This window comes from Pristis pectinata, chromosome 30 (genome assembly GCF_009764475.1).
Source record: "Pristis pectinata isolate sPriPec2 chromosome 30, sPriPec2.1.pri, whole genome shotgun sequence".
Classification (NCBI taxonomy): Eukaryota; Metazoa; Chordata; class Chondrichthyes; order Rhinopristiformes; family Pristidae; genus Pristis; species Pristis pectinata.
Genome location: NC_067434.1, coordinates 9,346,536 through 9,465,203, shown reverse-complemented (window position 1 = coordinate 9,465,203; position 118,668 = coordinate 9,346,536). Strand labels below are relative to the sequence as shown.

At 44.2% G+C, this 118,668-nt stretch overlaps 1 protein-coding gene across 1 annotated transcript; it reads right to left on the bottom strand.

Annotated features, from left to right (window-relative positions):
* Window positions 1-34,584: 34,584 nt before the first annotated feature.
* On the bottom strand, window positions 34,585-118,367 carry LOC127584714 (glutamine--fructose-6-phosphate aminotransferase [isomerizing] 1-like). The gene is made up of 19 exons (XM_052041607.1): window positions 118,202-118,367; window positions 108,625-108,732; window positions 94,657-94,764; window positions 93,028-93,153; window positions 83,969-84,027; window positions 82,275-82,409; window positions 79,489-79,550; window positions 73,154-73,233; window positions 72,450-72,558; window positions 69,920-70,083; window positions 61,766-61,861; window positions 59,089-59,186; window positions 52,493-52,613; window positions 46,549-46,706; window positions 40,662-40,776; window positions 39,494-39,621; window positions 38,966-39,133; window positions 36,822-36,983; window positions 34,585-35,849 (listed from the first exon to the last, which is right to left on the bottom strand). The coding sequence occupies exons 1-19, from the start codon at window positions 118,206-118,208 to the stop codon at window positions 35,796-35,798; spliced, it is 2,058 nt and encodes a 685-aa protein (XP_051897567.1). The 5' UTR covers window positions 118,209-118,367; the 3' UTR covers window positions 34,585-35,795.
* Window positions 118,368-118,668: the final 301 nt, after the last annotated feature.

Genomic DNA, 118,668 nt, shown 5'->3' with positions numbered 1-118,668 from the left:
CCTTGGCCAGTGAACACTGTACTGTGTGGCAGGTTGAGCTCCCCTTCAGAACGCTGAGCGCTCCAGTGAAAGAGTTACCACTCCCTCAGTGCCCGTCACACTGCCCACAGACAGTATGTGGGATGGGGTCTTTGAGCATGAGCCTTGGTGACCACCTCCCTCAGGGTCCCTGCAGCACCAAGTAACCCAGCTCACCCAGAGAGCACTGAGGTTTTCACAATTGAAATGGCCGTGCCCCACAGCCGAAGCCTTTGTGGTTCCTAGCAGGAGGCTTCTGGATCAGCAGTTAGCCTCCACGGTGATCTGCAGCAGGCTGCAGGAACTATGAGGGGCACAGGCAGAGAGCAAACTAGGCTCTGCCTGTTTGGATCGAGAGGACCCAATGGCAGACGAATCAACGTAGATCCTTGTCTTCCAGAAATGCTTTAAAACTGGGTTGCACAAGAAACGCCCTCATTATATAAGAAAAGATAAGATTTCTTTATTAGTCACACGTACATCAAAACACACAGTGAAATGCATCTTTTGCATAGAGTGTTCTGGGGGCAGCCCACAAGTGTTGCCACGCTTCCGGTGCCAACATAGCACGCCCACAACTTCCTAATCCATACATCTTTGGAATGTGGGAGGAAATCCACGCAGTCACGGGGAGAACATACAAACTCCTTACAGACAGCGACTGGAAATGAACCCGGGTCGCTGGCGCTGTAATAGTGTTACACTAACCACTACACTGCCGTGCCAACTCAGAAAACTCCTCAGTGGTGCAGCACAAAACCTGCTGAGGTGGATTTCCAGAGTGACCCAACGAGAACTGGAAGCCGCAGCCATTATTTGTATTCCACAAAACAGCTATTTCCTATGTGTCTTGCTAAACTAAAGGCAATATGTGATTGAAGTTCTAAGCCAGTGTCTTTCCAATATATTGTCTTGTAATGAACAAACAGCAGATAAAAGGTTGTTGTGGACCCATCACAACATTCAAAGAGGTAGTTACCAATGGAGGTGACTACATGACCGCAAAGGGCAACCTCTACTTGAGGTCACTAAATCCCCACACAAGCCTCACCTGCTTTTATAACCAGTGATTTGAAAATCAAATGTGAACTAATCGGTTTGACAACCTGCAGCCAATTGCATCACTGGGGGAAAAAAATAGTAAGCAGATGTGTATTGCAATAAGTATTATTAAATTCTACTAAGGATTGAATGTCCAGCAATCAGTGTTGCCCTGTGATTTTATTCAAAGTGAGCATGCACCAGTTTTTGTTGTCATGTAGATGTTTTACCCCTCATCGCCAGTCCCATTAACTTTCCCACTGCTCCCTTCTCAGCTTGGACTGAGGGGAGGGGCGCGGTCAGGCCTTTCATTCCTCGATATGTTTTGTTAAAGGTGTCCAGCAGCAGTGCAAACAACTTCTCAACTCTCCGGTGTTTCATCAGGTCCAGAACCCTTCAGAGCTGATTTGCTCTCTGACAGTAGCTGAGCCAGGAGCTCAGACTCTTGATTAGGAATTTAACGGTACATTGCTGCAGTTATCAGGCTGAAGTGAAGTTTAAAACCAATTGAAGGCAGCACAATTGAGACCCAAGTCCAGCTGCAGTTAAACTCCAATGATCCGGCACCCTTTGGATTTTGGTGGTGCCAGACTGACTATTGGACACCACTCCTATTAATACCGTAACTTTTTATGTTTGATTCACCTTACTTTAGACGATACACAGTAGTGCAGCAAATTCTTCAGGTGAGTTTAAAGGCAGTGTGTGCACGGGGCCCCAGTGAGTTTAAAGGGAGTGCAGGAAATGGGGCCTTGTAGAGTTTAAAGGGAGTGCAGGGAACATCGCCCTGTGAGCCAGAAGCCAAATGATCAGCATTTCCAAGCAATCAGATAAGAAACAGATCTCTTTGATTAAATATTCAAAATATTTTTGTTCGCTTTCTCTTTATGAAGGCACCCATCCCTGATCAGATGTCAACAGGTTCTCCCTGTTGGATTGAGGCCACCTACCGTGTATACGTGTCTGTCATTTGAAAGAAAGACTTTGGGTGTCTCAGCAAGTTTCTGAGGCAGTGAACTGCTTCACAGTGTTATGGATGCTTTGCACTGTAATGTGACGTGCACGTTGACATAGAAAACTTCTGCCAGCACCAACACAAACAATCCTTTGCAGCAACACACACAAAATGCTGGAGCAACTCAGCAGGTCAGGCAGCATCTATGGAGGGAAATGAACAGTAGACGTTTTGGGCTAAGACCCTTCTATTGGTTGAGGAGAGAGTGCTGAACAGAGCACCATGTTCTTACACAGAATTTCCAACTCGATATGAATCTTTTGCTCAACTGTTCATTAGTCCCACATTAGCCTGTTTCCATTCTAATGCACCTCACCATATTGATTTGCTCTCCTAACCTTTCTCCCTTGCATATTTAACCAGCTTCCTCCTTCATTGCACCTCAACCAAATTATCAGGTGGCAGAGTGGTGCAGTTAGTAGAACCGCTGCTTCATAGCTCCAGTGGGCCAGGTTCAATCCTGTCCCCCGATGCTGTCTGTGCGGAGCTTGTACGTTCTCCCTGTGATGACATGGGTTTCCTCTGGGTGCTGTAGGTTCCTCTGAACACACTCCCAAAATGAGTTCATCACAATCAGTCCACTGACTAATTCCACTTATTTCCAGGTCTTTGAGGAGGCTCCAAAGCTTAAACTCCTTTGTTTGGGGACAGAGGCACCAAAAGAAACATTTTTAAATCTTTTGAAGATAATTCTTTTAATAGGAAGCAGACCACTGTAACCCACTCAAACTGTGATGAGATTCTTTTAGAAGATGTTCTCATGTTTGTTGTGGGTGCTGAAATTCTCACTGTGATCTAAAATGTTTTTTTATGATTAAACCACTTTCAATGTAATAATAAAAATGTCACCAAGTTACCATCTTAAGCATAGAAAGGAATAATGTTAAGGTATTTCTTAAACTATAATACATACAGAGGTTGCTGCAGTACTCAGCAGGTCGGGCAGCCTCTGTGAAGAGAGAAACAGAGATAACGTTCCAGGTCAGTAACCTTCATGCTTAAAATGCTGCAAATGAGCTTGAGAGGAAAACAATTTTCAAAGTGGTGTAAGTGTAATTTTCAGCCTAGGTGCTGATCAATATAAACTCAACACTTTATGCTGCTGAGACACACGCATTTGGAATGTCTCTGATTTGAATTGTTAATTTGTGATATCCCCAGTAAGGATAACCAATCCAGTTCTCTGAGCTGCAGTATAACTCCATCGTCCCAAAGATCAGAAGCATTGCCTTAGTGAAATATAAATCCCAGAAGAAGCAAAGGGAACTGGATGGTCCATTTCTGGGTCATGTATTCAATGCAATTCTACAATGATAGAGCTAAAACTAAGACTAAAGAACTGGTTGTTGACTTCAGAAAGTGGAAGGAGGTCGAACATGCACCAGTCTACAGTGGATCGGCAGTAGAGAGAGTCAACAGCTTTAAATTCCTGGGCGTTAACATCACCAACATCCTGTCCTGGTCAAATCACGTAGGTGCCACAGCCAGGAAAGCTCACCAGTACCTCTACTTCCTCAGGAGGCCAAAGAAATTTGGTATGTCCCCTTTGACTCTCACCAACCTCTATCGATGCACTGTAGAAAGCATCCTATCTGGATGCATCACAGCTTGGTATGGTAACTGCTCTGCCCAGGACCACAAGAAACTGCAGAGAGTTGTGGACACAGCCCAGCGCATCACGGAAACCAGCCTCCACTCCTTGGACTCTACCTCTCGCTGTCTTGGTGAAGCAGCCAGCATAATCAAAGACCCCACCCACCCGGGTCATTCTCTCTTCTCTCCTCTTCCATCAGGTAGAAGATACAAGAGCCTGAGGGCACATACCACCAGACTTAAGGACAGCTTCTACCCCACTACAATGAGATGGACTATGACCTCATGATCTACCTTGTTGTGACCTTGCACCTTATTGCACGGCACTTTCTCTGTAGCCGTGACACTTTACTCTGTACTATTATTGTTTTTACCTGTACTACCTCAATGCACTCTATGCTAACTCAATGTAACTGCACTGTGTAATGAATTGACCTGTACGATTGGTATGCAAGACAAGTTTTTCACTGTACCTCGGTACAAGTGACAATAATAAACCAATACCAATACCAATACCAATATTGAATGACCTGTCCTGGGCTCAGCACATAGATGCAATCACAAGGAAGGTGTGCCAGCATCTTTACTTCCTTAGAAAGCTAAAGAGGTTCAGCTTGTCACCGAACACTCTAAACAAAATTCTACAGCAATGCACAAGAAGTGCTGCAGGAACTCAGCAGGTCAGGCAATATCCACAGAGGAAAATAAATTTATTTCCCTCCATGGATACTGCCTGGCCTGTTGAATTCCTCCAGCACTTTTTGTGTATTACTCCAGATTCCAGCATCTGCAGAATTCCTTGCATCTCCAACAAAATTCTACAAATATACTGTTAAAAGTATCCTGACTGGTTGCATCACGGTCTGGTATGACAATTTGAATGAGTAGGAACATTAAAAGCTGCAGGGAGTAGTGGACTCTACCCAATACATCACGGGCACATCCCTCCCCACCATCAGCAGTATCTACATGAGGTGCAGCCTCAAAAAGACAACATGTCATCTTCTCACAGCTACCATCAGACAGGAGGTACAGAAGCCTGAAGTCCCACACCACCAGGTTCAAGAACAGCTACTTCCCTTCAACCATTTGGTCCTTGAACCAACCGGCACAACCCTAATCACTACCTCAGTATAGCAACACTATGAACACTTTGCACTATAATGGACTTTGGCTTATTTTTGTTCTAATTGTGTTCTTTCTTGTAAAATTTGTGTATAATTTATGTTTAATTTACGTTTCTCTTTGGGCCTGATGAGACTGCGTCTGAAATATTGTATATTGGTTTTCTTACCTAAAGATATACTTGCAATGGAAGGAGTGCAGTGAAGGTTCATCAGATTGATTCCTGGGATGGTGCATTTGTTTTATGAGGAGAGATTATACAGACTGAGTCTACAGTATATACCTTGGAGTGCAAGAGAGGTGATCTCATTGAAGCAAATGCAATTCCTATGGGGGTTTGTCAAGGTAAATGTAAGGGTGATATTTCCTTTGGTTGCGGTGTCTAAAACCAGGGGTCACAGTCTCACAATAAGGGGTTGGCTTATCCAGAGTGAGATGAGGAGAAATTTCTTCATCCAGAGGGTATTGGTTTATTATTGTCACGTGTACTGAGATACAGTGAAAAGCTTTTGTTTTGCGTGCCATCCAGACAGATCATGTCGTGTATAATTACATCAGGGTACGATAAAGAAAGCAGAATGCAGAATATAGTGTTGCAGTTACATAGAAAGTTCATTGCAGGTAGACAAATAAAGTGTAAGGAACATGACCAGGTAGATTGGAAGATCAAGAGTTCATCTTTTAGTGTATGTGAGATCCATTCAAGTGTCTGATAACAGTAGGATAAAAGCTGTCATTGTGTCCGCTGGTACATGCTCTCAAACTTTTGTATCTTCTGCCTGATGGGAGGGGGGAGAATGTCCAGGGTGGGTGGGGTCTTTGATTATGTTGGCTGCTTTCCCGAGGCAGCAAGAAGTGCAGAGTTAATGGAAGGGAGGCTGGTTTGTGTAGTTGACCAGGCTGTGTTCACAACTCCTAGCAATTTCTTGCAGTGAACTCTGCTCAGGAGGGTTGTGGAGAATATTTAAATAAGAAGTTGATACATCTTTGTACATTAAAGGAATCAAGGGATGAGAGGCCACTGAAGGAAAGTGGCACTGAGGTAAAATATCTTACTGAACGGTGTTGGCATGGAGGTAAGAAACTTCTGTTTCTTATGTTCTTATACAATGGATGTTGACCAGTAGTGCTAATCAAAGATGGAAGGGCACAATGACATTGGCCACAAGGTCTCTCATGGCAGGCTAGTCTGGAAGGTTAAATCATATGGGATCCGGGGGGAGAGAGCCGATTGGATTCATAATTGGCTCAGTGGTAGGAAGCAGAGGGTGATGGTCAAGGGTTGTTTCTCAGACTGGAGGCCTGTGACTGGTGGGTGTGCCACAGGGGTCGGTGCTAGGACCTTTCGCTGTTTGTAATTTATATAAACGATTTGGATGTGAATGTACAAAGCATGGTTAGTAAGTTTGCAGACGATACTAAAATAGGTGGTGTTGTAGATAGTGTAGAATGTTATGAAAAATTACAGGGGGACCTTGATCAGCTGGGTACGTGGGCTGAGGATTGACAAATGGCCTTCAATCCAGATAAATGTGAGGTATTGTACTTTGGGAGATCAAACCAGGGTAGGACTTACGCAGTGAATGGTAGAGCTCCGGGGAGTGTTATGGAACAGAGGGAGTGAAAGTACATAGTTCGCTGAAAGCAGTCTCATGGGTGAAGAAGGCATTTGGCATGTTGGCCTTCATCAGTCAGGGCATTGAGTATAGGAGTTAGGAGGTTATGTTGTAGTTATATAAGACGTTGGGTGAGGCCATACTTGGAGCACTGTGTACAGTTTTGGTTCACCCTGTTATAGGAAGGATGTTATTGAACTAGAAAAAGTGCAAAACAGATTTACCAGGACGTTGCCTGCACCTTGGGGCCTGAGTTACAAGGAGAGGTTGCATAGATTAAGACTTTATTCTCTGGAACGTAGGAGATTGAGAGGTGACCTGATAGAGGTATATAAGATTATGAGGGGCATAGACAGGGTGAAAGTACATAGTCTTTTTCCCGGGGAGGGGGTGCTAAAAACAAGAGGGCTCGAGGTTAAGATCAGAGGCGAGAGATTTAAAAGGAACATCGGGGGCAGCTTCTTCATACAAAGGGTGGTGCGTATTCAGAATGAGCTGCCAGAAAGAGTGGTTGAAGCAGGCACATTAATAACATTTAAAAGCCATCTAGATAAGTACATGGATAGGAGAGGTTTAGAGGGCTATGGGCCAAACGCGGGCAGATGGGACTAGCTCGCTGGGGAACAGAGTCGGCATGGACAAGTTGGTCCGAGGGGCCTGCTTCCATGCTGTGTGACTCTAGGACTCTAAATGTCTTCCAACAAGGTATTTTTATCTGCAGCGTCACGTGCAATATAAAATAATTCTTTTCCAATTTTGTTTTCAGTGTTCACTTTTCAATGGATTAACAGATGTGTTAAGGAACCTGGATGTGACCAGAAATGTTTCTGCTGTTTGCCTTTGTAATGCTGGTGGAACTGTTAGTGTTATCCATCATTAATTGTGAAACTGCTGGCAATGTGTGGATTTCTCTGCACGCTTTACTGAAAGCAGATATCCATTCAGTGATCCACAGCCTGCATTTAATGGGTTCTCTGTCATAATCAGTGACTTGATGAGTGTTTCAGGTGTGTCTGAACTATCCCCTCTGTAACATTACCTGAAAATGTTACATCTCGTTGGATGTGTGAGTGCAATTTTTAATGGCTGTTGAACCACAGATACCACTTAGCAAACTCTCTGCCACTTAAAATGAATTTTATGTGGACTTTAATTCTTTTAATAAATATATCACAATATAGTGAGTTTTAAAACAAATAATTTGTCTGTTTTTAATACTTCAGTTTCTACATTAATCTTTGCATACCTTGCAATCTTTATTTCATGTTCTGAAAAATGATTAAAATATTGCTAAAAAATATACTTTTCTCCTTCCTGTTTGCAGTCTGTGAGAATTATTCAATGAAATTGGTTCCTCAGCCAGCTTGATGGCATCACTGAGGGTGGTCACTGAAGGTTTCATGAGGTGATATCCTAGAGTATCCAGTGTTGGACGATAGCAGGCCTTCACTACAGAGATCATGAGAGTTATGTGTGAGGTCAATGCAGGCATCGTTTCTTCACCACCCTCACCAAATCACAGGCCATGATGTATTTTACAAATAATACGAGATGCTTTGTAGTTAAATGGGTGGCACAGAGGCGCAACTAATAGAGCCACTGCCTCACAGCGCCAGAGACCTGGGTTCAATCCCAACCTCCGGTGCAGTCTGTATGAAGTTTGCACTTTCTCCCTGTTACCATGTGGGTTTCCTCTGGGTGCTCTGGTTTCCTCCCACAACCCAAACACACATGACTTAGAACACAGAACATAGAACACTACAGCACAGTACAGGCCCTTCAGCCCACATTGTTGTGCCCACATTTTAACCTGTTCTAACATCTATCTAACCCTTCCCTCACACATCGCGCCCTCCCCCATTTCTCTATCATTCATGTGTCTATCTAAGAGCCTCTTAAATGTCCCTAATGTATCTGCCGCCACAACCTCTGCCGGCAGTGCGTTCCACGCACCCACCACTCTCTGTGTAAAAAACTTACCCCTGACATCCCCCTTATACCTTCCTCCAATCACCTTAAAATTATGTCCCCTCGTGTTAGCCATTGCCGGTAGGTTAGTTATAAATTGCCCCTAGTGTATAGGCGAGTGGCAGAATCTTTTGGGGGGGGGCGCAGGGGGGAATTGACGAGAATGTGGGGAGCATAAAAATGGGATTAATGTAGGATGAGTGTAACTGGGTAGTTGATGGTCGGCATGAACTTGGTGAGTCGAAGGGACTGTATTCATCCTGTATCTTTTTATGACTCCATTTAAATAAGGAATTCTGTTGTCAGCTTTCAGGTTGATGATCTTTCAATACAATTAAGTAATGTATCAGGGCTAAAATCCAAAATCGAATTCATGAGCTGAACACAGAATTGTTAGTGAAGGGTTAAGACAGATGTTTATATTTAGAAGTAATTTCCCTGGTCATGTTTGAGCCAATGAAGTAAAGGAGAGATTGTGCATTTATATAGCACATTCTAAAGTTCAACATAGCTTAAAGTGCTTGACATCCAGTGAATTCTGTCCACTTTATTGCCTCTGTTATCTAGACATAACACCATGGTGGATCTTCACAATGTCTACTTGTACTTGAATTAAAGTTAAGCCTGTTTAAAAATGTGTGAACACTCATAAAAGGGCAAGGATTTTAAGCAATTTCATCTGCAACGAGAAAACCCACAACTGCAACAATTAAAATACTGTTTTTTTTTTATTTTGAAAGCATATCTGACTGCTGTTACAATTTCAGCTGTAAAATTTGCTTTTAAGGGCAATTCATCGTCCAAATATGGTCACGATAGTACCATTGCACCCTAATTTATCTGCATAACATACCATTCTGCATGAACCGTGAAACTACAGGAGTCCCTGGAACTAAATCAGGTTCCACAACATGTTCCAGTGTTACTTCCAGTCGAGCAGCCAGGTTTCACTAGCTTAAAGCAATGCTGATCATTCTGCAGTTACTGACTTAGCCATTATCCCTCGGACAGTCTCCCTACAGGGTGAATGGACAAAGCACAAATTTAACTCAAGGCATTTATATGAGTCACAGCTATGGAGATAAGAAACAAAATATTGCTTTTGGCATCTAAGACTGCTAGCCATTTTGCTTTGTGAAAAAATAAATTCTTGGGTCTGTGGATGTTATGATGTTCCTCTGATGTTTACTGCATTTCCTTCAAGAAAGTTCGGCAACTTTTAGACTGAAATCAAAACTATGCAGCTGATTAAATATTCCTGCAAAAAGTACGGCTGTGTGTAATTGTCAAAGGAGCATGCAGATTAGAATCTTGTTTGGAACCTGACTTTCTCTTAATTGCCGTCTCAAACTGGCAGTTGTCTTTAGTTCAAGGTTGATTTTATGAGGTATTTGTGTGAATTCCATCGTGGCTCAAATGTTGACCAGCTGTTCAAGTCCATTTGCTTTATGTGAGTAGCAGGAGATGATGAAGGGGCAGAAACAACATCTTATTACTGTAAATAAACAGAGAGGAGGAGGGGAGGCCACTGCGTCTATGCCCAGGGGATTACAGTTCAGTAGTTAGCTGGTCCAACAGTCCAAGACAAGCTTTGTTTTCCAGGCTTATCTTGATGTCATTCCATATTTTCCTCCACTTGTCATGAGTTCTTTTTCATTTCCATGTTATGTGTTTAATCTGTGAAGTTTGCAGTTTGGATGTGATATGAATGCTTCCTGAGAAAAGCACTTAATGTAAGTGAAAGGAAGGTGCTGTTTTAGTTTAATAGCTTGGCTGTTCCAGCCATGGGTTATGCTTTGATGTGGTTATAATGAAGCTTTGAGCTAATTGGCTTCGTTAATCCTACGTAGTTCGAGTTGAGGAAGAAGGAATACAAATATCAAATGATTATCTAGGCTTGCCGGAAAATGGGTATAAATATGGTGAAAACATCATGGTGTTTATTGTAGCTGAAGACAAGTTAAACTGCAGTAGTTGTAGCTGCTTATCCCACAATGTGAGGCAAAGAAAATGCCTTAGCACACCTGTGCAACAGAACGACTCTTGCTTTCCATGGCATGCCAGGTCTTTGAAACTCCTGCCAGTGCCTATAAAACCCCAGAGGGTGTGAGACAATTCTCACCAACAGGCACTGTCCACACCCTGGGACATTTAGTGTTACTTTGGGCAAAGGGTTTGAGATTGAAAACTACCAAGTCTTGTTTTAAAAGTTAAAAGCAGAGGAGCTCTTGGGTGAAGTTGGAATAAAATCATCAAAGGCTAAAGTGAACTCCAGACATTCCTTGCTGCAAATACAAAGCGATAATAGAGAGAAAAATATAGTTTGGCTTTGGATTTACTAACAAACTTGTATTCCTTCCACAAAGGTAGCTGCATTTCTGCCAGAGCCATGGCAGTTATTTTAAAAAAGATCAAGAGCCATAGAGTCGTCCAGCATAGAAACGGACCCTTCCGATTATTTTGTCCCTCCACACTGACCCCACCTGCCCGCATTTGGTCTGTGTCCTTCTCTGCCTATTGAAGTGTGTGCCAGATACCTGTGTGAAAATCTTTTCCGTCAGATCCTCTTTAAAACTCCCTCCTCTCACCTTCAACCTATGCCCTCTTGTTTTTAATACCCCTACAATGAGATAAAGATTCAGACTCTCGACCCTATCTATGCCTCTTATAATTTTACATACCTCTAGCAGGTCACCCCTCAGCCTTCTGCACTTCAGGGAAAACAAGCCCAGCCTTTCCAATCTCTCCCCATGACTGAAGTCCTCCAATCCAGGCAACGTCCTGGTGAACCTCCTCTGCACTCTCTCCAGTGCAACCTGTAGTGTGGAGAACAAAATTGCACAAAATACTCAAATGTGGAATAACCAGTGTTTTGTAAAGATGCAACATAACACTCCAACTTTTATATTCTGCGCCCAACCTATGAAGGCAAGCATGCCATATACCTTCTCCTCACCCTATTTACCTGGATTACTACTTTCAGGGAACTAGGAACTTAAACCCCAAGATCTCTCTGTTCATCAACATTCCTGAGCACCCTACCATTTACTGTATATGTCTTACCCCTACTTGACTCCCTAAAAGTAAAGAATTAGAATTTCTTATTGGCACAAAATAATCCAATATTTATGAGGTACTCCAGCCTTGTGACATAAATGAACTAGTTCAACAAATGATGCTACCAAATAGATATGAAATACAAATGTTTGTATTACTTTTTAAACAAAGTGTTAAATTAGAACAAAAATAAGCTGCTAGATGATTAATTGCTGTAAGATGATATAAACCGTAACACTATATTCTGCATTCTGCATGCTGTTTTGTTTTCCTAGTGTACTCCCTCGATGTACTTATGAAGAGAATGATCTGTCTGCATGGCACGCAAACCAAAGCGAGGCTGTGGGGAGGAATGGAAAAGGTGAACAAAGGGAGTGGGGCGCTGGGAGTGGGCAAGGAACACGGGGGGAGTGGGTTACCTGAAAATGAAAAATCCAATGTTGATGCCATTGGGCTGGAGGCTACCCAGGTGTTCTCCCAGTTTGCATTCAGCCTCACCAAGGCAGTGGAGAACTCTGAGGACAGAGAGGTCGGTGCGGGAATGGGGAGGGCAGTTGAAATGATGTGCAACCATGAGGTCCAAGTGGCTGTTGCGGACAGAGCACAGGTGCCCCGCAAAACAGTTGCCCAGGCTACACTTGGTCTCTCCAATGCAGAGACCACATCATGAGAACCAAGTGCAATGGACTAAGTGGGAGGAGGTGCATGTAAATCTTTGCCTGACTTTGGGAGGGCTGTTAAGATCCCTGGATGGTGGTGAGGGAGGAGGTGCAGGGACAAGTGTTGCACCTTGTATGTTTCTAGGGAAGAGTGCAGGGGAGTGGGGAGGGATCAATGGACCAGGGAGTCTCGGAGAGAGTGGTCCCTGTGGAAGGCAGCGGGGGTGGGGGTGGTAGAAAGAGGGAACATGGTGGTATTCTGTTGGAGCTGGCGGAAATGGCAAAGCATGATATGCTGGATGTGGAGGCTAGTGGAGGGAAAGGTATAAAAGGTGTAGATAGCTAATTGATGATTGGGATGGACACAGTGAACCACAGTGCCTGTCTCTGTGCTGTATGACTCTATAACTTTCTATTTTTTTTCTTGAACACCTTACTTATCCAGGTCTACAGTGGAGTGCAGTACAAAGAGAACACTGCTCTTTTGGAGCTACTGTCTGTAGGTGGGTGTAGAATATCCCACTGCACTTTTTAAGAAGAGCAAGGCTGTTGTCCCAGTGTCTGGCTGATACCAGGCCAAGACAGTAGAACTTGGTATCTGGCCACATTCTGTGTGTGAAACTTGCTGCAACAGTTCCTTGCATTATAACAGAGGCTAGGCTTCAAAGGAAATCATTCACTGACTGTGAAAGTAGTTGAAGTATTTTTGAAAGGCCTTGACCAAATGCAAACTTGTTTCCTGTTTTCGTCCCTTCTCCAGGTTTAGCTTGAGCCACAATTTGACAGGAAACATCAAACTGTGCTGCTCATTCCTTGAGGAGGTAAAGGCTACAGGATCTCTGCTCAGAACTTCCACCTGCTGTCTGGTCTAGACATGTCGTGGATCACCACTTCAGCTGGAACTGTGTACCCACTGACAATGTTTGGTTAATTCACAGATAGTTAATGGAGGCGTTAATGTTTGTGTCTAAATGTGATTTTTTCATATTCAAACACTGCAGCCAATAAATGAGAACTAGAAATGTTTAAGGGCCCCTGCCTGTTTATTGCAATTTGCCAAACCTTATGCATTAAACTTTATTTAAAGAGATCTGCAATGAGACATTTTTCTGCTTCAGGGAAAGAATTCTTGCAGTAGTTTGCTCTACCATTTGTTGTGTCTCTCACGCCATTTGCACAGAACCTGTTGTGACCTACAGTAGGGGGGTAGGAAATAGCTTCAGGATCCCCAGACAAGGAGGAGGAGGGGATTCTGCCTGTATTCCCCACCTCTGTTCCTGTTCAGCTGTGTCACCCCGTACAGTGAATGATCCAACCTAATAAATGAGGAAGAGCAAAGCACCTGAAAGCAGGAAAATCTCTTTGCATCGGAGGTTGGTTAAGGATTAGATTCCTAAAATTCTCTTTGTGTGTTTAACGATAACACTGGGATCTGATTGTACATGATATTGATCCATCCTCTAAGTGCTTTTTGACAAGGAATGTGGTCCCGAGCTTCATTGTTGGTACCTTAATACCCTGAAGATAAATGGTATACTCATTAAGTTGGCCAGCACTACTGAGTTTGAAGCAAACAATCTTTAGGTTCATCCACATTTTAACACAAAGCCCATGTTATTATTGTTACTTGTTAATGGATTTCCTATAGGCTTCAAGGGTGTCATGTTAACTTACATCAATCAACTCCTCCCTGTGTTGACAAGGACTTGGCTCGGCGTCAACACAGCCAACAGCAAATGAGACACAATTGCACTGTCTAGGTGAAATCACCACCATCATTATGAATAACCTCAGAGTCAAAGGCACTGCAGAAAAAGATTCAATTAGCCTTGGAGGACAGCAGGAGCATTTCTAGACTAAGTGAAAAAAGACTGGTTAGATTCATACCCTATTTATACTGCAAGTGGTGCCCGGAAAGGCAGATTGCTGTATGTAGCAGAGATACGAACAGGCATGGCCTCTTCCTTTGGTCAACGTCATGTCATGTCTAGAATTACCTTAGTTACTGATGCAAGTGGCTGATCGCTAAATAAAAGTGCTTGCAGACATAGCATCGAATGATCAATGGATAATTTCTCATCCTGTTCGTTTTCCTGAAATTTTAATAAATACAATGACTGATGAGAAAAAGACCACAAACAACGAATCACTTCTGGTGGGAATGTGTCACTAATACAAATAGAGTGCTTCCTTTCCCCAGATCACAGCTCAGAGAGTAAAGGCTTTCAGTGACCTTGACAGCAGTGCTGAACAGCTTTGAGCTACAGTCACTCCTAATGTCTTCTGGCAAACTATTCCCTTAAGGAGTGGGTAAGCTGAGCTCAGTTCAAGAATCATTGAACAGTCAGCACTACAAAGGAATAATCGTGTTTGCATGATATTAAGATCTCGGAAAATTGAAAGGACCATTAAACTACCCACTGAAAGTCCACTCGCAGCCTTTTGTTACATCAGCTGCACAAAGCTTCAATTTATTCAGCAAAGTAAAACTTGAGTAAATTCATTCCATTTGATGGCATGAACCAAAAATGCTTTGAAATTTCCCCAGAACACAAACTCCAAATATCATGCAAGGGACCTCCTGTATAAGCTGCAGTTGCTGACAAAGTGTTAGTATAGGAGTAATGAGTTTGGTTAATAAGTGGGATGTGGGGTTTAGAGCTCAGCTCTGAGGATCAAACACAGGTTATGCAACTAGGAGACATCAAGGGACCCATTTGCCTGCTTATAGCCTGCATTGAAAGCTTCACACTCTGCTGACCTGACCAAACAAGACATTAGAGCGACTGTTGGCTACACGGGACTTCAGACTTGGAGCTATGAAGCAACACGGTATAGTCTGTCTCGCCTTGTCTGTGGTACGGCAATGTTTCAGAGTCAGGCACTTGTTTTCCTTGCATCTGAGTCATGACAGATTTTTAGCTGCTGTACTCATGAGAAAAATATTTTCAGGCCAATAAAGCAGTATGAACTAAACGCAGGCTAATCAGTTTTTGTCGCACCACTGCTTCTTTGCACTGTTATTACAATTTTAACCTTTTCATTCCAGTAAATCTTTATTTCAACAGAAGTTACTCTTACAGTGTTTGGATATGTCATAATACCTCTACAATACACTGAACAGTTGGTGCAATGATTTTCCCAGTCAGCCACTCATCTATTTAAAAAGTGGTTGTGGTATTTTGCATAAGCATAATTGCTACTTGGGTGGATTAGTCAGGTTAATTTGGCATTGCTAAATAAAGTGCAGAAAACCGTGTTGAATTTCACCCATTAAACTCATCAGCTGAAAGAGTCATTCACGTCCAGAGAAAATGCTGGAAATACTCAGCAGGTCAGGCTACATCTATGGGGAGAGAAACTTCGGCCTGATCTGCTGAGTATTTCCAGCATTTCATAATAATTCAGCTCTTAGGATTTAAGAGTGAAATAGATGGATGGTTCCTGAAAGAGCAGGTCACAGTGCCAAGTTCACTGGCATCTTAGGGGCAACCTTGTTCACATAGCAGTATAGATCAGTCAGGCTGAGGGAGCAATGATTGAGCCAAACCTTGAAGTGAGCCAGCAGCACCAGTCACTGACTTTGGTAAGGAAAAGGGCTTTACCCTTAGTGATCCTTGTGCAGTGCAAGTGACTGTCAGAGGCTCCTGTCATCCACAAAATGAGAAAAGTATTTCCCAATCTAAGTCATCCTCAAAATCTTAAATCTGTTGTAAACATTACGAATAGTTCTGAGACCTTTAACACATTCAAAAGTTTTAAATATTATTTTAAAGCTCCTTGGGAGATCTTCCGTCCACAGCGACCAACTTTGTCATGCCCCAGCCTCACACAACCCAATTCTGCCTTCAGCCCAATGTTCACAGGCAGACCCACTGCTCTTGCCCCGCCAAACATTTCTTCCTGCCTTGACTCCATCTTTCTCCCCTAGTTCAATCGCTTCCCACTTACATCAATGACACTTTGGTTGCCCTCCTTCAGTTCGAAAGTTTCCAATCCCCTGGTCTTAATTGATTCATCTTCACCAGGGTCGTACAATCCCGCTCCACCTCCTTCTCGCATCAGGAGGGTTTGGGGGCCCTCTGCTTCTTCACTGAACAGAGGCCCAACCAGTTCCCCTCCACCAGAGCACTCATCCACCTGCCTGAATATTAAACAACTCCTCCTTCAACTCCACTCACTTTCTCTTGACCAACGATGGGCTTTGGACACATGTGGGCTCATGTTACACCTGGTCTTTGTGGGATATATGGAGTAGCCTTTGTTCCTCTGACTTTTCCCTTCCCTTTCTGGATCTGTCCTCCTCCATCTCACAGGACAGGCTAGCCACCAACATCCACTACAAGCCCACAGACTCCCGCAGCTACCTTGATTATACTTCATTCCACCCTGCCTCCTGTAAGGACTCCATTACATTCTCTCAGGTCCTCCATCTCTATTGCATTTTCTCCAATAATACATTCCACACAGGTGCCCCTGAGAAATCTCCCTTCGTCCTTCGCTATGGCTTCTCTCTACCATAGCGGACAGAGCCCTGAACGCATCTCATCTCTCTCCCGCTCTCACCCCCTCCCCTCCTGGACTGAGCAAGAACAGAGTTACCCTGATCCTCACCTTCCACCCGACCAACCTCCACATTCGGTGGCTCGTCCTTCGCAACTTGCACCAGCTCCAACGAAATTCCACCACCTCCCACGAGATTCCAGCACCAGACACCTATTCAAGAAGCAACAGCGATTCACTTGCATTTCTTCCAATCTAGTGTACCGGACTGGTGCTCACAGTTTGAATGATCTGCCCTGCTGGGCTGATTCCTCTGTCTCACCATTCGCAAAGAATTTCAATCCGAATTTAACTGCCCCTTAATTACCATGAGGTCATCACCACCCTGTCTACCTGCGACACCACTTTTGGAGAACTATGTACTTGTACTCCTGGGTGCCTTGTTTCTTTCTTTCTCGGTTCTGGATGGAACAACAGGAATTTGTCTCACCCTACTAGACAAATTCCTGTTGTTCGACCCATACCCCTTCCCCTCCTTTTTCTGTTACCTAATCTAACTTATAGGGTCACACAGTATGGAAACAGGCCCCTCGGCCCAACTGGTCCATGCCAACCAAGATTCCCATCTAAGCTAGTCCCATTTGCCCGCACTTGGCCCATATCCCTCTAAACCATTCCTATCCATGTACCTGTCCAAGTACCTTTTAAACGTTGTTAATGTACCTGCCTCAGCCACTTCCTCTGGCAGCTCATTCCATATACTGACCACTCTCTGGGTGAAAAAGTTGCCCCTCATGCTCCTAATAAATTTCTCCCCTCTCATTGTAAACCTATGCCCTCTTATTCTTGATTTCCCAACACTGGGGAAAAAGACCATGCACACCTACTCTATCTATGCCCCTCATAATTTTATACACTTTTATAAGATCATCCCTCATTCTCCTACGTTCCAAGGAAAAAAGTCCTAGCTTGTCCAACCTCTCCCGTTAACTCAGTCCCTTGATTCCTGGCATCATCCTTGTAAATCTTTTCTGAGCTCTTTCCAGTTTAATAACATCTTTCCTTTAGCAGGTGACCTAAACTGAACACAATATTCGAAATGTGGCCTCACCAATGTCTTGCACAACTGCAACAGAACATCCCAACTTTTATACTCATTGCCCTGACTGACGAAGGTCAGAATGCCAAAAGCCTTCTTCGCCACCCTGTCTACCTGCGATGCCACTTTGGGAGAACTATGTACTTGTACTCCTGGGTACCTTGTTTCTTTCTTTCCCAGTTCTGATGAAGGGCCCCATTAACTGTTTCTCTTTCCACAGATGCTATTTGACCTGTTGAGTATTTCCAGCATTTTCTGATTTTATACCTGCACGGACTGTGGTGTCCACAAGTCACTCATACAACGCACTCTTTCGTAGAACTGCTAACCTAATTCAGCAGGTCGCTTTGAGGTAAATACTTACCCAGCTCCCATAGAGGCCCCTACCAACCCAAACTCATAAACCTTCCCTCACTCAAGGAGATGCTGTCCTCATCTGATAATCCCAGCCCGCAAACTACCAACCCCCTGACTGACCACCAACGCCACCCAAACATCAATTGTCCCCTCTAAGCAATCCCACTCCCTGCCAATTACATATCCCAACCACCAATCCTACCCCTCCATTACCAAATGAAACCCGCAACGACTGATCCTAGCCCTAACCACCAATTATAACCACTAATTACTAGTCTCATCTCCTGACAATGAAACCCTCCCTCCCAGCTACCAATCCTACTCCCCAAACTACCAATCCTAACCATTGATCCAATTCTTGACTATCAACCGCACCCATCAACTATCAATCTGATCCCCCCAACCAACAATTCTACCCCCCTAACTACCAATCCTCCCTGCATTCATCGCTGACAGCCAACACTTGCCCATGCCCTCCGACATGTGATCAGTGACAGCGTCTCTTCTGATCCAACATGTACAGGAGGCCTCTCCACTAGACACCCACCTCCAATTGACAATCACACCTTTGGAGGTACGGGCCATTTCCGAGGCAACTCAAACCTTCCCAGTCCTGACAGATGGTATCAATCTGAAACATTCACCCTGTTTCCCCCTCCACAGATGAGATTTTCCCAGAATCTTTGGTTCTTATATTAAAGATATTGCTCTGTACCATTGTGGGACGGACTCACCATCCATAGCCAGTGGACATCTGCCCACTAAGCCTGATTTTACCCACAGTTTTCTCCCGGCATAAACTAGCTCTGAACAGATGCCGTCCTGGACTTTGGCAGTTGTGTCCCAGGCTGACAGACTGTCGAAGATGTCAAAAAGATTGACATCTGACACTCGCAGTCATTCAAAAACACCCAGAAACTCTTTAAACTTAAACATACAATTAAAAATGTTCAAACTCTTGGAAAATATAGTAAGTAGAATCAAAGCACAGACATCTAAGTGCGTGAAAAGTAACTCAAGTAAATCAAAGTCCAGGGAAGGTCCCACTTCCCCTTCCTCCTCCCAGGTAATCCTTTCCATACAAATGAATGGACTCAAGTTGTATGTCTAACCCAGGACTGTGGGCAGATTTTCCCGGAAAATGCTAAGCCATGTATCAGAAAGTCTTGGACATTCTCACACTTGGAATTAAATGCAAGGAACTGCAGGCACATCTGTGGAAGATTCAGGTCACTAGTTTCTGTTAACCACTGCTTCTAAATATTCGAGGAATGGATTATTGACTGCCAAGCTCAATGGTTTACAAAACAATGAATCATGTGACATAAGCTCTTATGTTTGCAATGATGGAACGACAGTTCAGTGTTCTGGTGCCAATGCTCAAAGCAGGAAACAACAGAACAAACAGATTAATATTTTCCATCTGACCAGTCTCGATCCCCAGGACCACAATGACTCTTAAGTTGTGTATGTAATGTCTTGTTGTATTTACCAAATCTATATCAGGGATGACCTTTTGCAACAGATTCAGGTCTCGTGCGAGCCATCTTTATGCACAGACTGGGTCTGAATTTCCTTGTGTTTGAAAATTAAGGGATTGGGCAATGGAGATATGAAGATGAATGACTGCTTTGATAGGTTAAAGAGAATCTACATCCACTAGTGGGCTGGGCAGGGACTGCAGAGCAAGAGGTAGAACATTAAAGTTATACCTGGGCTGTTCAGGGCATTAAGAGGAAGGATTTCCTCTGCAAAAGGGAAATAGCTACCTGGAAATAGTGACCTCACTTCCCTGTCCCCTCCCTGTAAAATCAAACTGTTGAGGATTAACTGAAGATTTATAATGGGTGACAATTGATTTTTATGTAGATAAAATTACAATACAGACCAGCCACATGTGTCAGAACAGACTACGAGGTGCAGAGTGGTCTTCTCTGTTCTTAGATCTCTGTGCTGATTCAATTAATGGGCCTTCCTTTCCACCGCAGAGTAGCTGTTTAATCTCCAGACACTATTAAAAACAAAATATTTAATGATATTCTTATCTGAGCTGGGGATCAGACATTTTTCTTTTAAAGGTAAACTTATAAGTTGGTGGCAACCCAACTATTTCCTTTTGTAACTTTTAATTAGCACGGACTTCTGAGCTTGTGGCAGATCATTTTCCTTGGAAGTATTGTTTGCCCTGTTGTGCCACAAAGGAAATTTCAGGCTCAGACTGTCTAGACAAAATGCTATCTAGAGGAAGACTCTAATTACAGTACAGTCAAATTCAGGGCTCATATACACCATCGATCTGCAACATTGGTGAACCGTGTGGGTAAACTATAAAGCAAAACAGCCTCATTCTAGTGTTTGGAAACAGCTCTGAACAGTCCAAGTGGAACCAGGCTATTGACATGTCAAATACCTGACAAAATAATGCAGCTTTTAAAGTGACTTAAGATTAGTATATATATAATTTCAGAAGTGTTCAGTTTTGGTCACCCTGCTATAGGGAAGACGCCATTAAGCTGGAAAGAGTGCAGAGGAGATTTACAAAGATGTTGCAAGGACTTGAAGGACTGGGTTATGGAGAGAAGTTGAGCAGTTTGTGATTGTTTTCAGTGGGGCGCAGGAGAGTGAGGAGTGATCTTATAGAGGTGTATAAAATCATGAGGGGCATAGATAGGGTCAATGGTCATAGTCTTTTTCCCAGGGTTGAGGAATCAAGAACTGGAGGGCATAGGTTTAAGGCGAGAGGGGAGAGATTTAATAGGAACGTGAGGGACAACTTTTTCATCCAGATGGTGCTCAGTATATGGAATGAGCTGCCAGAGGAAGTGGTTGAAGCTGGTACATTAACAATATTTAAAAGGTACTTGGACAAGTACGTGGATAGGAAAGGTTTATAGGGATATAGTCCAAATACACTCCCTATACACTCATGACTGTGTGGCCAGATTCTGGTGTAACTCCATCCACAAGTTTGCAGATGGTACCACCGTTGTAGGCCGTATCTCAAACAGCGATGAGTCGGAGCACAGGAAGGAGATAGAGAGCTTAGTGGAATGGTGTCATGACAACAACCTTTCCCTCAATGTCAACAAAACTAAAGAGCTGGTCATTGACTTCAGGAAAGGGGGCGGTGTACATGCACCTGTCTACATCAATGGTGCTGAGGTCAAGAGGGTTGACAGCTTCAAGTTCCTGGGAGTGAACATCACCAACAGCCTGTCCTGGTCAAATCACATAGATGCCACGACCAAGAAAGCTCACCAGTGCCTCTACTTCCTCAGGAGGCTAAAGAAATTTGGCTTGTCCCCTTTGACTCTCACCAACTTTTACCGATGCACCATAGAAAGCATCCTATCTGGACGTATCACTGCTCTGCCCAGGACCGCAAGAAACTGCAGAGAGTTGTGGACACAGCCCAGCACATCACGGACACCAGCCTCCTCTCCTTGTACTCTGTCTTTACCTCTCGTTGTCTTGGTGAAGCAGCCAGCATAATCAAAGACCCCACCCACCCGGGACAATGTCTCTTCTCTCTTCTTCCATCGGGTAGAAGATACAGAAGCCTGAGGGCACATACCACCAGACTTAAGGACAGCTTCTACCCCACTGTGAAAGACTATTGAATCGTTCCCTTATACAATAAGGTGGACTATGACCTCACAATCTACCTTGTTGTGACCTTGCACCTTATTGCACTGCACTTTCTCTGTGGCTGTGACACTTTACTCTGTACTGTTATTGTTTTTACCTGTACTACATCAACGCACTCTGTACTAACTCAATGTAGCTGCACTGTGTAATGAACTGACCTGTACTATCTGTTTGCAAGACAAGCTTTTCACTGTACCTCAGTACAAGTGACAATAATAAACCAATACCAATACCAAATGCTGGCAAATGGGACTAGCTTAGGTGGGTATCTTGATCAGCATGGACCAGTTGGGCCAAAAGGCCTGTTTCTATACTATATGACTCTATAACTCTAGGTGTGGAAATTTCAGTAATCACTATTATCCACATGGTCCATCACTTAACCCGATGGGGAGACACAGTCCCTAAGAAGGCCCTAGTCAATCTCAGCCTGAGTGAAGTGAGTGGGGGGAATATGATTGCTAAACATTCAATGGCAAATTCAGCCAGGATCCCTGATCCTCAATACAATCCAGTCACTGAAGTTTAAATTGTGTGTACACAAGGCAATAGGAGCAGGAATAGGCCATGGGCCCCTCAAGCCTGCCCCGAAAGTATGATCATGGCTGATCCATGCTGGCCTCAACTCCTCTTCTCTCCTGTCCCCCGTGACCCTGAATTCCACGGTCCTTCAAATACTTATCTAACTGCACCTTAAATATTTCTAATCTAATTCTGTATGTAACTCCTTAGCAAGTCCAAAAACATCCTTGGGGAGTATTCTAGCCAAGGTCAGCACTGTTGTGATGTACCCCAGGGTTGGAACCATCTAGGTACACACAGAGGACAAAGATGAGGGTTTTCAGAACACAAGACACTATTTCCTCAGTGTCTTAAGATGTCCATTTCTCACCACAGTCCCAAATCCCATCCCCAGCCCCAACATTCTCTTTCTGTTGATTATAGTTCACTTACTGGTCTTTTGTAACCTCACATGCACTTAGTTGGCATGCCACTTCTTGCAGTAGAATATACTAATTGTTTGGTTCCACCCAAGCACCACTCCTAGCCACTGACAGTGTTGGTGTAGACGGGGCTTCGACAGTAGCTTCACTTGCCAGTACAGAGGCCCCTGAAGGTTATACAATATGGAAAGACTCCCAAAACTGGGAATCATAACATGGTACAATTTTAAGTAAATCCTGTTGTACGTTTGAACAGATTATATGGTATAATCCTTCCTTGAAAGCAGTCCTGAGCAAAGGTTGTGGATTAATTATTTTTGATAGCTTTTATTAAACATCATAAGTTGTGAGAAAAAATGACAGAATGACTTACAAACAGCTTCCAGCTGTAATTATGCTTAAAGTTGCATTTTAAGGAAGTAAATATTTGGATATTATCATGCAAGAAAAAGGATGGGAGTAGGACTTTTGGACCAAACCTTGGAAGACCTGTGCATGCAAAGCCACCAAAATGCAAGCCCCCAATATCTGTTTGTTCCACAGCCCTTGGATAAATTTCCCCAACCAATCTCGTCAGCCCGGTCACGTAAAACCCAAACAGAGATCTGTAATGCCTGCTCATTTATTCCCAAAAATGTTCAACCTCTCTTGCTACGTTTATCTCAACCAGTATTTGCCTGCTTCCCAAAGGTCATCTAATGTTCATTCAACTTCACCCTGGCTTTCTGATGCCTCCAGACAACCTCAACTCATGAAAAAACAAGGAGAACCATCCTGAATTCACTCTGGGTTTGATCAACTTGCCAAAGGAGTAGTTACATAGGAAAGGTGTGAAATACTGGTTGAGATAAACGTAGCAAGAGAGGTTGAACATTTTCGGGAATAAGTGAGCAGGCATAGTTGGAATATTTGCCAGGCTGTTGAAAGAAGGAAAGGAACAAATTGCAAAGGCTCTGTCGATCAGTTTTCCATCCTCCCTGGCTACAGTGACTGGAGGTCTGTTATCTGCAATTTAAAAAGAGAACAAAGAATAAACTGGCCAATTGCAGAGCAGATAGTGTAACTTCAACAGTGGGAAAATTATAGAATCGATTCTGAAGGAGCATTAAAACTTCATCGAGAAAAGTAGTAGTTTAACCACCGGCATGGATTTGTTGAGGCAATGTACCTAATGGTAAATTGATTGAATTTTTTGAGGAGCTAACAAGGATGGTCGATGAGGGCAGTGTGCCTGATGTAATCTACACAGAATTTTAGCAGGGCTATTGACAAGGTTGCAAATGGCAGGCTGGTCACAAAAGAAAAGCCCATGAGATATAGGTGAGAGGGGCGAATTGGATCCAAGATCATTTTAGTAACAGGAAGCAAAAAGTGATTCTTGATGGTGCTTTGTGACTGAAAGGCTCTTACCACAGGGATTCCACAGGGTTCAATCCTCAGTCTCTTGATTTTTGATGTATGGATTAATGATGTAGACCAAAAAAATGAAAGTTTGCGGATGACTGAAAGATTGGCAGTGTGGTGGATGGTGAAGGAGAAAGTATGACTATATGACAGGGCAAAAAAATATCAAACAGGATTTAATCCAGAGAAGAACGAGGTAACATATTTGGGTAGGTATAACAAGTCAAGGGAACACATAATGAAGGATATTGAGAGGTATGGAGGAATAGGGGCATTTTGGATGTCTGCCTACAGATCCTTGCGGGCCGCCCCCAGAGCATTCCACACAAAGATACATTTCACTGTGTGTTTCGATCTACATGTGACGAATAAAGATCTTATCTTATCTTAAGATACCAGAGTAGGCTAAGGTGGTTAAATATTTGGATGGGATGCTTTCTATTATTAGCCAAGGCTTAAAAATAAGGAAGATTAGGCTAGACTGCATCCAACACTAGTTGGACCACTGTCTGACTGCTGGATACAGTTGTGGCCACCACAGTGCAGCACTGGAAAGGCTGCAGGGGATTATGAGGATGTTGCAAGGACGGGAACATCTTAGCTATGGGGAAGGATTGGATGGGTTAAGTTTGTTTCCTTTGTACAGGGACTGACAGGATAAACTAACTGAGGTGAGCGACCAAGGTGGAGTTGGTAAGGAGTACTCACTTCCCTCAGCAGAGGGGTCAAAAACCAAGGGCCTGGACCTAAAATAATTGGTAGAAATGTCAGAAGGGAAACGAAGAACAAATGTTTTCACCCATCATTTGGGGCATCGAAGGATGGAGGAGACAGAAGCCCCGCAACATTTAAGAAGTGTGAGGAACTGAATGTGAAGAACAGAGACTTGCAGGGCTACAGACCCGGTACGTGGAGGGGGTGGGGTTAGATTGGTTCGCTCTCTTTTCAACCACATTTGGCCAAAATGAATCTATGCCCATATCAGGAATTTTCTAGCACCAAGGGTGCCAAAGTCTCCAGTACGGTGGTGTCTGAGGCCCTACTGGGCTTGCCCAGTGATAGCCAACTGACTCTGTGGGCTTCAAGATCTGGAGCTGGTTGAGGGAGAGCCTCCTTTGGTGTTAGTCCAAAGTGAATGACCCTACCTGGCTGTACTGGAGAGTCAGAGCCTCCATCTTCTTCAGGGTAACTCACCACCAGCCAAAGCGTGACACCAACCCTCCACCCTTGTTATATCTCCAACAACCCTACACCTCCCACCCCACCATATTGTCTGCTCTTTGACTCACCTTCCACAATCCCACACGACAGTGGGTGCACATGAAGGAAGGACGTTATTCTATCCCACACAAAGCCACAGAACCCCATGGGTTGTGAAACATCACAGACCCTTCTCTGAGCCATTTCAAGAACCACAAACCATCACTCCCCCAGCCTTTTCCCAGCTATTTATCAAGATCCTTTGACGTCACCTCTGGGAACTGGATCGCAGTTCACTGTAGTTCATTAATAACCCCCCCCCCCCCCCCCCCCCCCCCCCCCCCCCCCCCCCCCCCCCCACCCCCCCCCCCACCCCCCCCCCACCCCCCCCCCCCCCCCCCCCCCCCCCCCCCCCCCCCCCCCCCCCCCCCCCCCCCCCCCACCGAGATATAAATCACACTAACTCAGCATTTCTGAAAGCTGCTCTGGTTGCTCATTATGTGTCATTACTGTGGCAACATCAGCAGTAGCAGTTCCAGCTGCCCTGATCTTATTTTGAAGTGTGATCAGATTTACTCCGGACTGTTAAAAATGTGAACTGCAGCTTGACTATATGGTTAAAAAGGGAAGAGGATTTAAAGTTATATTCTGCATAAAGACACCACAGCAGTGTCTCACTATAGAAACTTTTCGATAGGTTATAGCATTAACACAGAATTAACAACGTCATCCAGCGACGACAGCAGAGTGGAGAATGTAAATGAGGTAAACAAAGGATTCATCATATATGGTCTTCAGTGCAGAGATCAGCACGCAGAAACAAAGGACATAGAAGTGGTAGGCCATTCAGCCCATCATCCCTGTTGTCATTCAATAAGATCATGCCTGATCTTTTACCTCAGTACCATTCTCTCCACTAGCCTGTTTGCCTCGATTCCTTCACTATTTCCTGAAGATTGTTGCTCTGCCCCTCTCCAGTCCTTACCATCCCTTCCTATCAATTACATCTTCCTCCATGCTCCCCTTTTCCTCTCAGGTCTCACTAGATTTGCTGTTTGCTTCCACCATTCTACTTTTCTCTGACCTGGAGTGAGCTGAATAACATTCAGGAGAAGGGGTTACCAGACAAGGAATGAGAACCTGGATAAAGAGGGGGAGTGAGCACAATAAGGTCAAAGTTAATCAGGCTTCCGAAAGGCACGGACAAGGCTCTGAAAGAGAGAAGTACAGGGACGACTGGTGTTGATGTTGGAGCGGGAAGGAGGACTTTATAATCTCAGGAGAGTGGAGCGTGCAAACTGCGACAGAGGTTTGAAAGGATTTCGGGCAAGCTAAAGTGAAGTGAAATATGGGCATCCCCTTTTCAATAAGTCTATACTATCATGTAGATATTTGTTTAAAGTTGCAGCAGCAAGCATTGTGAACATTGCTGGGACGGTTAGTTTTGGCAAAGATATGCACAATTATGGCTCTTGCCCAAGTTGATTCCAAGGATTTATAATCATTTCAGTGCTGGGAGAGCTTGCATTTCCTCTCATTATGTAGTATTTTTCCGAGACTTGCTACTGTCTCAGGCTGACACAGAATGTTTTGCAGTTTTGGCATCCTACCTCAACCCTAAGCCAAGTCTCAACTCCATCGCCTCTCCTCACAGATTGCCACTTCCAGCTTTGTAATGCTGTCCTCAACGCTATCCACCAGTGAATCCTTCCTCCAGACAAAATATCCAGGTGCTGTCTTGACCAAGCTCTTAAGATCAACGCTTGGTGTATTTAGCTGAACCAGAACTGTCCTACTTGCAGAGACAAGAGACTGCAGACTCTGGAATCTGAAGCAACAAACAATCTGCTGGAGGAACTCAGTGGGTTGAGCAGTATCCATGGGAGGAAAGGAATTGTCGACGTTTTGGCCCTGATGCAGGATTTCGACCCAAAACATCAACAATTCCTCCTCCAGCAGATAGTTTGTTCCTCCTACCTGTAAACCACTCTTCACCACCTTCTTGCTGCATCGGCTTCTGATTCCCCCAAATCTGCCAAAAATGTTACAATTCTTCCCCTTCTGTCTTAGTATCTCAATGGTTTTGGCCCTTCCTATCTCCATAACTTCACCACCACCACAACATTCTTTTCCAACGAGAAGGTTAAGAGCAGTTTCCAGCAATAATAAAAGGCAAAGCAAGATCATAGGTACAAACTTACAACTGTCACTGAAGAAGTGGTGGAAGCTGACTCCGTAAGTGATTTAAAATAGACTTGGGCAGTTATTTAAGGATAAAGAACTCACGGATAAAAAGCAGACACATAATGATTGCTATGGAGTGTTCTTGAAGCCTCTCTTCCTATTAACTGTTTAACTGTTGCTATAATTCGAGGCAAACATGCTGCTCCTTTGATTCAGAACTTGCCTGCCTTCTCTTTTCCTTCAAAAGTCATTCAACCTTGCAAAGTTTCACAAACATCTCCAGGCTGGTGCCAAAGCTGTCCCACAGACTGTAGATTGTCTCTTCAGACAGGATAGTGGCAAAACGAATCAAAGGGGAGTTAATGGGCACGTGTGAAGGAGAATGAGCTGCAGGGAATGCAGGGAAATGAGGGAGAATGGGACAAATGGGATTGCTATCCTGGGAGCTGGCATGGACCTGATGGGCCAAATGACCTCCTTCTTTGTCATAATAACAAGTTCACTTGCAATTATCAGCAATTTGATGGAAACTGCCATCAAGGAATACCTGCAAATAACTTGCTCCACACGCCCACTTTGGGTTTTGCCTGCACCAAAACTCATCACTGCCTTGGCCCGAAGAGGTGATGTGAGCGTGACTGCACTTGGAATCAAGGCTGTGTTTGACCGAGTGTGGCATCGAGGAATTCAGTAAGACTGAAGTCAATGGGCATCAACGGGAAACACTCCAGTGTTTGGAGCCATCCCTCACACAAGTCAATGGTCCTGGCCCCACAACATCATTTCAGGAGTTCCTCAGGGCAGTGTCCTGGGCTCGGCAGTCTTCAGCTGCCTCGTCAAAGGCCTTCCTTCCATCATAAAGTCAGATGTGGGGATGTTCACTAATAATTATACATCTCTTCCACAAATGAAGCAGCCCATACCTGCACACAGCAAGACTGAGGTAACATTCAGACGTAGGCTGGTAAGTGGAGTGTAATATTGGTGCCACAGAAGTTCCAGGTAAAGACCACTGCTGACAGACAATATAACCACTTAATCCTTGACATTCAATGGCATTAGTATTGCCAAGTCGACCAAAATCAACATCATTTGGGGGGGGGGGGGGGGAGGAAGCAGCAGCCGTCCGTCCATCCATCCATCCGCACACACCTGACCATTGGCCCCTTTAAGTACCTTTGTATTTGGCCTTGGACCATTGACCTTTGTAATCGATTAGTCCTTGCTGGCACCAAGCCATTGGCCCCTGTAAATTACCTGGGCTGGACTCCCCAGCCCTCCAGCACTATAAAGGCCACCTTGTGTGCTCAGCTCCCTCTCTATTACCATCTTTGAGGGACCACCCTGCTTCACTCCAGGCTGAGTACTGTGGAACAGTGCTGGAGAAATTGTTGGTGAGGTATGCACTGTTAAAGGGTTGGGAGTGTTTTAGTTAGTGTCCCTAGTAGCATAGATCCGTGCCTGCACTGAGTCAAGGGGTAGTGGGTATCGTATTGCTTTTTCCTGATTGTATGTACCCAGTTTGTTGCGTGTGTATTTTATCCCCGGTGCAATTTTTCTCATGCTCGCTATAAACTGTGTGTGTGCGTGTGTGTTATTCCCGTTACCATTTTCCCATGCTCGTCTTTTATAAATAAAATCACTTACTGCCAGGCTGTGTTCAGTCCTTGCTTTTGAGACCCATCGAATCTGTTTTCTCACTCACAACAGTGCCATGCCCTCAGACACCCCAAAAACTTTCCACTGTGGATGAGGCAGAAGTCAGAACTGCAAAGGGATATTCTCTACTTGTGTAGATGAGTACAACTTCAACATCACTCAAGAAGCTCAATACCATCCAGGACAAGGCATTGGATTTGATAAGGACTTCACTGCCACCCTAAGCATTTGTCTTTTTCCATCACTGGCACACAGAGGCTGCAGTGTGTTCCATTATAAAACACATGGCAGTTAGTCACCCATGTACTCTGACAGCACCTCCCAGACCGGCAGCCTCTACCAGCAAGAGAACAAAGGCTTCAGGTGCATGTCAACACCACCATCTGCAGGTTTCCCTCTGAGTCACACACTCTCCTGATTTGGAAATATATCGTCATTCCCTTATCTCTGTTCCTAAATCCTGGAACACCCTATGCAAAAGGACTACGTCTACTAGAAGGACTGCAGTGGTTCAAGAAGGTGTCTTACGTGACCCCACCATGTAAGAAAGAGGGAGCGACTGACACTATAGCCTGACATTGCTAGCCAGGAGAATGCTGGTATCTACTACCAAGGGTGTAATAAGGTAGATTTAAGGCAAGGAGGAAGAGGGTCGGAGGGGGATGTTTTTCATCCAGAGAGTGGTTGGAGTTTGGAATACACTGCCCGAGTTGGTGGTGAAGACAGACTCTCACAACATCTAGACGAGCAATTGAATCGCCAAGGCATAGAAGGCTACAGACTTAGTGTGGGATTAGTGTGGATGGGTACCATGGCCAGCATGGCCAGAGTGGGCCAAAGGGCCAGCTTCTGTATTGTACAATCCTATAAATGAACAACTTGAAAAGAATAATATAACTGAACTGAGTCAGTACAGGGTTATGTAAAGGAAATCACTAATCTTTGAGGATGTGACTCGTAGAATGGATAAGGGGAAGCCAGATGATGTGCTGCATTTCGGTTTTCAGAGGGCTTTTAATAAAGTCCTACACAGGAGGTTGATCACAAGGTTAAAGTTGACAATAGTAGACTGAGAATTGGTTATGAGACAAAGCGGTGAGTGGAAGAATTGGCGAGTGCAGTGGGGACAGGTACTTGGGCCCCTGCTATTCATGATCCAGATCAACAGGTGGTCAGGGGACCAAATCTCATATTTCCAGCATTGAAGATCATACAACATTAGTGAGAGGATGTAACGTGGATTCAAAGGGAAATAGACAAGCTGAGATGTTTACAAAATTGAGAGGCAGAGATAAGGTAGACAGACAGAATCTTTCTCCCCACAGTAGAAATATTAAGTACAAGAGGACATGCATTTAAGGTGAGAGGTGTAAAGTTCAAAGGAGATGTGCAGGACCTATCCGAGAGTCGTGGGTGCCTGGAACAAGCCACCTGGGGTAATAGTAGAAGCAGATACAATGGTGGCGTTTCAGAGGCTGTTAGATAAACACATGAATATGCAGAGAATGGAGGGATATGGACCATGTGCAGGCAGAAGGGATTTAGTTTAATTTAGCATCATGTTTGGCACAGACATAATGGGCCGAAGGGCCTGTCCCTGTGCTGTACTGTTCTATGACTGAATGGGCAACAGTGTGGCAGATGCAACATAATATGGAAACATGCATCAGTATCCACAATGGTGCACCACACAGAAAATCAGATTGTTTTTTAAATGGTGAGAGATTTGGGTAATGTTGATGTTTAAAGAGACCCAGCTGTCCTTGTACATAGGCCACTGAAAGCCAATTAGGAAGACAAATTGTATGTTGTCCTTTGTAACAGGAGGATTCGAGTACAGAAATGAAGATGTGTTAATTTGATTATACAGGTCCTTGGTGAGACTATCTCACTGCCTCGGTAACGCAGCCAGCATAATCAAAGACCCCACCCACCCCGGTCATTCTCTCTTCCACCCCCTCCCATCAGGCATAAGATACGAAAAGCCTGAAAGCACATACCACCAGGCTCAAGGACAGCTTCTATCCCGCTGTTATAAGACGATTGAACGGTTCCCTTATATGATAAGATGGACTCTTGACCTCACAATCTACCTTATTATGGCCTTGCACCTTACTGGCTACCTGCACTGCACTTTCTCTGTAACTACTTTATTCTGCATTCTGTTATTGTTTTCCCTTGTACTCCCTCAATGCACTGTTGTAATGAATTGATCTGTACGGATGGCATGCAAGACAAAGTTTTTCCACTGTACCTCAGTACATGTGACAATAATAAACCAATTTACCACTTAAGCTGTTTAGGACTGAGGAGAAATTTCTTCACTCCAAGTGGACAATCTTTTGGAAACATGTACCCTGGAGGTTTGTGGAGGCTCAGTCATTGTTCATTTAAAACAGGTCAAATAATTTCTGGACACTAAGGGAGTTGAGGGATATGGGGATAGTGCAGGGAAATGTTGAGATAGAACAGCAGTGATTTGGATGAACAACAGAGCAGCCTCCAAGGGCTGAATGTCCTGCTCCTGCTCCCACTCCCATTTTTTGATTTTATGACCTGCCCTCCACACCTCTGCCTCTACCATATCTTGGATGCTCTATTGAAATGTCCCAGAGAAATGCTTGCTTCTGTCAGATTGTGCCTCTTTGTGAAAATATAAACTGTTGTGAAAGGAACAGCCACTAATCAGCACATCTCCCAGTAAACTCTCACCCATCTAATTACTGTATGCAGGGTACTGCACACCTTGTGTGGTGATACCTGGATGCCACATCACCTCACCTCATTACAGTATACGGGTTGCCACATGCTTAATATAATGTGCTGGTGTAGTGTTGTCATGGAATCTTACAGCATCAGGAGCTTCTCTTACTCATCCCATCAGTAAATTGGTTCACAATTTCCTGAAGAAGGGTCCTGACCCAAAACATTGACCACAGATGCTGCCTGGCCTGCTGAGTTCCTCCAGCATCATCGTGTTTTTCATCTAGGTTCCAGCATCTGCAGTCCTTTGTTTCTCTGGTTCACAATTAGTTAATCCCACCTTCCCCATAAACATCTCCACTACCCACCTCCTTGTAGTAGCAAGATCCATGTCCTCATCACTGAATTTGGAGGTTTTTCCTCAATTCCTTATTGGATTTAGTGAAGTATCTGATATTTCTAGGCCTCTGTTTTTTGGATTCCTTTGTGGGTGAAAACGTTTCCTTTATGTCCAGTTTATCCATCAGCTTCCCTCTCACTCCTCCCTTTCCTGGATAAAATAGCTCCAGACCACTGGGTCTTGCCACAATCCAATGCTTTCCCCATGTATTCCGCACATTCCTGTTCAAAGTCTGGTACAACTGGTGCTTTACCACAATGAACACATCACCTAGTTACAACAGAGAGAGAAATAGGACCTCTCTCTGAGAGGTCCTGAATTTTTCCCCTCAGAATCAGGTTTATTATCACTGACATATGTCATGAAATTTGTTGTTTTATGGCAGCAGTACAGTGCAAAGACATAAGAATTACCATAAGTTACAAAAATAAATAAATAGTGCAAAAGAGGAATGACGAGGTAGGGTTCATGGACCGTTCAGAAATCTGATGGCGGAGGAGAAGTTGTTGTTCCTGAAACATTGAGTGTGGGTCTTCAGGCTCCTGTACCTCCTCCCTGATGGTAGTAACAAGAAGAGGGCATGTTCGGGTGGTGAGGATCCTTAATGATGGATGCCGCCTTCTTGAGGCATCGCCTCTTGAAGATGTCCTCGATGGTGGGGAGGGTTGTGTCAGTGATGGAGCTGAGTCTACAACCCTCTGCAGCCTCTTTTGATCCTGCGCATTGGAGCCTCCATACCGGGCGGTGATGCAACCAGTCAGAATGCTCTCCACCATACATCTGTAGAAATTGAAAGAGTCTTTGGTGACATATCAAATCTTCTCAAACTCCTAATGAAGTAGAGCCGCTGGCGTGCCTTCTTCATGATTGCATCAATGTGTAGGGCCCAAGATAGATCCTCTGAGATGCTGATGCCCAGGAACTTGAAGCTGCTCACCCTTTCCACTGCTGACCCCTCAGTGAGGATTGGTGTGTGTTCTCCCAACTTTCCCTCCCTGAAGTCCACAATAAATTCCTTGGTCTTGCTGACATAGAGTGTGAGGTTGTTATGGCAACACCACTCAACCAGCCGATCTATCTCACTCCTGTACACCACCTCGTCACCATCTGAGATTCTGCCAACAACAGTGGTGTCAGTGGCAAATTGCTAAGAGGAATCATTGGAGGTGAAGGGAATTGGGGTCTCTTTCCAAATCTCTGGCTGGTAATAGAGGTGAATGCAATCTGGCCCAAAGGACTGAGCACTCTTCCCTGGCCAGTCAGAGTCCAGGAGCACTCCATTGTATCCTCAAATTAACAACTTTTACTGATGGCAGAAGGTGAGGAAGCAGATGTGAGTCACGTCAGATCACTGGGCCATAGACAGGTTGTGCCAGGTCAGGCCAAACAGTCTGCAGTTCGGGTCAGAGACCAGGGGCTAATTTCTTTACACTTAAGCAACAAACCTTTGGGATTCTCTTCCTGAGGGCTGTGGATGCTCACTCATCAGGTCATTCCACAACCACTATTGGTAAGTTTTTGGACAACGAGCAAGAAGGTGGACAGGATCAGCCACAGGCTTGAGGTGCTAAATGGGTGATTCTTGCTTCCATTTGCTGTGTCTTTTAACTTCAAACAGAGAACACACACAACTGAAAGCAGCCATGGCCCATCAGCTCTGCATTACAATGCAACACTCCCGGCGACAGGCCTTCGCATGCAAGCCCACACCAGGAATCTGTGAAGGTCAAGCTCCTTGCAGCAGCTGACTGAATTTTGCCAAGATCAATAACTTTGAAATTCAGAATGAGCTGTTGCCTCTGGGTTTTAAAGCTTCATTTTAAATGAGAAGGTTCACAATGTAAGCAAGAGTGGTTCACATCAACGCAGATCACTGACTAATCAGTTCTGGGTCTTTATCGTTCTCAACTATCATTGACGCTGCAAGTCAGACACAACCCTCATCCCTGGTTACCATCCAGTGACCACCACAGAAGGTTCCCATGCAGTTGGTGGGAAACCAGTTTGTGTTTAACATGCAGCACATACTGGGCAGAGGTCTCCTACAATCTCATTCAAGGGACATGGGCATTACTGATACAGCTAGCATTTGCCCAACAGTAACTGAGGGTCACCGCAGGCCTTCCCCTAAAGCCACTGCAATGCACAGTTGGAAGGTATTCTCAAGGACTGGGTCAGTGGGGTTTTCAGGACACAGATTCAGAGATAAAGGAATGGCGATGTGTTTCCATGTTGGATTGTGCACCTGCTGTCTCTGTCCTTATTGGTGGTGGTCATGGATTCAGGTGTTGGTTCAGAATTCTTGGCATTATGTCAGGATTAGATTCCATTGAATGACTTCAAGCTTCAGATGTTATCCAACCATTTTAAAAGAAAACAAGACACCATAGGTGAACAGAATTTCTAGTTTAATTGAGTTTACAAAGTCAATAGTGTTGGGGGAGGGGTAGGTGGAAGGGTAGTGGGGGGGGGGGGAAGAAATGGTGGGGGGAACCTGTATACCAACATCTTTTACAAAATTCTTTATGAAAGTACATGCAATGCAACTTGAGATTTGTACCTACAGTTCCTTTATGGTAAGATATCTACTCTCAACAGGGTGGAGCTAGAGGAATTTTTGAGGTTATCCTCATTGTGAACAGAGAGTACAAATTAAACTCAACCAAAATGAGCAAAAGTTTTAATAAAGTCTGCCCTGATATCCTGGAGTTTCTTTTGGAGTACCAAGAGTCCTTCTTGAAAATCAAGACCTAAGCAGAGCTTAGACAAATGGCTGGGAGAAAGTGGCTTGTGCAGCATTACCTCAGAAGCCCCATATAGAACTCTGAGCCCTATGTTACACCTAACTTTGTTTGCATTCACGGCACACAGCCACGTATTACAGACATCTCATTCCTGATTCTGTCAGGCAGCAAATTCAGTTATTCCCAGGCAGTTTCAATGCTCAGAGTCAAAGGTCCATCCCTTGAAATGTTTGTCTCAACTGTTGGGGCAATGGAGAGAAGTGTGCTGGGGAGAAAACAGATTGTCCCACTCTCTGGGCCACAATACAGTAGCCAGCAGCAGGTATCACATTGGAGAGGCGTACTGAAATAGGAGGTAGTTCAAAAATTCACCAAAGACAATTGCAACTAAGGCTCTACCTAAAGTTTTGCAGAATTGGGTCAAAGCGCCAACTACAGACCCACTCACCCCCTCAACATCTGAGAAAGACAAGGTGAGTGGGGGGGGGGGGGGGGAGAGGGAGAGAGAGAGAGAACACAAAGGGTTGGTGTGCACGGAGATGCTGGTCATGGTGTACTGTGCCAGGGAGGGTCAGCTGGTGGGACCTGCTCCTGGAGTTGGATTCTGCCAAGTGTTGGCACCCAGCCTCCCCCAGCCCAAATGCAAGACAGAGTGAAGTGTCCCAAATAATTCCAAGGATCAGCTACTCCTGATAAATCCATCAGTTTCCCTTGACAAGATATTCTGTTACCTAATAATGCCAATTAAGAGCAGAATTTGCATGCTACACTTTACATAGTTCAACCGCCACCAGCTTTAAGTGGATAAGAGGAGCTCCCGAAACGTTGATGGTCAGTCCCCACGATAAATGCAACACCTCACATAGGCACATAATCGGCCTCGATCTTCCTCAAACGCTTGTTGTCGTCCACCTGCAGTTGGTGCGAGTTGTGTTATTGCCCAGCAGGGAGGAAGAGACGGCGTTTGTGTAAATCAGCCACAGAAGAGGGTGCGAGGATAAGGAGGTTAAAAGAAAAAAAAGAACGTAAGCTTCTGCACATTTGTCTCAACTGCCCTCTTCCAAGAACCCTCTATCTCAAGTAATCTTTCGCAAACAGGAGGAGGAGCAGTCTGAACTGTTTACAACATGTGGGAGACTGTTTATACTGCAAATAGCACAGAGTTCCAAGAAATTTTGAGGGGAAATTAGCACTGAAAACTTTGTTAAATGAAACATTGTTGGAAAACGTGATATTCTGAAGGGATGCAACAAAGTGGATGCTGAGAAGATGCTTCTCCTGGGGGAGGGGGTAACTAGAACACAGGGGGAGAGTTTCAAAATTTAGATGGAGGAGGAATTCTGTTGTGGATCTTTGGAATTCTCACTGAATGAATCCAAGTCTAAACTGGTCCCATTCTTGGCTTACAGGAGAATCAAGGGTTTGGTGAAACAGATGGAGCCAAGGCCTGGCTCCGACATTATTCAATAGTGGAGCAGGCACAAGGGGCAGGTAGTTGACCGTTCCAATTACTTGTACCCTTATGAAAGCCTGTGTTATGGGTTCCCCACATCCACACAGTGGACAAGGCATGCTGGTCCACCATAGGTCAACAGCTTCACCTTCTCACCCTCTGTCCTGGGTCTGGAGGTAACTCAGGGTCCAAGACTGGGTTTAGAGGAAGACTCCCTTCATCAACATCAGTTCTTTATTAACATTTACTGCTGGGACACAGGCTGGGCTGGTCAACTTTGAGTGCATTTTACATCACCACATACGCAAAGTGAATTCAGGGCCATACATGTGACACTGTTTGCAAAGCACTGCATAAATCTGAGTGAGACAGACAAATCTGCCGAAACTAATCATAAGAATCTCGTTGTTAGACATAAAGCGACTACTCACATCGTAGCCCCGAAGGACAGCGAGATGGAAAGCCAGGAGCTGGAGAGGGATAACACTGAGGATTCCTTGCAGGCAATCGACTGTGTGAGGAACCCTGATGGCTCGGTAGGCATTTTTCACAGTCTCCTCATCATCCTTCTCACAGATCAGGATGGGCCGTCCCTACAGAACAGAAACAGCCGGGTGTCCTGACTTGGTGTCTGCACACTGAATATCAGCTCCTGCACCAGCTACTCTCCTCCAAACAGTCACTAGTAGGAGAAAAGCAAAGTGGAAGGCTCAACAGGTCAGCGGAGGGAAGTTGACAGTTGACGTTTTGCATCAGAACGTCGACTACCCATTTCCCTCCGCCGATGCTGCCTGACCTGTTGAGTCCCTCCACCATTTTGTTTGTTGCTCCAGATTCCAGCACCTGTAGTCTCTTGCGTCTCCGTGTACATTCAGCAGCCTGTCTGTGAGTCACATTGTTCAGCCACAAAGGGAAACCCCAGATAAGGAAAGACAAGAGACTGCAGATGCAGACCCAGATGAGGAAGGTCTAGAACTGTGGCTGCAGGATGCTTCTTCCATTGATTAAACACAGTCACACAAACCTGCATCTGCAGTGATCTGCATCTCCCCATTGCCAGTCACTTCAACTCCCCCTCCCACACTATCACTGATATGTCAGTCCTCAGCCTCCTCCACAGCCAGGAGAATTCCAAGCGCAAACTGGAGGAACAGCACCTCATTTTCCGTCTTAGAACCTTGCAGCCTAACGGCATGAACATTGGATTCTCCCACTTTAAGTAACCCCCACACCCCTCCGCCATGCTTCTTCTCTTCCCTAGCCTCTCTCTCTTTTTTCTACCCCTTTTGTTTTGGTTTCTCTCCTTACCTTTGACACATCCCTCAGTGGATCTGCTCTCCCCACCTCCTCCACACCTGCCTCCCCTCTTACCTGCATCTACCTATCACCACCCACCCCACCTCCCCTCTTTTGTCCACCTATCACTGCTCTGCTTTTCCCTCTTATATATTAGGCTTCCTCTTTTGCTATCTTCAGTCCTGAAGAAGGGTCCTGACCCAAAACGTTGACCGCCTGCTTTTCTCCACGGATGCTGCCTGGCCTGCTGAGTTCCTCCAGCATCATCATGTTTTTCATGTAGATTCCAGCATCTGCAGTCCTTTGTTTCTCTAGTCACACAAACTTGTTTTTCTAAAAAAATCTGAAAGGTAAACATTGCAAATTCCTAGACAGCGACAGTCACTAAACCTGCAACTGAATCTCAGAGCTTCCTTTCTTAAAGCTAGCAGAGAAACTGTACATAGGCCAAAACAAACACAGCCATTTCAAAAGCCCTTGTAGCACGAAGGACAAATTTTACGCTGGTCAGCAAGTCCTGATGCGTACCTGCACACAGTATTTCAAATGGTCCTTAGCACTCCGGGGCCCCACTGCCACACAATCCAATAACACAGAGGCGTCAATGAAGGGAAAATAAAATGTTTTAAAGTTCACTCCCGATATCAGCTGCAATTTTAAATAGGAAGGGCGGATCCAGGAAGGCAGGAGTCAGTCATACAGCAAGGAAAAGACCCTTCAACCCACTGAGACACTTGATCAAGTACCCATCTCCACTAACCTTATTTTACAGCACGCAGAGTCATAGAGTAATACAGCATGGAAACAGGTCCTTCAGCCCAACTCGTCCATGCTGACCAAGGCGCCCAACTAAACTAGTCCCATTTGCCTGCATTTGGGCTGTATCCCTCTGAGCCTTTCCCATCTATGTGCTTAGCTGAATATTTTCTAATGTGAATAGCTGGCACATACAATTGTGAGCTGGATGAAAATATTCAATGAGTGTTCATTTTGTGAGCAAATGTTCCCCTTCAATTACCCCTCTCCAAAATCTTGTAGAGAAGTGAGCTCACTGGTCCTTCCTGTGACTGCCCAGGGTTCGGTGATTTAAGTGTTCAAATCTCTGCAGGCACATCTGATTTGCTATCCATTTATTTATTAACTTTGCCTAGAAGAGGCAGCAGATGGGTTGGAGCTGACGTGAACTACGAGCATGCACTTTGTTGGGCCAAATGCCCTGTTCCTTGTAACAGTAAAACACAGGCTCCCCCACTGCACCCTTAAACCTGCTGGGGTTTACCTGGCGAGCAACCACCTGTTGCAATGCATTCTGGCACTTGGTAAACATGGGATCCTGCATGACAATCATGATGACTGGCATTCGATGATCCACCAGGGCCAACGGCCCATGTTTCAACTCTCCCGCCAAGATTCCTTCGGAGTGCATGAAGGTAATCTCCTTAATTTTCTGCAATCAGAGTTTTAAAAAAGGTAGATGTCATTTCCATAGTGGTAGCAGAGATAGAACACTAAGACGGTAAGTGCAAAGTGCATGAACGTAATCTTAGTGCAGGAATATTATCTTAATCAATGAGTCGATCATGATAAAACATAGCATTTAATAAATTAGGGATCTGTTAAGCAGAACAATTGATTATTCAAGCACTGCACATCAGCTCTGGCCCCCACACTGCATCCTCTGACTGATTAGCAGAGATTTTGGTGATATTGAAATTATTAGCCATTTAATAGATCACTTGGAAGCAGATTTCAACTGAGTCAGAAACACAACCTTCCCCTCTTGCCCTGAAGCTTGTGTGTTACTCACCAGCGCCCCCTCCAGGCATGTGGCATAATGATAACCACGACCCATAATGAGCACAGACTTCCGCTGGTACAGCTCGCGAGCTAATCTCTGGATTTCCTCATCCAAATTTAGAACTTCCTTTATTTGAGCTACAAGAAAAACAAAAAGTGGTGTGGGGAAGGGGGAAAGGGAAGACAGAAAGAGCTTACTTTTTGAGCAATTTGAACTATATGGCCTTGTATTCTGAAATGTGGCATTGCATTGCATTGCATTGCAAGAATGATATTTATATGTTTAAATTAGTTATAAATTTACCAGCAATAGAGTATTGGTATGAGTACATTGCTGCGAATGGCTTTTCTATGACAATTTCCATTTGATACAATGAAACAACAAATTGTTCTATGTTCTATCTTCACATCATGTATCAGTGATAATAAATCTGATTCTGAAGGTCCCAAGGTGAACTTTTCCAAGTATGAACAAGATATCAGGGCGGCAAGTTGGTTAAAGAGAGTGGACTTCCAGGAGCAATAAGGGAGCAGAGAGACAGAGAGAAGATATTCCCAGAGATTAGGGTGAAGGCACAGCTGCCTGTAGTAGGGGCAATTAAACCTAGGGATGCAGAGGAAGAGAGAATTGGACGAGTGCGGCGACTTTGGAGGGGAGTGGCTGGAAGGAGTTACACAGATGGACTAAAGAGTGTAAAAGACAGATGGGTGGAGAACCAGGAAAATGACCAACTACATTTATCACAAAGTACAATAACATAAAATCATAAGCATACATAACCTATGTTGAATCATCAAACCTGAGATCTTAACTACTTTCCTACCAATGAGACCACTTCAAAAACACTTCATTGGTTTTGAAGCATTTTGGGATATCCAAAGGTACTATTCAAATGCAGGCTCTTTCTTTCCACAACTATTCTCTCCCATGGTCAAAGTCATTGCTTCAACAACCTTAGTCTGCAAATGTTTCTTTGAATGTTGATACACAAAAGGAAACATATCAGCACAAAATTTACCCAGAAACCTCAACACAGCCTGGATTACTTTGGCGCAATGCAAAAAACAAAATCACACATCTCTATAACACTGCAGCACAGCCATACCAAACTACATCCCCTCCCAAGATATACCCACATGATTAAATAGGGGTGGACTTTCTTTCTGGCTCAGGTTACCTGGCAGAGACTGGAGCCCCTGAATGATCTCCTTCCGTCTTTTCTGCATCGATATTCGGTCTTCTGATATCATGAGTGCAAACATTATCAGGGCCACAAACTGGCTTGTGTAGACCTGCAGAGAGGGTGAGTAAAATGAGGTAGCTAAGATTGATCTGATCCCCACACCAAGCTCAATGCCCGAGTTTATCAGGGAAAACACATACTGACTGGGCCAAAGCTACTGCAATTTGCAGCAGTAAATTAATATCCTTCATGGGATCTATAAAATCCTCCATCTGGTTAAAGCATTTGCCACATAAAACAGCAAAAACTCTCATCATTATTTGGAATGTAACTAAAACCCAAGTTGATCCCTCACTCTGCGAGAGAGACTGCCTTCATTCTTTCCGGCTGATCACTTGCTCCATGGCTATCAAATGCATGGCAATATTTCAGAACACTGCACACTCTCAGAACATGGACTGACAAAGTGGAGTTTATTTAACAAGCTCCTAAATCGGAGAATTCAGGAACTGGAAACAGGCAAAAATAAACTGAGGAAACTGATGGATGGCATTCTGCCCTGCTCATTAGAAATCTACAGTAATATGGCAAATTATAGAGAAAGACTCTAGCCCCAATATTATCTGTGTACAAGCAACTCAAAATACCCCTAAGTGTCGGCTGTCTTTCATTGAAAGAAGTTGCAGCAATCATTTTCTAAGAAGGAATAGTGACTTATTCACAGATTTTTTTTTATGACTTTGAATCCTTGGGGCAGAGAATATTTTCCCCAAAAGATCATCGAGCCTCTTCCTGGCAGCTCTGATCATTGAGTACAACCAAGCCACAGAGGTCAGAGAGTAACTGGGTAAGAATTACAGAATAAGGCCCAACTGGTTTCCTTTAGGAGCTTGTAGATCCACTGGGAATATTAATTTACCATGTTCTGTTTGTGGAAGAAACTATCAACCCAAGAAGAATTTGAATTAAGGATTGAGAAGATTACTGTATGTCACAAGATACATGGTGGAATATTGGATACCACCATAACTAACTCCAAGAGGTTAAATCCCTCCCACAAAGAAAGTTTCCAATTCGCGTTCCATTCATTGGGTGCCAAACTTTACTTGAGCAAATCTTTACTGTAATCTTCTTGCAATCTTTAATCCTTTACAATGGCCTGAAGTTATTTTCAGCAACTTCTCATTTCTTTCTTGTTCAGAGACAATGCAGAACTTTTAAAGCCAACTATGATCTTTTCTTTAAACTACTAAAATATACACACTGGAATATGACGACAAGGGGAATATTGTGGCCAATTTAAGGATAAAAGGCCAGAAACTCATCTTGCAGAAATAACATCTCAGTACTTTGCTTCTGCATCAGGATGTTGTGGTTCAAGCCACAACCCAAGTACGCAATCTAGACTGTCCCCAGAGTAGTTGCAATAATGTTTCATCGGAATGAGGTAATGAACCATCTTCCCGTTGTCGAACATCGCTGTGGCTCCAGGCCAACGCTGTTTCTTCAACTGTTGCCAACCAATATCAAATTAGAACAACACACAAAATGCTGGAGGAACTCAGCAGGTCAGGCAACATCTACGGAGGGAAATAAACAGTCGATGTTTTGGGCTGAGACCCTTTATCAGGACTGGAAAGAAAGAGGGCAGGAGCCAGAATAAAGAGGGTGGGGGGAGAGGGAGGGGGAGGAACACGAGCTGGCGGGTGATGGCTGAGTCCAGCTGAGGGGGAGGAAGGTAGGTAGGGGAGGGAGCAAAGTGGCAATGATGTGATAAGCTGGGAGGTGATTGGTCGAAGAGGCAAAGGGCTGAAGAAGATGGGATCTGATAGGAAAGGACAGTGGACCATGGAACAAAGGGGAGGAGGTGGGGAACCAGAGGGAGGAAAGTGTGGGGAATCTGTGTCCAGCCTTACAGACATGTCAGTGTGGGAATAGGAAGTGGAATTAAACTGGCTGGCCACCAGGAGATCCTGGCTGTTGTGGCAGATGGAGTGAAGGTGCTCAACGAAGCAATCCCCCAGTCTGTGTCAGATCTCACCGATGTGGAGGAGGCTGCACCGGGAGCACCGGATGCAAGAAATGACACATATATGATAAATGATAAACATGAATCCATCGGAGATGTCCTCTTTATTCAGTAAACAGGGTTTCCGTTCCACCACCATCAATGCAGCCCTCACCTGCATCTCCTTCATTTCCCGCAAGTCTGCCCTCACCCCATCCCCCTCTCCCAACATAACAAGGACAGGGTTCCCCTTGTCCTCACCTACCACCCCACCAGCCTCCGCATCCAACACATCACTCTCCGCAACTTCCGCCACCTCCAACGGGATCCTACCATCAGGCACAATCCCCCCTCCCCCTCCCCACCGCTTTCCATAGGGATTGCTCTCTCCGCGACTCCCTTGTCCCTCCCCGCAGATGACCCTCCCGGCACTTATCCCTGCAACTGCACTACATGCTACACCTATCCCTACACCTCCTCCCTCACCACCGTTCAGGGCTCCAGACAGCCCTTCCAGGTGAGGCACCTCTTCACCTGTGAATCTGAGGGTGTCATCTATTGCATCCGGTGCTCCCAGTGCAGCCTCCTCTACTTCGGTGAGGCCCGATGCAGATCAGGAGATCACTCCTACGAGCACCTTCGCTCTGTCTACCGCAACAGCCGGGATCTCCTGGTGGCCAGCCATTTTAATTCAACTACCCATCCCCACACTGACATGGCTGCCCACGGCCTCCTCTACTGCCAGGTTGATGCTAGACACAGATTAGAGGAACAGCATCTCATATTCTGCCTTGGTAGTCTCCAACCTGACAGCATCAACACTGATTTCTCCAACTTCCGGTAACCCCTCCCCTCTGTTTCCTCCCCCCCCATGTTTTCCCTCTTCCCTCTAGCCCCATTACCCCTTCTCTTTCCCCTCCCCCGCCCTCACAACCTGCCCATCCCCCAACATCTTCCTCCCTCTGGTTCCCCACCTCCTTCTCTTTATTCCATGGTCCACTGTCCTCTCCTATCAGATTCCATCTTCTTCAGCCCTTTGCCTCTTCCACCAATCACCTCCCAGCTTCTCACCTCATTCGCACTCCCTTCCCCCTCCCCTGGATTCACCTATCACTAGCCAGCTCGTGCTCCTCCCCTCCTGCCCTCTTCCTTTCCAGTCCTGATGAAGGGTCTTGACCCAAAACATCGACTGTATATTTCCCTCCATAGATGCTGACCGACCTGCCGAGTTCCTCCAGCATTTTGTGTGTGTGTTGCTCCAGATTTCCAGCATCTGCAGTCTCTCTTATGTCAAGTTAGAACAATCTTGGAACATGCACCAATTTGGCTGTTGTGCTTATCAACAACACTAGTGGCTACATTTGAAGAAATAAATTGTCTGGGAAGCATTTTGAGACCTTTTTGGGGATAGAGAGGTGCGACTATATAGAGTACAGTTCTTTAAGTTTCAGAGTGTGGTATCGGGGTTGGAATCTGTGTGACCACGTACCAGACTCCATGTTCCGTGAACCCGTGGGGCCACTTGCACTGGGAACATTTTTGGCATCTGGACTACTCAATGTGGGTGATTTGGAGATTTGCTTGCTTCAGAATACTTCTGCTCCAATAATGTTTTGGCAACAGGAGGGAAGTCTATGAAAAGGTAAACATCGAATTCCAGAAGTGTGCAGAGCACCATGTTAGCAGAATGGTACAAGTCAGTGTACTCATCACATTGAATCTATGTCAGAATTTGACAGAACTAGCGTGATACAACAGCTACAGTGAAGGTTGTTTAAGGAATCTGCTAGGCCCTTCAGTCCAGTGCCCCCGTGCCAGTTTTTTGATCAAACCTTGTGTGAGGCACAGGATTACCTCTTCTTTAGTGGTGCAGCATCCATTCTACCTTAAATGGAATCTCATACAATGACAATGGATAGTTCAACTGATGCACCACAGTAGTGCCTCACAGATTTGGAGACCCAGGTTCAATCCCAACGTCAGGTTCTGTCTGTGTAGAGTTTGCACGTTCTCCCTTCAGCTAACAGCAGAACTCTGAAGGATCTTTTTTCGTTTGTTCGCAGGTTGTGAGTAAAGCCAGAATTTATTGCCCATCCCTAATCATACCCTGAACTTAGCTTAACCATTTCAGGGGACAAGTAAGGGTTAACCATATTGGGTATCTGAAGTCACTTATGGACCAAACCAAGTAAGGGCAGCAATGAAGCAGATGTGCTTTTGACAGCAGTCTGGTAATTTAATGGCCACTGTTACTTACCCCACCCGTAATTCCAGAGTTTTTTTTAATGAGTTGGATTTACATTCCCTATTTTCTATTAAAAATGAACAGAATCCAAGACTTTATAAAAAGAGACAAGGAATGCAAAAGCAAACTAGTGAAGGTATAGAAATTAGGAATCAGGTTATTGTATCCAATTTGGCACTTCACATTTTAGGAAGCACCTCTGGCACCAGGGAGGCCTCTGAGAGGACATGTTGGAACTGTGTCAATAAAGGACCTCAGTCGTGGGGAGAGAACAGAAGACCTGGCATCATTCTCTTGTGAGAGGGACTATTGGGAGATAAGATAGAGCTGTTCAAAATTATAGAGAGTTTTGTTGAGGTAGGTTAAGGGAGAATGTTTTCATTGGCAGATCAGAGAACACAGATTTAAGATAATTGGCAAAAGAATCAGAGCATTTCTTTTTTTTAGAAAAAGGAAGTAAATTTGCTGTGTTCAACAAAGCCAGTTTAAAGGGTGGTGGAACCAGACCCAGTAACAACTATAAATGGGAACTGGTGCATACTTTAAAAGACTTGCAGACTACTGGGAAATACCAAGGGAATGAGATGAATTCAATAGGTCAGAGTCATAGAGCAATACAGCTCAGATACAGGCCCTTCAGCCCAACCAGTCCTTGCTGACCATGGTGCCCACCCAGCTAGTCCCAATTTCCTGTGTTCAGCCCATATCCCACTAAGCCCCACCCCTCCATGTACCTATCCAAGTGCCTCTTAAATGATACTATTGTACCTGCCTCACCCACTTCCTCTGGCAGCTTGTTCCATATATTCACCACCCTCTGTGTGAAAAAGTTGCCCCTCAAGTCCCTTTTAAATCTTTCCCTTCTCACCCTAAACTTATGCCCCCTGGTTTTGGACTCCCCTACCCTGGGGAAAAGACTTGTTACCATCCACCTTCTCTATGCTTCTCATAATTTTAAACATTTCTATAAGGTCGCCTCTCATTCTCTGACGTTCCAAGGAATAAAGACCTTTCAAAGAACAAGAACGATCAGGATGGGTCAAATGGCCTCCCACATTATGGATTCTATTCCGCAACCTTCACAATGTAACTATACCTGAAGCACAAACCTAATGTTTCGTCGCAGCCTCTGTATCTCCTGGTTTACACACAAACATGGAAAATGGCAGGAGTAGGCCATCCAGCCCACTGAGCTGACTCTCCCATTCAAACTGATCTATGATCTACCTCAACACCACGTTCTCACGCTTTCCCCATGTCCCTCAATTCCATTTGCATCCAGGAATTTAACAATCTTCTTAAACATATTCAGCAATTCGGGCTTCACAGCCTTTACCCTCAGTAATGTCTCCATGCTTCATTCCCAATCTCTTATCCTGTAACCCAAGACTCTGACCCCTTGCTCTGGGCTCCCTCATCCCCAGCCAGGGAACGCATACTGCACCCTCTACACACCAGTCTGTCTAACCCCCTTGGAATTGTACAAATTAGATCCCCTCTCAATTTTTCTGAAAATACTTTCTCATTCTTCTAAAGAGTTCCCAAATGAACTGGATTCCACCCGATGCATTTTGCTTTGAAACCATCATAGAATATTCAGACAGCCCAGAGCTGGTTTATTGTCCTACCTTTGTACTGGCCACACCAATTTCTGGTCCAGCGTTGACGTGAACACCACAGTCAGTCTCGCGGGAGATCGAGCTGCCCACGGTGTTGGTGATGCCAACAGTCAGGGCTCGTCTTCCTTTGCAGTACCTCAAGGCCATTAAAGTGTCAGCAGTTTCACCTGCAGAACAATGAAGAATGGGTTACAGAACACAGAGATCAAAACTCACTGCCGATGTATCTCATTGCTCTCCGAATCCCATTCCATAAAGTGATACATTCAGCAACAGTGCAGGATGTAAAACAGTAAACTACTAAAGAAATCACATCTCCCTTCTCATCAACAACTTGGACGCTTAACATTACAGGACACTCTGCAGTAATGTTATCAAAAGCATTGAACACCAGGAACCATAAAGGGGAAGGGGAGTAAAAGATTAGTAACAGCAGTAGGTTTTAAGGAATATCCTAAAACATAAGTGGTAGGGGGATTCATGGAAGGAATTCCAGAGGCTTTTTTTTGATGAGGCAGTACATTTCCGAGTTTAAAATCATGGAATAGCAAAAAAAAAGATAGACCTGGATATGCAGTAAAATCTTAGAGGGCCTGAGACCATACAATTGCCCAATGTCATGAAACAATATATGATAGACTATATGAAAAATCTTGGATAATCTATAATTTGAATTAAACTATGTAAATAATTTAGCACTGTAGGAATTGGATGCTGGTAAATTCAGGAATAAGGTGAAATAATTAAGCAACTTCGAAACAAAATGTTCAAAACTTTCTGAATCAACATCCAATAATCTAATACGAAATAACTAAAGTAAACGATGGGACCCATGTAGTTGCTCAATTTCCAGTGCACCCTTTCACAAACTCTCACCTGCCTGTACCATCAGATACCTCCTGCCCCACCTGTGGGGGAGACTGGCTCTCTCACTGGTCTCAGTTACCTTTAAACCCACAGAACTGAAGAAGCAAGTCATCCTTGACCCCAAGGGACTGTCTAAGATGACGATTCTGAACGAGCAAATAGAACATCCTCATAAAAATGCAAATGTAATTTCCAATTTATATTTTAAAAGACAGACACATTTATTTGGCCCCAAGGATCTTTAACAGAGTCAGATTTATAAAATAGAAGCCTTACATTATCACGGTCTACAAAATTCACAATGTAACAGCTTCTTACCTACAGATGGAAGCTGACAGTAGGTCTGTTTGAAAGGTGTGGAATTGTAGGTTGTGGAAAACTCCACACAGTCCCAGCTCCAGTCTGTGTATTTCTGCGCTACTCAGGAGCAAGGTCAGTTCTGCCAGTGAAGATCCTAATAGTTGGGCTCAGACACCACGTTACACCATGGAGTTCTGGCCAGTAAAATCTAATAGACACCGTGTGCAGCTTCATTATTATATAGAAGACAGATGTTGAGAGTCAGTTAATACTCATCAGGGTCTTAAAGGATGTCAAAATGTGGGACAATGCTGGAAAGTATTAGCATCTTCTGAACCTCTGTTGAAGCTGAACATCCCGTGACCTAAAGGGACAGTGAGAAAGGTGACTCTGCCTTTCATGCAATGGTGGCTTTTGCATAACATCTTTAACATAGGAAAATACTGCATTGTATAAAGGCACATCATACAAAACTCAGCGTCACGCCACATAGGGTGATAGTAGGGGAGAGGACCAAATGCTTGGTCAAAGAGTCAGCTGACAAGCAGTGCTTTAGAGGGTTTATGGAATTTGGGTCTTTGGCAGCTGTCTCTGGAGTTAGAATTAAGGTTGGGGTTGGAGTTGACAGAATCTGGGATACACACAAGGCCACAGATGGATGACTAGAGAGTTCTCAGAGTTTTCTTTTTAGGAGTAAGGGGAATTATGCAACTAAGGAGGCAAGACCTAGGAGTGATTTGGGGATGTGGATGGAATTCTGAGTTCAAGGTACAAATCAATACTTGGGGGAAAACGAACTGCAGATGCTGGAAATCCAAAATAAAAGAAAAGATGGATTTACTCAGCAGGTCAGGAGACATAGAGATACAGAGAGAGCGAGCAAGTCAATATCTCAGGATCACAGGTAATTGACTTGAAACATTAATGAATTGAAACGTTTCTTTGTGTGGATACAGGTCAACATTTTCTGGGCAAATACTTTTTTTCATGGTTTTTCTGACTATTCCAGAAAGGCAAGCGAGAACAGAGTTCCATTACACAACAGATTCAATAGAAGCAGAACAGAAGTAACTGACTCTCAGTTTTTGGCTTCTATATAATAATGAAGCTGCACATAGTGTCTATTATATTATACTGGCCAGAACTCAATGGTGTAAAGTGATATCTGAGCAGCATCAACAAAAGCCATGTCATGTAGTGCATCTCCATCTGGGCTGGGCCACAAATAACCACGTTTCCTCTACCCGGGGTTCTTTGTCAATGTTGACAAGTGACAGTGGCAGGTACATCACATTCATCAGATAAACACATCACCGAAATGTATCCAATTAGCAGACCAAAGTGCAAAAATAAAATGTTATAAAGGAAATAGAAATGATGTCCAATGTTAACAAAGAACAGGATTGATATACAGTAGGTCAAAGTCACTTTCTCTTGAGAATGTTGACATCTTCTAGAGGCGGTGCCTCAAGAAGGCGGCATCCATCATTAAGGACCCTCACCACCCAGGACATGGCCTCTTCTTGTTGCTACCATCGGGGAGGAGGTACAGGATGTACAGCATCCATCATTAAGGACCCTCACCACCCAGGACATGGCCTCTTCTCGTTACTACCATCGGGGAGGAGGTACAGGAGCCTGAAGACCCACACTCAACGATTCAGTAACAACTTCTTCCTCTCCACCATCAGATTTCTAAACGATCCATGAACACTACCTCATTATTCCTTTTTTTTATTGCACTATTTATTTATTTTTGTAATTTATAGCGGTATAAGGTAATTTATAGATTTTTGTGTCTTTTATGTACTGCTGCCACAAGACAACAAATTTCATGTCATGTGTCAGTGATAATAAATCTGATTCTGATTCTGATTCTGAGAAGACAAGCCAAGGGAGATCACCTTACCATGCTTTATCTCCTTTTACTTCAAATAATTAACCAGTCCCGATCTTCTCCAAACAGAAGTAGTAACAGTGGTTTCATTCAACAGGCTGACTTCAGTTAACCTTGTTAACTGAAGCTGAAGGCACATTAATACAAGCCAGAATTCTGCCTTTATACTACAGCAATGACCTTTAATATATTAGATTGCTCTCAGTGTACAAGAGCACAGCAGCTGCTTCCTGAACATTTTTGCATTGGAGTCGTTTGTATTTGGATCCAAATCTAGATAAGGTTTATGGAGAGCAAACGTCCCAAGTTCACAAATCCTGCAAGTACACTCACCAATAAAGGCAACTTATAAACCGCCAGTGCATCTCTACACCCATGTACAATGGGTAGACATGCACACATTCAGATGCACACTCAAATTCATTAAACTCATACTAGAGGGAGAGATACTTGAGGCCTTTTTTATTGGAACAGACCAAGTTAAGATGGTAATATTAAAATTATTAAAAGGTTTTGATAAGGTCGGTAAGTAATCCAATGGCACATTTGTTTAAGATCACCATAAGCATTCCTAAATGTTTTGATGGCTCATCCTGGTCCCGGGTTGGTAGGTTAATTGGCCGCTGTAAATTGGCTCTGGTGTATGGGGTGGTAGGAGAATCAGGGAGAAGTTGATGAACAACTGAAAGAGAAATGAGTGGGAGAATGGGATTGCTCTGAGAGATGATATAAATCCAATCATCTTCTTCTATATTGTAAGGAGATGAAATGAGAGCTGAAGTCCACACCCACTTCCTGCACAAGCCCACCTTCTTTTGTCAAACCAGCCATTAACTAAATGTCAAAGATTAGATGACATGCATTTAAAGTGAGAGGGGGAAAGTTTAAAGGAATGCATGGGCAAGTTTTTTTTTCTGTACACAGGGAGTGATAGGTACTTGGAACGGGCTGTCAGGGGTATGGTGGGAGCAGATACAATAGTGCTGTCTAAGAGGCTTTTAGACAGGCATGTGAATACACAGGGAATGGCGGATATGGATCATGTGCAGGCAGAAGAGATTTAGTTTCATTTGGCGTCAAGCTCGGCGCAGGCATTGTGGTCCAAAGGCCCTGTTCCTGTGCTGTACTGTTCTATGTTTTAACCCAACTGTGGGGAAGCCAGTTGTGGGAACTCCATGGTCACCTCAGCAGAATCGACGATCATGTACGTGGCCAGGGATCAAACAAGGAACCTTCCGCATCCTAACCAATTGGGAGACCATCTGCTTATCTGGAAAGCCACTTGATTGTCGTAAAAATCCAGCTGGTGCTTTAATGTCCTTCAAGCCTACTCTGATAGATACTGATTGGGGCTTGTAATGACAATTCAGTAACTACTTCAATAAACTAAAGTGCCCAGCCCCACACGACATGGTTAACATCTAATGCTCTTTGAATCAGCCAATCAAGTTACTTGGATGGGAGATGTGTTGAGATTCCATGACTATTCAGATTGGATCACCACTACTTCCTCTGGGCTAATGACGTTAGCATCATTGAGTCATACAGCATGGAACCAAGCCATTTGACACCACCCCTCCCCAAGAATGCACTAACTATCAAGCATCCACTTATACCAATCCTATTTTTATCCTCTCCTCATTCTTAGCAACTGTCCCCAGATTCTACCACTCACCTTCACACTAGGGCCAATTTACAGTGGGCAATTAACCTACAAACCTACACTAGTTTGGATGGGAGGGAACCAGAGCACCTGGGAGAAACCCACCAAGTCGCAGGGAGAACATGCAAACTCCACACAGACAGCACCAGAAATTAGGATTGAACATTAGTCACTGGAGCTGTGAAGCTCAACCAGCTGTGACACCTCACATTACATTTGGCCTCACCAAATTTTTGGAAAATAAGAGAAAATATGTTGCAGTAGTGCTTGCTAACCTCCTGATAAACAAAAATTGCATAGACAAGAATGTAAGAAAATAAGGTTCCCAATAGAGTTGAGAAATACTAACATACAAACAAGTGGATCTTTGTGTGTGTAAACCTCCAGCAGAACACAAGTTGTTCAGTCTGTTATTTGGCAGAATCAATGACTGGTTTGATTTTAAATGAGCTAAATGAATTTCAACAGAATGTAAACTAACCCTGAAGAAAACGGAGTTCACCAGCAAACTTGTTCACCAGAAAAGAGAGTTCACCAGAAAACTTTAAATGAACTAAATGAATTTCAACAGAATGTAAACTAACCCTGAAGAAAACAGAGTTCACCAGCAAGGGAACACGAGTTGTCCCACTTCACAAAGCCCTGGATTTAACCCATGTTGACCAGCACAGTGACACATTCCAAGTGCAAGCCCCACACCCAATGGATGGGCATCAGACAGCTTATCATCCTCTCTACTCCTGATGTCTGGCCTGGGCAAAGCTCCATTAACAGAGGGTGTGCTTGTGTAGTGGTGATGTTGCTGGGCTAGTAAAGCAGAGGGCCACATCTATGCACAGGTGATGGGTTCAAATCCCACAGGAGAGTTTGGGAAGTTGGACTCAGTTTGAACATAATCTGGAAACATGGAGAACTGGGTGTGGCGAACATGGCTGTTGGATTGTCCTATAACCCAAATGTCCTACTGAAGGAAGAGTATCTATCTATATGGAATTCCAATCCATGCTCCTAACTGCCTTCTGATGCGAATTGACAAACCCCTCATTGACATCAGATCACTAGAAATAATGAACTGAGGCAGTTCGAGTTGGCCTGCCACCATTTCCTGAGGGGCAACCAAACGTGGCCAATAAATGCCAAACATGGCCAATAAATGCTGACGTTAGTTAGCAGTACTGCAAGTAATGTTACACCTAGAAACATATTTCACAACCGCTGCACAGTACCTGACTGGCTGAGGAAAAAGCAGACGTCATCCCGGAAGACAGGCGTACTGCGATCCAGGAAGTCGCTGGAAAGTTCCACCATTACCGGCAGCTCGGTCAGCTCCTCTAGGATTTGCCGTGTCTGAGAGAGGAATCAGGGAACAAGTGGATGTCAGGTCAACAGCAACAGGTGGGAAGAACAGAAAATGGAATTGCTTTCAAAAGCAAATATCAAGTGTGGATGTGCAGAGGGATCTGGATGCCTCGGAACATGGAACACAAAGTTAGCATGCCAAAAGCAAGCAATTAGGAAGGTAAATGTTATGTTGTCTTTATTGCTGGTGGGATTGAACACAAAGGAGAAATGTTGCTGCAATTTACAGAGTTCCAGCAAGATCACCCCTGGAGTATTTCCTGCAGCTTTAGTCCACGTACTCAGGAATATACTTGCCCAAGAGGGTACATCTCACTCAAAGGACTTTTCTCCCCCGAATCAGCGTAAAAAAGATTACACCAGATTTAGGAGCAGCACAGTAGTACAACTGGTAGAGCCGCTGCCTCACAGCTTCAGTGACCCAGGTCAATGTCTGCGTGGAGTCTGCATGCTCTCCCTTTGACCGTGTGGGGTTCCTCTGGAGGTACTTTGCTTTACTCCCACATCCCAAAAACCTGTGGGTTGGTAGGGGTTAATCAGCCACTGTAAAGTATCCTGAGCATGTAGATGACTGGCTGAACCTGGGGGGAATTGATGAGAATGTATGAAGAATAAATAAAAATAGGATTAGTGTAAATGATTGTTTTATAGTCAGCACTGACATGATAGGCTGAAAGGCCTGTGTCTGTGCTATGTGTCTCTATGACGTTGTGACTCGATGACTATTTCGCATACAAGTTCCATAGACATGCCTTATCGTTGACACAATACGGTTTCAAAACTGCAGCAAACAAGTTTGACTGCTGAAAATGAAGTTGAAGTTTTAACGTAAACTCACTTACCTCATATTTCCAGTTTTGGGTGAACTACTGAAGCATATAGGGAAAAAAATCGCATTCAATACAATTCACAGCCCTCCCCTTGCACCCCACAAAGTGACTCCCATACAAGTGCACGCTCTGCATCAGTGATCAGGAACAGGAACCTTGTTCCTTGCCTCCCAATGTAAAGGAGGCACCTTCTGCATGTCAGATATCTCCACATCATTTGGGAGTTCCAGTCTGGCGTCCTTCATAATTCATCTAAAAGTCCACTCCAGAGACTGGAGCATACAACGTGGATAAAAGTGTCAGCAAAATACTGAAAGAGTGCTACACTGTCAGAGGTGCCTTCTTAGGTGATGTTAAGCCCAAGTCCCTTGCCCTTCAGATGGAGTAGCTGAGCTCTTCTGTGTCCTGTTGAACAAGATCACTAAAACTGACCAATTTTTGTAGGAGGTTAGCTAGGAACAATGCTTTGCTACACTATGGCAGTGACTACATTTCAAAAAGTTCATCATCGGCAGAAAAATACTTCAGGATATCCTGAGGTCATGAAAAGCACTACACAAATGCACATTTTTGATCATTTTTATACATGATACTAGTGTTTTAACTGCTTGGGCACACAAGATATTGTTCATTATTTACATTTAAATCTTGCTGGTAAATTAGCAGTGACAGATATTAAATTCACAGACTGCAAAGGCACATTACTTGGTGTGTGGATCAGTGCAACTTTTGCACTCCCAAATTGGGACAATTCAAGGTTTTGGAAAGCTCATTAGGTGTTGATTGCCACAGCTACTTGAGCTCGGGGGCTAGTTCTAAGAGGGCAGCAGATGAGCTGATTGGCAGCTCAGCTGCCCAATCCACACTAAGGCTGGTGGCAGGTCCTTGGTCCTCCTCCTTCCTCAGAAACGGGAGAGCAAAGGAAAGAAGGTGGGATCTGTTTATTGGAATCATTTTGCAGGAGCTGGGCATCAGTGGTGCAGCCAGCACTTATTGTGGTGAGCTACCACATCCTCGATCCACTGCAATTATTCCAGTGAAGGTATTCCCAGAGGATTGCTGCAGAGGGACTTCCAGATCTAAACCCAGTAACAATGAAGGACCAGCGACATTTCTAAGGATATATGCCACCTGGAGGGAACCTGCAGGCGGTGGTGCTCCCATGTGCCTGCCGCACTTGTTACTCTTGGTGGTGAAGGCTACGGGTTTGGGAGGTGCTGTCAAGAGTTACCTGGACAAGTAACACAGTGAATTTTGTAGACAGTCCACACGGCAGCCAGTATGTGCCGGCAGTGAAGGGAATGAATATTTAGGGATGCTTTGTCCTGGATGATTTCCCACCAGTTGAGATGACTTACAGTTTATAAAGGAGGAACGGATCACCAAACATTATTGTCTGGTGCCTTTGACTCTTCAGTTGTTGAATCACTCCTACCCTGCAGCCCATCACAGACCACCATCTACGTTCTGACAGAGGGACAATGGTACAAGATAATAAAGGTTGGTAATCCCTATGATTCCTCTAGTTTGTCAGAAAGCATCTGGGACAAAGCAGCCCATCCACCAACTCCCTTCCTCACCCCCATCATCCCAACTCCTTTTCCCTGCTTTAGTACTTGCCTAGAAACTGTTAATCTTCTGTCCTGAAGTAAGGTAATTGTCCTTAAGCACTAACTCCATGTCACCTTTCACTATGCTGCAGGGAACACTCAGCAAATCAGGCAGCATCTGAGGAGAGAGAAACAGAGTTAACAATTCAGGTCATTGACCCTTCTCCAGTTCTGGAGAAAGATTGATCTGAAATGTTAGCTCTGTTGCTGTATCCACAGATGCTGCCTGACCTGTTGAGTGTTTCCAGCAATCTCTGTTTTTGAGTCAGGTTTGCAGCATCTGCACTTTTCTCCTTTCAGTGACTCAGTGCCTTGGGCTACTGAGTCCTTGGGGACGGACCATAGTCTGTCTCTTTCTCTGACTGGGAAATTGGCACAGTGCTCCTTGGGAAAAAGCACCGACCTCCACGAGACCCCTCAATAAAACACTAGGGAAGAAAACTGGATGTGTGTCAACAAAAGCTAGTTCTTCCCAAAATTCCCCACAGTTTTAGCTAAGTCAAACCACCTCCTCGCTCACCGAGTGATTTTACATGTTCCAAGAAAGCTTTCAAATACAGACAGGAGTTGCATTACATCGGGGAACAGGAGTAAAAAGCAAGCAGCCAATGTCAACTGATGCTGCTGTGTTAATAAGCAGCCAAAAGGCCAACATCAGAAGTACAGAAGCACAATTATCATGCCACAAACTCCGCTCTGCTTGGGGGCAGTGGACAATTGTCTGGGGAGGTGTCGGGTTGTGGGGGAGAGCAGCAATGGTGCAGGGCTTGACAGTGCTACAATTTACATATGAATTCAATTTCTGCAGAGATAATTGCCTCATTATAATCGAACAGGATTAATGAGGCGTGCAGCCTGTCAATGTGCAGCACAGTTCAGCGTGAAACACCTCCCCAACCAGCCTCTTTCAATCGGGAGACAATTTGTCACCATTAGACAACAGGCAATGCCAGCTGTGAGAGACAGATTCCAGATAGAGAACTGCAATAAATTAGCTGCTAACACGAGAACACATCCCTGCAGTCAGTGCCATGCACGGCTCCAATGAGTACCAGACACTTTTCTTCCTCCACTATTCCCAGTCGCTCCCCCCAACCAACCACTTCTGTTCTCAGACACCTACAACAACCCCCTCCACCCAACTCCTTCCCTGCCCACCAACCACTTCCCCAAACCCCACCCAATAATCTACCCCTTCCTCAGCCACTTCCCCAATCCTTTCACCACCCACCGTCACCCGCCCACCATCTCTGCCCACCCCTCGGTTAAGGTCGCCAACCTCGTGTTTCCCATATTGAAGGCTGATCTCCAGCACACTCCTGCACACACTTGTAGGAAATCTTTGAGGTTAGAAAATATTTTGTGGTTTCCAAATAATATGACTGAACACGTTCATTTATGAATTAAGAAAGGATGTTCGGAGAAGTACAGCAAGACTGGAAGTCCAGTCAGATGAGGAGGAATCTGTTTGCTTCTCAATTGGCCCGGGGAGACAGGCTTCATCATAGTTAGCCAATAATAGAGGAGGTGGGTCATGTGATCAACCCTTCCAGAACAGGTCTAACTAGTGTTGGCAACACTGTCCAGATTTATAACCTTGGCTTCCACTGACATTACTCAGTCAAAGGGGCAGTGTGATGGTCAAAGACACCTCATGGGATCCCTGGGTCGTTGTACACGTGGTTCATCCCTACCTGGCAAACTTCAGGTTACACCCCGCTGTGAGAAGCAGCAGTTTTCATAGAATCATAGAAACATACAGCCCACTTCGTCCATGCCGACTGCGATGTCTATCTACGTTAATCACATTTGCCTGTATCATGCTCTTATCCCACTCCTATCCAAGTACCTGTCCGAATGCCTTTTAAATGTTGTAATAGTATCTGCCTCCATTACCTCCTCTAACAGCTCGCTCCAAGTATTCATCACACTCTGTGTGGAAAAACTTACCCCTCAGATCTCATCTCTCTCCTTAAACTAATGCCCTCTAGTTTTAGACACCACTGCCCTAGGGAAAAGACTATCTACACCTCTCAATTTTGTAAACCCCTACAAGGTCACCTCTCAACTTCCTACGTTCCAGTGAGAATAAACCCAGTCTATGCAATCTCTCCTTATAACTACAGTCTTCACTCCAGGCAGCATCCTGGTGAATCTCTTCTGCACTTTCTCTATTGCTACCGTATCCTTCCTGTAGTGTGGTGACCAGAACTGAACACAATTCTCTAGGTGCAGTCTAACCAATGTTTTGTACAACTGCAATGAGGTCCCAACTCGTATACTCAATGCCTCGCCCTATGAAGGCAAGCATACCAAATGCCTTTGACACTACCCTATCCACTTGTGTTACCACTTTCAGGGAACTATAGACTTGAATAAAGGTCTTTAAAATGGTCTCTTTAATGACTTTCTTTGGCTTCGTCCAGGCAGTTCATTAAACTCAAAATGAATTGATTTTTATTTCCAACGGTCACTTTAATACAGTTTTCTCTCTCTCTCTCTCACACACACACACACGCGCGCACACACACACACACACACACACACAGGAAGTGAACCCATCACAACAGAAGTAAAAACAGAAAATGCTAGAATACTCAGTAAGTCATACTGTATCTGTAGAGACAGAAAAACAAAGTTACTGTTTCGAATTGGAGGAGTTGTGGAGAGCAAGGGAGGTTGTCAAAGGATGCAGCAGGATATAGGTGAGTTGGGAATTTGGGCAGAGAAATGTCAGATGGTGTTTAATCCAGACAAGTGTGAGGTGTCGCACTTTGAGAGGTCAAATGCAAGAGGAGCGTGTACAGTAAATGGCAGGACCCTTAGGAACATTGTCATACAGAGGGATCTTGGGGTGCAAGTCCATAGCTCCCTGAAAGTGGCCATATAAGTGGATAGGGAGGTAAAGAAGACATACAGAGTGCTTGCCTTCATTGGGTGGGGCATTGAGAGTCAAAGTTGGGAAGTCATTTTGCAGTTGTACAAAACTTTGGTTAGGCCACATTTGGGAGTACTGTGTGCAGTTCTGGTCATCATATCATAGGAAGAATGTGGAGGCTTTGGATTGGGTGCAGAAGAGGTTCACCAGGAGGCTGCCTCGATTGGAGCCCATTAGCTATAAAGAGAGGTTGGACAAATTTGGATTGGTTTCTCTGGAGCATCAGAGCATCATGGTGATCTGATTTTATATGCAAGAGGCATAGATAGGATAGATGGAGTATTTTTCCCAGGGTGGAAATGTCAAATATTAGAGGGCATAGGTTTAAAGTGATAGGGGGAAAGGTTAAAGGAGATTTGCGAGGCAAGTTTTTTTTTTGGTGTCTTGAACCCACTGCCAGGGGAGGTGGTGGAAGCAGATACAATTGCAATGTTTAAGAGGCATTTAGACAGACACCTGAACAGGGACCGAACAGAGGGATACAGACCATGAGCAGGCAGATGGCATTCGTTTAGATTGGCATCATGGTCGGAGCAGACAAGATAGGCCAAAGAGCCTGTCCTCTGCTGTACCTTTTTTTATGTTCTGTGCTCTAAATTCATCATCTTTCATTAGACAGGAGCTCAAGTAAGTTTCCTTCTTGTGGTCTATTAGAAAAGGAACAATAAAATCTAATATTCAAAGGTCAGCAATGTGAAATGTTAACACTGTTTCTCTCTGCACAGATGCTGCCTGACCTGCTGAGTATTTGAGAATTTATTGTTTTTACTTCAGGCTTCCAGCAGGTGCAGCTTTTATTGGCTTCAGACTTTAACCAGCCCATCTCTAACACACTTCACCAGCTGACTCTCCACTCCCTTCCAAGGACACCGAGCAAGTGGGGAATGGGCAGTCAACATCGGCCTCAAAGCAATGTTCCCTGCTTGGCTGTGGATGCAAGATACAATGTTTGATACACAGATCAAACAGAAAATACACAGTTCTGAAAATAATGTTGGGATTTCATGCGATGTTCACAGCAAAACTTGAATTAGATTTTTTGATATTTGCTCTGTTTAAGATGTTAGACATTAATGAAAACATACCGCCAGTCCAGAATGATAACTTGTTCCACAAGCAATAATTAACAAACGTCTGCATCTTCTGATCTCTTTAATTGAATCCTTTAATCCACCAAGGATCACTAAAAAGCAACAGATAACACACAGGTTACAATATTAAGGCTGATCAGTTTGTATGAGGCTACACAAAATCAGCCAAGATGCACTTCTTTTTACCGTGGAACTGGATTGTCACAGACCATCTTTAGGAAGAAGGTAATCCAATATCATTGCTACACTTCACTAGACACCCTTATAAAACAGGTCTTGGTCAGCATAGATGAGTTGGGCCAAAGGGCCCGTTTCTGTACTGTATAACGCTATGAATCTAGGTCACAGCACTATGGGAACTATCTGGTGTATTAGCAAAATGTTGGAGCGTCCTCAAACTTTACACCCAGAAACACCCATTATCCAGGAATTAAAGATTACGCTTCCACCAACTAAATACAATTTTGTGCTATTTTGGTCTATGGCACCAAATGTTAGTGTTAGTCCAGCATGTCAGGCTGGATTGTCCAAACCACAGCCCAGCAGTAATGGGAGGAAGTGCGGTACTTGCCTTTGCTTCCCATTGGACGGTGGCTAGGCTGGTGGAGTGGCTCGCTGAGTACTCACGCGGCCAGTCCCCGCCAGCTGCTTTCCAATGAAGCCAGTCCCTCACCATGTAGCTGGGAGGTGGAATCATCCCTCAGCTTAAAGCTAGTTTGAAAGCCTTTGGTATCTTGAGCTGCAGGAGATGGGCAGAATTTTTAACGAATATTTCTCATTGGTGTTTACTAAAGAGAAAGTCATGGTTGCTCAAGAGATAAGGGGAAACAAGTGGAGATGTTTTAGAGGACATTCATGTTACCAGGGAGGAGATACTTGCAGCCTTACAGTGCATTAAGGTGGATAAATCCCCAGGGCCTGACCGAGTGCATTCTTGGACTTAGTGGGAGGCTAGAGAAGAAATTGCGGAGGCCCTTGCGGAGATTTGTGCTTCATTGTTAGCCACTGGTGAAGTTCCTGAAGACTGGAAGGTGGCTAATGTTGTTCTGTTGTTTAAGAAGGGTAGCAAGGACAAGTCAGGGAACTACAGGCCGGTCAGCCTAACATCAGTGGTGGGCAAGTTACTGGAGTGAATTCTGAGGGGCAGGATCTACCAGCATTTGGATAGACAGAATCTGATTAGGAGGAGTCAGCATGGCTTTGTGCGTGGAAAGTTATGCTTGATGAAGCTTTTTAGAATTTTTGAAGAGGTAACCAAAAAGATAGATGAGGGTAGGGCAGTAGATGTTGTCTATTTGGACTTTAGCAAGGCCTTCGACAAGGTCCTGCATGGCAGGCTGGTCTGGAAGGTTAGGTCCCATGGAATCCAGGGAGAGCTAGTTAGGTGATTCAAAATTGGCTCAGAGGTAGGAAGCAGAGGGTGGTGGTTGAAGGTTGTTTCTCAGAATGGAGGCCAGTGACTAGTGGTGTACTGCAGGGGTTGGTGTTGGGACCCTGTTATTTATTATTGATATAAATGATTTGGATGCGAATGCACAAGGCTTGATCAGTAAGTTTGTGGATGAAATGAAATTAGGTGGTGTTGTTAATAGTGAAGGTCATGGTAGATTACAGGGGCATCCTTGATCAGTTAGGGAAGTGGGCTGAGGAGTGGCAAATGGATCTCAATACAGTTAAGTGTGAGGTGTTACATTTTGGAAAGTCAAACCAGTGTAGGACTGATACTATGAATGGTAGGGCAGTAGGGAGTGAAATGGAACAGAGGGACCTAGGAGTACAAGTGCATAGTTCGTTAAAAGTGGCATCACAGGTACACTGGCCTTCATCGGTCAGGGCATTAGGTATAGGAGCTGGGACATTATGTTGCAGTTGTACAAGTCATTGGTGAGGCTGCACTTGGAGTACTGTGTACAGTTTTGGTCACCCTGTTATAGGAAAGACATGGTTAAACTGGAAAGAGTGCAGAAAAGATTTACAAGGGTGTTGTCAGGACTAGAGGGCCCGAGTCAAGGTCTTTCCTCCTTGGAGTTTAGGAGAATGAGGGGTGATCTTACAGAGGTTTATAAAATCATGAGGGGCATATACAAGGTGGATGGTAAGTCTTTTCCCCAGGGCAGTGGAGTCCAAAACTAAGGAACATAGATTTAGGGTGAGAAAGGGAAGATTTAAAAGGGACTTGAGGGGCAACTTTTTCATGCAGAGGGTGGTGAGTATATGGAACGAGCTACCAGAGGAAGTGGCTGAGGCAGGTACAGTAGTATCATTTAAGAAGCACTTGGATAGGTACATGCAGGGATGGGGCTGAGAGGAGGAAATTGGGACTAGCTGGGTGGGCACCGTGGTCAGCATGGACTGGTTAGGCCTAAGGGCCTGTATCCATGCTGTATTGCTCTATGACTCAGGCAGTGATCTGTCAAAGATCATCAGGATATTCTGGGGACAGGTCTCAGAACAAGCTCGGAGGATGCTCCACCTCACAGGACCTCTCTCAGGTACAAGGTATCAATTCAACTGGCCCTAGGCACCTGTAGAAAGCAAGAAAGGCAGTTCCCCCTCTTATCCACATCCCCACTATTTCCTGGGAATTTCCAGGTTTAGTCAATGCCATAGATGGCAGCACTTGCAGGGAGTTGCATAGTGAAAAGGTGCATTTATAGGACTGTGTTATTACCTGTGTTATTTTCAAAATTGACTCTTCCTCTCATTGTGTTCACCACCGATTCTGGCTGCTCAAAGATTTCTTTCTGCATAAAAGAACTGTAGCTTCCTGTGAAAAGGTCAGGCAGAATAATCACATGAAAATTACTTCATACAAAAAAGGTCAGAAGGTTCTGTCAAGAGGATAACAAAGTCTCAACGCTGTGCTTGTAATAATCCATCAAGAACTCATGCAGGTTCACGTCTGGTACAGGTTAATCAGTAGGTACCTTTTGCTGTAAAAATCATTCTACCTCTGTGTGTTTAATAATCCCCATACATTTTAAAGTACATTTATAGCAAGTTCAGCTTCAGGACAAAGCAACCTATTTGCTGATTCTGGTAGGGAATGAGATCTCATCTCAGATCTCACAATGCAGTAAAATTCCAATAATATGGCATCTGATTGTTCAGAAATTCTGATAATCCAGCATTCTACACCTTCATTCATCCAGAACACAAGACAGGGGTCCAGGGTGTGCAGCCATAGATGGGGGGCCAGAGCGCAGTTGGGGCTGGGGTCTGGACTGAGGGTCCAGAACACCAGGGGTCAAGAATGTGGGTGGGTTTGCTGCTGGAGCCCGGGTCCAGACTGCTTGTACATTTCCCACTCACTTTAAACTCACCGGGTTCACTGGAAAAATGTATTATACCACAGTGTAACATGTACAAAAAAAAGTGAAATAAAAGTGTGCTTGGGTATTAATAGCTGTAACATCCAATAGTCCAGAAGACCAGCTAGTCTGGTGCTACCAAAATCCCAAATTATCAGAGTTATATTGTACATCTCTGAGGTGAATAAGCCAGCAACAGAAAACATGAAAGCTATCTCCTTGGTTCGGGGGCAGGAACTGTGCCAGCCAATTTGTGAATGACAAGCTTCCACCATCAGTAACACGTTAATAATCAGACAATTTGGTTGGTGTATTGTCATCTGAACCTGACTCCTTCAAGCACATGTGCAAGAAGAGATCTACCACACCCCTCTTTTACTGGGCTGCCGGGGAGGCAGTATACCCCACTGGGGTGTGATAGGGTAGCAGTTAGGTACTGAAGTTCCTGACCAATGATCCATTGACAGGAGTTCAAGTCCTACCACGGCATTAAATAATTCGGGAATTAAACGTAGCCTCGGTAAGGGTAACTAAGAAACTAGCAGGTTGTTGAAAAAGTTACCTTGAGGAAAGGGCGGAATCAGATGCAATTACAACTTTGAAGAGGCATTTAAACAGACACTTAAACAGAAGGCTATAGACCTACTGTGGGCAAATGGGATTAGTGTAGATGGGAAAAAAGGTCGGCATGATGTGGTGGGCCAAAGGGCCATTTCTATGGTCTATGACCCTCTGACACTAATGTCTTTCAGGGAAGGGAATCTGCCATCCTACCCTGGGTGGCCTGTGTGTAACCAGATCCAGCAGTGTGATGGGTCATTAACTCCTCAGTTCAGGGACAGGAAGTTAAAACCAGACAGATAATCCATTTGTCGTGATGTTGATTGAGGGATAAACATTAGCCAGGACACCAGAGAAAATGCCTTCGATCCTCTCTGAAACTCTGCCACGGGATCACATACATCACGAGAGAAAAGGCAGGGCCTTGTTATAATCCCTCATTTGCAAGGCAGTGCAGATGACAATTAACCAGACTGGGTCTATACTCTGTTTAGTTTAGAAGAATGAGGAGTGACCTCATTGAACTGTATAAATTCTTAAGAGGCTTTGGCAGTGTGGTTGCAGAGTTGATATTTTGCATGGCTAGGATGTCTTGAACCAAGGGCAATAGTCTCAATATAAGAGGGGAGTGTACCTTTGGAATTCTCCACACAAGGGGGCTGTGGTAGCTGAGTCAATACATTTTTAGCTTTTAAGGGGATCGAGGGATATGGAATCAGTGCAAGAAAGAAGGGCTGAGGCAAAACATTGGCCATGATCTTCCTGAATGATAGAGCAGACACAAGGGGCTGAATCCATGCACAAAGACAGAGGGAAGCAAAGCAGAGACCAGAGCAAAAGTTAGAAAAGACAAGAGTAAGAGTGGAGTACAGAAAAGTCAAACGCAGAGGAGACAAAGATTACTGGATTCTAAAAGGACAATGAGCGTAAGGGCACTTTATCTGAATGCCCATAGTATTCAAAACAAGGTCAGTGAACTTGTGGCACAAATCAGTACAAAGGGGTATGATTTAGTGGCCATTACAGGAATGTGGTTGCAGGGTGGAGGATGATTGGGAATTAAAATATCCAAGGGTATCAGATAATATGGAAGGATAGGCAGGAGGGTAAGGGAGGTGGGGTAGTGCTCTTGATTAAGGATCGGATCAGGGTGACAGTGAGAGACAATATAAGATCTAAGGAGCAGAATGTTGAGTCCATTTGGGTAGAGATTAGGAATAGTAAAGGGAAAAAAAATCACTGGTGGGAGTTGTCTATAGGCCACCAAATAATAACATTACAGTGGCACAGGTGATAAACCAAGAAATATCTGATACACGCAAGGATGGAACGGCAGTAGTCATGGGGGACTTTAACTTCCACATAGATTGGGAGAATCAAGATGGTCGAGGCTGTCTTGAGAAGGACTTCATAGCATGCATCCGTGATAGCTTTCTTGAACAGCATATCAGTGAGCCTACAAGGGAAAATTCTCTCAGATCTGGCCCCGTGCAATGAGACAGGTAAAATTAATGATCTTATAGTTAAGGATGAGTGACCATAGTATGATTGAATTTCTCATACAAGTGGAGGGTGCAATAGTTCGATCTAAAACTAGTGTATTATGCCTAAACAGGGGAGACTACAATGGGATGAGGAAGGAGTTGACTAGCATAGAGTGGGAACACAGGCTATATGGTGGGACAGTTGACAAACAATGGAAGACTTTCAAAGAGATTTTTCATGGTGCTCAACAAAAGTATATTCCAGTTAAATGCAAGGACAGTATGGGCAGAGAGAGCCAGCCTTGGATAACTTATTCCTTAGAAATAAAAGGCGGCATCAGGCTAAAAGCTCATGCATACAAAGTCACCAAGAGTAGTGGGAAACTGAAAAATTGGGAAAACTTTAAAAAGCAACAATGAACCACTGAGCAAGCAATAAGGAAAAGGAAGTTAGATTATGAAAGTAAACTAGCACAAGTATAAGAACAGATAGTGGCTAAAGTGAACATAGGTCCCTTGGAAGATGAGTGGGGGGAATTAATATTCGGTAATGTGGAAATGGCCAAAGCCTTGAACAACTATTTTGTGTCTGTCTTCACAGTGGAGGTCACGTCAAACATGCCAAAGAGAGGTGTTATGGATGCGATGGGAGGTGAGGACTTCGATACAACCACTGTCACTAAAGGGGTAGTCATGAGCAAATGAGTGTGTCTAAAGGTAAACACGTCCCCTGGCCCTGATGGGATGCATCCCAGGGTACTGAAAGAAATGGTGGAAGTTAGAGTAGATGCATTTGTGATAATTTACCAAAATTCTCTGGACTCTGAGCAAGTTCTGGCAGATTGGAAGACAGTGAATGTCATGCCACTGTTTAATAAAGGATGTAGGCAAAAGGCAGGTAACTATAGGCCAGTTAACTTAACATCTGTAGTTGTGAAAATGCTTGAAGCTATCATTAAGGAAGAAATAGTGAGACATCTGGATAGAAATGGTTCCGGCAGACAGACGCAGAATGGATTCAGGAAGGGCAGGTCCTGTTTGACAAACTTATTGGAGTTCTTTGAGGATATAATGAGCGCAGTGGATAGAGGGGAACAGGTGGATGTTGTATATTTGGATTTCCAGAAGGCGTTCGATAAGGTGCTGCATAAAAGACATCCATAAAATAAGGATACATGGAGTTGGGGGTAATGTATTAGCAATGGATAGAGGATTGGTTAACTGATAGAAGGCAGACAGTTGGCATGAATGGGTGTTTCTCTGGTTGGCAATCAGTGGTGAGTGGGGTGCCACAGGGGTCAGTGCTGGGCCCGTATCTGTTCATGATATACATCAACGATTTGGAAGAGGGGACAGAGTGTAACGTATCTAAGTTTGCTAATGACACTAAATAGAGTGGAAAAGCAAATTGTGCAGAGGATGTAGAGTTTGCAGAGAGCTATAGATAGGTTAAGTGAGTGGGCAAGGGTCTGGCAGATGGAGTACAATGTTGGTAAATGCAAGGTCATCCACTTTGGAAGGAAAAATAGATCAGATTATTATTTAAATGGTGAAAGATTGCAGCACGCTGTTGTGCAGAGCGACTTGGGAGTGCTTGTGCATGAGTTGAAAAAGGTTGGTTTGCAGGTGCAACAGGTTATAAGAAGGCAAATGGAATGTTGCCCTTCATTGCTGGAGGGATTGAATTTAAGAGCAGGGAGGTTATGCTGCAACTGTACAGGATACTGGTGAGGCTGCACCTGGAGTACTGCGTGAAGTTCTGGTCTCACTTGAGCAAAGATATACTGGCTTTGGAGGCGGTGCAGAGGAGGTTCACCAGGTTGATTCCAGAGATGAGGGGGTTAGCCTATGAGGAGAGGTTGAGTTGCCTGGGACTATACTCGCTGGAATTCAGAAGAATGAGAGGGGATCTTATAGAAACATATAAAATTATGAAAGGGATAGATAAGATTGAGGCAGGAAGTTGTTTCCACTGGCAGGTGAGACTAGAATTAGGAGACATAGCCTCAAGATTCAGGGGAATAGATTTAGGATGGAGATGAGGAGAAACTGCTTTTCCCGGACAGTAGTGAATCTGTGGAGTTCTCTGCCCAGGGAAGCAGTAGAGGCTGCCTCATTAAATATATTTAAGAGACAGTTAGATAGATTTTTGCATAGTAGGGGAATTAAGGGTTATGGGGAAAAGGCAGGTAGGTGGGTCTGAGTCCACGGCCAGATCAGCTATAATCTTATTGAATGGTGGAGCAGGCTCGATGGGCCAGGTGGTCTACTCCTACTCCTATTTCCTACGTTCCTGATTCTACCTATGTTTTCATACAACACTCCCTCAGCACACCACTGGACTTCTAGCCTGAGACTTAACCAACAAGTTTCTGATTCAGTGGCCACTTGCCAATGATATGCATGTCCGCAGAAGCACAGAACAATGATATGGGCTGCCCTGATACAATGGCTGCGTTGCGAGGTCGACTTAAGGCATTCTGCTCGCAGGTAAACTGCCAGTCTGCATCAAGTGGCTGTGGTGATTACAGCTTCCAGCCTTCCTAGGAATTTTCACAGCTATTCTGCATAATTTGTACATTAAGGGGTGAGCACTTTATAGTTTTTGGTCAGTAAAGAGGCAACAAGGAGCTGCAATCATAATCTAAAATGAAATAGGTATTCTGGCAAGCAAGTCTAGAGCAGCAGAGGGATCCAAAGGCTGATTTCAAGTTAAAACAACACAAGAATTCAGTGGGTGAGAAGAGATCAAAAGAGAGGGATATGGGTCATTCCTCACTCCTGCTCCAACATTCAAACACCAGGCAACCTCCGCAGATAAAGATCACAGAACTATACACTTGGGCAATTTTTCTTTAAATTCCTAACAAGGTTGCAGACCAAATACATCCAGCCAGTGAGTACCTAATATCAAGTGTCACATTTTCCATGTGATACGAGCTTAGGATGGATATTCACCAGGCTCTGATTCTGCACCTTTTAGCAACTGTTGATTTCTAAACGTTACCTATTCATAATTCCATTATTGTCCCCTTCCATTTCTGCTCTTCCCGACCTTTGTCCCAGTTCCTGGAAATTCATTGAAAAGGAGAAATGGAAACCTGCAGGTCTTTTGGAGGGGGTGGGGAGATGGACTGAGGAGCAGGACCCAACTGGATAGATGTTTCAAAGGGCTGGTGCAGGCATGAGGGGCCAAACATACTCTAATTATTTAATATTATCTTATTACCTAATGATGTCTAGGTTTCAATACTACTATAGGACCAATCATTGGAATAATTCCACCTGGTGATCAGATGACTTCCTCACAGAAAGGCATCCACTAGGTTCCAAATAAATAGACAAAGGCTGACATTGTTTCTTTGGTAGAGACCACACAAGGAACACGGTTCGTGTGGATCTTTAAATAAAAGAGAAAAGCTTAGAGTAACTACAATCTAGCCATTCACACTGGGGGACCTCAAATTAGTGGAAAAACTCTGCGGAATGGCACACGTTGTCATTTACAGGTTTAATAAAAGGCATGTCCGACTAATTGGATTTTTATTTGAGGATGAGGTTAGTGCACTTAATGCAGTCCGATTTAGCAAGGCTTTTGACAAAGACCACATCGATCAGAAAGCTCATGGAATCCAACACGAAGCAGCAGGGTTGGACTAAAAAATTGGTTCAGTGGGAGAAAGCAAAAGATAAACTATCAATGATGGATAGTCAGAGGATAGTATTTAGAGTCTTTATCCCAGGATAGGGGAATATAAAATTAGAGGGCACAGGTTTAAGGTGAGAGGAGGGAGATTTAAAGGAGGACCTGAGGGATAAGATTTTCCACACAGAGGGCGGAGGTTCTCTGGAACGAGCTGTCAGAGGAGGTGGTAGAGGCAGATATAATTACATCATTTGAAGGGCACTTGGACAGTACTTGGAAAGGAAAAGTGTGGTAGGAAATGGGCCTAATGCAGGCAAATGGGATTAGTGCAGATAGGCATCAAGGTTGGCATGGACGAGGTGGGTCAGAAGAGCCTGTTTCTGTGTTGTACCATTCTATGGATGGGAGGACTACAGGTGTGAGAGTTCCATGTGGTGGTCACTTCCCTCTCACCATATGTAAATAGGAAGTCTGATTAGCACGTGTGCTGATGATAGCAAAGTTGGCAGTGAGAAAGAAAATTCTAGGCTGCAGGAAGATAACAACACACTGGTTGGGTGGCACAAAAAAATGGCAACTGGAACTCAGTCCAGAGGAATGTGAGGGGATGTGTTTTGGGGAGGGCAAACAAAATGAAGTGATAGATGACTGGATGCAATTAACTTTGTGTCCAGAAATCCCGTAAGATATAGGAGCAGAATTAGGCCATTCGGTCCATCGAGTCTGCTCTACCATTCGATTATGGCTGATTTATTTTTCCCTCTCAACCCCATTCTCCTGCCTTCTCCCTGTAACCTTTGACGCCCTTACTAACCAAGAACTTATCAACCTCGGCTTTAAATATACCCAATGACTTGGCCTCCACAGCCGTCTGTGGCAATGAATTCCACAAATTCACCACCTTTGCTAAAAAAATTCCACCTCATCTCAGTTCTAAAGGGATGTCCTTCTATGCTGAGGCTGTGCCCTCTGGTCCTGGACTCTCCCACTACTGGAAACATCCTCTCCACGTCCACTCCATCCAGGCCTTTCAATATTTGGTAGATTTCAATGAGATCCCCCTCATCCTTCTAAAATCCAGCGAGTACAGGCCCAGGGACATCAAACTCTCCTAATACATTAAAGTAGCGAGACAGGGAGATATGCTGGTTAAGGCAGCACATGGAACACTTTGTGTTTATCAGCTGAGGCACAGATTGTAACAAGCAGGTAGATCATGCTAAAACTATATAAAACACTATTTAGATCATAGTAATAGTACTGTGGACAGTTCTGATCACCACACTGCAGAAAGATGTGAAAGCCAGGTTACCTGAGGTTTAATTTAACTGGTTCAGCAAAACCAGAGGATGCTGGAAATACTCAGTGGGTCAGGCCACATCTGTGGGAAGAGAAAACAAAGTTACAGTTTCAGGTCTGACAAGGGTCCCCCGACCCAAAACGCTGACTCTTGTTTCTCTTCCCACAGGTGCGGCCTGACCTGCTGAGTATTTCCAGGATTTTTGGTTTTGTTTTAGATTTCCAGCATCTGCAGTTTTCTTGATGTTAACTGGTGTAAGGATTAGAGGGGAGTTGAGAAGATCTTTTTCTCACCTTCTAAATGTGGGACCTTGAATTCAAAAGGGTGGTGAAGGCAGGAACACTCACCACAGATAAAAAGATACCTGGACGAGCTCTTTAAGAGCCTTAACCCACACAGCTACGGACAGAGCTCAAGGAGGGAGTACCAACTAGCTTCATTTCCAGCTGCCTTGGACACAATGGCTGAATTAACCACTTCTCCAAATTTTGATGAAGAATGGTGTGGGGATGCATGACCTTACCCTTCATCATCTGTTGCAGCTCCACCTGCAGTATCTGAATGCCACGCGCCGGGCAGTCACTCGCCGTGCGCTCGACCCGGTGAATAGAGAGACAGCCGTCCACCACCGCCGCCACATCATCGTCCTCCAGGAAAATCGCACGGTTTGTGTGCTCAATGATTGCACTGCAAGATAAAACAAAATAATGATGTCTCCTACAAGATATTGATCAACACCCTTGCCTGTCAACAGCACTGCCAAGGTTATGTTCTATATACAGAATGAGGGCCCTGGTCACTAACATTCAGGGACCAGAGCAGCTGGTCTCTTAAGATAAGATCTCTTTATTAGTCATATGTACATCAAAACACACAGTGAAATGCATCTTTTGCATAGAGTGTTCTGGGGGCAGCCCGCAAGTGTCGCCACGCTTCTGGCACCAACGTAGCATGCCCACAACTTCCTAACTCGTACATCTTTGGAATGTGGGAGGAAACCGGAGCACCCAGAGGAAACCCACGCAGACACAGGGAGAACATACAAACTCCTTAGAGACAGTGGCCGGAATTGAACCTGGGTCACTGGCGCTGTAATGGCATTATGCTAACCGCTGCACTACTGTGCCTGCCCACACACTACTGTGCCTTGCCCAGAAAGTCTGTGATAGCACAGATTGTCATCCCTACTCCTCGCCACCATGAGAACTCCCAACTTCTAGCACTATCAACCGATGTAAAAAAAAATCAAAGGGAATTAATTTGATTCAATACATTAATGTCAGTAGTTTTTTGGTTCTAATCCTTTTGTTTTAAACTAATCCTGTTATATACAGTGATACCTTTTGTGTGTCAGCCTTAATGTGATCACCACTAACAGCCACTCTGCTTATAAAGGTGTTGGTTTCAGTGTGGTTCCAGGGTTGTATGTTCCATTCCCGGGGGTTGAATTAACATTGGATATGATATCTCAATGACAATAAAGAGCATTGGTAGAACCAGTCTTCGATTTCAGTCAGGGATACTCAAAACATCCTTATCCGAAAACTAAGAGGAACTGATTTTTCAATCAATCCCTGTAGTTAACTAATTATAAAGGTAATGACAACTTGATGCTTGTTGTACCTGATACAATTAGCTCAGGATTCCCAATCCCACAATCACCATTACTTTTCAGTAATAACTGCCATGCTCCTTCCCACCATCCCAATCCCACTCCTGCTATCTTTCCTCCCTGTATCCTGCACTCTCCACGCTCCCTTCCAGTGCTCCCACTTGATCTCTGCTCCGTATCCCAAATACTTGATCCTCTCAAACCTTCTTCATCCCAATCCCATGCTCACCTTGCTCCCTCCCAGTGTCCCAATCCCACCTTTGCCCTGTTCTCTCTTTCTTTTCCAAGATGTCTTTCTCATTCCCTCACCATTTGTGATTAATCTTTAAAAATTATGACAGTATTCACAGGTTGACATCCCTGTTACACTTAAGATGTAAATCTCACCACTCTAATGATAGCTCTGCTACAACCATACCATTCGCCAACAGATATCCACCCAAACCATTCACTGACCCCAATCCAGCTGCCTTTCCCTAACAGCTATTTCATGATCCCGTGGATAATGTAGCAGAGAGGAGATGCGAATAGGTATACCTCGAAAACCACCAACACAAAAAAAGCCAATGATTGCACCTCCAGTTGGAAATACCGGAACCTCTGAACTATCCAACAGTCCATCAATTACAAAGAAACCCAAGCATTCAGTCCAACATTTGGCAGAAGCCTCAAAACTGAAAATGGCCTTTACCAAACAGCAACTGAACTCTGACGGTCCTCGTATGTTGTCCTTGTAACATTAATGGGCCCATCTTTACTTTAGCAGATTACAGTGCATGTGAAAGGCTGTGACATTCCTGCCCTATTAAACGGAATGAGAGATGACAGGTAAAAATCATCCAGGCTCCTTGACACTTTGGTGCCAGACCAAGAGACTTTCTGGTCTAATGGACATAACCCAATTCATACCCAATGCTATTTTTAGAAAAAGACGTTACATGATTGTATAATAAATTCTCCAGTAAACTCTGCAAATCTAAAGGGAGTGTGGGAAGCGGGGCCCCAGAAAGCCAGATGTTGAACCATCAGGATTTCTGAATAACTGAATCCCAGATCTTTGGACTTTTACTGTATTTAAGTTCCAGCTGCCACGAACCACTCATACTCTACACTTTGCTACCAGTGTAAAAATAATCTTTTTTAAAAATTACCTGTCATTTTTTTGCTGCATTTTTCAGGTGGAACCACAGCCCTGCATGTTTACTACGTTAAAGCATAGTGGCCGTTCGAAAAGGACGGGCCTTGCTAATTACCTCACCTTGGCAACAAAGAATGGGATATATGAGCAATGCTCTGAGAGGTCCACAAATGTTCAAGTGGAAACCTTACAAGAATGAGCAGGGGCATTCCACTTACAAGTTATGAAAATGCATGTTACCTACGATTTTACAAGCATCACTCCCATTCAACTAACACGAGCATAAAAGATGAAACCATTCACCTGGCATCCGATGCAAAGTAGTACTCCACTGACTTTTCTTCCCCAACAGGGTACAAAGAGGTAGAAGCATCATTGCGAGGCAGGGGACAAGTCGTCTTTAATTCCTTACCTGCTAAAAGCATTCAACAATCTAACAACTCATGAGACATTGGCAATTTTATCTTCCCCACCAGCCCCACCCCAATAAAAGTTCAGAACCAAAGGATGGCCAATGGACAAACACAGACCCGTTCTTCACATTCCATGCTAACACATAAATGGACGCTGGATTGATGGAAAGCTTAAAGTCTCTATTTAGACCCAGTGAAACCAAGATGGCAAGATCTCAAGGTAGTCCTAATCAGCCATTTAACCAAGTCAGCTGACAACCTCTTCAATCATTTTATTCCATTCCGTGTTCCAGTTGTGCCTCCAGATCACCATTAAAATTGCATTCACTGAAACACTTTGGATTGATCTTCCCATTACAAGCTATTTCCCTTCTCCCATCCAAACCTAGAGCACTTCAATTTGGTGAGACCATTCATAATCAAATGATATTCCCGGTCCTCAGGCTCCAATAGATTTTGAGCACATTATACTAAATGAGGCCTTGTAGTATTATGAAGAGAAATACATTCTTTTAAGATAATCAATGTCTCATTTCCTCAGATAGAAAGCATAATGAATGAACTTCTTTAACACTTAGCTCCACTGTTACTTACACGTGCGATACAGAACTGGTATGTGATCTGTCGAAAGTTTATGGTCACTTCTCACACCAATCATCAGAGGACTGCCCCGTCTAAATAAAAGGAAATCAGCACTAAGTATTTCATCAGTATTTAAAAAAAATCATTTAAAGGATGTCAATGTTAAAAACAGACATATATTTCACAGGCTTGGGAAATTACACTGCCCCTCATTGCAAATGAAGGATGCTGAACTGTTCTCTGTCTTACAATGCAGGGACATGGAGCTATCAACTTCTGCACAGCAATGACAGAGTTGGCCAGCACAGGGCCTCAGCACACATTATGTCGGGGTTGATCCTGGATGTTTTTGTGAGGTTCTTAAAAGATAAATGTGGACTAGGACATTGGACAAGCTCTCAAGACTTCTTAGGGAAACAAAGGACTGCAGAGGCTGGAATCTAGATGAAAAATAACAAGATGCTGGAGGAACTCAGCAGGTCAGGCAGCATCCATAGAGAAAAGCAGGTGAAACATTGACTGTCTGCTTTTCTCCATGGATGCTGCCTGACCTGCTGAGTTCCTCCAGCATCTTGTTGTTTTCTCAAGTCTTCTTAGCAACACCTTCCTCTAGGGTTAATGCTTCATTGGTGGAGTAGGAGGTGGGGATCGCTTTCTCAATATTACACAAATGTCGTCCTCTATTCAAGGGGTACAAGTTTGGAGGAGGATTTGAAGCTGCAGTCTTCTTATTCAGTTCCAAAATGTTGAAGGTGTTCTGATTTCTATTCTCTCCTGTATACTTGGAAACATTTTAACCAGGACACAGTTTATCCCAGACTCAAATATTAAATATTCAACTCCAGAATGACAGGGTTTTCTCAGATGTTGTAGTTGTATCCACTTGAGAGAGACCAAAAATCAAATAACATGAACGTAAGACTTGAGGGATGCCCAATTCTACATCCAATTATTTCGAGACTGGTCTGCAAGTTAAATGATTTGAAATCATACCTGCGTCTACATTTGGGCATTTTACAAAGAGTGGGCAGGGTCTTCTGTGGAAGGGAACAGAGTCAAGATTCCAGATGTCAAGGGTTCTACCAGTCCTCCCCGACACTTAGGATAGCCACATCAATCCCAGCTGGCCAAACTTCTGGCAACCCAGTTACTGAATGGACTGTTGAAGTAATGCTGATGAACTGTTGTCAATAACAATGTTTTCTTGTCAGAGAGTGGACCCTCTTTCAGCAATAAAGAGCACACAGACAGATGTGATATCAGTCATGGCTCAGTTGGTACCTACATCTTTGGTTTCAGGGTTAAGCCGCAGCCAAAAGACTTGAGCACAATAAAGGAAGCAATGAGAGTGCTCCAATGTCAGTGGTGCCAGGTTTTGCATGAGACATTGAAGTGTTCAGTATTCCCTTGCATTTTCATAAGATTCCATGGTACTATTTTGAAAATTAACGGGAGAATTCTTTGACCAGAATTCTCCTCCTGGTCAAAATATTCCTCAATTAATACCACTAAAAGGGATTATCTGGTCACTAGTCAAACACTGTTTATGGGGAGGTGGGGGGGGGGGGGGGGGGGGGGAGTTGCTCTTTACAATAGTGACTGCACCATGTTGATCCAATTCACCACAGATTCCTTTGAAATTCATATATTCCCATCTGGTCCACTCACGTTCTAACTTGGTGTGAACTATATGCAACTCCTGATCCAGAGCAAAACTGGACCAGAATAGAATGTATTAGATATGGAAGCAGGTTTTGGCAAACTATAGATTCAAAGGGCCTCAGCACACGTTATGTGGGGTTGATCTGGGATGTTTCATGAGCAGCCCAACAGAACCTCGGAGGTGGTGGGGTAGGTTGTGATGGGAGGTGGGAGGGAAAGGAAGGGTGGTAATTCCTGAGATGCAAGGAACTGGGAGGTCAGTGCCTCCTAGTGGATTGGAGTAAGAAGCCGAAATGCAAGCTATGCTTTCGAAATGAAAATTTCACTGATGTGCCTCTGATGAAATGTCATCAATCTGAAACTTCAGCTTTTCTACCCTCGCTCCACAGATGCTGCCTGACCTGCTGAGTATTTCCACCATTTTGTTTTTATTCCCATTGCAGAGCTCTAAATGTAGAATTAGAGCAATTTGCTGGATGTTTTGAGGCTTCTTTCCTTGGATTCACGACATCACTGCAGATAATTCTCCATTTATACCATTCTCTGTGCATTTAAATTTTCAGTTTTGGCAGTCAGCCCTGACACAAGATCCACTAAACAAAAAGTTTTATAAACTTCTAACTGGCCAACTTTCAGATGCTTGTGGTCACTGAAGTCTAGTCAACTCAACCTTGGAGCATTGTTGCAGAAATTTCTCAGAGACCAGTTATCACTCACCTTTCTTCCCAACTATAAAGTCAGAAGCAGCCTATCCGCTGATGATCGCAACGTGTAACTTCCTTCTCCACGCCTCAAATGAAGCAATTCCCACCAGCTTCTAGTAAGATCAGTCCAATATCAAACCTAAGCTGTTAAATGGCAGACACTGACCATCTCCAAAACAGAGGCCACCATTCAGTGGAACTACCATTGCCATGCAACCCACTATTAACATCCTGGACCAACTATGTAAATACTCCAGCTACCAGGGGAGGCAATTCCGTAGTTAGTGGCTCACCTCCTGCCTCCCCAAAGCTTTTCTAGGCAAGGCACAAGTCAAGAGCATCATGACCCTTTACTAGATATTGATGTTCCAACAGAACTCAAAAGTCTTGAAACTAACAAACGTTGGTGGTGTTGTGGATAGTGTAGAAGGTTGCTGTAGATTACAACAGGATATTGATAGAATGGAGAGCTGGGCTGAGAAGTGGCAGATGGAGTTCAACCTGGATAAGTGTGAAGTGATACACTTCGGGAGATCGAATTAGAAGGCAGAATACAAGGTTAATGGCAGGACTCTTAGCAGTGTGGAGGAACAGAGGGATCTTGGGGTCCATGCCCATCTATCCCTCAAGGTTGTCATACAGGTCGATAGCGTTGTTAAGAAAGCGTACGGAGCGTTGGCCTTCATTAGTCGGGGTATTGAGTTCAAGAGCCACGAGGTGACGTTGCAGCTCTATAGAACTCTGGTCAGACCACACTTGGAGTACTGTGTTCAGTTCTGGTCGCCTCATTATAGAAGGATGTGGAAGCTTTAGAGAGGGTGCAGAGGAGTACCAGGATGTTGCCTGGATTGGAGAGCATGTCTTATGAGGATAGGTTGAGTGAGCTAGGGCTTTTCTCTTTGGAGAGGAGGAGGATGAGAGGTGACTTGATAGAAGTGTACAAGATGATACAAGATACAAGATGATAGATCGAGTGGACAGTCAGAGACTTTTTCCCAGGGCGACAATGGCTAACACGAGGGGACATGATTTTAAGGTGATTGGAGGAAGGTATAAGGGGGATGTCAGGGTAAGTTTTTTTTTTTACACAGAGAGTGGTGGGTGTGTGGAACGCACTGCCGGCAGAGGTTGTGGGGGCAGATACATTAGGGACATTTAAGAGACTCTTAGACACATGAATGAGAGAAATAGGGGGCTATGTGGGAAGGAAGGGTTAGATATATCTTAGAGCAGGATAAAATGTCGGCACAACTTTGTGGGCCGAAGGGCCTGTACTGTGCTGTACTGTTCTATGTTCTATATCCAGTGCCAGTGGGTGCACTTGATCAATATCTCCTCCACTGGCTTAACCATCCACCACCTCTACCACTTGTATACCTCCAAAGGAGATTTATGTAGCGTGGTAGGTGCCTATAATGTGCTGCCAGAGGAGGTGGTGGAAGCAGGTACGATAGCAATGTTTAATAGGCATTTAGACAGACATAAACAGGCAGGGAATTGAGGGATGTAGACTACGTGCAGGCAGATGTGCAGTTTAATTGGACATCAAGGTCAGCACAGACATCATGGGCCGAAGGGCCTGTTCCTGTGCTGTACTGTTCAAAGTTCTATGTTCTACGATGGACTCCTGTAGCTGCTTTTTGTTCTAATTGTGTTCTTTCTTGTAAAAATTGTGCATAATTTATGTTTAAAATATGTTTTTCTTGTGAATGCTGCTTATCTGATACCATGTGCCTGTGATGCTTCTGCAAGTTCGTCACTACACCTCTGCATATGACAATAAACTTTGACAGCTTCTTCAGCAGCATCTTTCCAACTAGAAACCCCTGCCACCTAGAAAGACTAGGAGAGCAGGTGCAAGGGAGCACTACCAACTGCATCCCTTCTCTGACCTGTGCACCAGTTTGGACATAGAACCACCATTCCTGGCTCATCACTGGTCAAAAATCATGAAACTCCCCAACATTCACCACATGGGCTACAGATGTTCAAGCAGATTCACCAGCATCTTTTGGAAGACAAGAAAATGCTGGCTTCCACACCCCAAGGACAATCTTTTAAAAAAAAACTTTGTGGATTTGCAAAATCAATTAAAAAATGAAACATTTCACAACTAGTATCTAGAATTAAAAGAATAAAGGCAAAATCTTTGGAACACTTTTGTTTAAAAAAAAGTTAAGTTATAAATCCCACGCTGCAATATTGGAGGGACAGGGAATTTTGGATTGCTAAAAGGTTTACATTCAAGGTTCAGCAAAATTATAAAAATAACTCAACTGCTTCCTGTTAATGGTCACATTTCTCTTAAGCTCCATTGAGCAAAGCTTGCAGATTTCAGTGGAGTGGGTTTTGGAGACTAGTTTACCTTACCAACACAGCACAAATATACACATCAACCACAGGGTAAACAGAGAGTGACTAGTTTAGTGAGATACGTAGGGTGGTGACTGTGCTAAAATTCCTGTGGATTTGCCGACAGATGTATACATTTTGCCAAAAATGGCCATCATTTAATAAATCTCTCTGTTCAACTTTCCTGCAGATTTGACTGGGAGGCAACATGTCCCGGAGCCTGAAATCACAAGACTGCAACCCCACAGCTATTGTCAATGTTTAAATCCCAATATAAGCCACAAGGAGTAGTGCGCATGAAAGCAAAGTACAGCTCAACCTTCCATAAGAAACTACAGGACTCCCTCACCTGGGAACTTGAATGGTTCCTGAATCTGTGACCACACTGATCTAAAAACCTGTCCAGACAACATTCACTGATATCAGACATGACTGCCTTTCGCAGCGTTGTACGATGTCCACGTGCAGTAATGGGATGGTTTAATTTGTCATTAACCCTTTATTTCACTTGATGTAAACTTACCTTTTATTTCACTTGATGTAAACTGACCTTTTGGGCTTAAGAGGAAATTTTTTTGGGGATGAGGGGGGAGGCTGAGTGGAGCAGCTATTTCAGAACACAGGACCAGATGATTCCAATCTTGAAATGTCTGCACCAGTGGTACTTTCAACAGAAGAGGTGACAGGGAAATAGTGGGGGGTGGTGGAATGTGGGAGGAAGGTGGTACACAAGTCCAGTGTTGGAGAAAGTTTCTGGATACGTAGGAAATGGCAGTGAAAGTGTAGGGATGGGCGATGGGGGAAACGTGAACACAATGACGAGATTTTTAGAAAATGGGGAATGTTTTCAGACTGGGAGGCAATACCGAACAGTGAATGGGATTGGTACAAGTTACTAAACCAGGAGCTTTGGAAGCGCTGAAGGTTACGGAGAGAGGCTGACCAGCAGGCAGCCTCTCGGGGGACCACGGAAGTGAAAGCAGACAGTCTCATCCCTGCCAGGAGTCTGGTTCAGCCAAGAGTGTGGGGGCAGAGCCTTCCTCACTATTCCTTCCAACACAGCTCACTGACACCACGGTTCAGCTCTGTGCTCCATTCCTGCACCTCCATCTGATAGGGCAGCAGTGGATAAGGAATTGGCTGCAAGGTGTAATCCATGCATTGAATGCAGCAGGTCCTTGTGTGGAACTCTACAGATGTGGATGTAATAGATCGCTGGATGATAGTGAAGTAAACAAAAGTAAATCCAGCAATAACTGGAAGCCCAAAAACTGCAGATGCTGGAAATCTGAAATAAAAACAGAAGGTGCAAGAAACACTCAGTAGGTCAGGCAGCATCTGTGGAAAGAGGAACAGAAATTAACATTTCAAGTCAAAGATTGCTGAAGCTCTAACAAAGGCTTTGTCCCAAGATGTTAACTGTTTCTCCTTCCACAGATGCTGCTTGACCTATTGGGTGTTTCCAGCATTTTCTGAATATGTAAATGGGACCCCAGATCAAGGGATGTTTCATTCTATTGCTGATTTGCAAACAAAAAAACATCTGATGCCAGGTTGGCTGTTATCTAATAAGCTACATATGCAATGTAGGAAAACCTCTCCCTAAAGTCCAGAGCCATGGTACTTTACCTAGTGCAGACGGCTTGCCCAGGGAAGTGAACACTCTTGAACACCAAGGCAAAAGCACCTTCCTGTAAAATCAGCACAGTCACTAGTGAACAACGCAATACATTTCCAAACAAAAATCTGAAAACACGTTTTCATCCTTACATAGCTATTTGAGTTTAATTATACAAGAGGCACTGAATTTCCTTTCAAAAGCCATTTATAAATGGCACCTATATAAAGCAGCTCATTCCAGCAGCTGAAGTAACCTGTTGCCAGATCTTGTCTGACCACCTTCCACCAGCTCAGACAGATGCTCCTGTGTACTGATGATTGACACTGCTCACCACAGTAATTAAAACAAGCCCAGGCCGCACATGTTTGGGCTTTTGGCCGGTGGCAATATCATACCCATGACAGAAGCTGGTTGCAGGTCAGATTCCAACAGGCAGAATCAGAATTGTAACAGCACAGAAACAGGCCCTTCCGTCCACCATCAAACACCCATTTACACCAATTTTTTTTTATTTTCTTCTCATTCCCATCAGCTCTCCCCATGTTCCAATACTCACCTACTCTAGGGGCAATTTACAATGCATAATTAACCCACCAGCATATGCTTGGGGTGTGGGAGGAAACCAGAGCACCCAGGAGAAACCCACACAGTCACAGGGAGAACGTGCAAACTCCACGCAGACAGCACCCGAGGTCAAGACTGAATCCGGCTCACTGGAGCTGTGAGGCAGTGACTCTACCAGCTGCACCAGCATCATTCCAGTGAAAGGAAGAATGAAAGCCTGTGCAGCAAAATTCTCAGGGTGATCTGCGTGGCTCTGTTGACACCCTGCTGTGTGCCTTTCCTCCGAGAGGGAAAGGGATAAGAGAGCATGTGAGAACATGATAGTACAAGACCAAGAACAAAGAATTCACGATTATAATGAGACAATGAAACATGGTTAAATAATTTCTAAGGGGAAATATTCGCAGGAAAAGTTTGAAGTCCGCTGCTCAGAGAACCGTCACTTTTCCAAATAACCATATGAAAAGTCCAGCTTCTTCGATTAACAGGTTCAGTTTCAGTAGGTGGGAACCTGATGACGTGAATCATCCTCACTCATTACACTGCTGTCAGCCTTTGCTTCAACATGATTCTGTGCAGGGGCTCTGGAGGTCAGCCGGAGACCTCCACTGTGCAAACTGTAAGGTCCCCCGACCAAGGGCGTTCCTCCCTCCCTCTCGGCTCTCCTGCTCCCAGCCAAGTTATTTCACAGTGGTCTCAATGATTACACAAAATTAAACACACCCCCTGCAAAATAACTGCCTCATTCAATATTCAATTTCAAATGCTATTTCATTAATGCAACTTTAAAGCAACCTCATGGTCAATGGTCACATTGGTTGAGTGGTACGATTCCCATTTTGGTCTTCAAGAAGTCCCCAGTTCAAATCCAGGACAAGCCCTTTGTTTGATACATTGCCTTATCATTTCAGGTGGCAGAGGGGAACAGCAGGCAGTGCTGCTGCCTCACAGCTCTAGCGACCTGGGTTCAATCCTGACCTCAAATGCTGTCTGCGTGGAGTTTGCAAACTTTCCCTGTGACAGTGTGGGTCCCGGGTGCTCCAGTTTCCTTCCCATTAGTAGGCTAATTGATCACAGTAATTTACCCCTCGGGTGGGTGGGTGGCAGGAGATTTGGGAGGGGCTGATGAGCTTGGGACAGAGAATAGGTTACAAGTAAATAAGAAAGGCAATGTGATTGCCTGGCATTAACTGGCATTAACTCGATGGGCTGAATGAACACAAGAACATAAGAAATAGGAGCAGGAGTAGGCCATCTGGCCCATCAAGCCTGCCTCGCCATTCAATAAGATCATGGCTGATCTGGCCGTGGACTCAGCTCCACATGTCTGCTTTATCCCCATAGCCCTTAATTCCCCTGCTCTGCAAAAATCTGTGTCTTAAATATATTTAATGATGTAGCCTCTCCTACTTCCCTGGGCAGAGAATTCTACAGATTCACTACTCTCTGGAGAAAAGCAGTTTCTCCTCATCTCTGTCTTAAATCTACTCCCCCGAATCGAGACTATGTCCCCTAGTTTTAGTCTCACCTGCCAGTGGAAACAACTTACACCCCCCTCTATCTTATCTATCCCCATCATAATTTTATAAGTTTCTGTAAGATCCCATCCCCTCTCACTCTTCTGAATTCCAGTGAGTATAGTCTCAAGTGACTCAATCTCTCCCCACAGGCTAACCCCTTCATCTCCGGAATCAACCTGGTGAACCTCCTCTGCACCACCTCCAAAGCCAGTATGTCATTTCTCAAGTAAGGAGACCAGAACTGCACGCAGCACTCCAGGTGCGGCCTTACCAGTACTCTGTACAGTTGCAGCATAACCTTCCTGCTCTTAAATTCAATCCCTCTAGCAATGAAGGCCGACATTTCAATTGCCTTCTTGATAACCCGTTGCACCTGCAAACCGACCTTTTGCGATTCATGCACAAGCACTCCCAAGTCCCTCTGCACAATAGCATGCTGCAATCTTTCACCATTTAAATAATAATCTGATCTTCTATTTTTCTTTCCGAAGTGGAGGACCTTGCATTTTCCAACGTTGTGCTCCATCTGCCAGACCCTTGCCCACTCACTTAACCTATCTATATCTCTCTGCAGACTCTCTGCATCCTCTGCAGAATTTGCTTTTCTACTCAATGGCTTTCTATGTGGTTATCAATTATGAACTAATATGACATGCACACCATTTAAAAAAGAGCTTCAAGTTGGCAGAACCTCTGCACTTTTCACTCACCAGTTGCTGGATGACTCTCTCCACCAAAGTGGCAAAGCTGATCTTCTCATTCTCGCTGTTATCATACACGTATTTGATCAGTTTGGCAACAGATTCTGTATCAGTCTCTGACTCAAACTCGTAACCTTTGCTTTCCTGAGAGGGTAAAGAATATCACATGAAACAGCTCCTTACAATGACAGCAGCAACTTGGTGCTCTTGTTAAGGGTCCCAATGTTGCTTCACGAGCGTGCGCTATGGGAGGTCAAGGGGCATCAGCAAGTTTGGTCGAGACTTTGAAAAGGGGGGCAGAAAGGTTATAAGCTGGGGGTCCTAGAGGATGGGAATTTCAAGGTAATTAAAAGCTCAGACATCAACAGAAAATAAGGAAGGAAGGAGGGCAAAGAGAAGGGCACAATCAGGGGATATTTCTGTTCACCAAAATTCATCATGGCAGTTAGCATCAAACCACAAAACCATCACCATTCCCCCAATAAACCTCCTCCTTCACTGCTGCTCAGCCACTGAGCCTTCCCATTTTCTTCAGGAGATTCCTTAAATATTTCTACACCCACTTCAAAATTCCTTGTTCCCTGTGATCCGTGTTTCTATTTGTTAGTGGAATGGGCAAGGGACTAATTGTCTGGAGCCTGTGAAACATGAAGCTAATATTGCTTGGTTCAGTGGGATTATCAACATAATCTTTGACGTATGAAGGTATGAAAAAGCAATATTTTATACTGGGGTTTCTGCCTGCATAAAATGCCAGTGCAGTTCAGACCATTTCCTTACTTTGAACGCCAGTCACTGCTGATGGAACTTGCTCACAAGATACAGCAACAATTGCACAGGTAATGTCGCAATCTGAAAATGATGCCATTCCAATGTAGAGGAAGATTATGTACTTAAATCGCAGGAATGCAGTCTGAACTAGCGATACCCTCTCACACGAGCATTGTAACAAGTCACGGGAGAAGATGACCAGACAGACAAGGATAAAAAAAAGATTCAAGCATGTGATTCAAGCATGTGCTCAAAGCTTCCTTGAAATGCAACATCACCGCTGACTCTTGGGGCCCTCTGGTGAAAGATGGAGGAGCAGCGGCATTGAGAAGTTCGAGGCCATACATGGAGAGCACACAGAAACCCAGTGTAAGTGGCAGGAGTGCAGCAGCTCACAAACTACCCACCCACCAACCCCTTCAGCCACCTCCTGCCCAATCTGCAACTCACGTTGGTTCAGACCCCACAAAAGTAAGCCATCCTCAATCAGACTTCACAGCATTATAGATCATAAAGAATCAGTCCCTCCCTATTCTTCAAACAGAAATGTAAACATGGATGGAAGGGTCATGTAGAACAAGGGATTTTGAAGGGAGTCTAGAAATATTCATAGAATCTGATGAGGAAGATGGGAAAGCTCAACATGTGACTTTCAGGTGACCAAGATAGTGACACCACAAGCACAGTAGGTGCCAGGTGCTATACTAGAATGTTGCTTCAGGGGACAGGGAGAAACTGGGGAAAAGAATCATCAGGTGGTTTTCCCTGCAGTAACTGTGTGAAATAGAATTTACTGAAGCATCTGACACATCCAGCTATTAGAGAACTTTTATGTCTAGTTAATTTAGAGAACTTCCAAATGAGGGAATAACTATGTTTTGCACAGTGAGAATGCTTTGAAAGCCAATAGTTAAAGGTTACCGAGTACTTACCAGGAACCTCCGCAGATCTTTATGGTTTGTAATTATGCCATTATGAATAACAATAAACTCTGCAATTTAAAAACAGAAACATTAAGGCAAGGAAGAGACAAGGAATGCACAGTTTACTAAGTATGAATTTCCACTGAGGTCTGGGTCAAATTAGTAAAATTTATTTCACAAGCACCCGTGTCCTTGATTAGAAGATGTTTTTTATTTCAAAAAGAAAACTTGTTCATAAAAATTATATACAGGAAATACAAAACAGTACCTGACTTTCTTCACACTTAGAGTGTCATCAAGTTAATACATTCTGTATACAAAGCACCAATGCCACTCGTGTGGCCTCTCTGAACAACACATCCTTCGAGTGTTTGAGAGGCTGTTACACACGACCCAGCCCCTCAGTATCCAGTGACAGCAGGACGTTAGCTTGCAGCCCTTCCCCACAAAACCAAGCTTCGGTGCATCCCTCAGCACGTACTCCTACAGCTGGGTGGCACCATTCACTTACAGACATCTTGTTGTACTGGAAGACCAGCAAGTTTCAGGCAGACCAAAGAGTGTCCTTCACCAAGGTGACATCTTCCAGCAGCACTCTTACTCGGGATGCCCACCAAAGGAATTGCTCAAAATCTGTCCAACCAGTTCATTCTAATGTTATACAATACGCAAACCTCTTCCCCACTTCCCTCTTCCTCAAACTATTTGCAATAACAGTCCATGACCCTCTGAAAGGGCTGATGAGACAAGGTACGATGAATCAGCTGAAAGATGATACCTTAGACTGTGCAATGGACACTCAGTGCAGAACAAAAGTGTCCAGCAGCAACACACAAAATGCTGGAGGAACTCAGTGGGTCAGGCAGCATCTATGGGGGGAAATGAACAGTAGATGTTTCGGGTTGAGACCAGTGTCCACTTAGGTTATGTGCCTCCTGGGGATCAAACCCAAGGAAAATGTACCATTGTAATGTAATGATTAATAGATCATTGTTTAGTGTAAATACTTAAGGAGGTGGAACTAAGGCTGTTAAATGAGATTGAGGTACAAGTCATCCTTGATCCAAATGTATACTGGAGCAGGTTCCAAGGGATGACAGACCTCCTGCCATGACCTCTAACTTGCAGCCAAGAGAACTACCAGACAAGGCTGACACCTGGGTGCAAAGGAGCATCATGCTTTGTCGAGGGCAACTTTCGATCCATTTCCTATAGCTTGAACCACAAAGTCAGTGGGACTAAATGATACAAGCACGAAAATCTGGTGCTCAGTTTAATGAATGATCGCTCCTGCCCAAGGTCTGTAACCCCAGGTTCTTCTTCCACATCTGGTGGAGGGGAGGCTATTCTACAGCCCACTCTTTAGCTGCAGACTTCATCATACCATGTCTCATTGGCCCTTTCATGGGTCCAGAAACAGAGGTTCTTTGAAGACGCTAAAGAGAAAACCAGAAATTATACACATTGGGTGAACCGGCTCCTGGGATGCTGACTGGCCTCCTGTGTGTTATTAGTATGTTTTTATTCCCAAATTCCTTTGTGAACCCAGAAGTGGATCACTGATAACACAGTCAACGGGCAGATGACCTTAAGTACTTTTCATGTGACTCTTGGGTCCCATTAAAACCTAACTTTCCCTTGGTACATTAACCTTAACAGTCAACACAAAAAAGAGCATGATGCTTGGAGGCAATGAGTAATTGAGGTGGAAAGAAAGACAATGAGGGAAATGGCCCTTCAGCCAATCCACTGACAGGTGTGGGCAACAACTGACAGTTTAATAACAATCTGTCAAGACACCAAAACCAGTTTCTGAAAATTCTGACTGCCTTGTTCAATCAATCCACCTGATCATCCAGCAAAAGCTGTCAATGGACCAGAAACAGGGCAGAGGATAATGAGAATACATTTCATGCCCTAATGAAAAGACAAGTACTCAAGACATGCTACCAGTTGATTCTACCTTTAAACATCAGAAAAATGATGCTTTCTGGCCTACAAACATTCTACAGATCAACATTTGTCAAATACCATCAGGTGCATTAGACCCATGAAGGTCGTCCCCAGGTTACAGGCAGGGTTCTGGTCCTGAGAACTAATCCTAAGGCAGACTGTTCGTAAGTCAGAAATGCGGCTGGTTGGCAACATGTTTAAATAAAACATAAGCAAACCAAGGACAACATGTAGTTAAAGCAAGGCGTTTAACTCAACCATTCAGATATTGCTACGAGCTGAGTTTCCATGAAGGTATCTGCAGCCCCGTAGCAGCTGACAAACCCATCCCTCTCGTCTCCCCAACACATGTTTATATGTATGGGTTGTATATAAATCAGGCATTCGTAACCTGGGGAGGACCTGTATCTGTTATTATTCATGTAGCATGCTGACAGCAGCCTAGCAGTAGCCAGCAGTGGAGTGTGGGGCTGGGGCGGGAAGAAAGGAATATAACAAGCAAAATTCTTCAGCATCCCCGCTCGCACCCAGCTCTCTGTTCTCTCCTTAGCATGCGAAGTACTGGGAGAGGGGATGATGGAATGGGTGTGTCAGTGTGAGAAAGCAGGGGCAGGGCTAGGAGGTTTGGGCTCCTTACATAATGTTGTGACATGTTAAATGTGTTCAAGAAAACAGCAAATGAAACCTCTGCATAAACAACCAATCAACGTTCTGCACATTTTCTTCTTCACTTCATGATTTTGTATTAACAATTTTCAGGGTTTGGTTCCCAGTTTATATCTGAATTTCGTAAAGGTTGGAATCAATCCTTAAGATTTTAGTCTGACTGGAATTGTAGGACAGGGCCAACACAGCAATAGACAGTCCATTTTTGTTGGTTATTTTACTTTAAGTGGTGTGCGCTGTTTTGTCTTAGTGGGTGCAATTGATACATTTTAAAATATGATAATTCATCCAAAGATAATCAGTTATTTAACCAGACCTTTTCCAGAAGCTTGCACTTGCATATTGTTAATGGTGTTCATTGTTTTTTTATTCCAGGAAATGTCACAAAACAAAGCAGCAATAGGGATTAGGATAAAAATAAATGTTTACAGCATATATTTTTCTTCTGCTTTTGTAGATAACATAGATAAAGTGCATAATTATGGTGTTGAGTATTGTTAAAAGAAGCAACTATATGGTTGGCAACGGGCTGTATAGTTCTGAGCCACCAATTTTCTATCTAAACCATCTCCGACTCTCCCCCAACACCCCCACCCAGAATAGGCTGAAGACACCCCAGCAACTGAAAACCAAAAACACAGACAAGTTGTTGAGAACATAAATAAAGGCCAATAGTCCAAAAATTTGTCTCACATCAAACATTTGTTTCTACCATTTATTGGGAATGGTGAAAGTTTGTATCTCAGCCCCATTTAGTGCCTCTCTCCCAGATCACTCAACATGCTTATGGACCATGAACTATGGAGCACTGGCCAATAAATGTCAAATCTTCTAGGATCCACAATTCTCTGGAACAGTTCCAGATTTCAACCACTTTGTGAAGAAGTGCTTGTGAATTTCAGCCTCAAATCTGTTGGTTCAAATTGTTCAGGATTCCCTCTGCCTGAAGAAATAGTTTCACTGGTATTATTTGCCCTATTTCTACACCATCAAATTCCCTCTAAAGCCCTTGTTTCGTTAACCCTTGTTCCCTAAACCTCCTGCAGTCTCATTAGATCACACTCACTGATGTGACATTAAAAAATTACCCGTCATTGCAGAGCAAAGGTTTTACTTCAGAGTCATTGGTCTCAGGGGTGGAAAGAGAGCAGTGGTGCGTTGGGAGAAATCCTGCTCACATCTTTAACAGCCTGGAATTTTCCCCAAATCATTTTAATAGAATGAAAATACCACAGATTGCTCAGCCCTAAGACAGAAAACTATGGCTCATGTCCCCTAGCACCTTGAACATTACCACCAAACCCAACTCCCTTAATCTAAACAGCGCTTCAGATTACCCCATCAGAGTGCAACATACAGTACATCAGCCTCACATAACAGTTTTCCAGTAATATCCACACTATCTGCAAGGCAGCACTTGTCACTGAGTTTGTGTGCCTGCAAAAGAGTAAAAAGGCTTTGCATGCCTGTCCTACTCTGAAAATTACATGAATGAAACAGGCATGTAGAGATGGTCACAACAGAAGATCAGGGTCCATCCAGTCTGCCTTCTACCTCCCTGGTAGTTGTATGATACAATATTAGCAAATCAACCTCTATCTAACAGTTCACACCAGACCTGACACAAGAAGAATCCCAGTGATAAAGCCACAGGTCTCACCTCACCCGTTCCTCCCAACTCATCAGCTCATGCCACAAATGCAACTGACATTTGGCATTTCCACCCTGTACCTCTCATAATTTTATATACTTCTATCTGGTCGCCCCTCAGCCTCTGACACTCCAGTGAAAACAATCCCAGTTTGTCCGACCTCTCCTTATAGCTAATACTCTCCAAACCAGGCAGCATCCTGGCGAACCTCTTCCGCATCCACTCTAAAGCCTCCACATCCTTCCTGTAGTGGTGACCAGAATTCCACACAATACTCCAAATGTGGCCTAACTAAAGTTTTATATAGCTGCAACATGACCATCTTGATTTTTAAACTCAATGCCCCAAACTAGGAAGGCAAGCATGCTGTATGCATTCTTTATCACTCTATCCACTTGTGTTGCCACTTTCAATGAGCTTACCCCCCAAGACCCCTCTGACTGCATATTTGCCACCCCAACTAACCATCTTCCACTGGTATCCCAGGTCTTGTTACCATAGTGTTCATACTTTCTGTAACATTCACAAGTTCCTAAAATGTATGGCTTTTGACTGAGTCATGGCTACTGTCTAATGTACCACATAACACCAGCAGCAAACCCGTACAAGTTACAGCATGATTTACTGCTTCCAAAAAAAAAGTTATGCTTTACATAAAAGGAATGCAATTCCCCACAACTTTTCCAAAGAACTTCATTGTCTGCAAAGTGTTCTGAGATGCCATAAGGTTATAAAAATCAGAGTTCCCTTCTCCAACAGAAGAGGTCTTCACACTTAAAGGCCAATTTAACACAACTCACAATGACATTACTGGTCTATTCTGCACAATATGTATACCTTAAATATTTAAAACAACATACTTACTGTGCTCCTGCTAGGCACCTCCAGTCACCTTATTTTTATACAAGCAAGTACTGTTCTACCTGCAGGGATGGTGTTTGAACAGCGGCAGTGAAGGAAAACTGCGAGCAAATATTGATGCAGGCCATAGCAGGCAGGAAATAAACACGTACATGTCTCTAACTGGATTGAAGGCACTTTCACCTCCACTTGGGGCTGGGCAACTGTGGCCTCACCACACCACAGGTCTAAGTGGCTTTTGACCTTTCTTCCTGGTCGTCTAATCCTAAGTTGGTTCACGAGAACAAATACCACACTGCTGAAGCAATTGTGAAGATGACTTGCTTTTGGCAAGACTGCTCTGTGCAGGCTGGCAAGTTTACTATTTGCAATCTGCAGCCATTTGCACAAGGACAGGCACTGGGGATCACCAGCAGGGGGAAGGCTTTTGCAATGTGACTGAGCTGAGCAGCCATACACTTTGGTTCTGTAATGAGTGATACCCAAACCAAATAAAAAAACCTTAATTTGCCGTCCAGTTTCAATTTCTTTTTGGGGGAGAGTTCCAGGTTTCTTTGTGTGAATAAGTGCTCTTCAAGGTCAATGTCAGGAAGCAATGTCCTATTTTAAGGTTACACCCCTTCTTTCAGATTTCCCAATTATAGTCTATAACCACCTTAAACACATTAGTTTAACCACAATCTTCGATACACAGAAGATAACTGGTGGTCTCTGTGTGGAGTTTGCATGTTCTCCCTGTGACCACAAGAATTCCTCCAAGTGCTCCGGTTTCCTCCCACACCCCAAAGCCGCACGGGTTGGCAGGTTAATTTGCTGCTATAAATTGCCCCTATTCTGTCGGTGTGGCAAAATCTGGGTGGGGGAGTGGAGTTAGTGGGAAAGTGGGGAGAATGAAATGGGATTAGCAAGAGTAAAATGGGATTAGTAAAGGATTGGTGTAAATCAGTGCTTGATGTTCAGCATGGACTCGTAGGATTGAATGGCCTGATTTCATGCTGTATGACTATATTATGATTCTCATTTGCACAACTGATCCTCATCAATTAGCCCAGTACCACTCCAATGAATCTGTACGATCACTTTATCAAACATCAATCTATAGCAAATAAATATTCTTGCAACAAACAATCTGCTGGAGAAACTCAGAGGGTCAAGCAGCATCTGTGACTGGAGGGGGAAGGAATTAACAAAGTTTCGGAAGAAAACCCTGCATCAGGTCCTGTTCCTCTCCCCCCACAGATGATGTTCCACCCACTGAGTTCCTCCACCAGATTGTTTGTTGCTCCAGATTCCAGTATCTGCAGTCTCTTGTGCCTCCATATATTTTTGCAAGCTTATTGATTTTGATACAGGCTTTACTTCCCCATGACTCAGTGTCAGTCCCAGCAATGCAATGGGTTAGTTGAGTCTCCAATCCCAATTGTCACAGATGCACCGGCAAGGAGGAGCCTGATTTATTGCACATGAACTCAGATGAGGCAGATGGATCCAGGAAACCAGATCTCAGAGTCTCAAGGCTCTCAAGACCAACCAAGGCAATGCCGGATAGGTAGGGTAAGTTTGTACAACATATAAAGCCCAAGTCTGATGAAGCATCATCAACCCAAAACGTTTCCCTCTCCACAGACACCGCCTCACCTGCAGAATATTTCCAGCACTTTGTTTTTCATTATATGAAATTCCTGCTCCTAGGAGCCAAAAGGGAGTAATAGGTGACTTTTTGATGCAACAACTCTGCTCAATTACCTCCCCTTCCTTGTGCACTTTCAAGGTGAAGAGTTATTTCTTCTGAGGAAGAGGCAGTCTCCCTCTTTGGCAGCTCCCACACTTCCAGCTCAGGTACCGTGGGGTTAAACCCCATCCCTGGCTGCAAGAATACGAACTATTTGCCCCAAATCCTGAAGCTCAACCTTTGCTGCATCAGATGACTCTTTACCTAGAGCCATCTCTGTAAACCCCTGGACTGAGCTGGGGCAGCTTTATACTGTGCACCTCAACCCAACTATCTTCATTACAAGGAATGCCTGCTCCCACTTCCATAATATCATGCCTCTCCACCCACGCTGTTTGCTACTGAAACCATCAGCGATCCTATTACTTCCAGACTGAATTAAGGCTCTGCTGGATGGACTCTCCTCTCCTCCCACCTCGCCCTCTGTCAACTCCGCCATCCACGTCCCATCTCACATCAAGTCTCATTCACCCACCATTCTCGTACTCCCCGTCCAGCAACATCTCACCCTCCACATTCTCACAGTGTTCAGATTATTCCCTGGCCCCTTACCTCCCTATCCCTTAACTTTCTCCAGGACTATACCACCCCGAGGTTTGTTTCGCTAACACATTCCCCACTTCGTGCCTGGAGCCATTCAAACCATGAGTTCTGGCATCGTTTCCCTAAAAAAAAATCCTTCCCATCTCTCTTTCCTCTTTTAAGAATTTCCTTAAAACCTACACCTTTCTCAAGCCTTTAATCACCCATCTAATAACTCCTTAGGTGACTCCGTATCAGACTCAACAATAAGGTTCTGTGCTGCACCTTGATGCAAGTTATGACACTGAAGGTGTTACACAAAGGCAAGTTGTTGCTGCTGTGGTTATTCATACCCAATGTTGAGCTGGCATCAAGTCATGTGTTTAGTGGATTGCAGACAAGCTCACATACTATTTTTCTAAAATAAGAACAACATGACCCCAGCTCACAGCTGTTCAATGAGGAATGATGGAACCAGTCCAGACTGCAAAAGGCAATCTATCTCCAATTCGCATCACATCCCTGGGTCTGGCTGATGGAGCAAGCCTAGGACAACTCCAGCCATATAAGGCGAGGGCACAAGGAAACCTTCCAACATTATCTCAGGAGAAAACGCCTTAGAATCCTCAATAGTCTCTAGATACACCTTTCCTCTATCACCCATTCCTAAAGATGGCCTCCAGGTGATATAACTCCTTCCCTATCTCCAAAGATGCCCTTCAGGATGTACACAGCTCCCCTCACTACCAGCCATATAAGATTTCTTTATTAGTCACATGTACATCACAACACACAGTGAAATGCATCTTTTGCATAGAGTGTTCTGGGGGCAGCCTGCAAGTGTCGCCACGCTTCCGGCGCCAATATACCATGCCCACAACTTCCTAACCCGTACATCCTTAGAATGTGGGAGGAAACTGGAGCACCCGGAGGAGACCCATGCAGACACGGGGAGAACATAGAAACTCCTTACAGACAGTAGCGGGAATTGAACCCAAGTCGCTGGTGCTGTAATAGCGTTACGCTAACCGCTACACTACCGTGCCTGCCTCTCCTACATATCCCAGGAGAGTTTCCAGGGTGTAAACTTCCTTTACCCTCTGCTCTACCTCCATCCCCAAAGATATTCTCCAGGATGTTAATACCTACACTCAACTACCATCCATCCCCAAGGATGGTCACCAAGGTATATTCCTCCTCTTCCACAAGGCACACACTCTCTCTAGTGTGTTCCCAAACATGTATTCCAGAGTACACTCTCCCTTTAGCAACCATTGCCAAAGGTGGTCTCCAGGGTACACCCACTCTCCCCCATGCCACTGATGGCTACCCACCCTCTGCCAACCATCGTCAAGATCATCTGCAAAAGTCCTGAGAGGTTTTCTTTCAATCACACAATATGCTGCAAAGTGAATGAGGGATATTTTATGCAATTACTGTAGTCAATAGAAGAAAGGTGTTGCAAGGATGATCAACTTTAGTTATAAAAGTGCATCAGACTGTACCAGAAGCTATAGAAAAGTATTGGCCAAGAGGTATTAAAGCACCTACATTAGCAAGATCTGTAAGTAAAGAACACATTACAATAAAGCAATGCTTTTAAACATTGAACTGTACCTCTGAGGTACAGTACAAGTGAATGGTTTTGTTTGTTACAATATGATTGCACTGGAGAACACTCACGGTTGTCCTTATCTGACCTCTGTGGATGAGCATTGACAGGATTAGGAACACCATGTGTTGCCCAGCGAATATGTGCAATAGCAAAATGTGTTTTGTGTTCAACATCAAAGTCAATATCTTCTTGTTCTGGAAGAAAATTATAACATATTTAACATACAGTAGTGTGACAGCAATGGAATTTGCAAACCCAATTACTCCTGTTTTATGTATGAAAATATTTATACATACAATTATAAAGTGCTTCAGCCTATGGCCTTAAAGTACCTTTCAGAAATAGTCAACATCATCAAAGATGCAATTATAAAAAAGACGCGTTTCTTCAGGATCTCCCACAGACTGACTTATTGAGGTTCTTTGAGGATGTATCCAGTAGAGTAGATGAGGGAGACTAGTGGATGTGGTGTATTTGGATTTTCAGAAGGTCCCACGCAGAAAGTTTGGCGGATGTGTAAAGTCCATGGAATTTACAGTAATACATTTGCAAGGATTGAGAGTTAGTTAACAGACAGAAAGCAGGAGGAATAAATTAGTTCTTCTTGGATTAGCAGGCTGTGACTAGTGGGTAACAACAGAGATCGGTATCAACAATTTGGCTAAGGGGACCTAAATGTAACATTTCCAAATTGGCTTCCAACATGAAACTAAGTGAGAACACAATGAGAATAAGACCACACCTGGAGTACATGTATTATTTTTGTAACTCAAAAGTCAGGAAATACAGCCGTGAACTGAGCTCCCACACGACAGAAGATGTCTACAGCATCGACAAATCCATCCTGTATGTGTGTACAGGACGTACATAAGTCGAGTGTTTGTAACCTGGGGGGGACCTGTCTTAACCTGGAGCACTGGGACTTGAACCTACATCTACCTACAGTTACCCACCTCTGCACTAAAACAGAATACAACTTTGAAAAATAGAAGAGTTTTATTATTCTCATCCATTTCTTTTCTGATTTTGTTTTATTACAGATGTGTGAAACCTCAAGCACTACATCCCAATGCTGATAGGTTATCGATGTCAAAGCTGACAGCTCCATGCACCAATGCCCATAACTGTACTCTACACCTCCCTCTAACTTCTACTAGTTATTAGAACCAATTCGGTGAGGAACCAGTGAAATTAAAACTCTCAAAAACCACACACTTTTCAAAAATCAGCTGATGGTGCTAAACTGTAGAAGACCAGAAGGAAACCAAAACTTTTGCTTGCAGTTTTTTGGCTTTACTTGAAAAGTTCCCATGCTTCATTTGTGGGGCTAGGGTTACTTTAATTGAAAGCAGGTTTCCAATTGCACAAAAAAATTTCCCAAGAACTGCTTTGTTCTCAGTTTTCTTTTTAAATATAACATGTCAAAAGAGCTTCAGTTACAGGAAGGAATGTGATAAAAGCAACAAAACTAACTCCCAGATGGAGAAAAGGGGAAAGTTCTGATGGAGAATAAATGCTAGCACAAACTAGCTGCCTGAATGGTCAGATTTTATGTTGCAAACTCCATGTAATTCTACATTATTTAATCTTATTAAAGTAAGTTTATACGGCATAATTTCAAAATATGTAATGCTACTTTTAAAAAGATATGAAAAACTTTTCCACATTGCATCAAGTATCTAACACCTTGTACTTACTGTTTACTTCCTCTTCCAAAACCTTTATTTTACCATTTATTTTAATGATACAGATTTGTTTCCCTTCGTCTTCACAATCCTTGTTATCTCCTCCATCAATTCCAATACCTTAGAAGAAAGTCAGAGAAATTTATAGCCAACAACATCTCCATTTAACATGATGAGCCAACAAATTAATGTAATCTAACGAACGGCAGAGTACTCCGTATAAGCCACCTCCAGTTATCCCTTCTTGGGATGCTTAATGTGGAACAGAATGATTGACAAGAGGGAACAGAAGTTGGGAAAAGGGACAAAGTCCAAAAGAGTATGAGAAAGATGCAAAAAGCAATGCAAGAAGGGGGAGTTGAGAGGGAAGAAGCTATACGGAGTAGGACTAAGGTCATTGAAGTAAATGTCTCGGTAGGGAGGGCATGAGGGGTCTCCCTCCCAGCCTCCCCATCTCTATTCTTTCTTCACCTCATACCCATGCACATCTATGTTCCAGTAACCAGGAATGGACCTCTTTACCCCAGGCTCTGAAAGCCATTACAAAACCTCTTGCACCAAATGAACGCAGGCCAGAGATCAAACCCAAGGCCCCCAGAGACCAGGTGCTTTAGGTCTAGATAAGGCGGTGCACGTACCAGACCAATGAGGGAACTGGACAAATCTTTCTCAGGAACAAAAGGTGTGCTCAGAAATTCAACTGTACAGCCCCAGTGAACATTGCAATAAAATGCATTCATCTTACTTCTGGGGATCTAACAGCCTAAAATATTTAGCATTGCTTGAAAAGAAAAAGCAGATTTACAGTTACATCTATGCATTATTTCCTGACCTCAGGGTGACAATAGAGTGTTTTACAGAGAACTGAGTATTCTTCATGTGTAGATACTACTGGGACACTTGGCAGCCAACATACACTAAGCGAGGTCCAACAAAGGCTATGACGGTGGTTGAGTGAGAAATGGTGGCCAGCCCATAGAAAAAACAACCTCGTTCTTTGAATCACACTGTCCAGTGATCACTTGCAGGTAGTGTGTTTGGGATCTCAGTCCTCTGAGCAAATGATGCCACTGAGGGTATAGCAAGCTCTCGGCACTATACTGATGTGTCAGCTTGGACTGGATACTCATAGTTCTGGAAAGCAGAGAACACACATCAAGGCTGACATTGTGTAATTTAAGACATTCCCTTTCAGGGTTTGGAAGAGAATTAAAAGATTTTTAAAGAAAATCTTCTTTCATACTGAACTTGATCAAATTTCACCAGTGAGGAGAAGCAAGCAGGCAAGGTTCGGAGCAGGTGCCATTCTGAACTCTGTTCTGCTCATGTTTGAACGAGGTGAGGGAGAGAAGTGACTGTAGATGAAAACCAGGTCCTTTCCCTGCAGCTCAAGGTCAAAGTCAGAGAAGGGGGGGGGGGTGGGGTGGGGGAACACTTCAGTAATCCCATCTGCTCCACTGGAGCCCCGTTACAAGCCAGTAGCCAGGGTCAGACTTAGCACTCTGTGTGGGCTCCAGGCCAGAAGAGAGAGAAGGCAAGTTTCAAGGAAAAAAAAGTCCTATTAATACAAAACCAGCCCTTATTTTTGATATTTCCCAAAACTTGCTTCAACTCTCTTTAGGTGAGAGTCTCAGTCCTGATTTATTTTACATGGTTTCCAAATGAAACTCCACCTATCAAACTTCCCATCCACCACACTCACTGATACGTCCAAGTTATTCAGTATTTCTCTGATCATCATTCTCATCGCATCCCGAGTCCATAATTAGTGCCACGCATTGTCACCTTCACACTCTCGACACTTGTATCCAACAGCTATGGGTCACTCCATCTCACTCTGGTCCACCTTCAATGCCCCAACAAAAGACACACAGAACAGTAGAGCACTGGACAGGCCATTTGGCCCATGATGTTGTGCCAACCTTAATGCCAATTTATACTAAATGTCCTCTTCCTGTGTATCATCCATGTCCCTCCATTCCCCTCATATTCATGCGCCTATCTGAAAGCCTCTTCAAGTCCACCAAACTGCCTGCTTCCACTACTGCCCCGGTAACTTATTCCAGGCACCTACCGCTCTCTGCATAAAAAACTTGACCCTCACGTCGCCTTTAATCTTCCCCCCTCTGACCCTAAAAGCACATCCTCTGGTGTTTCTACCCTGGGAAAAGATTCTGACTGTCTACCCTATCAATGCCTCTCATAATTTTAAAAATGTCCATCAGGTCTCCCTTCAGCCCCAGCGCTCTAGGGAGAGCAACCCAAGTTCCCAAGTTTGTTTAATCTTTCCTTATAGCTCATACCGTCTAATCCAGACAGCATCCTGGTTAACATCTTCCGCACCCTCTCCACAGTCTCCACATCCTTCCTATAACAGGGTGACCAGAAGTGCACGCAATACTCTAAGTGTAGTCTGACTGAAGTTTTATATAGCTGCAGCATGATTTCTTTACTCTTATACGCAACACACTTTAGCTTCATCCCCTTACATGTGCACCTTAATGAATTCCTAGCCCAGTGTACGGTGTTCTTCTTCAGTCACTTTTCCCTCTGGGCCTATCTGCTTGGCTAGAAGTCCTCACCAAGGACTGGACCCTTTCTCCACTTCAGCATTCCTGATCTACCTGGACCTGGCTACTTACTCGCTCCAGACCTGATCCTCCTATGCACTGTCACTCACCTCACCCTCTACCCTCCCCTTACCATGCAAAAGGGGCAATTTCTTCAAGAACACCCTGAACCACTCTTCCTTCTCCACCAATAAGGCACTGCCTCTCTGGTGCCACTAAACAAGCAACTGCTAGCGATGCAACACTTGCCCTTTTACCCGTTACCTTCCCTCCACCCAGGGACGCAACAGTCCTTCCAGGAGAAGAAGCAATTCTCTTGCACTCCTTCCAATCTGGTGTACCGCAGTGAGCGCTCACAATGTGGTCATCTCTACACCAAAGAACATAAACACAGGGTGGGTGACCTCAGTGCAGGACATTTCCAATGCAGACTGCAAGGACGACTCTGAGTTTCCAGCTGCCTGTCACCTTAAGTCCCCATCCAACTCCATCTCTGACTTCTGAGATACCACACCATTCTAATGAAGCATAATGCAAGCTCAAGGAATTGGACTCAAATTAACTATGAACACAAGAACATAAGAAATAGGAGGAGGAGGAGGCTGCCTGGCCCATCGAGCCTGCTCCACCATTCAATAAGTTCATGGCTGATTAGGCTGTGGACTCAGATCCACCTACCTGCATTTTCCCCATAACCCTAGTTCCTCTACTATGCAAAACTCCTGTTTTAAGAAGACCACTATCATCCCAAAGAAAAGCAAGGTAACATGCCTCAATGACTACCGACCAGTGGCTCTGACATCCACCATCATGAAGTGCTTTGAGAGGATGGTCATGGCACACATCAACTCCAGCCTACCAGACAACCTGGACCCACTGCAATTCACCTATCGGCGAAACAGGTCTACAGTGGATGCCATCTCCCTGGCCCTACACTCAGCTCTGGAGCATCTGGACAGTAAAGACACCTATGCTGGACTATTGTTTATTGACTACAGCTCTGCCTTCAATACAATAATTCCAAGCAAGCTTGTCACCAAACTCCGAGACCTAGGACTCAACACCTCCCTCTGTAACTGGATCCTTGACTTTCTAACAAACAGACTGCAATCAGTGAGGATAGGCAGCAATACCTCCGACACGATTATTCTCAACATTGGTGCCCCACAAGGCTGCATCCTCAGCCCTCTACTCTACTCCTATACACTCATGACTGTGTGGCCAGATTCTGCTCTAACTCCATCTACAAGTTTGCAGATGATACCACCATTGTAGGCCGTATCTCAAACAGCGATGAGCCGGAGTACAGGAAGGAGATAGAGAGCTTAGTGGAATGGTGTCATGACAACAACCTTTCCCTCAATGTCAACAAAACTAAAGAGCTGGTCATTGACTTCAGGAAAGGGGGCGGTGTAATGCACCTGTCTACAGCAATGGTGCTGAGGTCAAGAGCGTTGAGAGCTTCAAGTTTCCGGGTGTGAACATCATCAACAGCCTGTCCTGGTCAAATCATGTAGATGCCACAGCCAAGAAAGCTCACCAGTGCCTCTACTTCCTCAGGAGGCTAAAGAAATTTGGTTTGTCCCCTTTGACTCTCACCAACTTTTACCAATGCACCATAGAAAGCATCCTGTCTGGATGTATCACGGCTTGGTACGGCATCTGCTCTGCCCAGGACCGCAAGAAGCTGCAGAGAGTTGTGGACACAGCCCAGGGCATCACGGACACCAGCATCCCCTCCTTGGACTCTGTCTTTACCTCTCGTTGTCTTGGTGTAGCAGCCAGCATAATCAAAGACCCCACCCACCCAGGACATTCTCTCTTCTCTCCTCTTCCATCGGGTAGAAGATACAGGAGCCTGAGGGCATGTACCACCAGACTTAAGGACAGCTTCTACCACACTGTGATAAGACTATTGAACGGTTCCCTTATACAATGAGATGGACTATGACCTCACGATCTACCTTGTTGTGACCTTGCACCTTATTGCACTGCACTTTCTCTGTAGCTGTGACACTTTGTACTGTCACTGTTTTTTACCTGTACTACATCAATGCACTTTGTACGAACTCAATGTAACTGCACTGTGTAATGAATTGACCTGTACGATTGGTTTTTAAGACAAGCTTTTCACTGTACCTTGGTACAAGTGACAATTATAAACCAATACCAATACCACCAAAACTCTATCTAACTGTGTCTTAAATGTACGTAATGAGGTACCCTCTACTGCTTCCCTGGACAGAGAGTTCCACAGATTCACTACTCTCTGGGAAAAGCAGTTTCTCCTCATCTGCATCCTAAATCTATTCCCCTGAACCTTGAGGCTATGTCTTCTAATTCTAGTCTCACCTGCCAGTGGAAACAACCTTCCTGCCTTTATCTTATCTATCCCTTTCATAATTTTAAAAGCTTCTATAAGATCCCCTCTCATTCTTCTGAATTCCAGTGAGTATAGTCCCAGGCGACTCAATCTCTCCTCATAGGCTAACCCCCTCATCTCTGGAATCAACCTGGTGAACCTCCTCTGCATGGCCTCCAAAGCCAGTATATCTTTCCTCGACTAAGGAGGCCAGAACTGCAAGCAGTACTCCAGGTGCAGCCTCACCAGTATCCTGTACAGTTGCAGCATAACCTCCCTGCTCTTAAATTCAATCCCTCCAGCAATGAAGGGCAACATTCCATTTGCCTTCTTGATAACCTGTTGTACCTGCAAACCAACCTTTCGCGATTCATGCACAAGTACTCCCAAGTCCCTCTGCACAACAGCACGCTGCAGTCTTTCACCACTTAAATAATAATCTGATCTTCTATTTTTCCTTCCGAAGTGGATGACCTCGCATTTACCAATATTGTACTCCATCTGCCAGACCCTTGGCCACTCACTTAGCCTATCCATATCTCTCTAAAGACTCTCCACATCCTCTGCACAATTTGCTTTTCCACTCTATTTAGTGTCATCAGCAAACTTAGATATGCTACGCTCTGTCCCCTCTTTCAAATCGTTAATGTATATCATGAACAGTTGTGCACCAACCCCTACCGCACCCCGCTCAGCACTGATTGCCAACCAGAGAAACACACATTTAACCCAACTCTCTGCCTTCTATTCATTAACCAATCCTCTATCCATGCTAATACCTTACCCCTAACTCCTTGCATCCTTATCTTACAATTACGTCTTTTATGCGGCACCTTATCAAATGCCTTCTGGCGCCGCATATCAAATTTTCAGATAACCAGCCACTCTAATCTTAGACTGCAGTTCCAGTAATTCTCCTTTCCTCTCTCCCTTTCTGGTAATTTCAGGTTTCATTCAACTCCTTCGAGTTCCACCCAGCACCTCGTGTTATTCGTGTGCCTGCACCACCCTCTTTCAGCTGGTACCACCACCTCTCATTCACTCCTCATCTCCCCTATCACTGACCTCCCCCTGATGTTCTTGCCACTGGCCCTTGGCTAATTGCCAAAATGCTCACCTATTAGAAAACAGTAGTGGTACATTAGTCTAGATACTGTGGATGTAGTCATTTGAATTGTACAAAGCACTTTACCACATCAGGAAAATTGACTGGTATTGCTTTGGAAGTGCAATTGCTGGGTTTAGTCAGCTTGTTCAGTTATGGTGCAGCCAACACATTAAAAAAATCAATTGCATGGCTAAGTGTATATTAAATCTATAGTAACAACTTGGGTAACAATGTTGTTAACATGGTTATTAAATTTTTAGATGACACCAAAATTTGTGGTGTAGTGGGCAGTGAAAAAGTTTAGCTAAGGTTACGTGGATCTAGATGAACTGGGGAAAAGGGTCAGGAATGGCAGACAGAATTTAACATGGACAAGTGTGAGGTGTTGTATTTTGCTAAATTAAACCAGGGTAGGACTTATATAGTAAATGCTAGGGCCCTGGAGAGTGTTGTAGAACAGAGAGACCAAGGGGTACAGGTACATACATAGTTCCCTGAAAGTGGCAACACAGGTAGACAGAGTGGCCAAGAAGGCATTTGGCATGCTTGCTTTCGTTGGCTAAGGCACTAAGTATAGGAGCTGGGATGTCATGTTTCAACTGTACAAGACGTAGGTGAGACCACATTTGGAGTATTGTGTGCAGTTCTGGTCACCCAGCTATAGGAAGGATGTCATTAAGCTGGAAAAGGTACAGGAAAGATTCACAAGGACGTTACTGGGACTGGAGGGCTTGAGTCACAAGGAGAAGCTGGGATTTTTTTCCCTGGAGATCAGGAGGCAGAGGGGTGATCTTACAGAGGTATATAAAATCATGAAGGACTGTAAATAAGGTGAAAAATCACAGTCTTTTTCCCCAGGGTAGTTGAGCCTAAAACTAGAGGACATAGACTTAAGAGAGAAGAAAGATTTAAAAGGGACCCGAGGGGAAACTTTTTCCACACAGAGGGTGATGGGTATATGGAATGAGCTGCCAGAGGAAGCTGTGGAGGTGGGTACAATTACAATGTTTACAAAACATTGCCATGCCATCTTTTCACAACTACCATCGGGCAGGAGGTACAGAAGCCTGAAGTCCCACACCACCAGGGTCAAGAACAACTACTTCCCTTCAACCATTTGGTTCTTGAACCAACCAGCACAACACTAAATCACTACAGTTTAGCAACACTATGACCACTTTGCACTAAAATTGACTTCTTTTTTGTTCTAATTGTGTTTTCTTGTAAAAATTGTGTATAATTTATGTTTTTCTTGTGAATGCTGCTTATCTGATGCTATATGCCTGTGATGCTGCTGTAAGTTTTTCATTGCACCTATGCATATATGTACTTGTGCATATGACAATAAACTTGACTGACATTTGGACAGGTACATGGATAGAAAAGGTTTAGAGGGGTACGGGCCAAATGCAGGCAAATGGGACTAGCTTGAATAGACATCTTGGTTGGCATGGATGAGTTGGGCCAAAGGGCTTGATTCTGTGCTGTATAACTGTATGACTCCATGCAGATCAATGAAGTCTGACAAGCGACAGCAGAATTATAAGCACACACAAGGCTTGTGGAGGAAAGTCAAGAGTAAACTGCTGTGGGTATGAAAACAGAATCTGGTGGAAATTCTCAGCAGGCCAGGGAGCATCAGTGAGGAGAGAAAGTTAACCTGAGAAAAGTCAGATGCAAGCAGGTTGATGGGGCCAAGGTAGAAAGAAAAAGTGGTGGGTTGAGGAGAGTGGACAGTTTTGATTAAATTGGTGGGGTGGTGAGTTGGAAAGGTCGAAGGTGAAGGGGGATGCTGGAGGCACATACTTGTAATGGTTAGATTTCCTGGAGCACAGGGTAACGCTGGCCTCTCAGGTTATGGAAACTGACTGCAGCATGTATGGAAGTTCAAGCCTTTGTTGCCAGGATTGTGCAATCAAAAATCAATTACGTTCACCAGTGAAGCATGAGAACAACCATTTGCAGTTCACTCTGTATAATTCGCCAAATTCGATCAGGCATTTCTTGCCACTAAAACAAGGCAGTGACCGACTCCCTGAGCTCGATCTTGAAAAGGAAGGACCAGGCATCACAATTAAAACCATTCATTCAGATGCAACTAAGGTAGATGCTTAATAGAACAAAACAGTGATTAAATCAATGCATCAGCACAATTTTATCCACTCCAAAAGTGCACTAAAATTTCTTGACAACAGTGCTTTATTGTAGATTCAAAAACCAGTTCCATCTGAATGAACCTGTTGCACAGGTAAAGGTGTGTCTTAGCAAAGCAATCAAGGATGTAACTTTGTTTAATGCTTACCTGAACATTATGGTTTCAAATAACCTCATTGTTTCCCCCATCAACCACGACCCCCACCCCCACCCCTCAATTCCAACCCTGGATTCTGTCCTAAGCAACACACAAGTTGCTAGAGTAACTCAGCGGATCAGGCAACATCTATGGAGGGAAATGAACAGTCAACATTTCAGGTCGAGACCCTCCATCTGGATTTTGTCCTACTCTGTAATTTGAGCCAACACCTGGGTTGACACGTCACTGCACAAGAGGTATTCTGCACAGTCAGATTGCTGTCTTTCAAGAAATGTTAAACTGAGATCCCCTTAGGCCTCTCATTTGAACATAAAAGATCTTATGAATAATTTTGAAGCAACGTAGGGGAGTTATTCCAGGTGTTCTGGCCGTTACTTTTCCTTCACTACTTCTGGTAAGATTCACACCACAGAACTACCGGGCAATAACCATTTCCAACAAAAGATTTCAACTACTTGCCCTTGATGTTCAATGGCATTACCATCACCAGGACTCAATTCATCAATATCCTGGGGTCACCACTGACCAGAAACTCAACTGGACCAGCTACATAAATATTGTAGCTACAAGAACAGGTCCAACTCCTGACACCTCAAAGTCTACAAGGCAGAAGTCATGGCACAAAGGAATAAATTCTTCTTACCTGGACAAGTGGAGCTTAAACAACTCCCAAGAAACTCAGCATCTAATTCAAATGAGCCTGTTCCATTGGCACCCCATCAACTACCCTAAACGTACATTCCCTCCACCACTGGCACACAATTGCTGCAATGTGTACCTTCTACAAGATACACTGCAGTTACTCACCCAGACTACACCGACAGCACCTCCCAAACGTGACCTCTACCATCAAGAAGAAGAATGGCTTTGTGCGCATTGCAGCACCATTACCTGCAAATTCCCTCCAAATTGCCCACCCTCCCCTGACATGGAGATCTATCACTGGTCCTTCATCATTATTGCATCCAAATGCTGCTACTCCATACCTAAGAGCACCTTCACAAAAAAAACTGCAACAATTCACGGTACAGCTCAACACAACCTTGCCAAGAGCAGTTAATGACGTGCAATAAATATTTGCCACATCAGTAACATCTAGATCCCAAAACCATAAATAAATAGAAGTCAGCATTGTTGGTTGTGTCACCTTGCTATTGACTAGTTGGCTCATGTAATTCCTTGATCTGCAACATTTCAATTCTTCCTTATGGCTCAAAGGTGTTTTTGGATGTCCTGAGATCACGAACAGCTTCATTAGTGCACATCTTTCTCTCTACATTGTACAAGATAGGTTGGTGTTAGTCACTGGGTAGGAATTTAAGAGATCAGGAGCTTTCAAGTCAAATAATTAAGTTTGGCCATGATCACCAATCACTCCTATAAATAATACATTCAAGACATCCAGGAGGTCATCCAATGAGAGCTTTCAGATACAGGAAGGGATACGTCTCTGTACTTCCTCAAGACCAACAAGAACAGAGGAGACACAATCATAAATCAAAAGCAAAATGCCAAAGATCCCTGAAAGCAGTGACACAGGTAGAGGGGATGGCAAAGAAAGCATAGGACACGCTTGCCTTCATTGGTTGGGGCACTGAGTACAAGAGTTGAGACGTCATGTTACAGCCGTACATGTTGGTGAGACTGCACTTGGAATATTGCGTGCAGTTCTGGCCGGCATACCATAGGAAGGATGTGATTAAGCTGGTGAGGGCGCAGAAAAGATTCACAAGGATGTTGCCGGGACTGGAAGGCTTGAGTTATAAGGAGAGGCTGGATCAGCTGGGACTGTTTTCCCTGGAGCAGAGGCTAAGAGGTGACCTTATAGAGGTTTATAAAATCATGAGGGGCATAGATAGGGTGGATGGTCACAATGTTTTTCCCAGGGTAGGGAGTCTGAAACAAGAGATCATAGGTTTAAGTTGAGGTGAAAGATTTAAAGGGGACCTGAGGGGCAAGCTTTTCCACAGAGAGGGTGGTTGGTATATGGAACAAAGTGCCAGACGAGGTGGTAGAGGTGGGTACAATTACAACATTTAAAAGACATTTCAACAGGTGCATGGATAGGAAAGGTTCAGAGGGATATGGGCCAAACACAGGCAAATGGAACTAGCTCAGGTAGGCACTTTGGTTGGCATGGATGAGTTGGGCTGAAGGGCCTGTTTCCCTGCTGTAGTTCTATAGCTATGATTCTATCCAAAATTAGGCAAATCTGCAGATCCTCCTCCTGATTACCAATGGCTGCCCCCGCCTCAGCTGCCGAATCGGTGTTCCTTTGAGCTTGAACAACACTTGGAAGTACTAAATGTTGCAAAGGCACAGAATGTCCTGTGGGTGGGAATTGCAATATCCAAGACCCAGCACCATCAATGGCCAACCAAGTCCTGAAGAATGCAGCTGCCAGTCTGGATCTGTGGCAGATGGTGAAAGAACCAGCATGACGGATAACAAACGAGCTGCTGGAGGAACTCAGTGGGCCAAGCAGCAGCTGTTTCGGGGGGGGGGGGGGGGGGGGGGGGGGGTGGAGATAGGAATTGTTGACATTTTGCAGCTTGACCCTCTGAGTTCCTCCAGCAGATTGTACATGTAACTAATAAAGACATCAAAACACACAGTGAAATGCATCTTTTTGTGTAGTGTTCTGGGGCAGCCTGCAAGTGTCACCACACTTCCTGCACCAACATAGCATGCCCACAACTTCCTAACCCGTACGTCTTTGGAATGTGGGAGGAAACCGGAGCAGCCAGAGGAAACCCACGCAGTCACAGGAAGAACATACAAATTCCTTACGGACAGCGGAGGGAATTGAACCCGGGTCACTGGCACTGTAATAGTGTTACACTAACCACTACACTACCGTGTGTCAACATGAAGGATAAACTTCCTTGACCTCATCACCACCAATTTGCCTGTGGCAGATGATTGTTCTGTACATGAATGTAAAGGTTTGCACTGTTTTATTGTTGTATATAGTTTGTTTTTTTATGATGAATAAAGTTTATTTTGGAATAAAAAAAAGCTGGCCAAGTACACTGTGTTGGCAGGGACAAAGGCAGTGACCAAGTACACCAGCTCCAAGCGAAGCTTCACAAGTGCTGGCAAAAACTGAAGGACTGGAGGGAGAGGAGTTGGGTGGAGAAGTCCCTTGAACAGTGAAAGGGGATTCACCTCAGGGAGCCATATGAGTGGCAATGTTGCTGTTTGTGTTTTATTTCTTTAAAGGTTTACACTACTGAATGTAATGACCATGAATATGAAAGTTTTGCACAGTTTCTTCCTTTGCATATATATTTTTATGATGAATAAATTCTATCTAAAAAGAAAGATGCATCCTCCAGGGTAGCATGGGAAGAAGAAGTGACCACCACATAGTGGAAAACAGGACTTTGACTCCACGAGAACTGGGGACACCCTCCAACGTGTTGTATGACCTACTAACATGTTAAATGGGACAGACTCAAGAGGTCTGGAAGCTCAAAAGTAGGTACCCATGAGGTGCTGTGTACCATTAGCAGCAACAGAAATGTACACCACACAGAATACTGAGGAATTCAGCAGGTTGGGCAGCATCTGAGGAGGGAAATGGACAGTCAACTTTTCGGGCCTAGACCCTTCATCTGGAGATGAAGATCAGTCCAGACAAAGGGTCTCAACCAGAAACATCGACTGTCCATTCCTCCCCTCCCCCCCCACCACCCCAACAGATGCTGCCTGACCTGCCGAGTTCCTCCAGCGCTTTGTGTGCTGCTCCAGGTTCCAACATCTGCAGTCTGTCTCCAGAGATGTACACCATCTCAATATGAAACCTCATGTCCCTCGTTCTACCCATGACCATCACCAGGACTCAACGAGGAGCGTAGAAGGGCATGCTGGGAGCAGCAGCAGGCATCACTGAAGATATTGAGGTGCCAGGACGGTGGAAGAGACCCTTCATTAGAACTGGGACAGAGTGAAAAACAGTTTTCAATAATAAAAAAGGTAGGGGTGGGAGATAGTTAGACCAAAGGGAAATATCTATAATAGGGCAAGACCAACATGTTGATGTAGCACTTAGAAGCACATTATGCTTCTTGGTCTGTGTATCATGTTGCTAACAACAAGGCTGTGGGAAATGTCCAGCAGGCCAGGCTATACTAATAGAAAAACAAAACTGAACAAAAATGATGAAAAACACTATGATGCTGGAGGAACTCAGCATCCGTGGAGAAAAGATGTTTTTCATCTAGATTCCAGCATCTGCAGTCCTTTGTTTCTCTGAGCCAAAATGATGACTGGCAGAAATGGCCAGTTCTGTACAAACAGAAAAAGCAACCGGGTTACCTGGAGTTAGAGAAATTGGATGTGGAGTCCTGAAGGCTGCAATGTGCTTCAACAGATGAGGCGTTGTCCCTCAAGCCTGTGCTGGGCCTCAGGTTAACAGTGCAGGAAATCACACGCAGATGGGTCAGAGTGGGAGTGGGACGAGGAATTAAAGCAGCAGACAACCAGAAGCTGTCCTTGTGGACTAAGTGCAGATGCACTGCGAAATGATCACCCAATCTGTGTTTGGTTTCTCCAACGTCGAGGACAACACTTTGTGAACACCAAATGAGGTACACTGGATTGGTAGAAGTGCAAGCGAATTACTGCTTCACCTGGAATGGCTGTTTAAGCCCCTGGATGGTGGGAAGAGGAGAGGTGTATAGGGCAGGTGATGCATCGCTTTTCTTTGCATGGATAAATGCCATAACGATTGGGATGGAAGAGTGGACGAGGGAGGGGACAAATATGTATCTGATTGGTGTTAATGATTCAGGTTAATGGGCATTTAATCAGGCTGCAGCCTTTACGGGATGCTCAACAAGTCAAGCACTAGTGGTCAGTTAGACCCTATGGCGGCAGAATATATTACTCAAATCTTCAGTGCTGCATTTGATCACTAAGTAGGCAGCACTTGTCCTTTGAAATGAGTGCACGTTTCCCCTGTACATTACAAGTGCATGGTGTGCAATCACCTGGGAGAGGGGCTTTAATCCAGCCCTGGATCCAAGTCACCCACCTCACCTGCCTCCATAAATTTCACATAAAATGAAATTGGATGGTCTTGACGTAATCCTACTCAACAGCAAAGTGCCTAAAAGCTGGTATAGTGGACACATGTCACTCAGAGGTGGCTGAAGCTGAAAATGGATAAACAGTAGTTGGTGCAGTACGGAATATTGTTCTGAAGTTGTGGGTTAAACCATAACCCTCCCCCCTACTCCCAATGTCTGACACTGATATTTGACCTAGAGTGTCAGATCTAGAAAACCCCAAGATGAACATGTTCCTCTCCATCACCGTTCCCAGTTTGGTAAGCACAAGGCGGCGAAGAAGGGCACAGACAAAGAGCAGAACTCCCAAAAGTTATTCAAAGCAACATAACCGAGGGAGACCCAAACCTGCATTGGACACTCAACGTGTCAAAGCCTCTGGGGATCTGCTCCCTTTCCAAGATGTCAGCTTTGTTTTTTCCCCACATACATGGCCTGAGATGTGGAGAGAAGTGACTGCACTTCTATGTGAAATACTTTGGGATATCCAGAGGAAGAGAGAGTTGCAATGTAAATGCAAGATCTATTCCTCATGCAAAAGAATATCAACTTACCTGCAGAATCGTAACCTCTGTATTCAAGTCTTTGAAGCCCTTTGAATAAGATTTCAACAATTTCCCTTCTTGTTCGGGGAACCAGGTGGTTCAGGTAGGCAAAAATTCCTTGAAAACAAAATAAGCGATTCAGGTGTTAAGTTTCAGTAATAGTTTAATTTCAATAAAGATCTCTTTAAACTATCAAATTGCAGGCACTTCCTACTTCTCTTTTTCTTCATGGAACACTGCCCGCACACATACCATTGATAGTAGCCCTTGTGTCATTAAAGATGGGTGTACATCTCCTCATAAATAGGAGCAAGCCCCTTGAGTCTGCCCCACTGTTCATAAAGATGATGGCCAATTCCCAACCTCATCCATTTTCCCCACCTGATTGTCGTCAGTGTTCAAAAATTTATTGATCAACGTCTTGTACGTACCTACCAAATGAGTATCTAGTCTCTTGTTTTGAGTTTTTCTATCCATTCACAACCCATGACAATTCTCCATCCTCAATGACCAACCCCTTATTCTGAATGCTAGACTTCCCAGCCAGGAAAAATAAAAGACCTCTCAACATCCACATTGTCACCCACCATAGAATCTTATGTAATTCAACATGCTTGCCTCTCATTCTTTCGTACTCCAGAACATACAAGTCCAATTATACAATCTTACCTCACAGAACAAACCCTCATTTCAGCAATCTACCTCTTGTGGCCTTGCACCTTATTGTCTACCTGCATTGTACTTTCTCTCTAACTGTAGCACTTTATTCTGCATCCTGTTATTGTTTTCCCTCGTACTACCTCAGTTCACTGTTGTAATGAAATGATTTGTATGGACAGTATGGAAGATAAGTTTTTCACCGTACAGGTGATAATAACAAACCAATTTACCAATCAATCTACTGAATCTTCATGGCACTGTCCCCAAGGCAAATAGAACTCTTCTTAGGTATGGAGAGCAAAACTGAGCACCATGTTCAAGGTGCAGTCACACCAAAGCTCAGTACAGACATCCCCCCTCTTATACAAACCTCAAAGGTTGATAGTCTATTTTCTTTCTGATCTCTTGGATAGTACTTGGACAATAATTTGCTGCATTTCATGTACAAGTGCAGCTGGAAAAAGTTGGGGCTGATCTTCCACACATTATTGCCACTGCTCATACTGGGAATTATTAGCAGATCCCCGTGGAAGTCTCAGTTTCCTGGTGCAGCACTAGCCAGAATTGACAGTGGCATCTCCACGTGTTGCCCACACTGTTCTGTTGGGATCCTCATGGAGGTCAACAGATCTGCCCGCTCTCAGACCAGGAATCTGCCCCAGGTCCTGTGCTGCATTAAACCTAACACAGTCAAGTAAACGGAAGGCATTGGCTCTGGGGAGAAAGTAAGTTTCTATCAATCAAGGTACTTTCATTGGTGTTAATTAAATTTTCAATATGTGGGTGTACTTCTTATAAATGTACAGAAATAAAATTAATAATTTGAATAATTCTTTTGAACAGTACCCAAGTGTTACTGAATGTGAATTGCAAAGACATTCAAAAACATTCAACGTCCTTGCCACATTTCCTTGTACATTACCATCCAAGGACAGGATGTCACCAGCAGTGAATGGGGTTCCCAGAGTGCAGTGAGATCCCCATGTTGGGCTGCAAAGTGACTCCCAGTGGAAAGCTGCACTAAGGGTGGCCTGGAGACAAGCAGCCAGTGATATGCAGGCAAGACCAGCCCTTTTGTTTTCTGTTCTGAAATAAATCATCTCAGAAGGCAATAAGTCAGTGATCTTGTTGCTACTCCTGGAGCCTTGCTCTGCAAAACAGCTTCGTAGAACACGTTGCTGAGAAATGAAAGGGGCCACATTATAGTTTTTTGTGATTTTTTTACTCCTGATACTGTAAATCATTTTGTTTATATATTTCGCATGACATAAGAAACTGCAATTCAGCCATTGAGTCTGTGCCATCTCTCAGAACAATTCAATCACTCTTATTCCCTAACTAGTTTCTCAATAACCAATTATTTTCCACATGCCCATCAACTCTACCCTGATTCTCTTACCATCCACCTACACTAGGGCCAATTTACAGCGGCCAAGTAACCTACCAACCCACACATCTTTGAAACACGGGAAGAAACTGGAGTACCCAGAGGAAATGCGTACAGTCACAGGTAGAACGTCAAAACTCCACACAGACAGCACCAGAGGTCAGGATTGAACCTGGATCATTGGATTATTACCTGCCATGCCACTATACCAACCACACTTCTCCACATTAACTACTTTGGCCTGGCTACATCATCATTTCCCCCCCACACATTATTAACTGGTGGAGGAAGGAAGTTAGTTCGTTCATACATCACCAGACCTGTAGACCTGCCATTAAGTTTATAATTCCACTAGTTTTTTTTAAAGTATTAAGAACCTTGTGCAGGGAATGTATGTCCTGTCCACAAACTGGTGGTTTTGATCGACATTACTCACCATTATAGCAACATTTTCTACCCAGTTTTGTTGTGCCAAATGTTCAGTGGTCTTTGCAGGACCGTTCCACTCGGTTAATAAGCTGTTCCCAATTCAGTTTCCAATTTATATATGTTTAACTACCATTACCTCATTTTGGGCAGCACCACAGGCAACTACCTAATGCTTTGAAAAAGATGCACCTTTTCATCAAAGTGCAATTTTATTTAGATATAGCAGTTGATATGACAATCTAAGAAAATGATATTTATTCATTTTTGGCAATCTGGCCATCAACAGCAAGGCCAGTGTTTACTATCCATCCCTGAATGCCCTCAAGTAGGAGATGGTGAGACACCTTCCTGGACTGCTCCTGTCCCGGGGGGGGTTCCAGGATTTAGATTCAGTGACAATAAAGGATTGGCAATATATTTCCACATTAGTGTGTGACTCAGAGGGAACCTGCAAGTGGTGGTGTTCTCATACACCATCCGTCCTTATCCGTTCTGGCGGTGGAGGTCGTGGATTTGCAAGGTGATGTCAGAATAGTCTGGTGAGTAACTGCATTGCATTTTATACATAATACACACTCCAGCTAGTATGCACTGATGGTGGAAGCCATGAATGTTTAGAGTGGTGGGTGGGATGCAATTCAAGCTGGCTGCTTGGTTCTGGATGGTATTAAGCTTCTTGAACTGCACTCATCCACTGAAATACTAAGACATATCTGAATTAAACTTTGACCAGAGACTGGAAACCAGACAGACTTCTTGTTTATTACTAGGGCTAATTTTTAGAATATTTCTGATATAATCTGCAGTCAGTCTTGGAAGGTCAAAGTTTAAATATTGTATGAATGAGCCACAAGGTTCATAAAAAATGAAGGGGTTTATCCCACGAGATGATACAGTGTGAGCCAATCATAGATACTGTAGAAAGGTCCACATCCCATCCCACCCCACCCCACCCCATCCTCTAAAACATTAGCAACCGATGAGCATAGAGCACAAGAGCAGTGTGGAGCCAACAATGTGATTCCACTAATGTAAGTCTACTGAGAAAAAAAACAAATGCCAATCCAGTTGTAGTACAATGACAAGTAGCAATCAAGTCTCCTGGGAAAAGCTCAATACCGGGAAATAAAGTAATCAAAACTAGTTGGGACCAAATATTCTCTCTAAACCAGTTACACTTTGTATGAAATAAAAAGAGACCTGCTGAATATTTCTGCTTTTATTTTGGATTTACAGCTCTTTCTTTTTACCTAGACGAAGTATTGCTTCAGCTCCTTTGAGATGATGGAGTCAACACCAATCACATCAAACAGCAAGTCAATCCCACAGCTCACTGCTCCCTGGGAAAGGACCGGCCAACGTGCAGCAAATCCATCAAATCCACTGGTAGGATACACAAACCAATGTCGGTGTCCTCTTCAAGGCCAATGTCCCGAGCACAGAGGTCCTAGTTACACTCAGTGAGCAACATTAGGCAGGCCTTGTCTAATCTGAGACTCCTGAAACAACCACTCTATCCTGAGCTCTGGTAAGAGATTACTGTGGACAGAAGAAAAGATTCAAGGATATGTTCCAAGCCTCTTTGATGAAATGCGACATCTCCACCAACTCCTGGGAATTTCTGACTTGTGACCACTCAACACGGAGAAGCAGTTGGGTTTAGAAAACCTGGAGTCCCTGCTTCAGGAGCACACAAACCCCTGCATAGGTGGTGGGAGGAGAAGACCACCGCCCACCTTTCCCAACAGCCACATCCTGCAGCTGTGGAAGAATTCGTGGTTCCCACAGTGGTCTTATTAGCCAGTTTGGAAACCACAAAAGTGGAGTGGAAGCAAGTCATCCTCAATGCCAAGAGAATGCTGAGAGGAAGATCACTCCGGCGTAATTTAAATTCAGGTACCTTGGCAATATGCCAAACCCAAAAATTATGATAACCAGCCAGGTCACACCTAAATCTATGGTGCTCGAACGTAAACAGACCCGGATAATAAAAGCCAGAGGCCAGCGCTCATCCTAAGTTCTTCTTTGAACTTTTTCGGCTGTTATAATCACAGAACCTACTCCTTTAATTTGCACCGAGTGGTTCTATAGACACAGACCGATGTATTCTTAGCTTTCATATAGTTTTGCTACCTCGAACTTGCAATGAAATATACACAGTAACCCTCGGTCTTCAGCTCCTTTTACATCGTTCCCTGTAATAAGCCAAGAGCAGCTATAGGCCAATCGGCCCTTCAAGCCTACTCCACCACTCAACAAGAGCACAGCTGATCCAACTGTAGCTCAGATCCACATTCCCATTGTCACCCGTGTTTATCAAGGACTTATCCACCTCTGCATTAAGACTACTGAAAATCTCCACTTCCACTATCCTTTAAGAAGTTCCAAAGACTCACAACCCTAGATATTTGGCTTATACTTAGCAATGTGTCTAATACAACATTTATCCAAAATTGACCAATACCCTGACACATATAAAAGCTCTTTGTACTTGATTGCTTGCCTCTACTATTCTGAGCCTTCCACAGATGTTTGTATTATCAGGTTTATAGGTCGAGCTCTCAATGATCCTCATTGCAAGGTGAGCCGGTGAGCCAGTGACAGCTCCCATTGACCCCATGTCCAGCTGCAACGGGAGACAGGACTCGGGTCATAACTGGGTATGGGCAAGTGTATGGACTGAGTGCTATAGAGAGCAGGGTCAGGTGTCCGACCAGGAGATGGAGCGGGATATCAGAGCTGGGTGCCCAGAGAGACAGGGCTGAATGGGTTAAAACAAGGGCCAGAGGAGAACCAAGAGCAGGGGGAGGAATTGGGATTGGAAATTGATTTATTATTGTCACATTACCGAGATACAGTGAAGAACTTTGTTTTGCATCCCATCCATACAGATCTCAAAACACAAGTACATCAAGGTAGTACAAGGGGAAAAGCAATAACAGAATGCAGAACATAGTGTTACAGTTACAGAGAAAGTGCAGTGCAGGCAGACAATACGGTGCAAGGGCCATGATGAGGTAGATTGTGAGTCCAGATTTCACAATCTTTTTTATCACATAGGGAGAGAAAGCAAGAGATGGGGAGGAACAGAGACAAGGTGGATGTGGTAAAGACATATGCAGAGAAAGTTCACATAAAAGAAAGGCAGACTCAAAATGAAATGGAGAGAATCAGAGAGGAAGAGATAGAAAGCGAGAGAGGGGAAAAATAACAAAACATGAAAATAGTTGAGAGAAATATACAAAAAAACGGACTAAGAGAACAGAATTAAGCTACAGAGAGTGGTGGGGATGTGAAAGAGGCAGAAGAGCATTAAGAAAGAGCAACAGAGATCTCAGTGAGACCGAAGTGAGAGACAAACAGGACAGAAAAATCAAGAGAGGTGGGTGGTGGGAGAGAGAAATAAAAAGACAAATGCAGGGATAAAGGATTAACTGATGGAGAGAGAAGGTTTGGGAGGTTAAATCAGTGCAAACAGGCAAGATACGGAGACAGAGAGGAGTGGGCGAGAGGCAAATCAACCAGACGCAGAGAGATAAATGAGGAAAAGGAAAGAAAATGAGGTTGAGAATGAGAAAAGATAGAAGAGGAAGGGAGAGCAAGTAATATATTAAGAGGGGCACAGGCACAAAATTAATGTGAAATAAAAGGAGTATGGGGGTTAGAGAACGTGCAAGCCATTGAGTAGATGTAACATGTTATTTTGGTATTTAATGTGGATCTCGCATTAATAGGTTTTGCCAAGGTGACTCCTACTTGAAAGATAGTGATCTAGATCATTAATGAAATCACCACATAGTAGTGGGCCTAGGTCCGATCACTGTGGTAAATTGGTTTATTATTCCCACTTGTACCAAGGTACAGTGAAAAACCATTCATACAGATCAATTCACTACAACAGTGTATTGAGGTAGCACAAGGTAAAACAGTAACAGAATAAAGTGTTACAGAGAAAATGCAGTGCAGGTAGACAATAAGGTGCAATGCCATAATGAGGAAGATTGTGAGGTCAAGAGTCCATCTTATCATACTAGGGAACCATTCAATAGACTTATAACAGTGGGATAGAGATTGTCCTTGAGCCTGGTGTTACGTGCTTTCAGGCTTTTGTATCTTCTGCCTGATGGGAGGGGTGAAAAGAGAGAATGTCTGGGGGGGGGGTGGTGGTGGGGTCTTTGATCATTTACTGAGGCAGTGAGAAGTGTAGATAGAGTCCATGGAGTGGAGACTGGTTTCCATGATGTGCTGAGCTGTGTCCACAACTCTCTGCAGTTTCTTGTGGTCCCGGGCAGAGCAGTTGCCATACCAAGCCATGATGCATCCAGATAGGATGCTTTCTATAGTGCATTGGTAAAGATGGGTGAGGGTCATAGGAGATATGTCAAATTTCTTTAGCCTCCTGAGGGAGTAGAGGCACTGGCCATGGTGTCTAGGTGGTTGGACCAGGACAGGTTATTGGTGATGTTCACTCCTTGGAATTTGAGACTCTCAACCTCAGCATCATTGATGTAGGCAGGAGTGTGTGCACTGCCCCCTTTCCTGAAGTCAATGGCCAGCTCATTTGTTTTGCTGACATTGAGGGAAAGGTTGTTGTCATGACACCATGTCACTAGGCTCTCTATCTCCTTCCAGTACTCCGACTCATTGTTATTTGAGATATTGCCCACTACGGTGGTATCATCTGCAAACTTGTAGATGGAGTTAGAGTAAATCTGGCCACACAGTTGTGAGTGTATTGGGAATAAAGTAGGGGGCTTAGGACACAGTCTCGTGGGACACCCGCGTTGAGGATAATCATGGCGGAGGTGTTGCTGCCTATCCTTACTGATTGCGGTTCATTTGTCAGGAAGTCAAGGATCCAGTTGCAAAGGGAGGTTTGAGTCCCAGGTCTAGGAGTTCGGAGATGAGTTTGCTTGGAATTATAGTATTGAAGGCAGAGCTGTAGTCAATAAATAATAGTCTAACGTAGGTGTGTTTGCTGTCCAGATGCTCCAGAGATGAGTGTAGGACCAGGGAGATAGCATCCACCATAGACCTGTTTCAGTGGTAGGCGAATGGCAGTGGGTCAAGGTTAACGTGTGCCATGACCAGCCCCTCAAAGCACCTTGATGGTGGATGTCAGAGCCACTGGGCAGTAGACATTAAGGCACAATACCTTGTTTTTCTTGGGTACTGGGATGATAATGGTCTTCTTAAAGCAGGTGGGAACCTCAGATTGAAGCAGGGAGAGGTTAAAAATGTCTGCAAATACCCTCGCCAACTGATCTGGGACAGATGCTTTCCATGGGTTCACTCTCCAGACAACTGATCTTACATCTGCAGCAGTTACTGTGGGTTCAGGTGCATTGGAGGTTGTCGGGGTGGGTGGTGACATTCCAATCCCCTTCTGTCCAAAACGTGCATAGAACGCCTTAAGCTCATCAGGAAGGGATGCGCTGTTGTTGGCGACGCTGCCCGACTTCGTTTTGTAGCCCATTATAGCACGTAAGCCCTGCCACAACTGACGGCCGGACTGGGACTCTATTTTGGACTGAAATTGTCTCTTGGCATCCCTGAAAGCTTTATGGAGGTCATATTTCGACTTCTTGTATGGATCAGGATCACCTGATTTGAACCCCGCAGTCCTGGACTGTGGTACACCTCCTTTCAGGTTTATCCTCATTCCCTGATGATTATTTTTTGGCTGCAGGATTGGGCTGTACTCCTAATCCAAGATATCAATTTCCCAAGGACAACGCAAGATTCCACCTTGTGAAGGAGCCTTGTCTGAGCATCCTAGCAAAGCTGATCTTTTCTCTCAGCTGCTACCCTGAGTTCTTCAGGAGAGCTCAAGTTGTGACATTCTTTTCCAGTAGCAGTGTTGTTTTACTAAAGGCCTCTTCTCTTTCCCATTGATTGAAACCTTGTATTGAAGATTCCAGTCTGTAACTGCCTAAAGTACATCAACAGGAAAAAGCTCTGATGTGCCAATTAGTTGGTAATGACAGATAGCCTTGACAAGTGGTAATACTGATTATCACGCAAGTACTTTTGTTAGAGACAAGTGACTACAGACGCTGCAATCTGCAGCAACACACAAAACACTGGAGGAACTCAGCAGGTCCGGCAGCACCTATGTAAGGAAATGGACAGTCGACATTTCGGGCCGAGACCCTTCATATGGACTGATTTACTTTTGTTAGGTATGGCACCACAGGATATGAATATACAGATCATCACTGACGATCCCACATTTTTCCTCATTATATGCAAATTAGTTTTAACCCACTGACAACACGAGCACATTTGAAGAAGCTTCACAGAAGTTTTCAAACTTTAACCACACAAAAGACCGCCTTTAAAAGAAGTTGAAAATATGAAACTATATTAAGATAAATATAAAACCCAAACACATGAACACAATAAACACCAAGTATCGATTTTCTGTTGCAGAATATGAAATGAACTTCTGAAAAAAAGGAACGGACTGCAGGAAAATTGTAATTATATAACTTAGGAAGGGTCTGTTCTATGGTGATTTTATGTTCGGGTACAGTAACCTGAAGTGATCATTTTTTAAAAAAAGGAAACACTAGAATACAACAATCACACCCAAAATTCCGCGGTTGCATCGTCACTCAAATTACGTGCGTCTCTGGACGTCTGTTTAAGACCCTTTATGTCGGAACGCCTGATGACCTTAATCCAACTCTGCCATCACTGAAAATCTGTCACTTCCCTCCCATCCAGGTTTGCTAGCAGTAGGAAAAGTCAGAGCACCCCAGGATACTTGTTCCCAAATGTATTCTGATAGATTGTTCACGTTTCCGTCGACCCTCCACCCCAACCCCCCCATGGCTTAAACATTCTGTGGTGACACGCAAAAAAAATATGCACTACCATTTAAGGAAATCGAAACGGAAACTATCAGGTCTTAATAGTTTGCAATAGCTCCAACACGATGAATATAACCTCCTGATACTGGAAGAGGTTGCAAGCTGTTTTATGAAAGCACATGCCCCTGGAAACGCCACGCATAGTCTCCCTCTCCTAAAGCACCTTGTGTTAAAAGGGAAGCCGAGACCCCCGCGTACAGGGGGCTACAGAATCCCCCCGCCAGCTGATTCTTACCGCACATTCTCTTTTCGAACGTTGGCTCCTTTGTGTCCCCACTGTTGCTACCCGACCTGGTAACTTTCTGTCACAACATTCTACGTGCGGAAGCCCCCACGTCACCACGGCCGCACCACCTCCTCAGACGCAGCTGCTGACGGCGTGGCCAGTCGCCGATTGCATCACCAGCCTCCCTCCCATCGATGTGCAAAAGGGCGGTTGTAGTATGAAATTGTGAGCACTTGGTCTCATTGGGATTCCACCTTTCTCATTGTCGGTTCACGTCCCCGCACTGAAACACCACCAGTCTAGTAACGCATATCAACATAAAATGCAGATCTGAAATAAAAGCAGGAAATGCTGGGGGAAGAAAGAACTCAGTAGGTCAGGCAGCATCTGTGGGGAGAGAAACTGTCAACATTTCGGGTCTGCGACCTTGGTCACAACTGAGACACAGTTATTTTTCATGAAAACTAACCCAAAAC

Bases quoted from the DNA above. Each gene is read 5' to 3' on its own strand.
- LOC127584714 (XM_052041607.1), bottom strand. The intron at 52,614-59,088 runs GTATGTTTTCAT...TTCCTCTCTCAG, and splicing joins GTTATCATTCTGGACTGGCG to ACACGGCAAATCCTAGAGGA. The intron at 39,134-39,493 runs GTGAGTAACACA...CTCTGATTGCAG, and splicing joins CATGCCTGGAGGGGGCGCTG to AAAATTAAGGAGATTACCTT.